General features: G+C 34.3%; 1 protein-coding gene across 1 annotated transcript; it reads left to right on the forward strand.

The window, feature by feature from the left end:
* The first annotated feature begins 11106 nt into the window (after positions 1–11106).
* Positions 11107–103196, forward strand: Adgrl4 (adhesion G protein-coupled receptor L4). Its single transcript, XM_003478805.4, has 16 exons — positions 11107–11393; positions 12691–12840; positions 56828–56980; positions 61765–61914; positions 62406–62476; positions 63372–63551; positions 63653–63836; positions 64888–65004; positions 68911–69116; positions 72131–72304; positions 73536–73739; positions 75723–75943; positions 76065–76131; positions 100579–100670; positions 102033–102201; positions 102567–103196. Exons 1-16 carry the CDS (start codon positions 11372–11374, stop codon positions 102627–102629), a joined length of 2223 nt encoding a protein of 740 aa, XP_003478853.1. The 5' UTR covers positions 11107–11371; the 3' UTR covers positions 102630–103196.
* The last annotated feature ends 40983 nt before the right edge of the window (positions 103197–144179 follow it).

Consider the following 144179-nt stretch of genomic DNA (forward strand, 5'->3'; position numbering starts at 1 on the left):
TAGGTCTGGATACTAATACTACCCTATAAAATGTAAATGCTGTGTAAATATGGTTGTATGACTTGGTCAACAGTGAGGCAAAAATCTGTAAGTGATCACTGCAACCATTTTTAATTGAATTTCCAGATGCTGTGGGTTCCATTACTGACCACAGTTACCCTGCTATGAAACAGGGTTTGCAAATGGGTTCCTCCTGCAAGACTAAAGGTGTGCCTTTCATCAGCATCTTCCCAATACTCATTCCTCCACACAGCATTTTACTCTTTGTTTCTCTGAATTTGGCTTGTTTTAGATTTGACCCATAAAAAGATGATGCAATATTTGTCTTCTGTGTTCAATTTCACAGAGTATAATATTCTACTCTTTCATTCAAGTTGTTACAAATCAAAAAATTCTCTTCTAATTTATTGCTGAACAATATTTCATCCTATATGCATATACCACATTTTCTTTATCCAGTCATCCACTGACAATGTAGTATATCATTGACTTCACGTGCAGACTTTTATTTCTAAAATGATGATACATAGTTGTCACATGGAGTTATCACAAATTTTTCATAAAATTTTCCACTGAATATTTTTAAGTGCCCAATACATATCAGATCCATATAAATCTATATAAATATATTTATATATTAATATATAATATATATGGACATATTTAATATATAATATATATAAATATATATGGATCTGATATATATACATGTATATATGAAATTGCATATATTATGTACATGATTTTGTATTACTATTTTTAAAATTTTACTATAGTAATCTTTAATGTCAATAAAAAGTCTATAAAACTACTTTTAAAAATGTGTGCAATATTTGTTTTCAGTTATTCCAGTATCTAGTGTTATATGAATATATTTTACTTATTTATTATTCATTCATTCATTCATTTTCTCACTCACTGCAGAATGGGAGATTGAATCCAGGACCTTTACACTGAGCTACAGCTATAGCCCATTTCCTAAATTTTATTTTGAGATAGGGTCTAGCTATATCATAAATGATCCATATCCACTCAAATTTGTGATCCTCTTACCTCAGCTTCCAGGGATGCTGGGAATACAGGTATGCCCTACCATGCCTAGCTAATACAAGGTTATTTTTAATAACCTACATCTTGGTGCTTTTTGTTGTCCTTAGGCCTAGAAATTAACATGTTAAAAATCTGAAATCTGTGCCCTTACTTTATTCAGAAAAAGATTGTCAGCTCCATTACACTTAGGGAGAAATGAGTTACCAATTGATAAGCCTAGCCAGATCTGTACCAGTTAGGCTTACCAGGCAGATGTACTGTTATAGTGCAATATTCTTTTTTGAGAACAATTTTTACTCTACTTAAAAACATCCCACGTGAATAGAATATGAAAGAAATATTGAAACTGATACAGGCTAAGTGTGCAGCAAAACATTATCTATTCACCAAACAAAAAAGGCAAATCAAAAAAATCCTTTGTAACAAAAACACAGTGTGTAACTCTCCATCAATAAACAGCTTACAGAAACAGAAAAATAACCCTAAAATCTTATTTTTGAAGATTTCCTCCACATTATCAGCTTGAAAGATTTAAACTATTTGGTTATTTTCTAGCCTTTCTCTGTACCCTTCTCCTAATATTAGAAAAAGCTTCTTTGGGAGCAGAAAATAATCTGCCCAAAAATAAACTCCTGAGTTAATACTGACAATATTGACTCTTTATTTACGGTAGTATATTTTTTTAAAAGATCAAATATAATTATTATTTAAAGTGTTTCATAATAAAAACAGTATTTACTTTTTTTTAACTTCACTGAAAATATTTCATTTTGTTCATTTATATTGACAGAAAACATGTAGATTCTACTCTAATTCTTTATATATTTACAATTTTTCATATTTCAAATGTGTTTATTTTTATGTCTTCAAAACTATATATTTTTTAAAAAAGAACAGTATTAATACAGCATTTTGAAAGTAGAAAAAATGGGAGAAAAAAATGAAAACATATTATTTTACCCTAAGGTTGGTAACATTGATTTTACATGAACATGTAATATTAACTAGCTGTAGCATGTTTTTGTTTAACTATTGCTTTTCAACTAAGTTTTAAAAAGTTGTTTCCAATACTGGAATGCTACAAAATGGCTGTAGAAATTATGATGCGTAAAATATGTAAAAGCCTAGTATTTAAATGTGTTTTATTTTTTTAGAATAGATATAAAAACTAGCATGAGACTCAAAACTTAAGAATTCCTTTAAGGCATGCATAAAAATAGAGAAATTATTCTCTAAACCAATTTGTGTGCTTAACCAGCAAGTGTAGAGTATTTGCAGTGGAGGCAGGAGGGAATTCTTAGGCAATGCCGCTGTAATAATCCTGTTGCAGGATGTAGTTTTGCAGTAGGCAGCAATGAGTAAGCAAGGCCACTAGTCAACATTCTGTATATTTGTTGCTAAGTCTGGGTTTGTCCCTCGGAGAACTTCTTTCCTCTGTGGGACAGTCAGGGTACACATAAATAATAACACTAAGATCATGGTAAGAATCAAAATAGGGACATAAAGCCAAGAGGATGTGGAGAACAAAATGATGAACAATCACAAATAGTAGAGAAAAAAGCAGCTCTCTTAACCAATGAGTGAGTTCTCATAATGTAGAAAGACACAGATCACCCTCATTCTACTATTGTTATAATATTAATCTATTTTGTTTAGAACTGAAAACATATTCCAAGTCTTTCTTAATGTTTTACTCTAAAGTTTATTTTCAGTGAATAATAAATACAATAATTTTTCTTAGACAATTAAAACATAAAAAAACTGTTGTACAAAATAAATGTTAGTGTAGAGCAAATGGTTCAGTATATTTAATTAATAAAAATGATCAAGACTACTACTTGCTAAGATGCAACTGCTGTTCTTATTCCCTGCTAGAAGTAAAACCACCAAGATGTGTAAGCCAGTATCATCTGATAAGTGCATTTGAGAGGGACCAGAACTGGCAAGTTTAGTAGCAATTTATTAGTTCTATGCATTTCACTTATCATGTCAACTACTTAGAGACCAAAGATTTTATCAATAAGCTACATTCACTTTACTCAGAGCCCAGGATCCTGTTACAGAAATGCTTTATGTTAGTTATAAATTAATAAAGATTCCCATTTCCACTAACAACACCCTGGGATGCTTTTTTCAATTTTCTGCAGTAAATTCTACTTTATTTTTTTAATTACTGTCTTTATAATCTATAAAGGCCACCATGCTGACTCTTTGAAAACATTTCAGTAACCTCTTGAGCAAGGTTTCTTTGAAATCTTGAAGGTTTGTCATTATTTTTAATAGACAAAGCTGAGAACTGAGAGACAAGAGTCATGAGCAGTTAAGTCACTATATTCTCCTGTTGCATGAAGATTTTAACCTGGGACAATCTCCTTAATTTTCAAATTAAAGGATCTTTCTTACACTCAGTATGTTAAAGAACTTGGATACAGAATGATATAACACGAAATTTCTATCTCATAGTAGATATTAACAATACCTACATTTTCTAATTGTAATACCAGAGTCAGTGAATGAAAAAATGCTGTAAAATATTTAAAATTCAGATATTTTTATTATAATTATATATGAAAAGAAGACACAATTTCAAAAATTCTTCATATATGCCTACTACCATATATGTATGCATGTATATGCATATATATATATATATATGTGTGTGTGTGTGTGTGTGTGTGTGTGTGTGTGTGTGTGTGTATGATGTACCTAATTTTCTAAACTGCAGTTTGAGGTTTAGAATTGACTTTCTTCAATATTATCATTTCCCTCCTCAGTATCTGACTTCCTTTCTGAGTACTTGATAGTTAAGAAGTCAAGGACAATTAGGTGAAAGTTTGGGCTTGCACTGAGGTAACCAGAATCTCCGTGAATGAGGACCCTTGTGAAATGCTGGGTCACCGTGTCTGTGTTCTGCCTTCTGTATCACGTTTTCGGTGGAGTCAGTAGTTTGGTCCTGTCAATTATAGAGGAAGTTAGTATCAGTCAGCTCGCATGCCAGAAAGTTTGTCATTTGAAACCAGATGTGGGTAAGAGTTATCTAAGAAAGTCAGATCCAGTGCCATCCTCCTGATAAAGACAGCAGAGGAAGAGCTCCCAATTCCAGCCCAGGCACCCTGGAGTAAGTCCCTAATAGTGTTTAGACTGCTTCTGTTTGTCTTGACACTCTGGAACCTCCAGAGTGTCATAGATCATTCCACACTGTGGACATGTCATCTTGTCTGATGACTTTGTCATCTTGTCTGAAGACTTGATGAATAAACAGAAGGATGTTATCTTACGTTATCCTTGAAGCAACACTGAGAAATATATCAATATTTGAATCATCGGCTTCTTCGTTTAAATGAAACAAAAAGTCACTTTTCTTTAGATTTGTTGGCTCTGAAGTATGTATTTTCTCTAGAAACATTGCTGCTTTGAGACTCCACAAAGGAAAATAAGAGTGTTTTACCTGAGAGACACTGAGAGCCTTTTGTCTTATGAATCACTCACCAGAATGGAAGCTTGTTCCGAGCTGTTCTTTTTAACTTACTACAGTTCTTCCTTCCTGGATATACTGTCTCATTAGAATACCTATCTCTAATTATAAAAGAAAACTCTTTGGAGCTGCGGTGCAGGTTTATAGAGGAGCAGCAAAGACAGCTGGACACTGCTGTTGACTGTTCTGAGTCGTGGACATGAAACAGTGCTTTGGCCTCACAAGATATGGAAGTTGGACATCATTATGGCAGCATAAAGTCACTAGAGGTGAATGAAGTCTGACCATCACACGATAAATATGAACTGGGACTTGGCTTTTGAGATACAGTGGGGAAATTCAAAATATTTTACTTTCTATTATTCCCAGTATCTTGATTAATTAGTCAATGCTGACGAAAATTGTTGTTTTATTGGATAATAATACGTGGAGATGGTTCAGGGCTACAGTGATTTGATACTCTAATAATAAATTATTAGATTGAGAGTTCGATAATGTATATTAAGAACTGCATCCAGGTAAGTTGTTTCTCATTTATATAGATCTCAGTGCTACACAGAACTTGCCACAAACCATAAAATTATATTTTAAAGATTCTGATAAGAATAGATTTATTTTTGACATTATTCTTCTCAATAAAATTGTTACACCATGAAAATATGAGGAACACTTTAAATTCAACACAATTGTTTGTTAGGTATGAGCATTTTGTGATGACAGACTTACAAAATTAATCCATACTGTTGACAGCCTTGTAAGTCCTTCAGAAAACAAAAATACAAACAAAAAGCAGTCTGAGATTTAGCCATTCTATTGACAAGGACAGTAGGGAAATGGAACAAAATTAGTATATTTAGAGGACAACCTCTAAGACCATAATCATATGGTTCCTCGGAAATGCTATGGTAATGGCCCACAGAGAAGGTTAAACGAGATACATCATTTAAATATTGGGCACGTCAACCTGATCAGTCTGAGCCCTGAAAGTAAAAGCAGTACATAAAATTAATTTCAGCTTTTTAAACAAAGCTGAAGGAAGGTAGTCAACAAAAGGAAGGAAGGAAGATAGTCAACAAAAGACAGTTTTAGTGATATGTATTATTGTAAAGCTTTCACATGTGCTTCCTTTCAAAAGTAAACCGTTTTTATGCTCCAAAATATCGGAGTAGTGAGAAATACATTTAGTGGAAACATTTCTCATGATTGGAAACTGGTATTATTCAATATATAATAAAGAACAATCATGAAAACTTGGCTAATCATAAAAATATTAATATTTTCAATAGATATGTTAGCTTTTTATTTAATATGAATCAAATTAATGCTACTTAAAGTATTTAATATGTAGCTCATTTTTAAAAGAACTGCTAGATGAAGGAAAATATTAACTTCTTACTGTGGAATCTTGTTTCTATCTTCTAATTTAAATATTGAAAATGAGAATCTTAAGCTCAGGATTAAGGGTCAATTATGTTGATAATGATTCAACTGTAACTTTGATCTTTTAGAGCCAAACAATTTCATAGCTAACTAAAAATGAAGTTTAGAAATATTTCCACTTTAAACAAATGCATTTTAATTGAGAAGATTATTTGTGAATGTCTAGATATCTATTTATTTACTCTTCATTCTTCTGGGCTCAGTTATTACATTTTACTACAAAAATAGTGTGATTTTTTTTCTGCAATATTGTTACTGTATTTATACCTTAAACAATTATGTTTATATTTCACAAATAAGGTTCAATTTCAAAAGATGTTATTTTAAATACTTTTTTCTCAACAGAAATTCTCCCATACAAATGTGCTTGGAAACATACCAAATCTGAACTACCTGCTTGATTTCTATAACTCTATTTTACATGAATCAATGTATTTTATATGGTTCATTATGAATGAATATTTTCATGAAACTTCATTTGACAGATATTTAATTTCACTTTAAAAATGGCTTTGAACTCTGTACTATATTCTGGAGTAAATAACTAGAATAAGGATTACCTAGTATAAATAATATTCAGAAAATAAAAAACCAAGAAATTTGGAAGCAAACTTAGTAAAACTAGTTTATGAATAATTTTAACACATATATAAGAAAAATTATTTAAATTAATTCTATATTGTAGTCCCTTGTTTAAGAAATGCTAATTTATAAGTTATATATCAGTAATGCCTTTCTGGCATCATGACATTAAAAGGCTACCCTTAAACTTGTCTAATAACTACATTGAAATTGTTTGAAGTAGTATTACTTGTGTCTATTTATTATTAAAGATTAAATACAGAGAAAACCTAGGTGTAATGCCTGTTTTGAAAAAACATTTTAAATATAAAATAAATGACAAATGAGTATCAGTGAATGCATTTTACTTAAATTTCCAAATAGCTTTCTATGTTTTAAATGTCTCTCCTCACAGAAGGCTATTAATATAACAGGTTACAAAAAGAAATTTATGTCTTATTTAAGATTGAACACTGTGACTAAATAAAATAATTAATTCTCAAAACCATATGCAGTTATAAATGAAGTTCCATGGATTATACAAATCACAGACTTTCATCTTTAATATTCATTTCAATAAAAAACAAAACATTTATAATATTAAACTTTCCTAAGGATATGAGCAGTGAGGGAATTTTAGGAAGATAAAATGAGCTAGTGATTGAAGATCACAAAACTAGCTGAAAAGTAACATAAATACAATGCATTAGAGATCTAAAGAAATAATTTACACTACTGACACTTCCAGATAGATTTTGAAAAGATTTTGTAAGATTTCTAAGGATACTACTTTGGACAAGTCAGTGGAAAACCACTCTGAATAAAATCAGTGATATAACATATTTAAAGCATGACAAAAATGTGTAACACATTAAATAGATGGTAATCCAGCATCACAGTCTAGTAGTACAAGAAGTTGGTGTAATAACTGTATTACAAACCAAAAAAAAAAAAAAAAAATTAATGAAATACTTTGGAATTTTGCTAAAAGGCAAACAATTAGCATAAATTCTCTCTTTCTTCTCTGTAAATCAATACCTGACTTAAAAAGGAAACAAAAAGTTGGTTCCTAAGTGTATAGATGCTGGTTTATAAATCTTTGTGAACAGAACCTTAGGGGCAAAGAAACTATACAAAACAGAGATATTTGCAAATGTTAACCAGAGTAATGGAATGACTCGCTGATATTTCTGAAGGTCACAAAACAATTGAACAACAAGGCTGGGAAGGAACTTCGGTCCCCTCCCTTCCACACAGTATTGAAAATCACCAGATGCTTCTGAGGTCCCTTCCACCGAAAAACATTAGCAGCAGAAAAGCTAGTCAAGTGTTTCTACCCATGCAGTCAGTGTTCCTGCTTAAAAAGTAAAATGTTGCTGCTTGGAGAGTCATTTTAAAATTGTCCTTTGAAATATCTACTTACTTTCATATTTAGAGGATAAAATGCTTAAAAATATCTAAGTAGAATTTATTTTTGATGAATAATGTGGACACACACTAAATAGACTTAATACAGACTTCAGAGACACTAGTTTCCAGAGAGCTATATTTGAATTTACTCTGTCTCCTTACTGATTGGTTAGACCATAAACTTAGCACCAGGCAGAAAGTAACACTGTATTTCTCCTCTGTTAGCAACTATAAATAACTGTATAAGTGCTTACATTTTGCTGGCTCTTTCTTTAAATTAAATGTAAAAGATGAGCCTTTACTCTATCCCAATAATATCGTATGTATCTGGAAACCTAAAACAAGTCAGGGGCAAGACATTTCTGAATGTATCCAAAAATAAGACTTTATCATCTTGATGAATTTTATACTCCACTCTTTTAAAAACCTATTTACTTGTTCATTCTGCCAGCCTTAAAAAAAAAATCCCTACTTAGTGTAGAGAGAAGAAACAATACTGCCCCCATATCCCTCAGGTACTAAGAGACCAAGAAGGTCCTTTTTATGTCTTTATCCAATGCTGAGAGTTCTCTTACACCAGGAGTGTTGATCTATAACTTTGTTAAATCTTTTTCAGATTTCAATATTAATTATGTAGTGATCAAATTATTTTTCCTTACTTTATACATAATTAAATTTTCCTTCTTTACTCTTCTACTGCACTTTGGCCAAGTGTACATTGTGAATGTTCGTTCCAATGAAAACTGAACCATGGTGGGAAACTTCACTACATAAACAAGCAACCCATTTAGGGCTGCTGTAAAAAGTAGTGATAATGTGAAGTCTTGAAGAATTATCCAAATTAATAAACTGGTGACCAAAGTTCAATAATTACCAAAAAAAATGTCTGTGGTGACTAACATTTAGAGGTCAAATCACAGAGCTGGAAAACATTTGAGATCCAATCACATCAATTACACTTAGATGAGGATTAGACACTGGGACAGAGGTGGCAGGAAGGAAGCTCAGGAACAGTGTTATGCTCCTGGCAAGCGTCTCTGTAGCCAGCTACGTTTTTGGAGTAACCCTTTCTATCAGCAGTGCACAGACTGCGTATACTGACATGTGTTGAATGTGAAAACACATTAGTCCACCAGTTCTGAGCATATAACACACTGTGACATAACCTGTCATCTCGCAGGGGCAACACTGTTACTGTCATGTGTGAAGGTCAGCTGCTTCCCAACAAGTTAAAGAATTTGCTCAAAATAAAAACCGTAGTTACCTCCAGGTCTTCACACTAAATGCTTTCCAAAGCAAGATCCAACCTATCCAAGAACTTTTCAAGGTAATCCTGTTAATCTGACACTGATAAATATACCTAAACACACACACACACACACACACACACACACACACACACACACACACAGGCACACACACTTACACATAGAGTAAACCAATCATAGATTTGATAAGATCTCAGGTTACAACTTTGGGCATTACAATACTGTGTTGTATGCCATGAAAACCACAATTGGGTAAACAGCTTAAAGTGATTTCACTTCCAAGTGTATACTAAGGCAAAAAAAAAAAAAAAAAAATCTAGCTCTAAGTAAATGTTGTATCTTTGGAAGTTAAACATATCCCAGTGATTGCAAAGGGAATTTTTTTTTTTTTTTTTTTTTTTTTTTTTTTTTTGGTATTGGGAATCAAACTCAAAACCTTGTGCTTGCCAGGTAGGTGCTTATGCCAAGGTATATCCCCCGCCCAGGGACATTTTTTTTATAAAGTGTAGACTTACAGTTCAATACTCCTTTCAGAATCCCTCTTTCAAACATGCTTTTCTCTCACTGACAATTATTTTTCTGATGGAAAATTTTCAATGTTTCTTTTCAAGTAATATAAAAATAATGGGCCTAGGGTTATACTGTGATTGTCTTATACCTACCTACTTCTTAATAAAATATAGATTCTTTCATGCAAAAAATTTTAATGGTTCGATTTGATAATGAGCGATCTTAAAACTACCAGTATCTTTAAACACTTTGTGCTCACCTGTAGAATATCCTTTTCAGATATAAAGTATAAACAAACTTTTACCTTTTCATAAGAATGCACAGGCAAAAGGAAAGATTGGAAAATATTTTTTATAATAAAATCAAGTCGTAATTCTCTTTTCCTAATTTTTTGGCATTATATAGGGAACAGTAACATTTTAAATGACCTGCTTCTGAGATTGAGGATAAAACTAAATGTGAAGCCGTGTGCTGGTTACATGGAGTCAACCATTTTAGGCTAATGTAATCATTTTTAAAAATAGATACTGTGTTTCAGGTTATAGCTCAGAAAATAATGTATTTCTACACTGAAGCCTTCTACTATTAGCTGCTGGGTGTATATGGTAGGTACACTGGAACTCACTTCCTGTGACCGAAGAAACGAACTTCACACAAACAGCGTAAGAGCTTTGCAGAGCTTCGGCTTCCTTGGCCTCAAGCGAGCTCATTTCTTTTACCCTTCAGAGCTCACCCTGGTCCTTTCCTCCTGAGTTTTGTGAATGGTTCTAACCTTTCTTCACCTGTACCACTGGAAAACCTCGATTACTTCGCCTGACATTCATTTTTAATTTTTAATTTTTAAGCTAGAATTGTTTCTTTGTTCTAGTTGGAATGATCCATACACTGTTTTTGCATCAGCTCACATTAACACAAAAAGGCTTTCCATACGCGAATTGTTTGGGTGGGATGCGAAGGACATACAGGAATATTTTACTGCAAAATGAGTTTAAACATTGAAAAATAACTTTTTGTACGTCCCGATGTTTAACTCTTGACACTTGACTTTTGGGTTTTGTTTGTCATCCCGTCCCTCCCCTGGTTGTTTTAACCACAATTCTAACCTTTCCATCAGGTGAGTACTGAGCACTAAGTCTAACCTTCCCACAAGGTGAGTACTGAGTACTAGGAGTATCCCTTTGGATAGGGCCAGGTCTCTTGATTTCTGGGCCTATTGTTTCCACAGGAAATTAATTAGTGAATGGAAAGAAAGGGTGTGTACTGGAATTTAGGCTTCAGGGAGGACCCCAAAAATGGATTTATTTGGGTGGTTTTCCCAGGATCCTCCCTGGGGCTTTGGAGACCTTTGGCTACTGAGCACAGGCTCTGAGAGCAGCACCCCCAAAATGAGGCCCCATGGGTTGTGCAATTCTGTTGGGAGTAAGTGACCTCCAAGACAGGACAGGGACTGCAGGTGGCCTGGGCAAAGGGGCTGGAGACCGGACGTGGCGAGCAGACTCAGGGCTTGACACACACAAGCACACACAAAAGAGGCCGGAAAGTGTCCAGAGGAAACCGGTGCGTCACGGGACGCAGCGTGCCTGGCCGGTGCCGCGCCCGCCCCGCAGCCCGGTCCGGTCCCGCCGCTGAGCCCGCCGCTCGCCGCCCGCCGCCTCCGATGAGACTCCTCCCGCTGCTCGGTGAGTGCCCGCGCCGGTGCCGGCTGGGGCGCGCGGGGTGCCGGGTGCACCGCGCAGCTCGGTGGCACGCGTGCCCAGCCAGGCGTCTTGGGGGAGCTGACACTGCGCTCCGCAGGATGTTTGTTCCTGTGGCCTTTCAACCTCTGGAGTTTGCTACTCAGGGCCCAGGGGCTGTTACCTTTCGATTTCTCCTGGCAGAGTCCCCCAAGTCCTCAAAGTCTTGACTGTGACCTTTCTTCTGATCTCACCCCCAAGAAACCTGGGAAATCCAAGCCATTAACACTTGTGGAAAGCTTCCTGACATTTTAAGGGGATCGCCTGCCCGCCCGGAGTTTGGGCTCATTTAAATTACCTTTTCGAAGATGCAGTGCTGAAAGATAATAAATCATATCTCTGAAGGCGAATTAATTCTGTGTTAGACGCTACAGGCGCTTCGATGTGGGGCTGGGACTTAGAATTGGATATTTAAAAAATCTCTGGGTACAGATAAGGACAATTTATCTCAGATGACTTGTTTTCAGAACAATGACTTTGTGATTCATAGCTGTTCTGCTCTTGAGAAGAGCTGGAACAATAAAAACAGGAACATCCTTTGCTTTTTCTTATCTTTTCTTACAGTCCACCAAGTATTTCCAACTTTATTTTCAATAGCTCTGAAAGTCTTTCTGGATGTTTCGTTTTGTTTTCGTTAGTTGAGTTTAAGTGATGTTCCATTTCTGGGAGATCAATCTCTAAATCATATGTTCAATTTTATCTGAATTTTCTTTAATGTAAGAAATTGTAAATGGAATTTTGTTGTGAAAAGGCAAAATTGACAATCCATAGAATATAGGAGATAAAATCCATTGCATTGATCCTCTTGGAGATTGAGATAGCTTTAAATAACACACATGTGAATTTGAAAAGACCCAAATACTGAGTTTACCTTAATTCCTGCAAAAATTTGCCCTAGAAGAACGAAATTCCTTAACGAATATACGGTTATCTTTAAACATCTCTCATCTCAGACTAAAGGGTGATGTTGGATCAGTGTCTGACAGGAAAGTTTTTATTACAAAACCAGGATGCTCATTATATTCCAGTTTCGTCAAAATTCATTTGATAAAGATTGACATGGAAAAAAAGTCCTTAGATTTTGCTTGTTTTCCTGCTGTTATTTAGCTAGATGCTATTGTTATCTGTTTATCCAAATAGAAAGAAAGAAGAGTATTGATATTTATTGTATGCTATCTCAACAATGAAAGGAGTGGTTTCTTTCTTTTTTTTTTTTTAAATATGTATGTCTTATTTTATTTAGTGGGTTTTGCCACTTTGTTGAGTTGTTCCCACACGCAAAGTTGCACCAAGACCCGTTGCCTCCCAAATGCAAAATGTGAAATACACAATGGAGCCGAAGCCTGCTATTGCAACGCGGGATTTTCAGGAAACGGCGTCACAATTTGTGAAGGTAAACAGTCTTTATTACCTCTTTTGGATTGCATTGCACGGTAACATTAAATTCTGGTGGTACTGCCTGTACTTCCTCCAGAAATTACCATGTTTTCATATATTGTTACATTCCATGCTATTGGCGGGGGAATGGCTTAATTAACTGAATAGCAGTTTGAGGTTCCTGGATCAAGACCTATGCTTCATTATTGATTTTCACAACTCTCTCTCTCTCTCTCTCTCTCTCTCTCTCTATATATATATATATATATATATATATATATATATATGTATGCATAATTTTTTGCTGTGATTAAGATTGCCTTGGAACTTTAGGCTGAAAGATCCTGAGGCAAAAAGCAGAGTCAGCAGCAGAGCAGAAGGTTCCTGAAGTCCTGTCTGGTCTGTGTGCCAAGTGTGGTTGCCCATACTTCCACTAGTATGAGACAATCTAACTTTAAGAGTGCTAATAAGAGATTTGGCACGGATATCCTATATGTAGGAGATGGAGAAAGAGTGTGAAAAGGGGAGAAAAAAAGGAAGGAGCTAGTTGTGGGGAGAGGTTTTTGAAAATATCTTGTTTCTGAAGTAGCATTTTTTTCGTTGAACGTCATGATACATCCCAGAGAGTACCATAAAGTACTGGGGTCCTGTTTAGCCCATCCACTTGACAAACTCAACACTGACCATTTTAAGTAGTTTTTGTATCTGTGATTTCTATCAGCACCAGTTCTCTTCCTCTCCCCTCAGGGCTCACTCAATCTTTATTCTATCCTTCATTTTCGGTATCTCATATTTATTTTATTGCTTATTGCTTTTCTGTGCTGAAAATGGAACCCAGAGCCTTCTATACACTAGGCAAGGGCTCCATGGTCCCAACAGATGCTAATTTTAATAGGTCCTTAGTACAACATGCTTTAAAGGGGAGACAGGAAAAAACAATATTCCAAGTCAAATAATTTAGTTTGAATACATAATTAAATGGCAAATTCAGATTAGAGCTCTGTACTATTTCACTCATAAATGTATTTAATATAACATGGGTGTTTTCTAATTAAGCCAGGATATTGTTAGTTGTTAATATTGCATGTGGTTTTTTATTGCATAAACAGGTTGTATCTCGTGATTCAATTTGATAGGCTCTTAAAAAGATTAAATAAACAGTATATTGTAATACCAAACCTCATCCTAATTAGTTTAATATTTTTTTTTAAATTACAGCAAAGCTATAGTTGGCTTAATGGTACATTAGATCAGGCATTTCTGTTTTTATATATAGCCACAATTTGTAATATACTATTCCACAAGCACTATAAAATTATTTCCATAAGTAATCATAGATTTTTATCATGTGTTTAATTGAACAACATTAAGGCAAGTTGATAGCTGAGTGATCTTCAAAATATCACACCAAATATATTAGTGTGCTTTCCCAGTAATCATGAGAAATTGTGCTCCAGTATTTCATAAACAGCATTGCCCTTTTTTATTTAGATACTTTTCAACTGTTTTGATTACCATCATTAACATCAATAAATTTTAACAATTTAGACCTTCACTAGCCGAGCAGTTTATAATCATGTTTTTATGGATTTCTTTTAAAAACATACATCCCATTATCCAATGCAGTTATTTTCCCCAACCGCCCAAGTCAATACCCAGCTTTAGCACAGAAAATATTTTCCATTGGAAAAAATAAAATGCATCAAGACTTTCTGATTAGCAATATCTTCTTGCTCAGAACACAATTGATTTTTAAAAAGTTATGTTTTGTTTGATAAAATTAAATCCCTTTTCTATGTAGAGGAATTATATATGCACTTATTTTAGTATTTATTGTCTGGTTTGCATTCTCTTTTTTTTAAAAAAATGAACAATGATTTCAATATTGCCTGCCACTTATTAATTCACTGACAATTTCTGAAATTTGACAAATTTACCAATATGGTCTTCCTAATTCAACTTAGAACGATGTGCTCTTCATTGCTGAGTAGGCTATATTTTTAATTTAAAGACTCTTATGTGATTTTCATGTCTAAAGCTATTTCTCACAGTTTAGTCATTTTCTAAGTGTAGTATACTCATTAGATGTGGTTAGAAGAAATGACAGGAGCTTAACTGCATGGGATAACTGCTTCTTCAGAAATAAAATTTTTCTTTCTAATATGGTCACTGACCCGACCTTTATAAAAGTTGTCTTTCTAGATAGTAACAATGAAGTGTTAAAGTTGTCTTTCTAGATAGTAACAATGAAGTGTTATGTTAAACACTTATGTTAAGTGTTATGTTAACTGATTTTAAACAAATCTTGAAGAACTTGTATTATATGATTCCATACAAAAGAATATTAGTTGTAGTGAATTTATTTAATTTAATTTATTGAACACTTATTTAATGATCAACTTCATCATCGTTGCCTTTAAAATAGTTAGTAACTGTTGAACTGTTGTCTGCTTTATCTAAGGCTTTCATTGGCACCGTGCTTTACCTGTTGTTATTCCAATTTCATCTAGGAGAAAATAATCACAGAAAGGTTAAGTGAAAAGCACAAGTCACATGATAGAGAAGTGGTAGACTCAGTACTTCCCCAAAGGCTGTCCAATCCTGCAGCTTTTATCCTTAATTGTTATACTTGATGGCACAGCTTCTGCTTACTAGGTGATCCTGTACCCTTTGATTGAAATCATAAATAAAGTAGTGACTTTGACTTCCATGTAAGTAGCAAGAGAGTTATACAGTGCTCTTAATGACTATGATGTGATCCTATAAAACATATAAACAGACAAATTAGGCATACACAATCAGCTACAGAGAGAAGTCTTCTAAATGGAAATGACATTTAAACTGAGAGTTGAAGAATAAAAGTATTTATGAAAATTTACACAGTACTAAGGGGAGGGTGGTGGAAGGAATCAGCAGTAGCCAAGGCCTAGAAGCTGAAATGGATGGTGTTTTCCTTAAGAAGCTTCGAGTATTTAATGGTGGACTTATATCCCAGGATATATTATTTGAAAGATATCAAGGATACGGACTTTATTCTGTTGGGAAAAGAAAGCCATTGCCAGGTGTGCAGTAGCCAAGTTATAGGATAAATCCTACTTTTTGGAATGTGACCCTGCTGTTTAGAATAAAAATGTATGGGCAATGGTGCGTCCAACAAAGGCTGTTTTCCCTACCCTATGAAAGTGGTCCTTTGTATTTGCACAATGAATTTTTCTCTTTGCCAATTCTACCCAGTATATCTTTGATTTTTATATTAAACTTTTAAAAGAAAAATGAAAGTCCTTATCTGTAATTACTATTAATACTGAGTTGTAATTTTTGTTGAGCTACCAACTGCAGCTTTTTGCTTGAAAAGGAAACAAAATATAGAAAATTCAAGTGAGTTTCCCAGTGGCCCAGGGCTGAGCAGTAAAACCAGAGCTCAAACTCTGCAAATAAGGAAATTGAGTATCATTGAGATAAAAATGAGTACATATGGTTTTTCCACCCCTCCACCATGACTTAGTCAAAACAAATGATTGCAGTAATTTTCAGAGCAGTAATTTCAGGGAAGTTAAAAAGTTTGCATATATGAAGGGGCAGCTCCATCAAATTCATAGATGAGGTGCAAGTGTTTAGTCCATTCCTTAGAACAAAATGAATTGACAAGAGCTATGAAAGCAGAATGGGGACGTGAGAAGTCCACAAATGAAGACAGAGCTTATACTTGGGCGAGAGTTCAGTGACACCCCAGTGTAAATAGAGACACCAGCTGCAGTGCTGATTCCTTGTCTTGGAGGTTCCTAACTTTTAGTGGAAGTCTAGGGGAATGGACAAAATACTATTTTCCAAAGGCTACACAGATTGGGCACTCTCATCGACATTGTGAAACTGAGGACACATTCTTAAAGGAAATGTGGTCCTCTGCTCAGCAGGTACTCTGGACAGTGAAAGTTGACGTCACTTTTTCACCTGTCCTCATCAGTCATAGCTGGAATAGTGCTAGCAATTTATTATGCCTCATCCCATATATGTAAACATCGGCTCTAAGTGGGCCGTAATGGCTCTAATTATTGTAATTAGAAATATGAAGGCCTTTTAAACCTAGTCAATCACTGAAGAAAAGACAAGCCAAACATAGAGATGACTAAATAGCAAAACTGACCTGAAAAGTGGTGTTTTTAATGATATTTTTAGGAGATAAAAGAGGCTGAAGAAAAAGGTCCAATTTATATATTGAAAGGAATTCTGGAATTTACATTCAAATAACAACAAAATGTCCCTTAGCATTAAAGTACTTTATATTAAAGTCACTTTGTATTAAAGTGCAGCTCTCACACTATAAAAATCTGACTAATGCACCCTAAAACCCTTGTGCTTCTATTCACTTTAAACTATTCTTCTTCTATAGGAGCGGTATCAACACAATAAGCTGATAAAACTGTATTGCAAACAATTCTTTAAAACTACATAAGATCAAGGCTAAAGTCTCCCATGCCTGGGTTTCCTGACCTACAAAGATAATCAGTACATAAAGTAGGAAAGCTACAGTTATCCAATTGATTTGCACATTGAGGGCACCAGAACTGCATTAGTCAACACATTCTGAGCAAATCAGTTCAGTACAGTTCTACTATGTGTAATAACCCATTGTTATCTTGTCCTTTATCTTTGCCCAGAACTCTCTACTTTCTCCTGTGCTTTATCTCAAAGGTTAGTCAAAGCAATAATCTATATGGTTTCTGATTCTTACTGCATGCTTTGCTAGGAGCTTTTCACATTTTAATGTCAGTAATATGAGAATGGAATTCATACCTGGGAACCAGGATTAGTGCATTGTTGCAGGAGCATCGCAGTTCCATTTGATTCAACTTAAACATTTTTCCTCACCTAACAACTGTTGTGGCTACAGTCGTGCAGCTCATTGCAATCTTATCTCTTCTTTTAATCTCTGATCTCCAGAGCTGGCCTGAGAAATGCACCTCCTCTGCATCTACTCCGTCTACTCCTCTCCTGCCCACTAAGGATATTGCATAAGGTGATACAGATCTTAGTAGGCAGGAGCTACAAATCAGTAAAGGTTGGAACATAAATAAAACTTTTTTTCTATATTTTTTCCTGTGGTTTTCTCTCTTAAAAGCTATTTCATCAATCTTTAGAGAACCTTCCTAGGGGTTTCTGTATAGTATGATCAAGGAGAGAAATATTATATGAGCCACTTGAACTTTTAAAAGCAAAAGGAAACCTCTAAAGTCATGTTTGTATTTGCTCCCCTCCTGGGGAGGTTTAGTCACAGATGTCTGTAATCTGGAATAGTTCCTTTGAATCTCATGCGCATATCCAGTGTGGGTGCAGAACTGTGATCCATGTGATGGTGTAATTACAATATTCTGAAAAATTGGAGTAAAATATGACATAATGAACCTTGCCTTTGCATTACAACACCAAAAGAACTTTGATGACCGAATGTTTATCTCCAAGGCCCGAAAGTGGAATGGGCAAATTCTCTCAGCTAAGGGAATCTATAGCCAACTTTCTGTATTCTGAGGACAATATTTATGGCTGGGTATCATAATAACCTTTGAATTGAGCTCAAATTATGGGGCAGCCTGATCAATTGGCATATGCTCTGGTAGGAAACCAGGTTCTTCCAGTATTGAGAATATTATAAACCTATTCTTGAACTCACAAGTCATTTTCTTTGCAAGGTCTTTTAAATAAATTTCTATCTGTAAGAAGTAATTGGAATTTTTAAATGTTATCCTAGTGATTTCATTTATTTTACATCCATGTATTTTAGTGAAGTTTCAAGTTCTGTCTGTTTTTCAATAGTGGATGGGGAAGCCCAACAATGAGTCATTGTTATCCTTTTCTGTGTCCTTGGATGCTGCAGAATACCGTGGTCCAATCTATGAAGTGCTGTAGTTGTGGATGGTGCTTCATTTTTCTTGTTCCTTGCCAATACTGAGTTCAATAGGACATTACATATTGTATTTAAACTTCTATGAATGAAGCACTGAGCCTTAGTTGAATTTTGTACTCATAAAATTACAACAGGATAACCTTAGATTTAATCCTATCCCAACTATTTTGCCATTAATGCTAAATATCCATTATATCCTGCATAAATGATCAGAGAATCATCAATGTTATATTGGTTTGTTCCATAATACGGTTTTGCTATTTCATTTTGATCAATTATACAGGACTCAATTTTAATTGGCTTGTTTCTGTTTTGAACAATTCTATGAATTAAGAAGCAATGCATCCTAAGTCTCATTCAGTTATGATGTTGGCACTGCACCTGTGATAATCTGCCATTTTCAAGGCTCTGTTTAAGCATTCAGAAGAATTATTTGATCTTTTTCAAAATTATGTATAAAATACCTTTTGCATAAATATTCTAGGAAGTATCACATCTTTGGCACTTAGAGCAATGAAAATTTTATTTCCACAGCTTTTTCTTCAATTATGAAACTTTAGTTTATGTATTATTCATAATACCTGTCTCACACTTTCTCTCCTTTCAGAGAACCAATCTTTGTAAGAGGGATGATCCAAAAGTGTAGTAAGTGTCTCAATTTTTTTTAAAAAAATCTGGTTACAATAACAAACATGTGGCCACCATGAATCCCCTTTGAAACACCCTCCTTTGTTTCAAACACACCTATCTCATTGTTCTTACCACTTCTGAAGCAGTTCTGGAAGTCCTCTTTTGTGAGTGTCTTTAGATGTGCTACTGTGACTCCCTCAGTGCTCTGAATTGATTCGAAGTGTCCACTTTTCATAGTCATTTTGACTTTGGAGAGAACCACAAGTCCCATATTTACAAGATATGGTGAATGAAGTAGGTGACGCTTGGTAATATTTTTATGAGCCTGGCTTCCCTGAAATGGTATTCAGCAGCAGCATGCACTGTAGTTTTGACTATACTTCACAGACATTCACAAAAAATAACTTCCAGAAAGTAGTGAGAATAACAGGGTGTACTCAAAAAAAGTGCCTAAGTTTTGAAGAACCAAACAATGAACGGCATTGAATAGTTTACTCTAATAATTTTTTTATTTAATTTCAATCACATCCTGTAAATAGAACTTACATGGAGCTGCATTTTTTCTCAATATGTTATTGAAAATACTATATAATTTATCTTTGATTATATTAATGGTATTATGTTGAAGATAAAGTTTTAACTTACTTGTATTAATAATTATAAAATAAACTGAAAAACTTCACTTTCTTACAATTTATTCTGAAATATTTTATTTTAAGCTAAGCATAATGACAGATTGCCTATAATCCCAGCATTTGGGGAGGTCAAGGCAGGAATATCAAAATTCAAGCTCATCCTCAGCAGTTTAGCCACTTACCTGGACTCTATCTCAAAATTAAAAATTAGAAGGGTTGGCAATGTTGCCCAGTGCTAAGGCTCTGGGTTTAATATATACTGCTCCTCAAATTATTATTGAATTTAAACTTGATTAAAATGAAATAAATGATCACAAAGGATCTGGAAATGAATAAAATATTCTTTATGCAGTTAGAAATCATTTTATCAATATTTTGATATGCTTAATATATAAAGTTCATAAAAAGTTATCTCCATCCTTAAAAGTTATGGTTTAATTTTTAAAAATACCTTTTAACCCTGCATAAATGTACTTTACTTCCTCCTATCTTATTATAGCAAATATTCTTTTCATTCTATTTAGCACTGCTAAAATCAATTAAAAGATTGCATGTAGGGGCTGGGGATTTAGCTCAGCGGCATAAGCACCTGCCTTGCAAGCAGGCAGTCATGAGTTTGATCTCTGGTACCGATAAAAAAAAAAGTTGCATGTTTAAGATTGTGGGTTAGGGAAAATGATCTGAGGAGCTGTAAGTGTGACATCAGGTGACTTTCTGCTTCTATCTGTGAGATATGATTTTATATCCTGTGTTTTATGTACCATCAAACATCAGATTGGTCCCAGTGATCTCAAATGACAATAGACTTTATAATTTGTTAGCTGCATGGGAGAAACCACTGTGAGTGGTACATTGTACAGCATTTATATAACAGTACAGCCTTTAACACTTGGATTATCTATTTTAAAGGGAAAAATTCCTGTGTAAGAACAGGATGTGTAAGAATTGTGACTTTCTGAGTATGAAATATTAAGAAAAAATTATTGAAATGCTTTAGTTCTCTTAACTAGTTTGGTTCATTGTCATTGAGCCTAGGTACCAAATCGTTATAGTTAAATCATTTTAGTTTCATGTGAGTGAGGTGAGAATTATGGCCAAAAGAGGAAAAAATAATGTTTTGAGAACAACTGGAATATAGTCAAGGAACCCAAACACCTGAATGTAAAAGATGAACATATTTTATATTCAAGTAAAAGAGTTTTCATTAAAATTGTGATTATCTCACATGTCATTGGTCAGACAAACTCAATTCCTGCAAAATGCCTTTATATGGGATTTACTGCACTATTTTCCATATTAATACGGTTTTTTTCCTGAGGTCCTATATTTAGGTACATAATTTATATTATCAAGAAATATGGATTAGCATAGTTTCATAGATTCTCTTTATAGTTGCTTGAAAGTTTCCAAATAAATTGCTCAAAGACAGAACATCAGAACTGTTCAACCCCATACTTATTTTAAGGAAGAAATTAACACTTTGGTCCCTTATTTGCCATGGAAAGAGATAATGACTTTCTCTAGGAAGATTAGAATCTAACCAAACACTGTAGGCTAAATATAGCATGCAAAGCCTTGTGCCATTTGTGAAAATGCTATCAGGGAGAAAACCCAAGGGCTGAATTTCCACACTGTACTTTTTAGGTACACAGATTTAATTTAGAGATTATGGTTTGAAAATAAAATTTATTGTATGAGTGTTTTTGGCTGATAAGGAATTGATTTCGTGACTGTGGTAGACATTAATTGAAATATCTGGCAATATGTCTGGACTAGGTTAAAGGAGTCATACACACTTGGAACCATAGTATTCCTCCACACTGAAGGCAAAAGCTGATCACTTGATTACTATTACAAGGAACAAAAAGATTTTTTGCTTTTGGGGGACGAAACATTCCCCTCTATTGTATAGCAAGGAAAATTTTATGTAGTTAATCTTATATTTAGTTAGCTCACTATTGAAAGCAGAGTTTTTCAGTCTTATTTCAGAATGTTATTGAATATTAAAATAGTACTTTATATTTTCTAATATTTAAAGGTTATAGCTGTGAAACCATAAATAAGAAAATGTGTGCTGGTGAGCACACTGAGACATATCCAAAGGCTATGTGTTCTTTTAGTTAGTCATTATGTTTTTAGGATATAGCTTACAGATGTTAGAATGTAGGTGTATTTTTAACTTGTCAGTATTGTCTGTATAACTCAACTGCTAGCTCATTTGAAGTGTATGATTCTAGTTGCATTTACGCAAGAAAAAGCGTCTTCAGAAAGAATCAAAACAGTTTGCAAAATTTATAAAATGATCAGTAGTTTCCTGAATGTATACCGTTAATGAAGAGTCTTTCAATTTGACTAAGACCAACCCACTGCCTGAAAGACAATTATCCAGACAAATGCAAATCTCCTGTTTACTTTTCTTTTCTGTAGATGATGTCAGAACAAAGAGCTAGATCATGTTTGTCAAATGACTTTATAATGTTGGCCCTGTCCTGAAGAAGCAGTTTTAAAGAACTTAATACTAAAAGCATAATTGAAGGCATATTTAACACTTAAAGCTAACGTTGGGAAGAAATATGCAGTGTTCTGTGCATTTTTTTTAATAATTAAAGTTGATCTACCTGGACAGATCTATGTTAGTGAGAGTAAACAGAAGCTAAAGTAGTTGTAATGCTTGATAATTTTGCCTTCTTAGCACATTTTTGGCATTCAGAAATAAAAAAAAAGTTATATATCCCTTGTATGGAAAAGATTCTTATGACAGGTTTCCTGGTGCCATATGGAGGATAAGTTCTGAAGATTATTTCTGGACCTTTACAAACACAGAAACCTATTGAGAATACTAAAAAAAGAGTACAACAAATCTCTGTTGTATACGCAGTGCAGGAAGGCAAGCAGATGCTTGATTATAGTGTTATGTTGTTCAATTAATGTTATGTTCATTGCAGCAATTCCATAATGGAATACCATGTGGAGAAGAATGGTCTTTTAAATGTGTTTTCTACTTTGAGTTTCAGTTGATTAGTAGACAAATATGTCAGAAAATTTTCAGTCAAGGTATTAATTGTTCTTTTATAGTCAACAAGCTCTTTATACTTATCCTTTTAAAATCAGAGAGTTGCTTTAAAAATAAATAATGCTTTAGATGGTAGTCCATAGTACAAATTGCATTTTTATGTTGAGAAAATAAAACCTATGCTTTATGAATTATTAGTGGCACAATTTTAGTAGATTGTAGTGATGTCTAAATCGTGATGCAAGAAGCTGCTACTATTGATGCCCTAATATTTGCAGATCAATTGTTTTATTGATGTAAAAGAAATTACCCTTCCAATAATGCTTAAAACTGAGTGGTCAGTGACATACTTGAAGAGCAGAATTTAAAATAAAAATCTGAAGTATAAGTAATCAAAACAAGGATATCAAATACAGATAATAATTATGGGAAAGAAAATGTCAATTATGTATTTCAGAGTAGATATTGGAGTACTATGAAATATTATGACCCCTATGAAATTCTGGACTTTAGCATCTTAGAGTCAAAAACTAGATGTTGATGATTTCAATCAAAACTGCACAAAGCCTACTGAAAATGTACCTGTATCAGTAAAAAGTAGAATTGCTGTTTATGGGGTGGAGGCAGGGCCACAGGAGATGTGAGGAGAAAACTACCCTTGAATTTGAATCTTGCTTCCAGTATTTACCAATTTCTCCTTCTCCTTGAGTTATAAATAGTTTTATCAATATCAAAATTTTTTTATAATTAAAGAAGATAAATAAGGCATTTAATCATAGGACTATTCCCAAAGAAAGGTTTCAGTAGATGAGGACTCTTACTAATGTCTGTGGTGTTAGCTACAGTTAGAGCAAACTCTTTCACTTTTACCACTCAATGAACAGAAACACACAGAATACAAGAATAAAGACATATTCACCCCAACTTGTTATCAGTTTCCTGATCCTTAATCTATGTTTTGTACTTGCTCTATCCCAAAGAACAAAACTTCACAAAAATTGTTCATTTATTGGTAAGCATTTTTTGAAGAGTAATTTTATTTAAATCTCTTTTGTTTTGCTTTTATTGACACATGTTTTCACTACATAATGATTACATTCACTGTGAGAATAAGTATATATACCTTATTTAAAGCTCTGCATCAGTTACTCATACAACATGATATATATGCATTTAAGTTGGACATATGTTTGCAAAGAATAACTGAGAACTAAATTGTCCCACATCACACACACACACACACACACACACACACACACACACCAATAAATTATTCAAAAAGAGTTGTTTGTTTAGCATTAAAGCATTAGACCTAATGAAGGGATATAAAGTATGTAAAGAAACATATTGAAAGTGTAAATATTTACAAACTTATTTATTTGCTATGAATAGTTACCAAAATAAACTAACAAATGTATCCATCATACATTTTTATCCCTTGGAAACAGTGATGTTTACACTTAAAGTTAAATAAACCTCTTTTATATAAAATTCTAAATATTTTTTTATGTTAACAAATCTCCTAATGAAATCAGTAAGTGGTAATTAGGTCTGTATCTGAATTTCTTTTAAATATTATGTAATTTTTGAAAAGCCTTACAGGAAACTTTGGCGTAAAGTTCATTTGAAAATATATATGTATGAGAATATTATGAATGAATGGAAAATTAAGTTAATGTATCGAGTGGAAGTATTGAGTAGTTGGCACAATGTTATTTCCAAGAGTAGACTTTGGTATCTCTCAATTGATCTGCATAATCTCCAGATAGATGTATAAACTCTGAAAAAAGTCAGAGATTCATGCACAATCTTATGAGACAGAACTTTTCAGAATTTTCAGGGTCTGTTTGTTGACAGAAACTACTTGAGAGCAATTACTATAATTACCCTACCATGATTCTTCTCTTCCATGACTGAGCAGTCATCAGTATTAAATCTCATCCTGAACAAAGATATATTTGAGGGGAAATATTTCAAGACACTTTCATTCAGTTCAGCAACATTTCTGAGTTACAGTTTAACTATGTCAACTCAAGGTGATCAAATATTTACATATAGCATTGAATCCTGTGTAAATGTTTTAGAAGCTGTCCATGGTTTGGACGCATTTTAATTATTTAAATGTGTCCTATGTGCAAAGATCCATTGTTATTGAAGGCTTGACCCTAGAGTGGAGCATTGGAGGATGGGGGCTTCATGAGACATGGTCAGGTCCTTGGAGGGCATGTCCTCTAAAGGGATTATGGGACGTCAGAGTCTCAGCCTCTGAAATGTGAATCTGATTAATAAAAAACTGAAGAGTAACCATGAGTCTCAACTTTATGTTTTTGGAAAGCTAGACTTCTTAGCAGTTAAACAACAATGGAAACTCCCATGATTTTCCTCTCAGACTAAATTTAGAGGAGACTTAACATTAATGTTTTTAGATTACCATCTTGAAATAGGATCAAGGAGCTGGAGGTTCATTTAAATTTACTGAATGACCAGAAAAAGGTATTGAAATCTCTCACCTAATTACATTTTTATTATTACTTTTATTTTGTAATTTAGTGTTGTAATTTAGTGTTGTTTAGTTGTACCTTAGATTGCTTTGTTTTTAAAGTTTTAAAGTTGTTACTTATAATTTGTGTATAAATATTCAACTGTTATTCTAATTTGTTAATATTCCTAAATTGTAGAAACAAAAGTCCAATTATCATTTTAAAAATTTTGAATAATATGAATTATTTCCTATCATAAATCTAAAGCTAAGTTCTATATTTAATGTGTATTACTTTTTATCTTAAAGAGAATAAAATCAAACAAAATAAAACAGAATAAAGCTAATCAAAACAAAACAGTGAAAGTTATACAGTACTTCAAAATGAAATAATAGGAAATCAACAATGGCTACCATAATACTTCTTATTATCTTCAAAATAGCTGTCCATATCATCAAAAATAATAAAATCAATCAAAACAGAACAGAATAAAACCAATCAAACAAAGCTGTACAGGACTTTAAAACAAGATAATAAGAAATCAACAGTGGTTACCATAATATATCTTGTTATCCTTGAAATAGCCACCCATACTGTTAGATATAATAAAATCAAACAAAACAAACAGAATAAAACTACACAAAAGAAAACAATGAAAATGATAGAGGACTTTAAAACAAGACAATAGGGAATTAACAATGGCTACTGCCTTCAGAAGGAGAGCTCCCATAGTGGCCATATTGCTATTGTTACCCTCTAAATAATCGCTCATGTTGCCAGCTTTAGGTCTGTAAAGTCAATCAGACAATATGACATTAAGTTGGGGTTTTTGGGTATGTTGTTGTTGTTGTCTTTGTTGTTTTACTTCAGTAGCTATCATCTCAGCCTGTGTTTCTCCAAATCAGCTGGTTGATTACTGAGGTAGGGGCTGGGGCTTGGCACTTCTTGTCTCCCAGCCTGTGATGGCTGGCTCACGGGAAGGGGTTGCCCTGGCCCCAGGCTGCCTCTGGCTCACAGGCAGGGGTTAGCTTTTTCTTGATTCTCTTCCCAGTTGCTGCTGGCTCATACATTTTTTTAAATAAACAGTAAAGTTGTAAGGGTGAGTCCAATTAAAAGCTTACCCACTCCCTCTGTAAGTGCTTCTGTAGAATCTGTAATATATTTGGTACTTTACTAGATTAAGTATAATGCAATGCATAAGCATCTGTGTCCTAATTGATTCTAGAACAATAATGAAACATTAAAAACAAAAGTATGTAAATAAGTGCTTAATGATTTGAGGGGTCTGAATGATTAGGGGATGTTCATTACAAGAGGCTGTTGTCAAGCTGAGAACCGAACTGGGAGTTAGCGTCCTGCTTCCTGCAGCATGTTTTTAGGAATACAAATGATGAGGATAGAGGGATCGTTACATGCACTTTTGAAAGCTTCAACAAATGAAAATTTAATGGAAACGCTTTGGAATATGAGGAGCTATTGGTGTACGTTTCAGTGCCATAATCAGATAATAGATATATAGATCCATAGATGTAGACATAGACATAGATATATTAATGTTATGTAAGGCCCTGATATTTTCCCTAAGAAACCTGGATGTATTTCTGAATATGTGCATTTTTGAAGAGTATGTTAGCTTCTCCAGAGGAAAAAATCAATTGTAAACCCGTAAAGTATGGATACTGACTCATTTTGTAAGAGATTGTTGCTTTGTTCAAAGATAGACAATATTAACTTAATTGAAATTATTGTGTGTAGAGATACAGAAAATATACAACTCTAGAGGTCTTAATGATGGATTGAAAATCCTAATAAAGAGAGCAGCAAATGTGAAAGATACCTCTTTTAGATTTGAATTATGAACAATTAGGTGGATGTTTATGCCATTTCTTAGAAAGGGAAATGCATATGGAGACAAATTATTAGTCCAATTATGAACATGAGTTTTGTAGATGCAGGTATTTCTTATAGTCATTAATAGAATATTGTTTTCTGATGTTAACCATTAAGGCACAATATTACTTCTCTTAAAAGACTACAAGAGGAAAAATGTGAGTCCAAGTTGTAAGAGAGAGGGAAATATTAAATGAGTAAGATAAGGGAATGTAAAACAGGAACTTTAGAGGTGTATCCTGAAAGGTAGAAGGAGTATTTGTAGTATCATTAAACTTAAGGAATTGTTGATGGAGAGAAGAGGGCTGGGGGAGATGTTTCAGCCGCAGCTGAGCAGTGCAGTGATGACTGGATCCATTACTAGTGGTCCAGGTCAGTGGTGACAACAGCGAGAACTGTTTTGGTACCATTTGGGGGGTTAAATGCAATCTTCAGTAGACTGAGCAGTTCTTGAGAAGTAAAGAAATAAGAGTAGCTAAGCAGAAACTCTTTAATTCTTTTAAGTAGTTTGTATATAAACAAAACAAAACAAAAAAGCCAAAATGGAAACTGACCAAGTATAAAGTCTGAAAGGGAAACCTGAGTAATGGGTAGGAGATAAGAAAAGACTGAAAGAGTCAGCCGAATGAAGACAAAATATATGAGCTCTAGAGTGCAGGAAACATCCCTAAGGCTAACTGAGAGTGTAGAGCAGGGGAAGGTTCTGGCTGACTGAGCTCAGGCACTGGCTGGGCGTTTGGAGAACTCTCACTTGCCGTTTTTAGTGCCTGAGTGGTGGAAACAAAAGAGCAGATGACTGTGAAGAGTTTGGGGAACTGAGAGTGCTGCAGTGTTGAAAAGGCAGGTATGTAGCAAAGAAACCATCCATGTAAGCTAACTAAGAAGAATTTGCCAGAAGGACACCACATGGTAGGTTACAAAGATGCCCTCTCTTCTGCACAGATAAATATCATGGTCTCCTTTCCAAGTGCTGAATGGGCATTGCCTTAGGATGTTTCTCAAAACTGCATTGAGCAGAACTAGTGAAGTACTGTGACAGGTATACCACGATGTCCTGTCTTTTATATAGACAGTGTTGCGGTCTTAAATTGGATATAGCAATGGTAACTATCATGGTTTTGGACAGTGATTAGAATAGTAAGATTTGAAGCTATTTTTAACTAACATTCTTGGTTTAAAAAATTCATCTGAAACTAGAAGTTTCAAATACTCCTTACATTTCTTTCCAAAGTACCCTGTTTAAAGGAGACCATGATGTCATGATTTAGCTATTTTTGTTTCATGACATGTATTGAGATTAAAGTATCTTCAAAGCATCTTATTCTTACATAAAACCTCCCGTATGGTCAAATTTATTTTTAGTCTCTATTCTATCTCTTTTTCAATATAACATTCTTTTCATCTTTGGTAATCTTTTGAGTCGTTAACTTAGATTTACGGTTGTTTCAAATAGGACACCAGCTGCTGTTCATTTTGAGGAGTCAATAAATTGGAAAACATTTTGAATTCGAGAAGAAAATCAGTTTGCCTTTAGGTTTCAGTTTTATTTTATTAGCTGCAAAATATTTCATACTATCACTTCTGAAAGTCTGGATAAGAGAAAAAAATAGTACATAATCTTTTTTAAATAATCAATATCCTTGTTATAGATTTCTTTGTAAAAAGCCAAAGTCAATTACACATAATTCTACTATAAAGCAAAATGAGTCATACTTTTATATGTCGTTTAAGCTTTGCTGCTCTTCAGACTTTTAAGAGAAGGTTATTGTATGTGCATTTTACCTCTGGTTTTCCACCTTAATTTAGGTAGGAAATAAGAGACTATGCTGACCAACTAATCTCACGTTATTACTGAAAAAATAATACAATGCTAGTTGTACAGCAAAAACTAAACAGTCAAAAGGTAGCATGCTGTAGTTAAAGAGATATGTAAGAACAAACTCTATACATTTGTTTACAAATACATTTTAAAATGAATTTTTGTTTTTATAAAAGTGATAAATACTTATTTTGAAAAAGTTTTGAGCCATTTTTAAACTCAAGGGGAAAAAAGCAAGCCACCACTCCAAAATCCAACTCTTAAACCCACTTTATAAACATAATTATCACTGTTCAGTTATCTTTCTATGAATGAACACCTATAAAAGAGTACTATAGATAAGATAAAGAATACATAGTAAGTAGAGGAATATTTTAATAGATAGATTATTATTTATTTTATTTCACTTTCGTTTTCCTAGAGGTTAGCAGAAGTAATGGAAACAAATGAAACAGAAAGGATTACTGATTCCAGATCTGTATTTTTAACTACAAGAAAAATTAATTTATAAAATAACTGTAAATAAACAAAAATATATGAATATGAATGCAAAAAGATTAAGTGCTGAGATAATTTTTAACTACTCATTTTTATTTTAGGTAGTACTGATTGATCAGTTGCTCTAAAGTGTAATTAATGCTTGTACTAATGTTTTTTGCTTGTGTTACATTTTTATGTAATACTGCTTGTATTACATTTTTACTTGATTTTGTTACTTATTCTTTTGGCAAGTTCGGGAGGTATATTGTTGGTGTTCTGTTTTTCCATGATTCACACAGTGATTTAGTCTTGATCTTGTATTTAAAATATATTTGTGTTTTTTAATGCAATCTATTTATAATCTGAATTTCTACACTGAGTTTGTTTGTTTGTTTATCCAAAAGAGTTTCTGTCCTCTGTACTCCCTAATTTTCTCTGTATTTAAAATTGCCTTACTAATCACGTTATATTAGAAAATCTTACCCAGATCTACTACTGCTACTATTACTGCTAGTTCTTACTTTTCTCCCCCTTCTTTTCCTTCTCCTCCCCTTCCCATTCCCCTTCTCTTTTTTCTTCCTTTCTTCTCTTTCTTCTCATGTATTTTTTTATTTATTTAGATACAGAGATTAAACAAAGGGTTCTCATACTGAGCTGCATCTCCAGCCCTGTTTTGTTTCTGTTCTTGTTTTAGAGATAGTCTTACTAAGTTGCTAAATAACCTAAACTGAACTCTCCATCTTCCTGTCTCAGCCTCCAAAAGTGTTAGAATTGTAGGCGTGCACCACCATGCCCTGCTGAATGTACTATTTTTAAAGGCAAACTGTTTGCATTAGAGTTTTCTTAAAGGATGTTCTGTGTATTTCAGCTTGACTTTGCCATAACAAATATTGTAGGTTGTTTGACTTTTGACTCTTATGCTTGTCTTGCCTTTTCTGTCTGGATAGACACATTAAAAATTTTTCCAAACTGTGTCTTGGTTCACAAATTTGTTTTGCATTTTTTTAACACTATCTTCAATCTTTGGCAAGCCTAGTTACATAAGCAAGTAAAAAGTTTTTTACTGTTTACTTCTAAGATCATTTAAGAATTTAAAAATAAGGACATAAATATTTTAACACCAGTCATCCATTTCTGTTAACTGTGATTATAGTCTAAAATTTTTGTTTGCTTCTCCCTCTTAAATTAATCATTACTATCTTTAAGAATTAGTAATAATAACAATAAGAATTTATAACTGCTGACTTTGTTTGAGCAATTGTTTTGGCTGATTTTATCAACTCACTAAGAAGTCTTCATAATATCTATATTCAGATGTAGATACGGATACATTCCTAAGACTACCTTCCAAGTCAGCAGCTGAATGGTATTTCAAAAGCATGGTTGACGCTAAATCGTGACACTCTGTTTTCCTTTTGAGTGTACCATTTATATAGCAATGCTGTTTTAGATTTATTTGGCTATTAATCAATTTGTTCCCACCAGTACTTTATATTTATATTTTCTTCCTTCTGAATTCAGTATTTATTCACCTGCGGTCCATTGACCATTGGTGATAAATATTTGTGTTTTCATGAAGATGTCTTTTTTGCTGCTATAATATCCTGAGCTCCTAAGAATGTTGAACATATATGATACATTAGTTTCTAGTTGTCACTCTTTAAAAAGTGTGTCTTTTCCTTTGTAAACCACCTATCTTTTTACCATAGCTGTTTATAATGTTTGTGTATTGGATTGTCTCTATAATTTCTCTGTATTTTTTCATATTTATATCTCCTGTTTATCTAGCTTAGAATTTGTATTCCATAATTTTAGCATTCTTATCTTTAATTCTGTAATTTTTTAATCTATTAGCCCTCAGATAATGACTTGCTTACTCTTCTTGGAGTTCTAATAATATTATGTATATTTTCTAAACTTTCCATCACTTTTAGTTTCCATTTCTTTTCTTCCATTCTTTCACTTCAACATTTTTTATGTAACTGTATTTAAACTGTTCTGTAACCAGTTCACTAAGTAATCTTTATTCATTCTAGCACTTTTTATTTATTTTAATCTCCCAAGTCTTTCTTAAGAAATACTTGTAACTTTCCTGTATTTTAAATTCCATTTCTTTAATGTTTTAAGTAGTTACCATAGTTTATTTTATGCCTCCAATAATCTATTCATAAAGAATCCTAATTCTAATTATTTTGAGTTATCTTCACTGTTGGTGTGTTGCTTGTGTTTAAATGTAATTGTACAATAGAATTTATTTAGCAGGGCTACATGTTTGAGAATTCTGTGATACCTGTGCTGAGAATCTTTCTATATAGTAAAAATATTTATTTACAGGTCACAGCCACCATTCCCTGTTTACCTGATAGTACTTTCTGCTCTGTGTTAATTTAGAGTTTCTACACTGTCATTCTTAATTTATTACACATGGCAAGAATACTGTACCTTAATTTTTCTCAACAGCTACTTTTATAAAAACTAAGGAAAATAAGCTATTGGAGTCTCAGTGTCTGTTACATTTCAAGGCTCTTTTGAGAACTAAATTTCTATAGTATTGTTCATATATTTAAAGAGTACAAAAAGATCATCAGTACTACAGCAAATAACACAAACTTTTACTGAGCATCTACTCATTCCAATTTGTTCTTAACAAGTACCAGAATTACCAACCTTACAAATGGATTTATTGGAGATAGCCTATTCCTTTTCCATATTTAAAATATTAAAAGATAAGAGATGCAGTTTAAAACATACAAAAACCATAAAGTTCGATGAGGACAGTGTTAATATTGTTCAAAAGAACTCAGTAGAATTTCTAAAATGAAAACATAATAATTAGAACTTTTTTAGTAGAAGAATACTATTCCTATAATTAAGACTTTCATTGATGAAAAAGAAGCTATGGCATAACTTTCATAGCCCAATCAGTTGTGGAACAAATTAGCACCAAAAATTGAAATATTGTGAAGACAGTAGGTGTGGTGAAATTATGGTTTCACAATAGGCAATGTTTTTCCATATTGTCATCTCTGCACAAGAGAACAGTTCATATACATTCACTCTACTTTAAAATATGAATTTAAAAGTTTTGTTCTCTTTTGATCTATTGATTTTATGATCAGTTGATCTTTTTATGCCATTTGTTTGAACTTTGCATTGTAATAGGACTGATTTGAGAAAGGATTTGTGTGGAAGGGCAGTAGTGGCCTCTCGAAGATCTGTACAGAGGCTGGTATCTGTGGCAAGGATTACAGAGCTGTCACACATGTAACACACTTTGGAAAGTGTCTATTTAACCTGAGCCAATAGAAACATCAGAAAACCAGGAACAGTATGTGGTACCTGCTTGTACAGAGGAGATGAACCAACCATCTTGAGGCTTCAACACAGAGCACAAAACAGAAAACAGATTGAAATTTCCAACAACACAAGGAACTTACACTACATTTAGGGAAAGATTTTTAGGGTTAAAGGTGTTAAGTACTGCAGTGGATTATAAAGGAAATTTGTCACCTGCACTTTCTGGAGATTTTCACAAATAGCATAGTTTTCCTCTCTGTGAGGTGATTTAAACATGAGAGATGAACTACAGGACCTTTCTGGTTCATTTCCAGTATTGCAATTCTGTGAAGAAATAAAATATTTCCTCAGAACTACTCATAAATTCTGTTAAACTGCATTTAGTATTCTCAGCAGTAAACTAGTTGCTAAAGATTTCTTCGAAATTTTCTGACTTTGTAAATAAAACTTCAACTCCTCGGGGACTATGAAATTTTGTTTTAAGAATATTAACTGAAACTTTTAATTGTAGAAGTTAGCATTGTATTACAGTAAAACAAGCAAATGCATTGGATTTATAGGTCTCCCTGGAAAGAGTGCTATCTTGTAAACATCCCTGTTTTTTTGGTTTTGATTTTGCTGTTTGTTATGTGCCTATTTTTAACTGACAATGTACTAGGAAGGAGGAAGAAACAAAGTCCCTGCGCTTTGGAACAAAGGCCCAGTGAAAATGTCAAACAGTAAATAAAATGATTCAGAGCTCAGCGTGAATAAGCACAGTGAGAAGCCGTAATACATAGGAGAGAGGAATGCCATGTAGTCTGGTTGTGTGTGTGTGTGTGTGTGTGTGTGTGTGTGTGTGTGTGTGTGTGTTTGCACGTTTTCAACCCTAGACAAGAAGTTAAGATGGCTCCTAGAGAATGAAATCTATGAAACCTGACCTGGATCTTAAAATTTTAATATTCTTTCTTTAAAAGGAAAGGGAGAATAATGTGCTAGAAGCAATTTATTTAATGGTCTGAAGCTGACGTTTGAAAATCTTTAGGTATGTCACAGATTCGATATATTAGCTATCAGGATAACCAGAGATGAGGGGTATACCAAAGGAATGGGTCATGAAGAAACATCAATATAAATTTAAAAGAAATGGACTTAAATATGGATCTATTGGATTTGAAGTTAATTTTTTTAAAAGTTTTTTTAAGTAGTAAGAAGATATATCCTAAAAATATAGCTCTCATGACTGTGAACAAATTTATGTTTTGAGAGTTAGGTGTGCTAATTAGAAATTATTGTAATATCTTAGATTTACTTTCTTAGGAAGGCCAGTTACATTAAGCAGAAAATTAGGCAAGGCATAAAGAAGTCTGTGGAATGCTTTTTGGTCATATTTAAACACATTATTTCATTGAAATTAATTTGGCACTGAGTCTAACAATTCTACTAGTATTGGGCAATAAATATTCATAGTTTGATAATATTACCTGTGGAACATTGACATTCGATTATCAGCCCACTTCTAGGTGCTAAAATAAAGAAAGAAAAAAGAGGTAAGAACTTCAGCACTAGATTAACTTGTGTTTCAGGCTTCTCCCACCATTGTAAACTTTGAAACTTAACCTTTTTTGACTTCAATTTTCTAACTGGTGAAACAGAAGGAATAAAATGTAACCAAAGGAATTTTTGTGAAGATAGACTAAAACAGCACGAGAAAAGCACTTAGAGATTTCAACACCAGAAAGTACTCAATACGTGTCCATCTGCTCTTGTGTGTATTCGTAAAATATAGTAACATTTCTTGGTAAATCCTTCTCAAAGGGAAGTATGCATCATATATAAAGAAGAGTTTATTTATGAAGGAGAGATGATAATTAAAAACAGAAGTATCTGGCAAGAATGCTTGATTACTGCAGTTTTTTCCTGGAAATTGTAGCTTTCTGTCTTCCGTGTTCTTCTGGGCCAAACCAAGCTTGTTACCTTGTACAGTGTGAGCTAAATACAGTAAGCATATATTTTAAAGATAAAAGTAGTCATGTGAGTAAAAAGCTCAGTTATGACAACAGGTGATCTATCTATGTTGATTCCTTGAAGACAGCAAGAAAATCCTCCAAGTGACTCAAGCTTCAGAAATGTGCACCCTGACAATGGCACACAATTACCTAGTCAGAAATATAGATCACCGTGGGTTAATTTTAAGCTTGTAGAGAGTTGGAATCTGGGCTTATTTGATGCATGAGTAAGAGTTCAAAAGCCAAATGGAAGTCCTGTTACATTAGATGCCAAAAAAGTTGATCTCCAAACATTTTCCACATGTTCAGGTTAAATGAAAAAGTTCAGGGGAGTGGGAAATTTTCTAGAAATTTGACTGCAGTCATTGTTCCATGGGGTGACTATTCATTTGAATGGAAATTCACTTGTTTGATAAATTGTTGTTTATTGAATTTCTCTCCTCGTTTACTACTGGCCTAGAGCATATTTCTTTGTTAAAGTTCTATGTCCCAAATGTGTTATGAGAGGCTCTCTGCTATTTTGGTGGTGTTAGCCCTTTCCAATAAACACATGGTGATTTCAGGTAAAGCTTATGTAAAATTTAGCTTATAAACTTCGTTGCTAGTTTGTACGATTTATAGGAAGAGTCTGGTAGTGCTAGATGAAAAATAGCACTTATTATTCAAACTGCTCACCAATATGCAAGCATATTACCATTACACAGTGTCTGCCTCTGGGTTCTCTATGTTCTACTTCATTGATCTTGATTCCTTGTCTAGGCTCTAGTCTTTTTCCAGCATCACATGGTCTTAATTAGTGTAACTTTATATTAAATTTCAACTGCTAGGGTCTCTTTTGTTTAAAGAATTTTACAATTTTAACCTTATGGAAGTGTATTTTGTGTGTGTGTGTGGTACCAGGGATCAAACTCATGACCTCGTGCTTGCCAGGCAGGCACTTATGCCACTGAGCTAAATTCCCAGCCCCTGGAAGTATAATTTGTATATAGTATTCATCCATCTTAAATTTTACTATGATGACTATGAATCTATAAGGCCATTTAAGTGATACCACAAATCAATGCATAAACATTTCCATCACCCTACAAGTTCCTATATAATTCATCATAGTCAATCTTGTTTTAATCTCCCCAAACCAAATCTGAGTCTATGCCAGCTGACTTTCTATTGCTTGTCTGTATCTATCTCAAACACATAAAATCATAAAAATGTATTTTTAAAAATCTGATAGTTTTTTATGTGCAATCACTTTGTGATTTATTCATATTATGGAAATATCTGTACTTTTAATTCAAATATTTCACAGTTTGTTAATCATTCCCCTGTTGATATACATTAGGGTTGTTTATAGTTTACTGTTATTGTAAAAAATTGCTATGAACATTCATAAAAATGTTTTAGTGTGGGCAGATACATTTTTCAAGTAAATAGCTAGAGTAGGATTGCTAGTTTTTTGGATAAATGTACATTTAATAAGATAAGAAACTGACAAAATGTTCTGCAAAATAGTAGAAACCTTTTACTTCTCCATAAGCAATTAAGTTGTTCCAAATTCTCACAGGTATTTGGAATGTTTCATCATTTTAAATTTCAGTTTTTTAATATATTGATAGCTCCCAGGTTTAAAAAAAAGGAAGTGAGTCTTTCAATAGATTTTAAGTCACCTTTAGTTGTAGTTTCATTTCTTCCTTTCCCACTAGAAGTAGAATTTCTAGTTCATTAGGTAAATTATTTTTAAATGTATATAAATGCTAACGAAGTATTGGGCACAGCTAACCGATTTTACTGCCTTACAGAAAGTGTGTGTGTGTGTGTGTGTGTGTGTGTGTGTGTGTGTGTGTAGGGGTTGTTTCACTTGCTGTCTTACACCCACCCCACCACACTGCACTGCCTAAAACTTCCAGTTGAGTATTAAATAGAAAAAGTGAAAGCAGCCGTCCTCTTTTCATTACTCTCCCCCCGAAAAAGTCATTTCATTTTTCACAATTAAATGTGGTTGTGTGCAATTATTTCCACAGATTTCTCTTATGAAGTCTTTTATGGTTTTGTTTGTTTGTTTTGTTTTTTGGTGCCAGAAATCAAACTCAGGACTTGGTGCTTGCCAAAGAAAATGTTCGTTTCTTGAAAGTAGTTTCATCATGAATACATGTTAGATTGTGTTGAGTACTTTTTTGGTGTATATGGAAATAATTTTGAATTTTTTATGTTTGCTAATATAGATAGGGCACTGTATTGACTGATTTTGAAAGTTAAAATGTGCTTATACTTTTCAAGACTGGTTAACCTGACTTGGTCAAGCTGCATCATAAACAGCTGGATTAAATATGCTACAGTTATGTTTAGATTCCATGCCTGTGTATTTATAAGAGATACTGATATATAGATTCATTGTAATTTTTTTGTCTCATTTTGAGCTCAGAATAGTGATGGCCTCATCTAACTAATTAGAAAGGGTTTCCCTTTCTTCAATGTTTTGGAAAAGTTTGTTTGAATTTGCTTTTCTTTCTTAACATTTTAAGAGAATCACCACTGAATCCATGTGGTTTACATTTCTGGAAAGTTTTTTAAATAAAGATTGAGTTTCTTCAAAATGACAGGGCTACTAAAACTGGTTTTTTGTTTGTTTTGTTTTCAATGACTTCTTTCTTTTCAGGAATTTATCTATTTTATCTAAGTTAAAGATTGCAAAACTTTTTCATAAAGCACCAGAAAATACTTTAAAACATTGAGAACAAAGTCAGAGCTTTTATATATGCACTTTTGGAATCATTTAACATGTAACCATTTTAAATATAAAAACCATTCTTTGCTCAAGGGCCATAAAAAGAAAAGCAAATCGAATCCATCCTGTCTGTAAAAGACACCCAGGGTATTTTTCACCTCGGGTGTTGACAGCTTTTGTTTCATTGTGTTATGTTAATATTCCCTATCTGTGGGTTGTTCCACAAATGAGAGGAACCACCTAAGTCTAACCCTGCATAACAATCTACCTCTCATCCTACCTTCCACAGTTTGTGGGAACAGAAAATATTGCTATGTGAGCAGGGGACACCATTCTGTCCCTTCTCAGATGTTTTTATTTTTGTATGAAGCATTTACCAGCACTTTGCTGAATCCTCAAGGCAGACGTTTGTGATTCTTTAGGATTCTCTTTCTCTGTATTTTTTTTTTTCTTCCTCAGCTGTGAACTCTCGCCTTCCTGGGCTGTGAACCTTGATCCTAGGGTACTGTTTGTTCAATCTGTTCAATTTGAGGGCTCCATCAGGTTCCACTTGGATCACAGCCAAGAAACTCCTTAAAGCAGTGAATTAGTGAAGTCACAGATAATTGTCTTTCAATGGCGTATTGTCTAGTTTCTTGAAACCAATAGACACATATTTTCCTGTTTATTATATATATCAAGAAAAGAATAACAGAAATTTATTGTGAAATCATGAGATTAATACAAGTTACATTTGGCCTCTACAGTTACAAGAAGTGCTCAAAGTGGAGGTCATTTGCTTCCAGATATTTATTAGTACAGGGAACTGCTGCCTGGGTAACGTTGGTCTGCCATACAGGCCTTTTCAATTTCTTCTCTGAGCATTGGCAGTACAGTGGGTTTTCTGTGACATACGACATTGTCTAGGGTTTCCTATATGATAGTAACATCATCTATTGAAAAAATAGATGGTTTTCTTTTCCTGAAGTGTATATTTATGTGTTTTTTTTTTTTTTGATGGACTATCTCTATCTTATCCTCCTGTCTACCTATGTGTATATGTGTAAGTGTTTCAGAGAGAATGAGGGAGACGTGGGGACAGTACAATAGTACCTGTAGCTCTGCAGCCTGGGACGCAGTGCTGGATGAGGAGTTGTTTGCAGTTGTGCATGTTCGATACTAGTGTATCATATCAAGGAAACAAAAGGGAGGTTTTCCCCTAAAGATTACTGTTCTTAATATATTCTTAATAGTTAAATAATGATATCCAGTTCTATACTGATGACTTCTGGAAGAGTGTAGTCAACTTTTCTAATCTTAAATTTATTTTTTAAAATAGAATTTTTCCTGGAATTGTTAAAAAGAATTATAGAACATAAGTGTAAATGAGAAAAGCAATGTAAAACAAAACCACTTTAATATCAATGTATAGCTGAGCCGCTTTTGTACATGGAGGAAGACAAAACACAGGTCAATTCACCATTAAGATTTTAAGAGACAAAATTTGTTGAGAAATATGTTGTACATATGGGAGTTCACACAAACATATACACATGTATGCATACACACATAATTCTTCACTTATTTATATTAGCATGTAATAATTTTTATATGGAATACATCTTACATCACTTATAAGAGACATATTACATTACTAAATTATATTTAATATATTAAACTGCTTCTAAAAGTATCCTTTATTTTATATCCTAAGAATAGTTTTAATATTATTTTAACTTTTTGAACATATGAAATGTTTTAAAATAATATTTTTAATTATTAACAGAACATTACTTAAGAATTCTAAGCACACTGTGTATGTGTGTCTGTGTCGACGTGAGTTAGAAGATACCCTGTGATATGAAGCTAAAACAAACTCAGTTGAAAAATATACAAACTTCACAGTAAACATAATCTCTAGCTTGTCTCTAAAATACAAACTAAAATTAAGAACTTATTTTGCAAAATGTTTGAAACCAGCACCTACAGCATAAAAGGACTAAACCAAGAAGGAAAACAAAGGAATAAAGTAGAAGAAATGATATTTGAAAGAAAATGCAAAAGCTAAACCTAAGGGTACCACCTGTCTGGCTTTTAAAACTACAGAAATATGAGCTTTTCAGCTGAACTCAGCCTGATGCTCATAGCTAAGAGGCCTGCACCTGGCGAGGCAGAGTCCACTGGCAGCCTTTCTCCTCATCTTTGCACACTGTTGGTGTACACTGGGACAAGCAGCAACAACAGATGGAGTTCTGCAGTCGTACAAAAAAAAAGCACTTGCTGGAAACAATGTATGCAGATGTATGTCAGCCATGAAATTGTATGAAAGATCTTATAAGTTGAGAAATAAATCAGAAAACAGAACCATTACAAAATCAGAAAACAGAATTGCGTAGAATTTAAGAAACCTGCAGCAATGAGCAGATTACATTTATGAATGATCCAACACTCTTTTTTTCACATCTTTCAAATATTTATTTTTATTTTGTTTTGTTTCCCAGCATGTGTTGTAGTCTGGGTTTGCAAAGAAAACAATTTAATACAGGACACATAATTTATAGGGTTATTTTTATAATACTCACCCAAAGAGTCAAATACAAAAGAATGCAAGAAATCTTTGTACACACTAAAGATGCAAAGAATCCAGCTGAGAGCTGAGGGCCTGGATCCCACAGCAATGTCCTACGTGAGTCCAGCTGCAGACCTAGAGCCCATGGCAATGCTCCCCATGAGTCCAACTGAAGGCCTAGAGTCCATGACAATGTCTCATGCAAGTCTGTTTCATGGATCTGCACTGGGAAGGCCTGAATGTCAGTGGTGGAACTGGAAATGTTGTGCCAGCAGGATGAAAAATCTGTGCCAGTAGACTGAGGGATCTGCCATGGGGCCAGGAAGCCATGCTCAAAGTAAGGATCAGAGCTTCCCTGAAAAATACAAGAGCCATCCTTAGTGACAATGAATTCATTTTTCCAACGATGAGGACAGCTGTGTTCAAATCAGGAAGCCAGTATGACAAGCTTCTCCAGAGACTACGCAGGATTGGAGGACCAACAACACTACTTCCTCTCCAGTTCTGCTTTTTATGCTGTTGGCAAAAATCCTCAGGTGGGCCCTGCACACCCTGCACCTCGCAGATTCAGTTCAGCTGGGTGTAACAAGTGGACCACCTGTTGCTGACCCACCACAGTCCCTTTCTAGTTTAACAAATAATGTTTTCAAAGAAATAAAACCATTGCTTACTTTTTAATGGATGTTCTTAACGTGTTGGGTTTTATTCTTTTCAATGTATTCATAATTTCCATTTACTCTAAATAAATAGTAAAAAGTCTTGTGAATCAGGAAGATTAATGAGTCCTATTAATTTTACGTTTGGAATTGTACAGTTGCATGTAAGTTTCTACTGAAGGCTCTAATGAAGATTCTTCCATAAATGTTAGTACTAAGCATTCATATTGACATAAATTCTAGACATAATTTTCATTATGCTGACATGGTATGGTGACAAATATGTGTTGTGTATAAAAAGAAGTAGAAGTCCATAATTTAAATGACAAATTGAAAAGAATTATTAATTTCCCCACACCATTGTTATACAATCTGTACAGCACTCACAGTGTACTATGTATTACCCTAAGATGATTCATTTTAATTTTTAAAATAATTCTAAAAGCAGTTACTACTCATTCCACCTTGCAGACCAATGAGGTAAATAAATTATGGATCAATCACATTTAGGTTTCCCCAACAAAAGTACCAAGCAGCAGCTTTGTTTTGCAGTTATGAGTTTGATTTGGGTTTTAGGCTATTGTCACTATCAAAATGAAGTAAGCCTTACTTTCCAATTGAAGAATATTTCTTGTCCACCATTTATATTATTTGAAACAAGATAAATCTTGCTTACCATTTTCAAGTGTTAGCTCAGCTGTCAGATTTACAGGCCAGCCCTGATGCAATCCATGCTGTGTTAATCAGTGATTTGCTTTCCATCTCTGTGCTTTCAATATTTTCCTCTATAAAATGGGGATGATATCATTTCAAAGTTTTTTAGATGTTTAAATGATGATTCGTTTTGCTCATACATGACTGCTCCATGCATTTTATCTTATATTTTCTTAGAAAAGATGGGAGGAAATGGATATGGTAGAGTTTAATATTTATAATCTCTTTCTAGCTATTGGTCTTAACACAGATTCTTTAAAAGAAGACAATAGCTTCATTTCTTCTCAGTAAACAACCTTATTGCTCGCTACAGAATTGATGAATTCTGAGATAAGAAACTTGATTGTTTGGGCAAATCCCAAGCATACAAAACGTTAGCAGTTTGCCCATGCATGGTGGCACACACCTATAATCTCAACAGTAGAGAAGCTGAGGCAGCAGAATCATTGTGCGTTCTAGTGACTCTGTCTCAAAACTAAAATGTCAGCATGTTTTTGTATATTATTTCTCTTTCTATTAGCTTGTAAGGATTGCATGCTACAAACAAGTAAGCATAAGAAGTTATTGCTTCAGATATTTCTTTTTCTATTATAGTTAAAATTTAATGATCAGTTAAATTTACACTTATATTTTATTTTGTAACAAAGTATTATATAGTTGTTTATATTGGGCCCTATTTAAGTGTGACTGTTCTCAAAATTTTTAAAATAGTTTTTATATTTTACATTTCCCTCCCAAAATATATGTCTCCATTTTACTAGAACTCAAAAACAGATAATCATAAGTGTAGAGTTGATTTCTATATTATGAATTAAGCAAACTTATATTTTTAAGGATTTAAATGCTCAATTATTTTCACTAGTGTCCATTTACAGCCACTGTTATTTATTGCAGAAAATAATCCACATAAATTTAAGGTGCAGTTTTAATATTGCAACTCCATTAGTGAAAAAATAGACACAAATAGAACTAAGTGACTTGCTCAAAATAAAAAATAACTGATTGTAAATAGAACCAGGACTGGACTTTATCTTCCTTATTTAAAGTTTTCATACTTTTTACCACAGCCATAAGCAGAGTCACTTTCTGATTACACATTCTTTCTCCTCCAAAATATCTAGTGCGAGTCATTTAGGCTGACCACGAAGTGCCCCTTTCTGTCAGTCTGCACGAAAAAGTCGTCAGGCATAACTAACTGCTCTTACAACCACCTTCCAATGGGGATTTGAGAGAAAACACTGATTCTGTAACAGAAAACATTACAGCAAAAACTACCATTGTATTTGATGAGCTTAACACTATCTCAACTAATAAACTGGCTGTGGTCCTTGCCCAGGGCAAAGATAAGGGGAAGGAGGACATGTAGAGCCCCAACCTTAACATACCGGTTTGCAATTACCCCCAACAGAGCCGAGTTTCACTATGATGATTGATGAAACATTGTAGAAAGAAAGGCTTTGGTGGAAGAATTTTATCTGATTTTTGAAGTGACATTGTTGACAATCGTGCTGGGGGAAAATTGAAGATAGAAGATTTTAAGTAGATAGTAGGAATGCAGCCTAATCCAAACTACCCAGGATACCCTTGCTGTTTTCACTTACTTTTACATCACATGTGCTATATAATCAACTTAATTCTTAAATTATCATGCTACGTTTTCTGCTTTGTAATTTGATCAAAAAATAGTGTCTGAAATAAAAATGAGGCCCAGCTAAGACTTCAGCAATGTCATAAAAGACTGTTATTAAACCAAAAAAGTGCAGTAAATGTATACTCTGAGCTAGAAAAGCACTAGAGCGATAAAGAAATGTACATTTTACAGTAATATGGGGATCGCTATGATCTTAAGCACTCATCTTCAAGTTGGATGGAGTTTTTGAATCAGTTTTCTTTCCACTTATGCATTTGTATCACAGGTTATAAAATCAGTTTTACTGTCCTGTACTGGATTAGATCACTGGTCCAGAAAATAAGGCAGCATGTTTTTTTCCAGGGTCTGTGTTGTTAGTTAAATCATCTTCACATAGTTCAATCCCTAACCAGTTGTATAAAGATGAAAAAAAAAAGACTAGAGGAAAGTTCTTTCTAATTAACCCTTTAGGCAATTGTTTTAGGCCTGATATTAGATTAGATGCAATACCATTTTCAATTTACATAACTATAAATTAGTCACATCTTTGGACAGCCACAATTTTAAAATATATGAACTGAAATACTCATATGTGATTATATGGTCCATGAAACAATGTTTCTTTAAATGTTTTAATTAGTCCATGGGAGGTCTTGAATTTATGCATAAATTTATTTTCATCCTATTTCTTGAAGAAATTATATAAAAGTGTGAAATGTCTGATGATTTTAGACCAGCCAGACATAAATGATAATAGTTTTCTGAGAAGCTATAGGACAACAGAGGTTTGTCTTAAAAACAAATGTTACCCCTCATCCTGCTAGTGTAACAGTTATTCAAGACCTAAAGTTCATTTTCTGCAATCTCAAAGTAGTTCTAAAATATACAAATCCAATGAGATGTTTCCTAAGACTTCAAGGCACAGAAAGACAATCTTGACCATGCCTGAGAACATGGATTCTCCTATCCAGGATGGCTCTACTCACCTCCTTCTTTGGTTCGGAAGAATTTGTGATCCACAAGAAAAGCAACAAGGGGAACTGAGGTAAAAAGAATATAAATTTTGGGTTGGCTTTTGAGTTGCATGGTTTCTGTATTGTGATTTAAATAAATAGTAAAATGATTGTGGCTCTAACAAATGCCGTGTGAAGTTTTAAACAGCTTATGAGTAATGGAAGCTTGACATACTCAGTTCTGGGTGTAAGAGGGCTCAACACATGGCTTCCCACTGACCAGAGTTTGCTGTGTGTCTGACTACGTGCCAGGTGTGTGCTTACTCCAAAAAAATACAAATTTCCATACTTCAGGGCCTTTTTCTGTGAGAATCTCATAGTTTGAAACAGGACAGATGTACAGTTTTATCAACTTACTAGTATAATGAGGAAATAGAGGATATTTTGCATGCCATTGTTTGTCATATGAAGTTTTCTTTAGGTAAATATCCACGGATATTTTTTCCAAATAACTGGAATTGCATTTTACAGTAATTGGTTCTTAACTGACTCATTTTACATAGCTGTAGATTTAAATGCATCCTCATCATTATGTATACGGTAAGGTATTTGTCAGATTTGAGAGAGTATTGTATGAAGAATGTAAGGAAAAGCCATTGAAGTCAAATTCCTGTGTTTTCTTGAAACAAAAGCTGTATCTTTCTATGCATATACTGTTAGAAAAAAACTGACATTTTGCTGTCAGTTTTAAAGAATGTTTGATTATTTATAGGGAGTTTCTTAAAAACAGGTATTTTCCTGACATAGCCAAGATAAGTTTCTGCTTGGATGGAGAATACAGAGAGAAGGAGAGTGATGTCTTTGAAATAGGTCTAGGAGAGGGCTGGAGAAACCATGGTAAATGTGAGAGACCAAATGAACTGAAAATGGTAGAAGAGATACATGGAGTTATGCAGCAATTCAACCATGCAGTTGAATTAAAATACAGAGAAAAATCAAGATTACAGAGCAAAAATGTTGACATTCACTGGTGTAACAATTGAACCCGGGAATGAACATGATCCTTAAGAGAAAGGAACACATACAGCGGGACGGAAAGGACACGCTGAATGGTAAGGGAATCAGAGCCTGAAGTCCTGCCATTCTTTGCTCTCCTAGCCTTGTACCGTGGTGCAGGAGTGCTTCTGCCCAGAGCAAGACATGGGGTTCCATACGCTTACCTAGTCGCATGCCTGCAAAACTGTATCTACATGCAGAAGGACATTTTTCTAACACTTAATGGGTATCACAGGCTGTGTAAGACTATGAGGTCATGCTGCAGGGAGATTGTGAGAGTCACTGACAGCACTGCCTGACATTTGCCATACAGAGTTCATTACCACATGGTGTCTCAGTGGGTCACAATGACTTGAGCCATTCTGTGCTGGTTCAAATGAAACTTGAGACCGTAAGGACTTCATGTAGTCACTGTAGCAGATCACGAGTAGCATTTAGAATGTACTGAAATAGAATAGAAGAAAAAATAATAGTGCATGATGGGAGAAGTTTAAATAAGAAGGTTATTTCAATTATTTATAAATATATCCATGTATGTGTGCAGGAGATGCATTTTTTTTTTTTACTGGAGGCTTGTTTTAGTTCATTCTTGCTGCTATAAAAATATATAAACTGAGTAGCTTGTAGATAATGGAGTGGAAAGTCCAAGGTCAAAGCACTGATTTCTTGTCCTCTGAATGTCCATTTTCTAATGCCCTCTCACCAAACACTCAAATAGTGGAAGGACCAAAGTAGCTCTTAGGACTCCTCTTACAAAGGTACGGATCTCATTAACCTGCCAAAGGGCTGCTACTCTAATACTTTTTACCTTGAGGTTCATATTTCATCACACAAAATTGATGGCATCACAGGTGAAACACTGTTTTACAAAATGGCCCAGTAGTACCCTAAGGCACACACAGCAAAGTGAAAGACTTAAAACAGTATCTCAAATTTCTTTACATCACTTTTCAGAAACTGCTATTCCTGCCATCTATATGATGTGAGACATGGAATAATGTTGTTAGATCACCTGATAACAGTGCAGGGCCATGTTGCTTCAAGAGGAAGAAAGCACATTTATTGGTATATTTATGGTATGCTCCAAAGACTTACGCTTACCAGAAAACTAAATGTTTATTGTCATATTTGAGGACAATTCTAAAAGCAAGGAAGAAATGAAAGAGGTACTTAGACTAATCAATGAGCAATGGGAGCACTCATCTTTGTTTTTCGAAATGTCTCACCTATTACACAGTAAATAGGATCTAAAGTCAGCTGATATTCTCCAAACTTACTTTCAATAACTGAAATCCTTGAGAATTCAAATGTGTTGAGGAGTATGTAGCGTCTCACTAATTCTTAACATATTTCTTACAAGAATATCCTCAATCACAAATTTTATCAGATTTATGCATCTCAAAACTAATACCTAGTGGGAAAACTAATGAGGGGAGAACATGGCAATTTTAGGTCTCTTGGTATAATAATGTCTATACATCTATTAGCAGGTATTTTAGTACTGTAACCATACTGACTAGTTCAGTATCTAAAGGTATCTATTTTATATACAATTATGAAAAATTAAAATGTTAAATAACATGAATCCTGTACAGTAAAACAAAAGGGCATGTATGTTGACTTTTATTACATCTGTTAGCTGTTTGCTGATAGACAGACAGACAGACAAATATGTACATGTATCTTAGAAAAAGGCCACAAAACAAGATGGTCCACCAGTTCCTGCACTGTTCTCATACTGCTGAAGAAGATGATGTAAAGGTCACAGTGGAGGCATGCCTTTTCAAATGAAATAAATGATTATTCAATACATGATAATGAAACAGCTCCTCCTTCTAGGAGACTTGGTTAGATTTCTACTTCACAATTTACATTGAAATGAGATGTTAAGGATGGCATTGGTATCTTTGCTTTTTTTCTGCTTCGTTACTCATTCTGTTTTAAAATCAGTTTCACTGGCAACTCATCGTATTCAGTGCTTGGAGAGTATCATACCTTTGACTATTAATCCCAAAGTAACGAATTTACAGATTTAAACGTTTACCACTTTTAAGTAAACCCTGACCATTTTGTAATTGGCCTTGCATTTGCTATTTACATTACTTGTAAAGATGAATATTTATTTAAATAACAATTAGCTGTTTCTATTTTCTTCTGTGAATTACAGACTCATTTTTATTTTCAGAAGGATATTGCATTTCATTATGACCGCATTTCTTGTCTTATGTACTAGTTAGAAAGATTTTTAGCTTTGTGTTATTCCATTCTTAAACTTAACTTTACTTTATTTTGTTGCATTTTATCCTGTTAATATCTAATTAAATTCACTGTGGTCAGCTATGCTACTCTATAGAAAGCACCATGCAAAATAGTAATAGGACAACCTAATTTAGCCTAAAATATTTGAAAAATAAAAGAAAATCAAATTAGATTGAGAGCCTCTTGCCATACTGAAAATACAATAACAATACCTTGAATATTAGGCAGATATAGTTTTCATATAATAATCAGATATCAAAATGTACTTATTAGCTCAGCGAAGAATAAACTATAAGTTTCTTGCCTCTTTTTTGTTCAAATATAATCATATTCAGATCTCCATTTACGGTTAATAAAATGTGCCTGGGTAGCTAAGCTTGGCAGAATCATTCAGGGTTCAGGAAGAGATATTGCTGGGGTAAAGAACCTCTCTACCTGTCAGAGTTTAAACTCAGTGCTAAGTTATGCTGAATCTTACTGCTATTTAATGCAGCAAAGAGGAAAGTAGCAGATTTGTACTTTAAATTTTAAAAAATAAAGACAAAGGTCTGATAAATTTTGTCACCATATTGATTACTCTCAGCTGTAATAAGCACAGAAGCAAGGTTTTAATAACAAATTACAGGAGGCAACATGTTTTCATGATGCTATGTGCTGTAGGTGACAAGCCATTCCAAGAAATACAAGAATACAGTGTAGAAATGATTAGAGTCCATCTTTATGATGTAATAAAGGCAGTGCAATGAACTTGTATGGGTAAATCTATAAACATGTAGTAAATGTAGATTGGATATAGTTCTTTTCCAAAATATTTTATACTATCGATATTTACAATTTATAGCTTTTTAAAATCCAGGAAACAAGGTCTCATTAATGATTAAATTAGCCAGGCAGTGATGTAGGTATGGAAAACCCATCCAAAAAAAGAATGATTTCAGAAACTTCTCTAGGCACTCATATATTTTGAATATAAAAAAATAACTTTTCAAATGAATGAAAGAAAGAAATGGTTATTCAATAAATGATAATGGAACAGCTGTTCCTTCTAGGAGACTTGTTTAGATTTCTACTTCACAATTTGCAATGAAATAAATTGCTTATGATTTAAATATTTTATTATTGAAAATAAAACAAAGTTCATTTCTAAGGTACTGTTAAACATTTTTTATAACTTTAGGGGTGGGAATATTTTATGTATGTGATAAAAGATCAAAAGCAAGAAAGCAAAAGAAAATCCTATTTGACTATAAAAGGTCCCTAGAGCCTTAAAGCAAAGAGGGAAACAATATAAACTCTACCACAAAGTTTAAAAGAATTATAAATTTGAAAACATTAATATCACATCAAGAGAAGCAGCAGTTGATAAGTTTTTAAAGGCTAATATATGTGAACAAGAAAATTCACAATAACTGCATTCAAGTAACCTTTATTTTACTTTGTATTAGTCCCATAGTACAGACGTGTTGATACTGGCAATTGAGATATACACAAGAGTAGTTATAAAGGACTTCCTTTAAATGAAAAGATAAAGATTTTCAACTAAGAAAAACAAATTGTGTGCTCATATAAAATATTGTTTTATTATGAGGTGGCTAATATCTCCAGGGCTAGGAGCTCCAGAGAATCTTCATATAACTTGTGTTACGTTACAGTAGTGTAATTATATTTTATTATTAGGTATTGCTGCTAATCTCTTACAGTACCTAATTTATTAACTTTATTAGCAGATGTATTTACAGGAAAAAATAGCATACACAGTGTTCAGTACTACTACAGTTTTAGACATCTCCTGTGGTTCTAAACATACTCCCTGTAGACAGGAGGGACGTCTGCATTACACGTTCATAATCACAGTCATTATCCATGTGCATGTATGTATGATGGGCTTATTACCTACCATTCTTACCTCTTTCAACTTAATCTTTCCTTATTTAGAGGTCTATCTTCTGAATTCATTGTTACTTGTTTAGAATGCTACCTTGAACATTTGCTTCATGTATAGTGCGTAAGGTATCTACTTTTGACCCACTGGATCTAAAAATGTCTTTCAACTTAATGAAATAAAAGCTTTCTTTAACTGGCCTTCAATGCTGCTAGCGTCTGATAACTATTCTTTTTTTCTTTGTGAACTAGCAACTTTTTGCAGCTGAGAGCTTGTAAGAATTTTCTTTCAATGCTTTGATTTTTCCCATTGAATATTTATCACTTCAGTGATTAGAAAAAAAAGTCAATAAAACTAGTTTTTGAAAAACAACTTCATAACCATCATTTAAATCTCAGAGAAACCATAAGAGTATTATTCAACTTTCCTATTACATTTGATAGATGCACAAGAATGAAAAATGTTAGAATTATTGATTCACAGTTTGACGCAAATGTGTCAAGATTTTGTTGCAGCTCTGTATCCAAAGAACAACAGCAATGATTTCTACTGTGTAGAAAATAAGACCTTCTTCTCTTCCATTTCCTTCTCTACTTGTATTCAGATTTTTTTTGCTTTTATAATATTTGCATATTAATAATTCTGACAAAGAGAAGGCAAAAAATATGAGAACAAAATGAGAACATTTTCTTAAGTGCTACATTGCACTCAAAAAATAAATGACTACAAAATCAGCAGCAGAAACAATTCTGTGTTTATATTGTTTGATCCCTGCCTCGCCTGTACATCCTTTTTCTCAATGTGATACTACCCAAAGGCACATTTTCCTTTCACAAAATATAAAAACATTATATACACTTGAAAGAGTTTAAGCATATTTCCACTAAAGAATTTAAAGATAAGATTAAGAACTCAGCATCCATATTTTATTCTTGTGTAAGTCCCTTGTTTACCATAATGATTGCTTCATTTTTCATTTTTATCCTTTTCCTTTAAGAAATTTTAAAGAATTTTTAAGTCTTTGGACAAGGAAATATCACTTCATAGCATGCATTTGATAATCAATGATGGAAAAGCGAGAAATACTGTTTTCAGCGCTGGATTTATGTTTTCATCCATCCTGCTAAGAATTCTGCCTATGTGAAAAATACAGCATGTGGCAGCGTAGAATATGCAGGTATCAGAGTTGTAATTTTACTGCACAGAAAGGTTCAGGTGCAAAAGAAATTCCCAGAGGAGAAGGAAAGTATAATTCTGTATCTTTCCTTTATGTTTTCCTTGTCTTTTATAGAGGATGGTAATGACATTGATTCCAGTGCAGAAACATAACTCTGCTGCTTCTCTTAACTGATTGAACCGATGGCAGTTTCATTACGGTTCTGTCTTTTTTTCCTGTCTCCCTCTGCTGACCTTTCCTTTCCCCCATCTCTTTACCTACATGTTTGCTCAGGAATTCACCAGAAAAGTATGAACCATAAAAAATGTAAAGTTGCCAAGGCACATGATGACTTTCCTAAGTTGACTAGTGTGTGGGGTGTGAGAAGAGAGTCCAGTGCTGCTGATAACAAGAATCCAACAAGGTGAATTAGGAGTGGGGAGGCGGGAGAGGCTTTCTGTATTTCTCCACCTTTGACCTAGAGGGCCTGCTTCACAAGGAGTACATAATGGTTTTAGTCATTTTTGTGTTCAAATTTACTGAGCAATACTGGCAATCATGTCCAGAGGGAAAACGTGTACAAGAGTGATGGTGCTATCAAAATCCCATGGTTCTCAAGCTGTTATAATCAGTTTGAGCAAACAATATCTCTAGCCAATAATGTTTCAAGTGTTAGGAAAAGAGAAGGTGAGATCTTTCTCTTCTTAAATTATTTTTTTCTGATCTTTAATCAATAAATTGAAAAACGGAATACAAAATAAAACCTTGTTCAAATATAACAGCCATGTTTTATAAAACTGGTAAAAATTTTGTTTTATTATGCACAGAAAGTAATGTAATCGTGATTTTTGTAAGAAATGTGCGAAGTGATACTCAGTATCAATGCTGTATTTGAATTAGATGCTCATTATTTTTTTCTTAATGAGGGGCATATTTTATGATAGATTCTATGATGTAAGAAAGCAAAATAACTTTGGAACTTCTTCTTAGTCTTTTGGAACCTTTGGAACTAGGCAATTTAGGTGTAAAAACTGTTTACAGCCTCCACCCTAGCACCCACCCAAGATTCCAAGATTTATTTTCCTCCCAAGTAAAATGGAAGTACACGGATCTATCATTATGCTTTTGTAATAGTTAAATGCACTATTTAGCAAAGCTCCTAGAAAATTCCTTTCTTTTATTCTTCAAGAGTTGCAAGCATTGTGCCTGACTGAGTTGTTGATCCACGATAACTAAGCAAGTAACTTAACACCAACCATGGGAACAAACTGTTCAAAGTATACCTGGGGACATTTCAGACACATAGGTCAGTGTAGTATGTTAAAACCTCCCCTGGACTGAACTATGAAGAACTGTAAGTATTCTTTCGGTCCATAATGAAAACAAAAATAGGGGAAGGGTCACCCCTGAACCTTCTTCTTTATCCTTGTATCTGACCCTCGGTTCTCTAGACTTCATCACTTACTTGATAATGAAGCAAACAAACACAACCAGAAGAGAAGAAAGGCAGAATGAGGGTGCACTAATGGCCACAAATAAGTTCACTTAGAGACTGAAATAAAAGCTAAAAAGGAGAGTGAAGTGTTCTATCTAAAGGTAAGTATGAAAGAAACGAACAGGCTTGCCCTTTGCACTGGAGCATAGGGATGACCATGTTCTTGAATCTGGCATCCTGTAGAAGAGAAGAAGGGAGCTTCAGCTCTCCCTCAGGGCACAGAACCCGTGGTTCTACCACTGCCTGTCTACCTGTTACTACTTTTATCTGAATGGTCTCAATTATTTGAGGTCCATCAGTCTTTCCATGTACAAAAGCGAACTCACTATCTTGTCTTGCAAAACCTAATTTGCTCTTCTGCTCCTCCCACTCATGATAAGTGGATCAACTTATCCACCAAATACCTCCCAATTGGAGCCTAAAGGTCTTTTCTGAATCTTTTCATTCTCCAGCCAACTCAAATATCCAATTAATCTCCAAGATCCAGTGATATCTTCCATATTATTTTATTATGAAAAAAAAAATCTGAGCAGACAAAAGTGAAAATGATATGAACAATTGAATTTAGCTGTCGTTCAGGTCATCTGCTTTCCTTTTCTTCCCCATATCATTAACTTTTAACAACAGTATTTCTGAAGCACAGTCCATTTCTTTCTTCTTGACTCTGATTTAGTTAATTCTCCAAGTCTTATGGTGTTCCACCACATCTATCTGGATCTTAGCTAGTTTTACTTGTATTTTAATAATTATTTTGAAACTCGATCCAATCATATATTTTATTAAGTAAAATCTGTTGATAGCCATCCTCAATGCCAGCAAGAGTGTTTCCAGAACCTCGCCATGCATTCTTTCAGTGTTAACAATGCCTAGCTGCACAAATTTTTGCCCTGCAGCCTCTAACCTCACACCTAGTGATCAACAGTATAATTTTCCTCCATATTGTGCTGTTCCTGCAGGCATCCGGGTATCTGAGTAAACTCTTTTTCTTCACTTGAATTATTGTAAGGTTCCTGTTCTTTGCCTAAACTGTTGTTTTTACTGAAGTACCTGGTACAATCATCACTTTCTCTTCAAAACCCTTACTACAAATACTCTTCACTCTTTTACGGTGAAAATGACCCCAGGCAGCGAATCTTTTCTCTGAGTTCCCTCTGCACTGCTAAATACCGCTTTATTTGTTGCATGCTCTACACTCTACTAATTTCAGTCTTCGTGCATCTTTTCCAATTGTGTTGGATCCCATTGAATGAGGGGCTATGCATGTGCCTTTGTTCTTGTATGCATGCTAGAGATGAGCTGGCAGGAAGTGTTGATGACAGAAGGCCAAATATTTTCTCCTATTAACCATTTTCAATAACACTTTAAAAGTTACCTCAATTTTCACTATATTGTAATGTGTTTTCAAGTAATATCCTAGGCTAAATATATTTTCAGTAATCCCACAGGAAAATCTAAATGTTGAGTTACACTGACTAAGTAGTTTGACCCATCAGTTGTTTTTTAACATTCGTAAGAAGAACACAAAAGAAGCAGAGTTTTATTTTCCAAAATTATCTCTATCTAAAGGAATTTTCTCCTTGAAGATTAATTATGAAGCTGGACCCTGCAAAGTTTAAGGGTATTTAAATAATTCACACTTATATATTACTTACTTCACAAAGATAATTTCTTGCCTATCTCTCTACTATCTTGAGGGAAGAGAGGAAGTTACTTTCAGATAAGTGGTATGTTACTGAAAAAGATTTATGTGTGACCATTAGGGAATAGAGGGGCCATATCATATATCCAGTCCAAGAGATAGGCTGATAAAGAAAACTTTTTATTGCCAAATTCTTGATAAGGAAGCTAAAAGGCCAGAGTCCAAAACTATACAAGAGGGAGACACAAAAAATTAATATCAAATTTTTCTCGCCTCCTAATAGGTTACCCCAGAATAGTAAAATTATGTGGGAATTAAATAGCATATTGGTATGTTAATTTATTTTCAGAAACAGGATCAGGTGGCACAAAGTATTTCATTTTCTTGGATCTTGACCAATATCTCAAATCTAGTGAGTCCTTTTTCTCTGCATTTTTGCATATAATTTTTGCAGCTATATTCCACAAGGGATGTACTCCTCATCGTTTTCTGTATTACCAATAACTCATCTGAGCATAATTTCTTTTAAAGTTTAATATAAACTTCTCCCAGTATGCTGTGAAGGGAGGCCAATTCAGAGATATAAATGAAAACTTTTATTTTAATAAAAACTCAATTATATGCTTCTCCGTTAACTTGCTTCTAGAATGTGAACTCTGACAGGAGGGCAGAGATCCTGACTTTTTGATTAGTTTTTACTTATTTCCCAGTATAGACATTTACATGTGGGAACTGAGAAACTCCATAAATATTTTGAGGAACTAAATGACTGAATCAAACCCAATGTGGGTAAAATATTCTTCTTAGGCTTCAGTTAGGTGGCTCTTGTTCAGTTTATAAGCTACTCAGTTAATGTTAATGAACTGATTCAGTTTCTATTGTGTGCATAGGTATATATTTCTTCTTCCTTAATATACACATGCACCTATTATTAAAGTATTAACTTTCAGTGTTTTATATAAAATTATTCACAGTTTAGCTCATCTTATATTTTCAGCAATACTTCTAAATCCCTCCAGATATGAAGAAAACTACCTGACCAAATACTAAATCTGATCACAATGTTTTAAATATTTTAAATTTTAATTTTTTCAAAAAATAGATAACTTTAAATGAATTATCTAAAGTATCAACACCTTCCAGTGTCTGATACCTGACAGAGTCAAACTATGAAGCTCCTAAAAGACCCTACATCATATCAGCTCTTGGGAGCTCAACTTTTTTTTTTAATATGTCTAAAAGTTTCTGGCTCTGGATCAAGCTGAGAACTGTTCTCCTCTTTACACAGGAATAAAATGGTCCCATCCTGTGGGCTAAAATTTTCTAGGAAATTAGTGATTTCAACTCAGTATACAGAACACTAACTATGGAAAGCAAGAAAAGGGTTTCATGCCACAACGCACAGACTCCTCCCCCCCCCCCAAAAAAATACTAAAATGTGATGCTAAACTGACTTTGCTCTATTTTTCTCATCAGTTAGAAAAGGCAGTATTTACTTTGTAAGCTTATGTAAGGTTTAAATTATTTAAAAGGATTTAGGGAAAAATACAACTAATTGTTGTTTATTATATTTGTGTAATGGTCTATATTTGTATTAAATATTACACATTTCGTCCTTTAGAAAAAAAAACTTGCTTCAAAAGAAGAATTGTACCAATGTGGTTTCCCAACCTAAATTATTTTTATACTGATTCCTCTACATTATCTCTTCATGTGCTCCAGTTAAGCTTTCTCTACATTGAGAAAAGCCACAATCACACTCAGGACGGTACTTTCGTCCAATATTTTTTGCCTTGACTTTCCTTCCTTCTTGCCTTCTCTCTAATACTTTTCATCTCTATTGTATCATTTTAGGTCCTAGGGCTTCCATTAGCAACATAGAACAACTTGATGGTTTAAATTGTTGGAATGTCCACTTTACAAGCTTTAATTTTGTGACTTGAACAATTATCTCTAAGATGACAATATGTAATCCATTAACTAGTGATTTCCTACTGTTTATTTTTTTCTGTAAATCTGTATAACTTGTACCCTTTCTCTGCTTTTTTTTCTCCTTAAATAAAAAAAAAAAAAAAAACAGTAGTCATTCAATCTCTCATGGCTGGCGAAGTTAGTAATCTAGAGTCAAGAGGCTGACAGGGCTGTGCTCCTTCCAGAGAATCTAAAGAAGAAACCTTTCATGCCTCTTCCTAGATTTGCAGTGATCATGACTTCTCTTCTCATCCCTTGGCTTGTAGCCACATCCTTTCAGCCTCTGCCTCTTCCTTCACATAGTCCTGACCTCTGTCTATATCCACCCTACTGAATGAGGACCCACTCTAATCCAGTATGGCCCCATTTTGGTTTGATCATATCTGCAAAGTTCCTCTTTCCAAACAAAGTAACTATGGAAAGCTCTAATGGAACAGGACTTGAATATACCTTTTTGAAGGACACGATTCAACTCCGGCAGGGTCTCATGTTGACTCAAAATATTCTTCTCTCCAACCCATTGTAATCACTTCTGAGAATATGTTTTCTAATTCAGTTACTTGACAGATAATATTAATATGCTTCCTGAATTTTTAAAAAAAATCTCTGAACCTATATCTTTTCTGGAAGTTATAAAGACTATGAGGATAAGGACCACGTTATAATTTATCTTTTGCATGAGTGTGGGTATGTGTGTATGTACACACAGAAAAGAATAATGCAAATAGTAGTAAAAGAAGCATTAAATAATAGAGCACAGATTCAATAATGCAAAATTTTGCCAGGAAAAAAATAATGACCATAAGTAGAACATGATAAAAGCATGTAAATTTATAATCCCGTACTTTTTATTTTTTACTTATTTTATGCTTTTGGATGTTTATAAAGTATTGTAAATTCACAATTGAGCATGTATTTATTGAAATATTTATTAGCAAATTATATAAAAATTTGAAAGCTAGTAGATCTGGTAGTTACATTAACTGTTTTTGAATTAAAAGATCCTTCTTTGGAATTATAAAGAAAGTGTCACATTATGTATCATGAATAAAAGGTGAATTCTTTAAGATTATCTTTGAAATAAACATCGCATTACCTTTCACTACTTAACAGTCAAAATACTAAGAGAAAATACAAGAAATTCGTAACAGTTGCATAAAATAATATTTTAAACTGGTATGTTCACAGATGACAATGAGTGTGGAAATTTAACCCAATCCTGTGGTGAAAATGCTAACTGCACTAATACAGTGGGAAGTTATTTTTGTATGTGTGCCCAAGGGTTTAGATCCAGCAGTAACCAAGAGAAGTTTATCACCAATGATGGAACCTTCTGTATAGGTAAGTTCAATTATGTAACTTAAAATTTATACATATATCTTATTGTTTATTTCTTCTGGAGATTCAGTAAGTAATATTTGAATAATTTTCTAGCACACCATGGTTGAGCTCTAGTTGTCAGATACTTCCAGATAGTTCACTAATTCTTTAATCTTTTTTTTTTTTTTTTTTTTTTTTTTTTTTTTTACCAGTACCAGAGATCGAACTCGTGACTGCCTGTTTGCAAGGCAGGCACTTATGCCACTGAGCTAAATTCCCAGCCCGTTCTTTAATCTTTATAATGTTATATTGTTGGTAACTACGGAACATTTATCAAACATGTAAGAAAAAGATACAAACTATTTTCTAACCATGTTCTGTAGAACTGAAACTTTAAGAATAAATGATAAATCATCTTTATCTTGTATATGAAAGTTCCTCAGTTTACCTACAACTTGTGTAATTAATTATGACTGATAATATAAATATGATTAATATATTAACAAAGTCTTGAGACTTTAAACACATAGCAAAAAAAAAAAAAAAAACCCATAATCCAGAATTATATACTGGTTACCTTACATAATTGAATAAAAGGGAGATAGGTAAATTAATCTAGATCACACTAAACACTTTGATTATTTGTCTGGTAGAATTGTCTTTAGTAGGCTAAGGAAATATCTGTGTAACATGAAAACAATAAATAGTAAACAGTGGTTAAAGATTTATTGGTGAAATATCTGTATCAGAGAAATCATAAACCTATGCTTCACACTTTTCTATTCTGCAAGGAATTTTATTTTCATTTTATAGTCAAGTAAAGTACTTGAGGTTTTAACATTTAAGATAAAAAACAGACTAAAATCACAGTCTTATGTCTAGAAAGCTGTTCTTACTTTCGCAGGAAACTTAAATGCATGAACTGTTTAAATTTCACAATGAAATTCAGCATAACAGATCAAGTTTGCATGATTTAAAATATAAAATAGCAATTCTATTATGATTCAACAATACTTTTATCTTTACTGATCTAGATCTGAGAATGTAGAACATTCTGCCCAGAAAATTTATGGCACCACTGTATTTGTTTTTTCAAGTCTGTGTTCTTTTTGCTAATCTACTTAACACATCGCACAATGTTATTAGCTTTAGCAAGGTTCTAATGTTCCCTGTTGGTGAAATCTAACTTGTAACATATTATAACTTAAGACTTTGTGTTCTCCATTTTCTAATACCTTTTGTCCCTGGAAAAAAACTGTATTATCATCTGATCCTATATTCATAAGGAGCTCTATTTATCTCTTTGTATTTCTTACAAATAGAGACTGCTTATTCTGGAAGAAATTTAATTACAAACACCAGAGAAAACCTACATACTCAAAGATGACAAATATCCAGCTTAAGGGAGTATAGTATGTATATAATTTGAGACTTCTCTCAATACTCATTGAGATGTCTTATAATAATCCTAAGTTTTCTTGAATTCTCTTGTTAGATACATTATTTAGTCAGTAAACACAATAACTAAATCAAAGCATAATACCTAGGACTTCTGTTTCTACCTGTTTTGTTCGATGAATTATTAATGAAAAACTCATTCTCTGGGATAAGGTTATTTCTCACTAATTTTTGGTGTCCTTAAGAATGTAGTATCTTTGAGAGACCATGTGGCTATTTCTTTTTTACCCTCCAGTCCTATAAGAATTTTTATTGTGTGCTATAATAATTCTCAGGGAATTTGAACAGAGAATCAGAAATATATTCGCTTTCTCCATTAGTATACCACCCTGTAGGAGATTGCTTCTGATGTGAAATTTTAGTGGATCCTTAAATATGGCATGACTGATAATTATAGTCATTATGACCTCAATAAAGAGACAATGGAAAACTCCAGTTAGGAACAGCATAAGGCCAAAGCAGAATGTTTTACCTGTAATTCATACCCACTTGCTGTTTTCCACAAATAAATTCACTTCTCATGGAGATTTTGGGTGAAGTTTAGTATCATGCAATCTTTCCTCCCCTCCGAATCACTGTGAAACAGAATGTCAGATGATCAGCTCTCAAGAGCCCCTAGATCCCAGCCAGAATTCCACAAATGTGGAGACTGATGCACCCAATACTGCTTCCCCAAGGCAAAATGAGCAGAATGCAGGAATTTCTTTGTTGTACCATGAGCTTTAGAGCAGTGATCATACCTTAAAATTTTTATATGCCCTACTTGCCTTGGATATATTATCCTAGATACCAATCTAAACATTTTCAAATATACTTTCTCTTTTCTTATTTCTCATAAACTAGAAGACTTCTAAGTTAGAGGAGTATTTAAGATATAACCCAAGGTCAGGCAACTAATGAATGTGACCATAAGGATTTAAATAAATTTCTTCAATCTAGCAGGGCCAGTTTCATCCTATTCTGCAATGGGAAGCTTTTTCAATGCTGTATGCTTCTATCTGTAGTCCTAGGTTAAAGAAAGAGCATAGAGTGATGTGCTGAGGGTTGAAAGCTCTTTGGACTACTCAAGCACCCAACCTACTTTGGTCATTACCTCCACATTATTGGGTTAATTCTATAAACTCTTCCATGCAGGCCCACAGTGACGATATCAAAGTCAGTAAACTTCACTTCCACATTCCAGTAAAGCATCATGGAAACAAAAGCATGATCCAAGTACAAGTTGATGAGACAATTAACATTCTTTCATAAAATTTGGAGTCTGACTGTAACAATTCACATGACTTTAGTCTTGAATGCTGATATCCTGGGATTCGATTGTTATTACTACTTGGTGAATTCAGACACTGAAATACCATACTTGGTCCAAGCTCCTGGGATAGCAACAAACTAAGCAGTGGTGGCAGGACTTGACTTTAGAACAGAAATCCCAAAAAAAAAAAAAAAAAAAAAAAAAACCAAAAGAATGGAGAAAACATAAAGAAATGCAGAAATGAAGTCAGCTAAGAGTACTAAAATTGTGTGTATTTTAACCCAAAGTGCAAAAAGATGGATGGAAATTGAGTTTGAGGAGCCAAGATTTTTATATTGCTGAGACTGGATTTGGGATGAGATTCCCAATATTATCGCACAATTAAATGGTTTTGAAATTGAGAGAAATCAACAGCTCATTTCCAGGCTTCATATACTGTGTCTAAAAACTCAAAACATGCTTAGGCAAAAGATACAGTGTCCTGCCCATGAAATAGGTCGTGTCATTGTACTTCCTGGGTCTGTTCACAGTTTCTTTGAGGTATTTTTCCATTTGAGTTCAGCATGTGTTACTTCAACAGTTCTGCTCTAAAAAAGACTCATCTTGGCTCTAGTCCCGTACTTTTGTCTCACTTCATAAAAAATAATAACCCTCATCTGCACCAGCACCTGGATTCTTTTGGTCCTTAGCCCAGCCTATAGTACTTTCTTTGACACTTCTCCATATCCCCGCTGGTCTTCTACATTATTTCTTGTCCATTTGTTTTTGTGGGCTGGTAAGTTCTGAGTACATAGAAATGAGGGAAATTGGGTTAAGACTGCTAGAATAGCACTGTTTCTCTAGCAGCACTGCAGCTGGGCTTCTGGGTTGTAAGTATGCTGAATACACAGGCTGGTCAAAAGGAGATTTTCTAACCTTTTTTCATGTTAATTCTTTTAAAATCTAGTATCAGCATCTTCCTACCTAATGGAAATTTCTTCTTCAAGCCTCCAGAAAAAGATTTTCTGTCAATTCTGATTTTTAGCAGTGTGATTTTAGATGGCTTTCTGGGCTTTCATTTGTATTTTTAAGTGAGAAATTAGGACCAGATACATTTAAGATAACTACCTCAGTGACACTTTAAATTACATTTTGATTATTCCCTTCTTTATATTTATAAAACACTACATATATGATGCCATCATGTTATTTTCTTAAAAATCAAATTTAAACTTAAAATTATAGATTTATTTATTAATCTAATAGAAATTATCTATGAGCTATTAGAGAGAGGGTTTAGGCACACAAAAACTTTACATGCCAAGTAAGAATCTGCGCTGTGTGGTTCTTTGAAGTCATTACCTATCCTGGCAGAGAGTTTAAACTGTACTTATAACATTAAGGTTTATTTCACTGTAGTATATAAAATTTTAAATTAAGAATATAAATGATGTGAGTTTAAAACCTAGCACCTTCACTACGGCTTCAATATATAACCACTGAAAATCTATGACTTAATTCTGTATTTTATCTATATTTCATCTATGGTGATCGTATATTAAGAATTATACTAAATTATAATCTTAACAAAAATAGTATGTTGTAAATTTTAAGGGAGTTAATCACATATTCTGCTACATATTAGTCCTGGGTTAATGTACATACAAAAATAAGCTTTGTAATGGAAGTGAGTCATTCTTTCATATTCCAAGTTGCTCTGAACTGAATTGCTGTAATCAATTTATCTTAAGCCCAATTGACAAATAATTTTAAGTATATTTTTAAAATTGGATCTTTATTAAATTAGGGCTGTTTCATCATAAATGATGGAAATTACTTTAATGACTTTGTTGATCGATTATCCTACTTAGAAAACAATTTGAGAGTTTGGTGCGTGAATATTTTGTATACTCTGTCAAAATAGATTGACCAAGTTAGTGTTAAAAACTATGTACCATTTAAAACTATGTTTGCTTTGCCATTTTCCAAATGTTTTTCCTTGCTTTCTTGTGCAGTTCTTTAAGAAGTCACTAATTGTACAAAATCTGGCTACTGAGAAAATAGCCACTTACATGCAGTAAATTTCATACCTTAAATTTTCAACAACTATTTCCAGATATAGATGAGTGCAGTGAATCGTTTGTCTGTGGCGAACACGCAGTCTGTGAAAATGTGAATGGTGGCTATCACTGCTTCTGCAAACTGGGTTATCAGACGTCCACCGGAAAGGCACAGTTCACACCAAGTGATGGTTCTTATTGTCAAGGTAATGTACATTATTAAATTTAATGTATTTTAAAAGATCTACATAAAAGCCTGGGAATATGACTCAGTGGTAGAGCTCTTGCTTTGCATGTACAAGACCCTGGATTCAATCCCAGCATTACAAAAAAAAAAAAAAAAAGACAATATAAAATATTTACTATATAGTTGGGACGCATCAAAAATCTACACTTTTGAGAAATGTGCCAGCATTTTTTATGGCTTATAAAAATTTAAGAAAAAGTCATTTTTTCTTGTTAATGAAAGATGTAAGACAGCATGTTTATGCAATTAGTATTCATTCACCGATCCTTTAAATTACCATAGTCTGTTTTACATTGACTGTAAAACATTACATGGTCTGAAACGGAATTGGAACCTCAAGCATTAAAGGGTGTGATTTCATGTTTAAAAAGGTGAAGAAAGTCACTGGGATCAATGTGATCAGCTTGGGGAAAATGGTTTTTCTAATACTATTTATGTCTTTTTCTACAGAAAGTGTAAACACAAACTGCTATTTAGATAATGCCTGTATCACTGCAAATGTCAACAAAACTTTACAAAAAGTAAGTAGACAAGTTAAATTTCTCTTGTTTTGCCATCCTGGTCTCAGTTAAAATGTTTCCAATGTCATATTCCAAAAAGTGTAACCAGTGGTTAAACTTCATGTACAGATGAAATTACTAACATATAGAGAACTAAATATTGTACTTGCATCATGGATAGAATTAATTTGGAAAATTACAAAGCATTGAAGAAGACTTTTACACATGTACTTGATGTTACTTTTACCTTATTCTAAGTACCTTACCTTAGTGTATTGTATATTTATGTTCAACATAGAAAGTTACTGAATTAAATAGTAAAAATACACTTCAACTACAGACCCATTCCCCCTTTCTAAGAAGGCATAGTGGAGTGCAACTAGATTTTTTTACTTCAAAGTGAGTACTTCAAAGAGCCAATAAAGTCAAACATTCATAAAATTATTGTCATGTGATTGCAGTTGTGGATCTCAACACAGGCAATCAACTGTCAGCTAAAATAAGTTTCTATTCGCTCACATAGTAAAGAATTTTCTTTGGTTGATTAAAATATAATGCAAATTACTATGTTACAATTTATTATTTAGAATATCAATATCTATAAGTGCTAAGGAGTTTAAATGTTAAGGTGACCTCATTGGCTAAAATATAATTCTATATTGGAGAATGGAAAGTTATTTTCAACCAATTCTTTGTATGAAAATCATCCATTCAAATATGATCAGAGTCTTTGCTGATATAACCTCTGTGCTTCCTAAGTTATTTCCCAATCTCTTGCAATAAATTCTCCTCTCAGAGCTGTATGTTATGGCTTCAGTCACCAACATCAGAATAAATTTAACAGATAAACTTTATTCTTACAAAGCTACAACAGAACTCTGAATTGCTTCCATTTTCTGTATTTCTTTTTGCTCAGCTTGGAACCATACGAGAACCTGTGACTTTCCTACAGGAAATCTATAGAAATTCTGTGACTGATATTTCACTGATGGATATAATCACATATGTAGAAATATTATCTAAATCATCCCCGTTATTAGGTTATATGAATAACACTATTTCAGACAAGGACACCCTGTCTAATTCAACTCTTACTGTGAGTATGTTTAACTTAGATATATTGATCTTTTAACTTTTCCTGTATTCATGATGAGTAGGGGATTCCAGTATTTTTAAATGTCATGCTTTTTAAAATAGGAATTTGTGAAAACCATGAATAATTTTATTCAAAAGGATACATTTAAAATTTGGGACAAATTATCTTCAAGTCACAGGAAAACCCATCTTACAAAACTGATGCATACTGCTGAGCAAGTTACCTTAAGGATTTCTCAGAACTTCCAAAAGATCACTCAGTTTGACACAAATTCATCGGATGTAGGTAAGCCCAAAGGTCAATTTCAAAGCAATAGTGTTTTCCAAACATTTTCAAGAAATAATGGGGTGAGTTTTTAATAGTGCTGAGGAAATCAGTAGTACTTCTGTCAGTGTAGAAATGAATGACAGCTCATATTACAAAAGCAATATGAGTAATATACTCTACTAGTAAAAAGGGTTAGTGACTATATATAACTGTTACATCTTTCTGACCATGGTTATCTTTGCTAATTCTTGATTAGTATTTAAATACATTTGATGTCTTGCTAGGAACTGCCTTGACCAATGATAGTTCCAGTACATTTTCTGGATATGGTATATTTAAATTTCTCTTTAGAAATCTTTTGCCTTTTGATAAGATGAAGCAACAAATATAGTAAATCAGAAAGTTTCCTGCTTCGTGCAATTTCACACTTAAAAATTTTCAGAACCTTGGATCAAATTGAAGATAACTATAAAGTCGTTCTGAGGAAACAAGATACGCAGTCTGAAATAATTGTTATGTATATCTTTATTACATTTCTGGGTCATAGCCTGCTACCAGGTAATAGATGTACAAAAACTGTTATCTCATCAAGATTCATCACTTGTCAAAATTAAGTCTGTAAGTATTGTGATTTAAAATAAGATGCTCTGTATTTCTATGCTGTTGATGTATGAAACAGTGGAATGTATTGGTAAAAAAATTATCATTCAAAATTTAATTGAATTACTCTTTAGATAAGTTAAATTATAGATAACATACTCTAAGACATTACAGATACTTGTTTTAATTCAGTAATTTAGTACACCTACCCTTGAGTACGTACATATTTTATCTTTTACTTGAGTCAACAGAGAATAAACCATGAGAACTCTACAGATATGAAAATTGTCAGATTTTTAATATATAAATTATACTGTCCAAACATGTTCAGAGTATGTTCATTTTATTTACTATCAGTAAGATTTTGAAGTACAAAAATGATGGGTGAAATTGTCTCTAAACAAATAAAAATGGTGATTATGTATATTAACTAATTTAGAGAACTGATGATTTTTATGGTTTTCTTCAGCTCTCAAAGTTTTCTTTTTTGATTCATACCCTGTGAAACATGTTCATCCCCAATTGAATATGGATGGAGATTGTATAAAAGTGTTTCCAAAGAGAAAAGCTGCCTACAACTCAGAAGGTAGGATATTAACAATCTTGCATACAGTATATCAGTGAACTTGCAATAAATACTTATTAACTTGATTATATCATAGGTATTAATATCATTTATGATTTGCTATAAAGTATATGATGTTTATAAACATAATATCAAATATGTGTATTTGAGATTTTCATTCTAATAAAATAACTCAAGAGAATTTTAGCTGACAATATCTGACTGCTGCTTCTTCATCGTGGATTTAAATTTGTGATTTTGTGAAAAAGAAAAATATAAAGAATATTTTATAGATAATAAAACTAAGATGCAGAGTTAATGGATTTGTCTCTGCACTTGCAATTAACTAGTACAATGCAAAATAGTAGAGGAGAAAGCTGACAGAAAAATCAACCAGGCAAGCTTTCCCTGTCATTTAGCTAGAGTCAAGAAAATAGCTATTATTTTAATTTAACTGTTTATCTGTTCTCTTAGAGAAATGCACTTAGAAATATCTCTGGGGTTCATAGAATTTTTGTTGTAGTTTTCTCATATAGGCAAATGTATGTATTACCTAGGAAAAACATGATTTAGAATATTTTATCAAAGAATATGTGGCTTGTCATAAACAAAATGAAAAAATATACAACATACATATATCGTCTCATGTAGAGATACTATTCTGTTAAAAGATAACTTTAAAATTAAAAAAACACAGTGTACATTCATTCTCAGAAGATTGTCATTTTGTTTTGTTTTCATTAGACTGCTATGGAATTTTTTCCTCATTCGTCAATGTTGTCTTCTCCATTTTTCCTATTGTATTCTATGTAAAACTAAAAAACATAAGATTATAAGACAAGGGGAAAACAACAGTCATAGTACCACTGAATCTCTTCTTGTTACCACTATACCATATTCTAATTTACCAAAAGCACATACAGTATTTAGAAACAAAGTCAAAGAAAACATTAAACTGTTGAAATTTCAAGTTTAAATTCAATAATGTTTAAAGTTGGGAAAAAGATGTTCAAAATACCTGTTGTGACAGATGATGAAAATTTAATATCTCAAAGCTATGCTGTCTGATTGTATGGTAGCTTTGTTATATTTAAAGATAACACGTATGCAGTGACATTTGAAAGAGAGTAATATGAGCTCTCAATATAGCAGAAGGACAAGATGTATTTTCCTCAAGGTTGGATCTTCAAAACATAGGGACGAATCTAACAAATTGATCATTTCTTCTCAATGAGACCAACATGTGGTTTCATTTATTGACAGAATTCATTTAATAAGACACATGCATTATTTAAAATACATATAATACAGTACTTTAGTAGAAATATGGGGAGGTCCATGGGGCTCTGACTGGATTCTTAATTTGTTTTATATATACTGACCTCTAGAAGAGTAGGGTGACAATAGAGAAGTTCCACATCTTTGTTTGTAAGTTACATTTGAAATTGAAATAATATTTACATGAAAAATTGAGCACCTTAAAACCCAATTGAGAGAAAAACTAAAAATAGAATTTCCATTTGACTAGTGGTACTCCTTCTGGATATATTCCTAAAAATTATTACAGTGATGCGTGCACACTATGTATAACTGCACAACTCATATTAGGTTATCTTTGAAATGTTTTATATTCCCACCAAGTAAATGAATTACTAAGTAAAATGTGGTGTATTTATACAATATTCAATCATACAGCGAGATTAGAGTCACTTCTAGGAAAATGGATGCACCTTGAGACCCTAACACTAAATTGATGTAAATCTGTCATGTGAAGCTAAGTTTCACATGATTTCTCCTACATAAGAAACCCAAAATATAAATAATCTGAAGAACAAAATAAGAGACAAGCATTAGGAAACAGAGAAGTAGATTCTATGGCGATAGGAGGGGAATTTGAGAAGTAGGGAAGATAAGGAAGTAAAACTATTTAAAATATAGTATGTATACATTTCAGTTCTTCAGTCAATGTGTCTATTATGTGATGCAAACATACACTAACAAAAACAAAATCAAAACAATTTTTAGGTTTTCTGAAAAGAAGTAACAAAAAAACAGTTCAGGAACAATGATTGTCTAAGCATTCACTGCTTAGCCCGTTTTGGGACAAGCGATCTTGAGATTTGTCATGAGGAAAATCTCAATTTCTGCCACTCTCAAAGTTTTCCAATAGTCAGGGTGAAACTCATGAATGGACCACAGTATAAAAGTGTTAATATCATTCACACCAAACAAAATAGATAAACCTATGGAAAAATGGTGAATGAGGAACCTTTAAAAAATATATGTATTAATTCTCATGTCTACAGAACTGTAACACAATTCTTTACACTACATAAATGCTTGAATGTAAGTCCTAGTCATTTAAAAGTTAAAATTGTTCTTAGATTAAAATGAGGTGATATTATCAGATTAGAAACATCATAGGGCAAATAAACTAACATAAATATTGGAAAGAGAAAGATCAGGAAGCATGGAGGGTGATTTAGTAACACATATTTCCTATTCTGTTCATATAATTTCACTTTTTAGAATCTTATTAGTAATGAACCTCTAGGGTTTTATAGAAAGGACAGATGTGTGAAGAGAGCTCAAGGCTACATTAGGCTGCAGTTAATGAGAAATCATGGGACTTTGAAGAGGTTGGAAATGTTGAGAATGAAGAAATACATGAACAGTATTCATAATGACAATCTAAAGGGACTTTGGAGCAGTCTTTGTGGAGTCCCTTGTGCTTCCCCCAAAATTAAGGTTAAGTAAATATCTCTCTTTAGATAGGACAATAATTAGTAGAGATTTAAAACCCAACTTTTTGTTCCTTCATTTGATTTTGGGCACACTCGTACTGTAATCACTGAGAAGTCACTATCATTACCTACGATAACCAAATCAGATTTCAGATCCTACTTGAGGTCCTGGTCCATCTGTAGCAAAGTCTGTGATGATTAGCATGTTTCATAGTCATAATTTCACTAACCCAACCATTTTATGTTAATGTCCATATCTCTGGCATGTTTCTTCAGCTACCATGTCAGACTCAATGTTCTATGTTGTGTGTCTGGGCTAGGCAAGGCTCTTAACATCTGTGGTGTCTTATAAAGTTCTGGAACATGAATAGTGATATAGTTTGGGAGCACCTGTTGCACAAAAATCATATCCAAGGAATACTTTTAGAGTTATTTGCAGGTTTTTAATAGTAGTCCTTTGTCTTCTGACGATATTATCAATATATGTACCTATAACACTACGTTATTGGGTTACATGCTAAAACTTTGCATCAGGGAACCAGATTATGGCTGTCTCCCAAGACAATACATTTGCTCCTTTGACACCACATCATTATATGTTATCAATATTGAGTAAGAGCCACTGCAATAAGTATAAGGCTGAACCCAGTGGCACCTAACATCTCAGTCAGTTCTAAACTTCCTTAATGCCATAAGCCTCTGATAATTCTCTCCTGGTATCTTGCCAATTCATGTGATCACATTTGGAATTACTAACTTAATGTTTTGTCTTCCACATGAATATAATTAACTCTCTGAATCACTGTCAAGATTTGGATGTAATTTATCTGGGACACCTCAGACGTAAGAGATCGCTACTGTTCATGACTAGTTTTAGATTCCTAGACATCAGACCATTTAACTCTCAATACGGTTTGACAGTGTACACCTGGGATTATTGTGACCCACACCTCATTATCTGAGGATGTCTATGAGGTCTTTAAATTTATATCTGTTCAGTTTTTTTATGTTTTTCATTTATTTTTTGTTCGTTTTTGTTTTTGTATTGTACCAGGAATCTAACGTAGGACTTTGTGCTTGCCAGACAAGCACTATATCTGTTCAGTTTTTATGTTTATTTCAAGATCTTAAATACTTTTTTGTTTTATGAGAATTTCACTAAGTGCACTGATTTTATTGGTAGGCAATGTTGCAGTTGCATTTTTATATTACAAGAATATTGGCTCCTTGCTTTCATCATCTGACAACTTCTTATTGGATCCTCAAATTTCTGACAATTCAGAAGAGCAGGAAAGGGTCATCTCTTCAGTGATTTCTGTCTCCATTAACTCAAATCCACCCACACTGTATGAACTTGAAAAAATAACATTTACATTAAGTCACATGAAGGTAAGTTGTACTTTTGGTGTTTGGGGTTAAGGTTGTGAGACATTCATAGAAGTGGACATTTTTAATGTGGTATATTAATTACATGTGAGTTTTAGAATTTAAAAGCACAGACTTAAAAATTATTGGAGTAAAGTTGTTTCAATAAATATTTCTATGAATTATCTGTATTTCCGGTGCTTTTTGAAATTTCTGATCAATATTAAAGAGCTTACATATTTGATTCTCTGAAATTGGTCTATACATTAGTTTTAAGTATACCATAATTTTTTAAATTTCCATATATTTTAGGAATGAATTATATTTTAAAAACGTATCCCATCCAAAGAGATACATGTGAATTATGTAATTAAGGAGATTTTTAGTTAATATATGTCACTAAATAACATTTGCAGGAAGTTGGGTAGTGACTAAAATAAAACCACAGAAGATTTTATAGTATTTAGTAAAGGCCATTTACTCTTATTTTTATTCTAAATTATTTTTCAAATTTAAGTGTAAAAAGCCTTCTATGATGGTGCATGCTTATAGTCCCAGTGTTTGGGGGGCAGGAAGATTGCCGTGAGTCTCAGGCCAGCCTGGTGTAGAAAGTAAGTTCAAGTCCAACCTGCACTACGTATATAAACTCTTCTCAAAGAGACAGAAAAAAAATTAAGTTTAACTAAAGCTATATAACAAAAACTATAGTTAGAACTCACCAAATATCTAGTTATTTTGTTACAAACAAATGTAGAAAGACAAAATTATTATTTGCCATTATTTTAAATTAGTATTTTCTTGGACTTTTGGCAATATTTCAGTTACAGTACCTGATCAGAATACCTCAGAAGCTCCATGAGAGAACCCTGAACCTGACCAGTTACATATATTTGTACATTTACTGTGATGGAGAGGATTTTTCTAAGCAGTAACAACATATGAGTTTACACAAAATACCAGTATGTCAGTGTTACATGAAGGCATCTAATGTAGAACCTAAATGTGTAAAATCTGGTAAGCCCTATGTGGAGAGAATAAGTGTAAATTAACTTAGATTGGATTATGAGACTGAATTATTTCCCCATAGGTTTGTCTATTTTAGTTTGTTTAGATTTCAGAATTTTTGACAATGCTACAAGTCTCTCCAACGCTGAATACATGATTGTCCATCAGCTAACCTGTGGTCTCAGAGACATCCTTGCAAAGCTTCTCCATGCTGCATCCTGTCTGGTTCCCCCTGACCTGTCACATGGCTCTCACCCTTGGTATAATGCCACCTCTCTCCTAGGTCAGACTCCATGTTTCCTCCAGCCAGTTGCTTTATCTTTCTAAGTTTATTTATATAGCTTGGTAGCCTGGTCTCCAAGAGCTGTTTGAGCAGATAAACAGCTTTGTATAGAATTACACATTATAAATTTTCTGTCTCAGAGTTTTCTAGACCTAATATGTCTTCTAACTTCTAAGCTTAACCTGGAAAAAGCGAAATCAATTAACATTTTAATCAAAATGTACAGTCTCTTGCATAAAGTCTCTCTCTGTCTCTCTCTCTGTCTCTCTCTCTGTCTCTCTCTCTGTCTCTCTCTCTCTCTCTCTCTCTCTCTCTCTCTCTCTCTCTCAAACTTTTTGTATCTAAACTATTCTTAGTATCCCAAAAATATAGTGTGAAAATGCATAGATCTCAGCTCTGGGGAATTTTCTATTATTGTTTCTTTGGTAATTTCTCTTTTTATAGGATCTCCGTTCTCTTTCTCTTTTCTATGCTTCCTATTATTTTCCAGCCCTTTTAGCCAAGCAACTAATTTATAAAATTTTTCATTCTCATTTTTTTTTGCTTATTTTTCCCTTATCTGTAATTTTTACTGGCACTCATTGATTTTTAATGTTTCATCTCTCTGAGACACTGTGTTTACTGTAAATTCTCTTCGCTGCGTCCTGCAGAGACTTGACTTCCTTTCCGTGGTCTAGTTTGCCTTGGTTGCCTTTCTTTCCTCTGACCGTGTGCTCCTGGCATCTGGTGGTTCATGGACACACACTCATGTTGGCTGATGGCACCCAGGGAGCCAGTTAGATTGTGGCAGAGAGCTGCTTCCCTAGACACTTTTCACTAGGCAGGTTCCTAACCGTGGTACTGACATAATTACAAGGTCAGTGACTAAAATCATTCATTTGAGCCAACCAATTATCTTTTCATACTTTAGGCTTGTAGCCTGGCTGTAAGGAAACCAGAAAAATGGTATGGAGGTCAGTGTATGAACAGACTGTCCCTTAACATCTTGTTTTCTGAACAACCCCACACTTCCCGCTGACTCTCCTTCCCCAGTTCTCGAGTGCTTCTGGTTTCTCTGGGATTGGACTTTTCCAACCTTTTTTGGGGGAAATTTGATCAAGTGTTTCAATTTTTTTCATACAGTTCAACCTTTTGAAACACTTCTGGCTTGTAACTGGCTTCTAGATTCTTCTAGAAAGTACCTGCTCAGTTTCACTGCAGAGCTTTCTATTTGCTGTTTCAACTGTCTGGAACTGTCTCCTCCCAAGTCAGCAAGGCTTCTCCTCACTTCACTGAAATATCTCCTAGGAAAAGTCTCCTTGAACCAACTTCCACTTCATTTTTCTCCTTACCAGTTCATATTTTTTGTTTAATTATATTTTCATCTCCAATTAAGATGTAAGGTCAACAGGGCAAGTGCCTTTTTCCATTTTGTTCAATGTTGTGTTTTCACAACATGGATAAATGGAAAATATTCAGTAAATCATACATATTTATTGCAAAAAGATATATGTTATTGTGTAATATTCTGTTCCAAATGACTTACACACATGGTCTCGTTTAATTGTGACATGGGATAGAAAATGTAGTATTGTTACAATATAAATTTCAATTCTACCACATAGCAACATCCTTTACTGATTATAATTTGTTTTAACTTTTAAGCACTGTTTTAATCATATGTGTGGTATTTTAGATATGAGTAAAGAAATAAAGTGCTGTATGTATAACTTTTTCTCTTTTTTCCATCAGTAAAATGTTTCTTTTTCAGATCACAGGGAAGGATAAGACTCAGTGTGTTTTTTGGAACTACTCATCTGATACCATGAATGGTACCTGGTCCCCAGAGGGTTGTGAAGTAACAGATTCAAATGAAACCCACACCACATGCTGCTGTAATCACCTGACACATTTTGCAATTTTGATGTCTTCTGGCTCCTCAATTGTAAGACAGTTTTTTACTTCATACATAGAAATCAATCTATGTTTATTTTTCCGTTTTTCCTATGTCATTCAAAAGAGTAAAGAATTTTCTTATTTTCCTTGGGTGTGAATAGCATATTTAATATAATTTCAATATTATACTTCTTTACATTTTATCTCTATCTTTTAGGACATATCTAGTATGGATTTAGGTTATTTCTAATTTATGATTTATGTAGTCATACTATCCATCAGATTACATGTGAAATGAAATCTTTATTCATTGTCTCTTATTTTTAAACACTGCTTTCAATAGTCATTTACAAATTTTATTATAAGGACCATTACCTTTTGTTATTGAAAGTTCATTTTTACCAGTGGCAAAGTTCCACAACCTATGTGATATCTGATCAATAAATTTTAGCATATTTACAACTAATATATTTTTCAAATTGCAGAAGCATATAAAATTTTCAAATATGGAATATATGTACTATGCATAACTTCATAATCCGTATCTTACTTCAGTAATATCTTGTTTATATTATATAATTATATAATCCCTTATTTTATGTCTCTGTCACAGTGCTCACCAGATTGTAAATTTACTTCCATACATACTTACAATCCATTATTAAGTTGATAAAATGTCCTAGTAAATCTGCATGAAAGAAAATAAAGATGATTTTTTTCAGGATATTAATCAATCAAAGTAGCCTCTATTCTGAACATGAAAGTAAATGGTGTTCTAGTTAGAAAAAAAGTATTTCCCATTTCAAAATCTGTGAAATACACCATTTTGGTGTTCTACACATTCAACTTTTCTCATACCTTTGTTTAATGTATTTTAGATGAATCACTGCATAAAAATAAGACTTGAACATACTACTGAAAAATGTTTTAATTAATGATTTTCCCATTAGAATAATGAATTACCTTTCCAATATCATGAAGCCAATGGTGATAACCATATACTATTAAACTATATACTAATAAATACTATGCTGAGAGAGGGAAAAAATCCCTAAAGACAGTGCTGCTAAAGTGCTACATGATTTATGTTAGACTTTTCTCAGTATTGAGGATTTTCAAAATTAGAAAAAATTTCTCATCTAAGTGCACATTTGTAGTTTTACCTTTTATGAACATTTTGATGAATGCCTCACCAAAAAAAGAAGTTCATTACACGTTATAGTTCATGTGACAAGTGGCTGAGTTATTCTCTTAACAGCTTTATTATTATTTTCCCTTAGGGTGTTAAAGACTATAATATTCTTACAAGGATCACCCAGCTAGGAATAATTATTTCACTGATTTGTCTTGCCATATGTATTTTTACCTTCTGGTTCTTCAGTGAAATTCAAAGCACCAGGACAACAATTCACAAAAATCTCTGCTGTAGCCTGTTCCTTGCTGAACTTGTTTTTCTCATTGGGATTAATATAAATACTAATAAGGTACGTAGACCCTACTACTCTCTATTTTATTTTCTATTTTTGCACTTTTCTAAACATGCATCTTGGAAAAGTAAGTTGGAACCAACATACAATAGAATTTTTCTTAAGCTATCTTTTCAAAGTTTGATAACACTAACAGATATAATCAACCCACTTCTGAGTCTGTTAACCCAAAATTTCTCTTTATGATGAATTAATGGAGTAAATTAAAACTTGGGAAACTTTAAAGAAATGCTTGTTTTGTTTTTAGATGGGCATTACATAAAGATTGCAGAGAGTGGACTGGAAATAAAGTTTAACTTATGATACAGATTGAACAGAAAAGCTGCTAGATTTATAGGATGAAACATGATAAATCATCTTTACCTGATTTTTGCACTTTCTTAAATACTCCATTTCCCATGATTTTTGATCTCGGGCCTTATCGCAAAGTGTCATATTGTGATAATCTCTGTCTTCCTGGAAACAGACACTAAGACGGGGTTAAGCATAGAGTAAGTCTATTAGAAGTACCTGTAAGAGAAAAGGGAATAGAAGGCTAGGAAAGCCAGCAGAAATGATGCAGATCATGTGAGCAGTTCAAGTGAAGGAGAGAGGGAGGAAAAGAAGAATGGATGGAGAGGTTACACACCCCTGCAGCTCTAAGCAAAGCTCAGCACTGCTTTCGAGGAGCCTTCTGGCAAATCCTTGAGCTAGCGTCACCTGGCAGAGGAGTCCTCTTGTCTCTCAAGGAGCAGGGATTTCTCAGTAAGTCGCCTGTGTTCAGTGACTCGCTGGCAGCATCCTGTGAGACCCGAGAACTGCAGTGGGTGACACACAGCAGCAGCCCCTGCCCGCTAATCAGGGCTCTCCTCAGACACACAGATCACAGAAATGTCCTGTCTCAGCCATAGACCTGAAAGGGCCTTGGTATTTCCATTCTTCTCATAAATCCTTAAGGAAATAACAGTCAAGTTTTCCTCTGAAATGCATAACACAAAACATTTCTTTTAAACATGTAACATATGCAGAACTGTAGACAGTAGGATTAGTAATTCCTCTAAATTTTACCTCACACAAAATTCCAGGGCTTATTTTCTCTTTCAATTCCTCCCTTCATCTTTGCTTCAAAAACTATTCTTTCAAGTGTTTATTTTCAATTCTCACTTATTAAACTATTCCTATTTTGAAGCCATCATTCAACTCTTACTTATAGCTCCCCAATTTTAACCGCCAGTGACCTTTCTGGTTCTCAACTATAGCAAGTACTCTCCAGTGTATTTCAATGTGCAATCTGATTCTTGCATTATATTGTTTTAACAAGTGGGATAGGTAAAGTGCCTTATATTGTCTCTCTGATGAAAGTTCTTATTTGTTCTGGAAAGAAAGGGATATATAAGTACTTCTTTTTCTGTTCTTTTCTGTTCTCTAATCTTAGAGTCTAGCTTTAGCCTAACTCTAGTTTTGTTGTGAAGTCATAATGTTTAACTGAACCTATTTCAAATTTGCTTACTAATCTTACCACCTAAAGCAACTCTACAAAGGATATCTAGGTAAAACATATCACTTAGCTATTCTATAAATTCAGTTTTGTCACTTAATCAAGAGATATAATGTTCTTTTGCTTACCACCATTTTACCATTCATTTTCATTCTGTAGTATGAATAAAAGAGAGGCAAAATCGCTTCATAAAGTAATAAACCAAAATCAAATCACATGCAAAAGATACTGTATTTGATATGTGAGTGATATGGTTTATCACATCATGACAAATCTCTGGACAAGGGTAGTAAGGGTGATTCTAGTGCAGGATTGAATAATGCTTAACACTGAAGAACCCCAAATTTTTAAAATCAGAAGTAGTAGTGCATCTTTAAAAACTGACATGACACAAATATTTTAATGTGAGCATACATTTGATAGCATAATTCATGGAAAAGTTGAGATTTTTATTGTGTACAGTTAAGCAAACATCGCTTACAGTTTCTTTCTTTGATTTCTAGCTCTTCTGTTCAATTATCGCTGGACTACTACATTATTTCTTTTTAGCTGCTTTTGCGTGGATGTGCATTGAAGGAATACACCTCTATCTTATTGTTGTGGGAGTCATCTACAACAAGGGATTTTTGCACAAGAATTTTTATGTCTTTGGCTATCTCAGCCCAGCTGTGGTAGTTGGATTCTCAGCGTCATTAGGATACAGATATTATGGCACCACTAAAGTGTAAGTTAAGATGATTTCTTGAGCATTAAATACAATTCTGTATATATTTTGCATATCCTTGAGAATATTGCTGTAAAGTAAATAGAAACTTACTTATGAATTTTATTTATTTACTTTCTAGGTGTTGGCTTAGCACAGAAAACAACTTTATTTGGAGTTTTATAGGACCAGCATGTCTAATCATTCTTGTAAGTATATAGAAAATTGTTGTTAAAATTCAAAAGAGCTATGATGAAAGTGTGCTTAAAATTCCCAGAAACCAGGCATTATATTTTTTTAAAAAATAGCTTGGAACACTGCAGTGTGTCATGTGTTAACATTTTACAAAATTGCATTGTGACTGAGAAAAAACAGAGAGCTTCTTAATTCCATGCAATTTAATTTATTTGGATCCTTTTAAAGAGGGATAAATTTTTGCCTAATGTAAAAAAAGCATTCTTCACTCATCAGTAGTGTATCAGCATACTTCAGTATTGAAAGTGTGCTGACCAACTGATAATCTGGTATTTCAGATGTTTATGTTATTTAATCTTTTATCGATGATCAGTCATCTTTGAAGATTAGACTGTCATCTTTACAGTTTTATCATCTTTATGTACCCTGTCATCACAAGGTGATTTTAACCCAAATTGCAACGTCAGAGACAAGAACCCACTATTTCTCATGGGCAGACAAGTCGTAAATATATTGATAGTCCTATTTCAGCAAGGAAGAGGGCCTTTTAATTCTTATTGAAAGTGGTTTCAAACCTACAAATTTGGCAGGTATTATATGTTCCATTCTAAATAAAGACATTTTTATACGTCTCAAGAGCATTTCTAAGTGCTGAAAGTTTTCAGCAGCCATTCTGAATATAATAGTCCATCAATGAATCTGGGAGGTCTGACAAGACTCTAGAATGGAATGAATTGTGAGTGCAGGAATTGTGACAATATTGTGGACAACTTTCTTCCATATATTTTGAACATAAACGAGCCGTCTCTTCTGAATTTGCCTGTTCTGTTTTACTGTATTCTCTTGAGTTTTTGATGGTTGAGAGGGAGCTGCTAAGAGGAGAAAGACTTGAAATGCAGAGCAGAGAATTTTCATCAGGCTTTATTTTTTAATAGCAGGGGTAAAATCAAGTACATTCAAAAACTTACACTTCCTAATCATGGAAAATTGTTTCTAATTCTCATAATTAATCCAGCAATACTTTGTAAAACCACTGGCTAGATTTCAGCTAAAACAATTTGAGCTCATTTATTATAACTCCAGTATTTTCAGCCTCCATGAGAATGCAGACTGAATGGTCTCCCATTTACGCATCTAAACTGGTGGCTCTGCTCAGAGTACTCGAAGAGAAGATGCTCTAAGCATTCTAATTTTACTGATTCCCTCATGAAAGGAGGAATCATCTCTGATACCGTTTTGTGTAAGTAAAAGTTCTGTGGAACAAAGATTCTGAGCTTGGATGAAAAACAAACTAGAGATTGCAATAAAACAGAATATGTGAGCCTGTTTCTCTAAGTAACAAAGAGAAAGTGTTTTATGAAATCCTCTTTGACATGGACTTCTACAAGACACACTTAATTTTGGGTTATTGCACAGTAAGGTACATAGTCTATAGATGGAATTATGTTTAAAAAGTCTTACAAATTTTCTAAATGAACATCATTATACTGTTTTAGTCTGGAATTAATGGATCAACTTATCTTCTGTACAGTTTCAGTGTGATAGTCATTCCCACGTTAAACAAAAGATCAAGTTACTTAAGAAATGGATGAAACATCTCAATTTCACTTTAAAACTAAATACTACTTGTATTTATAATGTGTTTTAAAATGGCAGGAACTCTTTCATTATTGAACCAAAATGAGTTAATTAACTCTACTTTCTCTATACTAATGTTGGCATATTATTATTGTTAGTGTTATTATTGTAAATCTGAAAAACATGATGTTAAAATACAGTTTTCCTCTAGCTCAAACATAAAATCAAAGACACTGAAGACTACTTTTGGCCTGGCACTTACCCCTAGTCTTACAGAGAGGCACTCGGACCAGCTTCAGCTCAGTAAGATGACTGGAGAGTGAGTTTCAAAGAGTGGTGACCCAGTGTTAGGGAGGTGTGCCCTTGGGAGAATACAGTGTTTTCTGTTAGAAGTTTTGCTTTTTCCCTGGCAATGAGAAAGAAAGATAGTGCTGCTCCCCCATCTCCTGAAGACACTGGGGAGCAATATGCCAAAGGGTTTGTAGAAAGAATAATCAGAAACAGTAAGAGGAAAGCTATCATTCTGACTCCAGGTTGCTAGATGACTTTAGAATTTTTGTATCTTTTTGCTACACAGAAGAGCAGAGCATGATGAAGAGAGTTTTATGAGTTTGACTTAAATCTCCTGATTTGAGGCCAAGTATGAACACAGTAGCTAGCACCTGCTTTTGCTTAGAATTTCCTCTAGGCTGCTTGCTTACTAGAATATCCCTCAACAGCAAGGGAGAAAGGAATTATTATACCATGGGCCTAGGAATCAAATGATGGGAAAACACACAAAACCTTAGTTGTTCTATGAGCACAGGAAGGCTAGAGGAGTGAAAACAATACAGAAGCCTTCCCAGGTCTAATGAAGTTATATACAACTAGGAAAATGGGCTAAGAATTATTAATAGGCCAAGGTGGAAATGAAATAATATAAATGCCAAAAGTATGATCTAGAACATCACCTGGAGGTCATTGTGTAAGCCATAAATATCAGCAGTATCAAGGACCAAACTAAACTAAAGTGATGTAGTGAACTTCCTCTCACTGCCAGCAGATGATCAGATCCTTCTGGCCCCCAAGAGCTAAGGAGTAGAGTTGAGGCAATAGAGAGACTGTATCCCAGAACCAACCACGCTGCCCCAAACACATGGACATGGACATAAACACTGGTCCATCAAAGTTCTGTAATGAAAACTGAAGTAAAGACTATATATGGTTTTTATAATATAAAATTATTAGAAGCTGTGCCAAATAGATTTATGTCATTACCTTTAGGGGAAAAAATAAATTTTTCTCTTAAAAAATATTTGCTAAGTAAAGATTACTTTCTAAATTATATTCAGATATTCAAATAGATTACCACTTTCCATTTTGGAAAATCATGGTATGCTTGGTAATATTCTGGTAGTTAAGGATACTAAGCCATGCAATTAGGTTCAACATGGTAACTGGATTCTCTGAAAATGACAACAGTCAAAAGGAAATATAAGAATTGTTCCTGCCTACTATACTATCAAGAAGAAAACAAGTCAAAACAAATGGCAAGAAGCAATATAGTTTAAATATTAAGTGACACTGATGAGATAGGAGAGAGGTCAGCATGGCTTCCCTCATCGTTCAGCCAGGCTGAAGCAGGAGGAGAACCTGTTGATGGATGTAGCAAGAAGCGAAGTTTGCTTTATAGGGTAGGGAATGGGCAGAGAATTCACAGCATGAACTTTAATTTCTGTCAGTCAATTGCTAGAAACTTTGGAGCGAGGAAAAAGGGCACAAGAAAAAATAGCATTGAAAACCTGTCAATGCCAAAAATACTAAAGTACCATCTTTGTTCTATTAATAATGGGTTCCAAGAATTATGTAAAATTACACTCTTTAATCCAGACTGTTAATAGTGACTCATCAGATTTTTACCTACTTAAGAATAACTTACATATTGCTTCTCCATTTTTTTAAATTTTAATTTTATTTTTTTTTTATTTAAAAGGAAAAAGAGAAAAAAAGCAGAACAAAACAAAACAGTGTAAGGGTACAAATAATACAGAACTACAAAAAAAAAAAACAGTAAGCTATAGTCCGACCTTTACGGCCCATCAGTAGTTTTCTGGTATTGCTAACAATAAGAGTTTTTTAAATCTGCAGTTTATTGAATACCCACCACTTTTGAAACATCTGGCTAAGACTTTAATATGGAATTTGCTTAAATCAGTCATATTTTTATTACCTAATTTTAGAGTTCACAAAAAGACAGTTTGATTCAAGATGTTATGTGCTTGGCCTAAAATTATAAGTTTACACATAAATGTTGGACCTAGTGTTTGCAATCGTTTCTTATTGTAATCTAAAATTCAACTCTCATTTTGTTATATTGCTTCTTATGCAATCACCTTTGACCTACTTTTCTGCTATTATTCTTTCTCATTTTATGTAATCTACCCAGAATAAAGTGCCCTCAAGTACATCAGATAGTGGGAACTATTCATAATAACAACAAAAATTAAACCCTCGTATTTATGGGGCTGGTATATAAGTATTTTCCATGTATTGGAGCACTTAATTTAATCCTTAAATATCCTAGTAAGAATTGTGTGTGGGTGGAGGTTGTATGTGTATGTGTGATTTATTTTGAAAGAGGATAAATTGAGTATAGAGTGCACTTACTCAAAAGATAGTAAGTGTCTTAGCTGGACTCCCACTCCTGGATTTTCCTGCTTTCCAAATTCTAGGGCTGATAGTTCTCATTTGCCTGTAATCCAAATGGTCTTGGTTGTAAAATAAAGTTTGCAGTAATCCAGCTAAAGCTTGCCTATTTTCATCCTTATGTCTCACTATATAGCTTCACACCACGACTGCTCCACATACTTCATCCTTGTTATTATACTTGCTGTCCCTTGGATATTTCCTTAGCCCTCTGCACTCAGTAAGCCAAAGCTTATGCAAAGCTTTACTGTTAGAATCTTATTAATTAGTGCACAAAGACGTGGAAACCTTTCCAGCTTTGTAACTAATCTCTTTCTCCAGGATACTCCCATAGGTTTGATTGTAAATCTACATACTACTTTTAGAACACTGTTTTGTCACAAATGATAGTTATCTGCATGCATTACACTACTTTTTGTTCACCCTAGCACATAGAAGCACCATGTAATTCCTTAGTAGTTATGTGTGCACTTTAATTGATCCATTATAAAACCACAGTATTACATGATGCAGCAAGAAAGGTCGTGTGATCTTTCTTAAACTATTTAACTACTATTTACCCTAGATTCCTATCATATAAATGAAAATAACAATGCCAGCCCAATACAACAAGGATACTGTAAAAGGAAAAATACATTTATAAAAGCATTCACTTTTTGACAGTTAAAAAAAATGCACAATAATTTTGAAGACAATCTTGTATTCCTATTTGTTCTGTATTAAAAATTAACCAGAATTCGCAGCTAAAATTTACATATTAGTAGAATGTGCATCATCAAATATACTCTGTGTGTAACTTTCTGCATATCTTCACTTTTAAAATATTGGTGAGTATGTGGCAGTATTTAATTAAGCAAGCTATGATTATAATATATGTACCAGTTGTGATATGGCATTTGCTAAGACTCCTATTACCATTTTCCAGGGGAAAAATAAAGTAAAACAAAATCTACAAAACTTAATTGAATAAGTAGCATTTATTTTCTGGAGACAAAACAAAATCTAAGTAACCCTTCAAATGGCAACAATTTTATGGCCTTAAATGTGGGACAAGATTTCTTTCACAAATTTCTGTGAATGAATCTGGGAAGACTTGTAAACCAGAGAAGAAATCTGCAGAACAACTGCTATCATTTTCATAAATCACTCCATTTCCTTTATACAGTAAGGATATGCCTTAAATGGTATTTGCTTTCTAGAGGAGCCCCGGTTTGGAGTTGTGCTGTAAAATACCTTTGAGACATGAGTAGTACATGAGCAAAAACTCAACAGGTTCAGCTCTGGTAGTTTTTGCTGCCTGTAGGTTTTTGCTATTTCAAACAAATGTTCAAGCTTTTAATCTACTTTGATAAGTGTCAACTACTTTGGTATTTAAACAGGAACATTTTCTTCATTGATCACATGAAAGTACTTCCTTAGGTGTTTGCTCATTTATATTAAGAATCTCTCAAATTCAGCAATATGAACCAGTGACCCTGGTTCATATCTGTTATGTATCTATTAATTACTACATTTAAAATTTGAGATTATACCTAACCATGAAAAGGCCTGGCCATGTTATTGAAGAGTGAGCTGCACAAGAAAGAGACTTCTAAGTCTTTGTAAAGCAAGCTGCAACCTGAAGATAATTTCCATAATTTCTCTTCAATATTTTTAATCTTTAATACTGCCTTCCTCCAACAAAAACTATGCACTTTATTAGATTCAAGTACACAAATATTAAAAAGCTTGTAAAAATCATTTAACTTTTAAGTAGAAATCAAACTTTCTCATAAATACCTTCAGTATTGAAGAATAGAATTTGCTTGATTGAACCAAATACTAATTAAGCTATGTCCAAAGAAGGCATTTTGCTTTAAAAATTGTGAACTTTCATTAGAAATTAAATCAGGATTCTTATAATTGAGTGTTGCTACATTGTTATTCTTACCCCCTTCTTTTCAGATCTGCCCTGAAATCCACTCAGGTTTTTATGATGGTCTCCCATAACTGTTCTTTCTGTGTCTACAGTCTTTTAATTCCCTTCTGCCAAGAAGTAACTATTAAAACCTACTCAAAAACAAATTCCTCACATAATCTCTATAAGACAGGTCATATCTATTTATATATATACACATATATACATATATAAAACATTTATTATGTACATGTTATATATAACATATATGCATACCCAGTTACATTATTCTTTAATTGTACAAATTATCCAAGACTGAAAGAAATGTAAGTATTAAAAGATTGAACTAAAAACTAAATATCCCTTCCTAGTAATATGTGAGGAATCTCTTCAGAATATGCAGGTTACCATTTATATCATTGTATAATATGTACATGCAGTGGTATTCAACTAATTCCCTACAGATGAACACTTAATTCATTTCCTATGTTTCCTTATTACAAATAACCTTGCACAAATATTCCTTATTCTAATATAGTTGTATGTATCCACCAAATAAAATTGTTAGAAAGAACTTCTTAGAGCCAGACATGCATTTGTACAGTTTCTAAAATTATAAATTATAAATTACCTCTCAAAATGATTCTTTAATTTGATTTCTCTACCAAAAATATCTGAGACTGTTCTTCTTCTAACTTTTTTTGTCAATATCAAGTATTGTTATCTATCTTTTGTGGTAAAAAGATGGCTAAGTAGGAATGTGCCAATCAAAAGAATTTTAGCATAGCAATACAGTTGGCACACTGGACCCAATCTTCATTGTAAAGGCTGTGGTGTGCATTATAAAGATTTAGCAGGAACTCAGGCCTTACTGACTGGATTCTAGTAGCACCACTGTCTACATATGACAACAAAAACTGTCTCCAGATACAGCCAAATTTCCCTAAGGAATGATATCTTCAGTTCTCTTCATTGATAACCACTATTCTAAATTTGCATGTGGCCATAGAGATTTAAGAAAAATAATTAAAACCAGTGTTTAAGCTCTGCACTTGAGATTACTATAAGAAAGTAATCTTAGAAACAGTATCTTTTGTAATTTTAAGTATTTTTGCTAACAACATCAGTATTTTAATTATACATTTTGATTTATTTCGTCATGTTTTTAGTGACCTCTGTAGTTCAAAGCATTTTACTATCCTAAACTTTGTTCATGTTATATATTAATAAGCACTTTTGTGCTTATAGTATTCTGTTACTTTTTGATATTTTTCTAACCTTCTTGAAACAATAGCTAGAATTTTTTAAAGGATAAAAATGAACTTTATAAAACATAATACAATACTAACCTTCAATATGTCTTCATACTCGAATGCTTTTTACTCCAAATATCTTCAAAGACAATAATCTTAGAAGACCCTAGAATGTGGCACAAGAATAAAACACTACAGAAATTAGATTTCCAAAAATATTTTTATATCTCCTAGGTTTCTCAAATCCAATTAGACAAAACTGGTTAGAATGAAGTGAATCTTAAGTATTCACTTAGGAAAGCAGTTTTACAGTGAGAGACCTTACACAATAATGTAAAGACAGAAAACATGTACATGTTAGGAGAATAAGATAGTCATTAGAATTATCATTCATTTTATAGTGTTAATCTTTCTGAAACTTTTTAATATGTCTCAGTAAATCCTCACAGAAGCTTCTGTACTGCATGAAAGTCAAAATAACAGCAGTAAATGGTAATATTTACGTAGATTTTCATACTCTACTACTAAAATCTTGACTTACCTATTTATAAGTACCTGGAGGACTTTGCTATTTATAACTTAAGAAACTAATTCCTTGAAAATAACTGATTATACTAAAGCAAATTATGTATATTATTTTTCAAGCATTTGTCCACTAAGAATTCATTAACGAAACATATGACACGTGGCCAGTGAGCACAGTGCATAGTCTTATCCTCCTTCTGGCTGACTCCTGAATGTGACACAGTTCCCTTACTCAAGAAGTCTGCAATACTGGTGAACCCTTCTTTGAATCAGTCTCTATTAACATTTGCATAACTGTTGTTCTATACACTTGAGAGCATTAAACTTGTTTTAGGAAGCTATTACATTCCCCTTTCTCCTTCAAAATACCCTGTAAAATGCAAATTACTCATTAATTGTAAGAAGAGGAACTATTGGTGTGGCTTGATCAGGCTTCCTTTTTCTCACAGGGAAATAGTGCAGGTCTGGTTTTAGAGCTTCCCGGGTAGGGAGCATTTAAAATGCCTACTGACGCAAAAAAAAAAAAAAAAAAAAAAAAAAAAAAAAAAAAAAGCCTCCTGAGGGATCTGCTCAAGAAAGCCCACTTTATTCAGCATTAGTGTGTGGTTTTTGATCACTAGAAATTAATTCATACATATTTGAACAAGAGCTATCATTATGCCTGTACTGTATTTTTTGAAAGTGGAAATTAAAGCTTACAAAGTATAAGCAGTCTGACCCTCAACTACCGAGTAATAGAAGCAAGCCCAGTCTATCAAAAATCATAGCCTGCAGTTTCCCTGCCACATGGCCTTTTGTTTTTCCTTGCACAAGAACATGAAGGAAGTAGGTCTTTTTTAAGTCCATGAAAATCTAACTCCTATCTCCTGGTTTCTAAAAATGGTTTCAGGATGAGATGTGAGAGAACCAGCAAGTCAGGTACTCTGTAAGAATGATTCCCTAAACTTCTGATTGTTTTACTCGGTGAAAACACCAAAATAAAATGTTTTCTATCTTGTTGAAAATGGAAGTCATCAATTCTATTATACATATTTCTGCCTCCAATTAGCATCTTTTTATGTAAATATCTTCCAAGGAGAGCCAACAACTAACCAAAACACATCACCTACAAGCCTGGACATAACAAAACACAGATCAATATATGAGATATAGCCACTCTGTATTTTTACGGTTATTCTGATTAATATTCATCAAATACATCTAATTACACAAATTCCTTTTACATTCTTTCTCCTAGTTAAAAAGCAGAATGGTGAACTTAGTATTTCAACCATTTTTAATTTTCTTTCAGAATCAGGTTTCTAATTTGCAGATCTGTTTTGTTTAGAAAAGTGTGTTCTCTTAGATTCTTTACAAATTTAGAAATAAAAAATTTATAAATATTGACTTAATATTTGTAGAATTAAAATTAAAAAGTACAGGCAGTATGAAAGAAAAATACTTTTGAAAAAATGGGATCTACACTGGATATTTTGTATCCATGCTATTGTCAAATACTGATGCCTCACTCAAGCAGTGTCAGGAACAAACGGGACACGAAGTGATCTGGCTCTCAGAAGGGATATCAAGGCTGTAGCAGCAAGTCAGCAAAAGCATTCTAGGACGATATATGAGTAATCTTGAAATAATGTTTTGAGGGGCTGGGGATTTAGCTCAGTGGCATAAGCACCTGCCTTGCAAGCGCACAGTTGTGAGTTTGATCTCTAGTGCCGATTAAATAAAAAGAAGAAGAAGAAATAATGTTTTGGGAAACCATATCTGATCATTTCTTCACCCCACTCCAGCTTCCATTATTCTCGGTTCGCATCCTTTTTGGGATCAAGTCTGTAACCTGTAATGTGGTTATGCTAAGAAGAACTACATTAATTTATTTATCATCAAAATGTGTAGCTTTTCAGAATGCAAGTGACTAAGCACTCAGATTGGTTTTATTACTGTGGTGGGCCTGTAAAACAGTACTACTCCATAATCTATTCAAAAAGTAGGTTTTGTTTCTGGAAAACAAATCTACCTGGAGTAGAACACATTACTGACAGTAAGAGCTTTTTTGAAGCCTTCCACTACCTGCAATACACAAAGAAAGTAGATGTCTCCAACCACCCATGTGTTGAATTGCATGTGCTAGGGGGTGCTTACCCTGTGACTGCATCGGATCAGAAAAGAGAGGTGGATATTACTGATCATTATTTGTCATGTTTAGCCACACGCAAGCATTGGAATGTTCACTGCATGTGAGACTGGCACAAGGTGCCACAGATTACACGGCAGGTGAAACATTTCAGACACATTTGTGGTTTTCTTAACAAAATAGTAAGAAGTGAAAACTCTAGATAAATGTTACACTAACCCATGGGTCAAGAGTCCAGTTATGCGGGATCACACAGAAACTTTAACTATGTGGCTCTGCAGGTGATAGACCCTTTCTGATCTGTCATATGGGCTGTCTCTAAAATCACACTGCTGCTTGGCAATTCCTGGGAGTATCTTGTAACTTGACATCTCTGTACTAAAACATTCCACATCACCTCCTTTTGCTCATCCCATCATATGGTTAACTCCCATTTATCTCTGAGTTATTAAAAACACTGCCTGGGGAAGTCCTCCCTGCCTTACTGATCTATAATAAATCTTTCTGGTTTATGCCTTCGTAGAAGCCCACGTTTTTTCTTTTGGAATACTTGTAGAGATTTAGAATTAGACATGTGGTAGTGTGAAGAACCTTTTAATATCTCTCTTCTCCAGGTGAGTATAAGCTTTGTGAGAGCAAAACCTTTTGGATTTTTCTTTCATTATACTGGTCTTAACATTTAGCATGTCAAAATCACTCAGGTAAGACTGCTGAAGAAGTGAGTGATCCATCAAGATACAGTTATTGGAAAATCTTAATTGCTTTCCCACAAAGGAAATTTAAAGAAAGGAATCTAGAAAAAGAAAAACTGAAGCCTTTATGATTACCTACCACTTTTTCTGATTTATTTTCTTAGGGAATTATTATTCCATTTATCTCCCTATGCCAGTCTACCTATCTGTGACATGCTTTCACTAGAAAAGTTAACAGTGGATTGGAATACAATCAGTGCTGGCCAAACAATGTCAAAGTTTTGAAAAGCAATATGATTGGTGAAGAGGACAAACAGTGAATCTTCTTTAGGTCCTAGATTTCTAATATATACACTAAGATAAGACAGCCATTCTACTTACAGTGCTACTGTTTAAAAATATACAAACATACTTTAAAAGCAAAAGACTGATCGTTAATTTGAGAGACAACTTTAAGCCATTTCTAATTTTATCTTTCAAATTAAAAATTTGCTTGGTAGTAATTTTAGATATAACTTAGAGTTTAATTGTATCAGTTCTATCTCAGATTCTAAAGAGTGGTCAGACGATTTTTATAAGTTTTTTAAAGTTTTTTTTTCATTTTTCCTAACCTCCAACCTCATTCCATTCTGCAAGTACATGTGCAAGAAACATTTTCATTGTTTGTGTCTTAGTCAGTTAAACTGAGCAGTTGTTCTACTCTGTGCAGTTTTTTCTTTCACTTTTGTATCCTTTTTAGCATCTTTCTAGATCAGCATACAGTTAAAATTCACTATAAAAATGAGCCCATGACATTCAGTTACATCTTCAAAGGGCCCCTTTATCCCTCATGGTTAAAAATTCCAAGTACTTACCCATTTGATTCTGTTTGGGCTCTAGTAGAATATTCTTCCAAATACTGAAAAACGTCAGCTACTAAAAAGTTCCTCATAGAAGCATGTGAAAAATATGAGTATATCCTTATAGTCTCTGATGATTATATATTAAGATAGAACTTTAGGCATTGTGACAGTGAGCAATTATTTAGTTAACATGAGAAATATGAGGTTACTTTTCTAATGAAGAATTATTAACTTGATTACTAAAACTTTGTTGCAGCCTGTCTGTGTGTCCAAGTCTTAGATTAATCAGTGCACACATGAAATCTGCAGACCTCCATTTTCCATTAGGTGTCGCATTGAAGATGTCCCATGTTATTAACCAAAAGGTAAAGAATAAACTTTACCTTTTCCCTTTACTTTGCTCATCTTTTCCCCTTAAGTTAATCCTAGAGGGTCATTACATTTTGATAATTTATAACATACCTCTCAGTTTCTGTTGGCGTATTTAGATTTAAACCTATTTTAGTGATATACTTTTTGTTGAAATATCCAGAATATGGAACAAAACACAAATATAAAGTTTTAAATGGTTATAAGCTCCTTCACATAAACTATTAAGGATTCCTCAGACTTGAGTATATATTATAGCCTTCATCTTTATATTCATTCAAAAAATATTTATGGAGAATTTTTATATGGTAGACATTGTCCTAGGTCTCAAGAATTATGAAAACAAGAAATGCAGAAATGTTCTTAGTGTCATGAACCTGGGATTTTAGACCAGGAGTTAACAATGGTAACATCCTTTTTTTGTAAAGTTTTATTGTGATAGTCACATATTTACTATCATAAGCTGCTTTAATCATATGGCAAAGTTGAGTCTTTGTGACAGAGATCATAAGGTTCTCAAAACCTCTGCTTATTAACTGGCCTTCTACAGAAATGTTTGCTGACCTCTGCTCTATACTGTAGGGATGTATAAAAAGATAGCTATCCACCTCTATATTATACTTCTTTTATTTAAGATGCTATGGATCGTTCAACATTTGCGATATAGTTGTTTCTTACTTTACTAAGGAACTTTTAAGTAGTCAGGTTTTTGACCTGGAGTTTACAACTCTACCCTGGACACATTTCAATAAAAATGAAGAATTATTTACATGAGTGACACATGCTTGACTTATTCTTGAATTGTATCTACTTTGCTATTTATTTTGCTGACACAATTTCATAAGACAGTCCCAAAAGTAAAACATAGTTCTCTCTTTTTTCTTGAGATTATATGTTCCAAAATACTGACAAGTAATAAGTTCTGATATTTAAGATACTGCTTAAAGGTCCAGAGAAACTAAACCACAAAATAATGCTTTCTTGTTGTTATGTACATTATTGGGCACATCAAATATTCCAGACATTCTGTAAGAATGTCATAAAGAACCACTGTTGAAATGTTTAATATTGGGCAGCATTTTGAGTAATTTACATTAATCATGTAATTTAATATACACAACAAATCTATGAGATAAGCGCTGTTATAGTCAAACTTTATGTAATACAGAAGCAAAATTCAAAGAGTTCAATAATTTTCCCAATTAGTAATCACAGATAGAACTTTAATCCATGGGTATGACTTTAAAAATAATGTATTCTTTACTTTTTTTCTCAAATTTTGGTTTGTTTTTTGGAAGAATGGAGTACATTTGCTGATTTCTTAAAATTCCATATTGTGCAAAGTAGAATTCTCCAGACATTTTTAACTAAAGGGCACATCAACAAAAATATGTACCCTTATAAATCTCCATCACAAAAAATTATGTACATTTGCTATTTTGTACACATTGTGTATGTTATGTGTATTAGGGTACATACTTGAAAATATAAAGAATGAAAAATGAAATCATTAACATATTTCAATATGATCTTCACTATAATATATTCTGTTTTAATTAAATATTTATTATACATTAAGCACAGTAATCCAAAGATGCATGCCTGACTTGAGTTTATTTTTTACTTGGTTTTAATGGTTGTCGAGCTGCAGCTTCATAAAGGAATCATTAAGTACACACTCACATGACTGTGGAGTGGAGCTACCTCACTGGGCACACTATTCAAATGCCTATTCCTTCAGTAATGCTTTATCACTGTGCTTTCAACTACCATCTATGGAAGAGAAACAGTCTAATTTATAAAAGAACATAGCAAAGCATAGCACCAGATTATTGATAGAGGGGAAATAAATGTAACTTCTAGATTGCTAGAAGTCAGATACGCAATTTGCCTTCCCCAAAACCGAACAATGAATTCTAAGGAACAATGGAGGTTAAGAGTAGGAAATGTTTATTAGTAGTAAACGCTTGTTTAAAATGTTTATTAGAGAGATAGAGAGAGAGAGAGAGAGAGATCCTGAGAGATAGGAGAGGACCTGAAAAATGTTTACAGAGAAAGTTTTATGGAGCTAAATCATGAGGCAGGTACAGCATGGGGCAAAACCGATTAACCAGTATCCTTATGAGTTTAGCCTCTTGGGGAGTATCGGTCCGGGGAGGAAGCAGGGCACGCAGCAAATACACATGGAAAGAATAAGGACCTTTGCAGCATGAGGTGAACCAGGGGGTTCCAGCCACTGCTGCCTGATGTTAATGTTAATTTATTGTTCATTTCCAGGGAGGCATTAGGCCTAGGCATTTTGTGTTTATCATGAGGCCTGGCCTCCAAGGCATGTGCCTCCGGCCACAGTTTTAATGTGTTCCCATCCTCAGCACTGAATCCCTTACACTATAGACCTAACTGCCTGTAATATTTCTATCTAACTTAGCTGTGTATAATATTCCTTTCTATGTATTATTTCAATAATTTTATCATGCAAAATGGCTTTTTTCAGTAGAATATGGTTATTTACCTCTCAGTGTTAAGAGGAAATATTAGAAGAGACTTCTAAATATGTATCACTAAGTTTAGAGAAATTACATATTCATTTGAATACTGAATGATGTTAAAAATGAGTGAAAACTGGATTCAAACATTTACTTACTTTTGTCATCTTAATAACTTGGAGTTTTGAATAACATTTTGCCATGAAGTCTGGGTGGATTTTAACCTGGTTACCTCGCATGGATTTGGGGAGTGGATTTACAATCTGTCTGGCAAGTCAGTCACCCAAAAGTAGGAAAAGTGTCAGTTTTAGCATTTTCTCAGTAGTATATTCTTCATCAATATTAATTTTAACCCACAGTGCACTTGGAAACAACTTAAGACTGCCTTGTCTATTTTCTTAGCATTGCTTTATTAAAACCATACAACGTCATCTCAAAGTCCACTCAACAGGCATACACACGGTGCACTGCAGTAGCTGAGGGATGAAGGAGGTGAACCTGTCTACTTTGAGGACCAGCATCCTTCAGAAGGACTCATATTTTTAACATGTGACTTCACAGAACATGGAAAAAGTGAACTCAGTATCATTCATATTTGAAGAATTAAAACTTAATTTTTCCTTGGAAAAATATCAGTTTCATTTCCAAAGTGTTCTTGACTTGTACTATTTTCACACCTCACTGTGGACATCAGTGATATGGACTGGAGAAACACTATCTGATTAACAGCTGGAGAGCTTTGTATTGACCAGCAGAGAAAAAAGTACCACATTCTTAGATACCATGACAAAGAAAACTGTGAGGGCAGCCTCTCTGTGAGAGGAAGACTGTTGGCTCGAGACATCACCTCCTATTTATTTTTGCTCAAGGCTGTCATTGGCTGATTAAGCAGTGAACGCTAACTCATGTCGGACACCTAACTACGTAAATCACTATTCTTTAATAGAGTCCTCTTCTTTTAGCCATTTCTAAAACGGTAACTGTTAGCTCTCTTGTAATTATCTATATAATTAATTTCTTCATATTTTAGACATCAGTTGTTTCTTCTTTAACTGTGTCTTCATCTGCAGTACAGTACTTTGTGAAACACTTGGGAGTAGAAACTATAATTTCCTCCATCAATTATGAATGTTGATTCTGCTACCTCCTAACTATAACTTTTGGAAAGTAAATTTTGTCCTAAGTGCTTCTGTGGTCATAAATGTGAAACGAGTATAATAACAACTTAACAGTGATGGTAACCTGAGAATACTTAGAACAAAGTTTTTATGAATGTTAAATTAATCAAGAAGACTTGAAATGTTGTCAAATAGAAATCACTCAATAAACGTCAGTGTTCAAAGATTTTTTTTGCCATTTTCTTGAATCTCAATGTTAGAGCCATTTACAAGTACATGTACCAAGGGGCTGGGGATTTAGCTCAGCGGCATAAGCGCTGGCCTTGCAAGCAGGCAGTTGTGAGTTCGATCCCCGGTACCAATAAAAAGGAAAAAGACAAAAAGAAAAAGACACAAGTACATGTACGATGCTACATTATCTCAAAACAACAGTTCCTACAATCGTATTCCCCAGCAGGTAGTGCCTGGTAAAGAAACTTCATTGTCTTTTAAAGTATAAATTTCAAGTGATTCATGTAGTGTCATGAAAAGTCGTAATATCCCAGAGTGATCTATTAAGGATCTTCTGCTCCCTTGATATTTAACCTACTTGAAAATATCTATTGTTTGTTTAGATTGTTTCAGATGTTTCAATATATTTCCTGTTACTTAGCATGTTTCATATAATTGTAGGCTACCTCTCATTTCTCTGAAGTCTGTTCCCTCTTGGGTGTTGATAACCCCAGCAGATTTCTCTCAGCTCTGTGGATGTCTTCCAGGCTACTAAGTGGAAGTCAAATAGAAAAATAAGCTGAGGCTCATGGTGTTGAGGTTCATGGTGTTCATGTTACCTACTTTGTGTAGGTATACATGTGTGGGGGGGGTAAGGTGTTACTCTATTTTCCTCACAATTTTGACAGTAGATATACAAACACTAAGGCATTATCATTTCTGTGAGTTTTCACTAAGTTTACATTAATATGAATTTGTATATAAGCTTTGCAAATTTTATATCTAATCATTCTTTAATCAACAGAAGATATTTACCAGGTATCATTCCAACTACCTCACTTGCTTCCTGGCACAGCTTTTCCATGCACAACCATGAGGTCAAAAAGGAAAGTGTTCCGTTGAGCTCCAATGTACTCTTTCCTTAACTCAGTCTTTCCATATGGCTACAAAGTTTGAGGGCACTTTACAGGGCTTAGCAAACGCACATATGTTCGGGATCCCCAGGAGTGGGAGTGTTCAAATGTCACTCATTTCCTCTAAGATCTCTTTTGCCAGTCTTAGAGATTGTTCTGGATGGACAGGGTGGCAGTCTTGGGATTTTCCACTAAGAAGCAAATATCCTCTATTATAAAAAAAAAAAAAAAGGTAAACTTACCAACTGTGAAGTTAGGGCTGCCCTACAAAACAGACAATACCAAATTAACTTGTATTTTAAACAGAGTTATGTATGTCCCAAACACTTACACCAAAATATTATGAATTGTGTATTAAAACTTTAAATTAACTTGTATACTTATACTTACATCTGGCAGTCCCAAAATGTATATTTATTATACCAGGCAATTCGATGAAGGAAATACTATACAAAAGAAAATGTAATAGTTATTTGAAAGTACAAATTGAATTTTCAGTCTATGCCTTTCTTTCCAAGAAGTTATTTAGTGATTATAATTTGTTATCATTTTTTATTCTAAGAAACATATAATCAGAATCCATAATGACAAGCAAATTTAAAAGTCTACTTATTCTTCAGGTATTTGAATCAGTTAACAACATGAGTTATTAATAAAACATGAGTTATTACTTTTTATTTAAATTGGACTGAAATTTTTATTTAAAATTTAAGCAGTGGCATTTTATTTTTATATTTTCATATTGTATATATAATGTATGCATGTATGATGCTTGTATATATGTGTATGTGTATGTATATATATATATATATATATATATATATATATTTCCAAGTTTTTCTCTATATATGTTCTATTGTCTATTGCTGCTGCAGAGACTGGAGATATAGCTGAGCGGCACAGTGCCTGCCTGGCAAGTGCAAGGTCCTGAGTTCAGTTCTTAATACCAAAAAGTAAATCCTCGCTAATGCTGTTGTACAGTTCTGTGGTACTGAATGCTGTTATTGTGTGGCTGAGCTGGTTCTCTGCTTAGAGTCTCAGGGCAATCGTTAAAGGATAGGCCCTTCAGGAGCCTCTAGGAGTGGGTTAGGCAGACCTCGCCTCCAGTTTCTCTCATGTAGTTGGCAACATTCAATTCCATGGACTGTGGGACTGAAGACCCATTTCTTTGTTACCTGGTAGACAGGAGTCAAACCCTGCTTGGAGAAGACTCTTCTATTCCCTAACACATGGCCCATTTGTCTTCAAAAACAAGAATGCTGCCTGAGTCTTTGGGCTGCAGTTCTTCCTGCCTTTACTTTTTCACTTGTCCTTCATCTGCGTTCTCTTCTGCTATGTCTTTTCTGCCTTAAGGGGTCATGTGGTTTTACTGGGCCAGTGGGATAACCCAGGATTTTCTCCTCCTTCTAAAGTCAGTATCCTTAATTCTACCTGTAACATCTTGTGCCTTTTTCTTTTGTCATATGCATAGGTTCTAAGACTAGAGTGCAGACAGTTTTGGAGAGCGATATTTTTTTCTGCTTTCCCTAATTTTTCTGATACCCTGGATGATGAGCTTTGTAGCATATGCATTTGAAGGGCTGAATACAACTGGGAAATGATAAAAGAAAATCAGAAGCCAGAACTATAACCACTTGATTCTGATTTGACTTTTGAACCATTAGTAGAGTTTACTTCTTTAATAGTGACCCTCAAATTGACAACTAGTGAGCCACCGGACAGGGATGTAAGGATTGAAAATAAACAGGTATAGCCAGGCACTGTGGTATGGGGCTGTAAAGTGAGCTCTCTACGAGACTGCAGAGGTTCTAGCTCAGCCTAGAAATTTAGTTAGTGAGATCTTGTCTCAAAAATACAAAGAAAATTTAAAATAAATTTAAAAATAAATAATTCTGGGGATGTTGCTCAGTGTGAAGTTTCCGGGTTGGAACTGAAAGGTAATAAAACTATTTAGAAAGGTCATATAAATCGTGATCATGACACATTCTTCAATGAACCAAATTTTGTTGGGTATGTGTATAGATGTAGAATTAAAGCATCAGCCTCAAAGAGCTGTAAGAGAAATTTTCTCATTCTTTTCAGTGAGATCTGACACCAGCATATAGATGGCTCCATCGATTACTGAGACTAAGAAAAGAAAAATGACTGATTGGGATGTTCCATTTTGGAGTCTAAATTTGAAGCCCTTGAGTTGAACGCACCTGTAGGTCTAAATCCTTCAGAATTAGCTCTATCCTTCGTTCACCAGCTCACCTATTAAATTTCTTGTTTAACGAAAGGAAAGAAAGGCACAGATTTTGAACACACTGACAACAGACTGTATGCTAATCTTTGAAGTAACCATGTATATCTAAAGTTAAGAAGCAGATTTCCATTTAGATAGCTCCACTTCAGAGGAAACAAGGAAATGATTTTAAAGTTAAAACACTGCTTTCTTTCAAGGGTTAAGTGTTCCTGACCTTAAATGATTTTTTTCTGCATAGCTATTTTCAGTCTTTTCTGTATTCTAAAGTGCTGCAGAGGATTACAGATCCCAGGTTCTTGGATGAGAAAATGCAAGGCCTTTGTCTTATTCATTCCTGTGAAGTCATCATGGACAACATAAACTGCTTTTAAACATACAGACAAAAGTGAAAAATAAAGGAATGCTCATTTATAAGCCATTTCTTAGCCCTTGTGCTTTTGTGGCACTAATGTTTACAAACAAATAATAAAGGAATCATAACTGGTAAAAGAAGTGCATATAGGTAAACATTAATGAGCAAAATGTATTCCATGTTAAGGGGTGTTTTATGAAATAAGGTTAATTTCAGTAATTTTTCTTATGTTTCAAAGAATAACTATGCATTTAACTGAGGTATCAAGATGTAGTCACTCTGGTGTAAGCATGGTGCTGGTATCTTTCTAATTGTTCAACCTAAAAGGCAGACTTTTCTTAGTCATTATTTCTGCGTTAATTTCAAAGTGTTAGTTATTATCAGAAGCAATTTTTTATTCGTTGTCATTTTATTTGGAGCTGTTTAAGATCTAAGGATTTATCCTTCATAAACTTCTCTTTTGTGGAAGATTATATATATATATATATATATATATATATATATATATACCATGTAAACTGCAGAGAGTTTTGACTTCATTTCTAACTCTTAAGTACATAAAGTCATGTGTACTCAGATGCCCTTAGGTGATGCTGATTCTGTGTATATGGTCATCAGCTGTTAGGAAAGGATTTAGAATATCTCATATATTTATAAATAAAAGTAGAATGTAAGCAATGTTTTGCTGGACTGTGTGATCTAGAGTCATAATTTTCAGCAAATTTAGAATAACTAAAGAGAAAACATTTTGAATAATTTTAGAAAATGACTATTCTGGTAAAATAAAATAGTATTATTCTAATGTAAATTTTTAATTAAAATATTCTGATTCTTAATAAGTAACAAGGAATGCTTTGTATGGGAATATTGGAGAAAGAAATCAGATTAAATCTAAACAGTCTAGACATCTGGGAATTTATAACCAAGGAGAAGCCTGGGGGTATTGGATTGAGTACTAAGAGGCAACGGGGAATTTTTGTTAAATTGACCTCATATAACTCTTGCTAAATAGCTGGCCCAAGTGGTCAGATAGCACCGGTAATGGATGAGAAAGTTGCTTAGATATTGAGAGTGATCTGGCATCAGAGGCGGGAGGATTTTCACTAGAGTAACCTAAATTGACTTGGCAAGATTTTGATAAAACTGGTCTCTAAAAGGATGGACACTGAAAGCTGAGCTGATATAAGGGTCCAGAGGGACCTGGGCAAAGTTTTTGTCAAGGAGAGAATCTTTGTCGGTTTCTAATGACTAAAACAAAGGAAGAATTTGGAATAGAGCTTGCATTGTCCAAAACAGTATAGAAAACCTCTCTCTACATATACCTTTGTAGAACTGAACTCAGATATGAATGAGTTTCAGCTCTGTAAAACTAACTATTCTGAGAGGCAGTTTACAGATAAACAGAGGTGGTGAGAGGCTGAGCCTTTAGACTACCTTAGGGCCCAGCAAGTACCTAAGCCTATTTCAAGCCCAGCTGCACGATGGCACTCCAGGTGTGCCACAGTAGCAATGGGAGGCAACGTGCATATAGAATGGATTGACCAAAGGATATGGGGAGAGCAGAACAGCAGAGATCAAATCACTTCAAGCCACTGGGAGATCTGCAGCTCTAAGTTTACATGAGGTAGAAGCAATTGAAGGATTCCAAATAGAGAAAAGATCTGACAAAGAGATGGATCTGCCTGCTGAGATGAGGTAAATCATACTCCAGCAAAGGTGACAGCGGGTGATAACTGGAGAAGTTTCTGCAGTAGTGGCCCAGATGATGCCCTGTCCTGGGACTGTAGCTGTGAAAATTGGTTGGCAGTGGTTCCATGCTTGCATACAGTTTGAAATCAGAGGTGAAGGCCTGATTGGCTAGAAGAATGAGATGACTTTTTTCTGTTTGTTTTGTTTTCTTTGAGATAGAGAAAATGACAACAAAGATAGATTGTTTTGAGGAGAATAGCACTTAGTTTTTTGACATTTTTAACTCACATGGCTTACTATACTTTCAAGTGGAAGAGTTAGAAATAAGTGGATAGCATTTTGAACCTTTGGATCTGCTCACCTTAGGAAGTGAATAGGCCAATGTTTGAAATCAGAATGATCACCAGTTTTCTCTAGGTTGTCTTACTCTGTCTCTACTAGTTATTCAAGATTTGCTTAGAACCTCTAGTTTAGGGGGCTGTCACCTGTTCTTGTCATGCAGCCATGCAAACTGCCCAAAATTAATGAACTTGTTGCACTCAGCTGTTGGCTGGTCATCTCCTCCACTGTACTGCAGATTCCTGGAGGAAAAGCTGCAGCACATAAATGACTCTTGAATGAACAAATACATAACTTTGCACTTAAAGATAAAATCTAAGTGATATTTTTTTTCTGCTACTCCACTTTGTTGACTACAAGCTACCACTTTTACCCACTGTTTAAAGGGATAACATTTTCTTAGCTCCTCTTAGTATTTTCTATACTATACTTCCCTCTCTCTCCATTCTTTGATCTGTGAATGGATTATAATCCACAAAGAATAGAGGAACCTTGATTGACGAATTCATTTCATTCTCCGAGGGTTGGTTATAATTCAAGTTGTCAACTGAGGGTCAGGCTCCTCTCCACTTTTCTTCAGTCTCTCTCCTGCACACAGTCAGATCTCAGTGTCCTGAGAGAGACACTGGCCCAGGATTTCTCAATCAACCCCATAAGGGAAAAGATCTTGTAATGTTCCTTGAAAAACTCTTTAAGGCTTAAATCTGTTTCTGAGACCATCTGGAAACACAAGCAGCTGGCATTCAGATCATCATTCAAGACTCTGATCATAAGTTAAAACTCAAACTCTGGTCATAACCCAAGTTGTTCATATCTCAAACTGCTCATAACTCCAGGGCCCACTGTACTAGAAGTCCTCATCTACCAACATCCCATAATGAAAGCATTCTTTATATACTGCAAATATGTGCTAATAAGAAGAAAAGTTAAAAGAGAAATGGAAAAAAAAATCTGTGAGAACAAGAGCCTATCAATTTGGTTCATTAATATACATGTATCAAGTCCTCTGCAACTGTAGTAGACACTTATTAGATCACTTAGAAAATTCTTAGAATAAATAAAAATTTAAATTTAAATGTTTGTACAATTATTAATGTATATGAATAACATAATCCATCTGTTTATTGTTTTTTATTACTAAAATGTTTTAACATCTTTTCTCTTGGACTTGGGAATATATGAGGTTTGGAATAGGAATTATTCTTCCACTTACCTAGCAGGACCTGGTTTTGATGAGCATGTGAATATTATCCTTTTTTTGCAGATAATAAATTTAATTTCCAGATCTAGATCTGTATCTCACTTAGGAAATGTTCAACTGCCCATCTTCACTCTCTTTGACGTAGAAGTACATATTCAAATGTGCATCCACATTTGAGAAACCATAGCAGTGGAGCAAATAGTTTTCACACAGAGCTTTATCAAAAACAGAAATAGGAGAGAATCTTTTACTTCATATTTTAAATCATTCACTTATGTGCAGAAATATGGGGTCAAGAGAACTTTTTTAAACATTTGAAGTTACTTTATATTTTTTTTCTTTATTGAGATACAAAATTCAGTATAAATATAAAATAAAAATTACTTGGAGATGTTCAGATGAATCCTGATTTGGCATGTATTGTTTTTACTAATCAAATTTTAAGGATTTTTAATTATTTTAAAATATATATGTATAAATTTATACAGTTAAGTACAACTATAGTTCCCAAACTTATATAAAAATAATAGCTAATGAAAAGTAGGAAATACTAAGTATTTCTCTTCCACAACTATTAAAGTGTATATAAAATTAAATATTATTAAATTGTCATTTTAGTAAATTATCTGAGCATATAAATAGGGTGAAACTGTCAACTAAATCAATTAAAATATACTTTATCTCCCCTCTGCAATTGCTAACGTCTTTTATTTGTATGGAAGCATTACTGTAATTAGAATTAATTAGTTGTGCAATTAGAAGTAATTGACAGAGGCAGGAGGAAGGGACTAGACCCCATAATCCTCTAAGATTTCTTCTCAAACCCTCTCCAGAGAGAAATGACAATAGGAAACTATTACTTGATATTGTTTCTTATTATATTCAATTTAACTTTGAGAAATTAAACCAAATTTCTTCCAATATAGGAAAAAAATGTTTCTCATAACTATCAGCTTCTAAATTACTAGTAGTGATAGTATTAGCTAAAAATCATGTTGCATTTGGTTACTTTCTAAAAGAGTTTTAAGAACAATGAAAAAAATATAGACAATAAAGGATTAATCTATTAATTATTTCTAGAATAGTTAATATTCTAAATTATAAGTAGCTTACAATAGAATAGATATATATGTAAATTATAGTACTTGTTTAATCTTCTGACTACAAATAATTACTGTAAACAGTAATTTCTGAAAACAGGAAAAGGAAGAAATTTTTCATAATGCAGCGACATTTAAAAGGGGTAAAATTCACACATCCTGTTTAGTTCATAGTATAAAATAAAATAATGAAATTTTCATCAATAAAATGTATTTGTCTTCCCACAAAAATTTACTTCATTGATTCATGCTTCAAAAACTTCTAAGCTTAAATATGGGATAATTATATTTAAATATAAAGAAAGCTACCTAGATAAAACATACACAGAAAAAAAGTACATTCAAAGTTCTACCAGTAGAAAGGGAGGAGTTTTGTTGAATCATACGTAATTTTCTGTCAGATTTTCCTCCTCAGACTAAATTTTTTAAATGATTGAGAGAATTATGTCTAACAAAAATTTGCCTTTCCAAGTGTTTATGAAGGTTTCCAAACTATAATTTACCTTAATGTGTACATTAATCATGTGACGGACAGGAAATAATACACATCAATGTGTGGATGTGATTGTAATATTTGAAGAATTTTCTTAAACAAGTTGCTTAGCAAAATCCAGCAATTTTACTTGCTACCAGTATATTAACAATGTTCAGCGATACTGTAAAACTCTACCACAGTTTTATTTGTCTGAGATTACCAGAGGGTTGGCATAATGTAGTGTACATACAACTACCATGATATTTTTGGTGCATATCTTACTGAAATCTTCACTACTTGCTGTTTATATGGATCTACTTTACTGTAAAAATTATATCTTTTTCTAATTAAATATTTTCCCAGGTAAATCTCTTGGCTTTTGGAGTTATCATATATAAAGTTTTTCGTCACACTGCTGGACTGAAGCCCGAAGTTAGCTGCTATGAGAACATAAGGTAACTGTTTCTTGAAGTGTCCACCAACTAAAACTAAAAGCTTTAGAAACGGTGCAAATAATTTTAGGAATTGCTGTTATTAAAATAATTGGTTAAGACTTTCTTCGACCATCTTTAAAATATATACCAGGAAAAGTATTTAATATCTCTAATAAAACAGTACATATCTCAGATTAAGTGGTACGTGAAGCAGTCTTTGCAAATGTACTCCCCTTTGAAAGAGAGATGATATCCATTTAACACAACCAAGGACTTAGGATTGTCTTTTCTAAAACATTTCTCAGAGTTTGGTAAATGTTTCTTTCTGGTACTTCTCTTGTTTGACTGTCCCTACAGTTTTTCCTTTAACCCTCTCTCTTTAAAACTGATTTATTGATACCCACCAAATGGTTTGTTCAGGAAAAGCTGAAGTACACTACAGGGAATGTGGGAAACAGCACTGTTTGTGTTGCTTGGAAACAGTCCTGTAGTCTCAATACCTTGCACAAGATTTATAGTGGAGATTTAGCAAATGCTTGATCGATTACTTTTTTTTTTTAACTCTGCACTATTCATAGTTACATGTAGTATGCTGGTTTTAATAAAAATGAAAATGACTTTTTCTAAGGCATACTGCTAAAACACCTCCCGTAGAGCATGATTGGACCAAAAATGAAGGCCAGAGTAATCATTAGTTGCTTCATTTTCAAGGCAATGTCCTCAGTGAAAGGATTGAGTATTGTTTTACTGAAAATCACTGACAAACTGCTGAAAATATGTAAGAGTACTTTATCCTTAATTTTCAAGAAATTAGTATTGAGACTTAAATTTATCTTGAGGTAACAGCATTGCAAAAACATAGATAGATAGATAGATAGATAGATAGATAGATAGATAGATAGATAGATAGATAGATAGTAATTTCTTCTCTGTGAACCCTGAAGAGGCCTCCTTTGATATCATGAACATGTGCTGACTCAAGTCTGGATGGTGTACTTTTCAGGGTGACTTAGGGAAAATACTTTCTAGCAGATAGATATATGTCTTACCGTGGGGAATTACTGCCACATTGGATTAAAATCAAAGCATACACATTGCAGTATAACAGATAAAATATCTTAAAATTAAGCTGTCTTTAAATGCCACACTTTAATAAAGGAACATACTTCTTCTCAGGAAGCCTATCTTCCCATAGCACGGGGACACACCCTAAAGTCTGTCCCATCTCACTGCCGAGCACACTGTCAAACTTAAAGTCATTAATGGTTGTTGTAATGAATTGCTTATTGATGTAAAAAGCCATTTCCGTATAGTCTGAGGGGTTTGGGGTGTCCCTGGAATATGCATGCCTTTTTGAACTGAGACATTCCAAATGTACAACAGGTCCTGTGCAAGAGGAGCCCTCGCTCTATTGTTCCTTCTTGGCACCACCTGGATCTTTGGGGTTCTTCATGTGGTGCATGCATCAGTGGTGACAGCTTACCTCTTCACAGTCAGCAACGCCTTCCAGGGAATGTTCATTTTCTTATTCCTGTGTGTTTTATCTAGGAAGGTAAGCAGTATCTCATTTCAATAGACTCTATAATGCAATCATGTTACATCAGTTTCCAAATCGATAGAAAATTCTTATTGCCCTGGCTGTATGACTTTTGCCTCCATTGCTTTAGTACAGAACATGTGTAAGTATTTAATCAGAACATTTAGTTGTTCATTGAGAAATTGGCTTTTTTAAAGGAACTTGTTATTAGCTACATAAATATAGTTCATATTTACTTGAGCATGTTCCAGTAAATGATCAAAAAGCAATAACACTTTAAAGAACTAAATGAAACTGTTTATTGTGATTTGAAAGTAACATGATGTGCTTGCCATAATTATACTTAGCATTTCTTTTTTTTTTTTTTTTCTTTTTTCAAGATCCAAGAAGAGTATTACAGATTGTTCAAAAATGTACCTTGTTGTTTTGGATGCTTACGGTAAACATGGAAAACTATGGATAATTACAGCTGAGAGAAATTGAAAATCCAAGTTGTAGATGACCAATGTGTAAAACTGACTCAATACTATAATCCAGTTATTATTTACTAGATAATCAAATATTCTGAGCTTGGATTTTATCTGTTTCCAGTGTAAGAGTTGTATATAATAAAGGTAAAGTTATGTACTATATAGCTATAGTATGTTTTACTACATGACATACTTATGTCAAAATAATACTGTAGATATTGGGGAAGTGATTGGTTTCTCAAGAGTGATATCACTTTATCCAAGGAGAGATTTCTTTCTAGCACAAGAAATATATGAATGTCCTGAAGAATACCACTGGCTTGATATTTTTGTGTCTCATGTTGTCTTTGAAACTAGTCCCTTACCACCTTGGTAATGAGCTTTGTTACAAAAATCAAAATGTAAGAGAAAGAAGGGGCAGAATGTAAAGCGAGAAAAAGGAAATGGCTGTTATGAGGATGAGATGTATTCTGAATAAATTTGCTTCTCTATCAGATAGATAAGAGGTTTTTGAGATAAAATAAAAAATTGGAATAAACACATCTGGCCATTTGGTGAATCATTTTGAACTTAAATTTCCAGTAAAACAGCTTAGACTTCTATTTGCTATATTTATTTATTTATTTCTAATACTGTAATATAAAACTCCAAAAATGAAGACAATCTATGTTTTTAAAATTAGATTGTGTTATACGGTGTTTCTATGCTTATTTCACTAATTTTAACTTCAGATACATAAAATATGAATATGCCAAAATACAATGTCATTTGTATTTGTAGATATAAAATGTCAGATATACAGTTAAATTATTTTATTCTATATCCTTTCACCATAGTGAAGACTATCCAATCAAAATTAGACTGATATCTTATTTTGAGTTTCAGCAATATTATAGTTCACATTACAATAGTCTCTTTTAATTTACTATTTTTAAAAGAATGTTGTAAATATGAAAGCATTTATAAAGTACATTGTTATTGTTTTCCTGTTGAGAGAAGTATACATTTTAAAAATTTTATTTATGACAAAAAAATTACCAGGAACTTAGAAATTTTCACAGTGGATCTATTTTCTGACAGTTTTCCTGTATCTTCTTGCTTCAATGGACAGCTTTTATCTGTCCTCAGATTTTCTCATTACCATATAGAAATGGTGACTTTTATTTAAAAATTATATAGTTATTCAGCAACTACCTACAAAACTGTGTACACTAAATGGTGTGATCTTAAATTAATTTCTCTAGCTGTTAAAATGAAATGTCAAATCTTATTCTAACAAACAAAATGTTCCCGAAATGAAGCAACCCCTCTACCTTTTTACTGAATTGTTTTCTCAAGAATTATGATTCACCTACCAATCAGGAATTTTTACATTTCTAGTAGATCCATAATAATAGGTTTTCATTGTATTTTCTTATTTCTTACATGCGAATTATTATTTTTTATTATGGCTGATTATTATTTTTTCCATTTCAGGACAGTGTAATAGGAATGTGATACTGAAAAGCTAATCTATTTAATCAGTGTATACAAGCTATGTGTTCTAGGTGGAATCATGAGCTTCCACAAATACCCATGTCCTAATCTTCAGAATCTGAATATCAAATTACATGGCAGAAGGAATTAAGATTGCAAAAGGAATTAAGGCTGTTAATCAGGTGACTTTGAGATAAGGAGATAGATAACCCTTGAGCTGCCATGTGGGACCATTGTAATCACACTGGTCCTTGTGAACCACAGAGATAAGAGTCAGTATCACAGTGATGCAGCAAACAGGTTTTTCCTCCCATTGCTCCCTTGGCAGTGGAAAAAGTCCACAAACCACAGAATGCTTACAAACCTCTAGAAGCTAAAAGAGGCAAGGACATGGATCCTTTCCTAGGCTCCAGAAGGAAAGCCGTCCTCACATACCTTTATTTTAGTTCAGGGTTGCTCATTTGGAGTCTTAATTTTCAGAACAGTAAAGTATAAGGTAGACGGTAGAAAGAAAGAGGAAACAGATGATAGATGATAGATAGATAGATGGTGGACAGTTGATAGAGATATACTGATTTAAGTCACTAAGTTCCTGGTAATTTGTTAGGGTAGCCACAGGCAACTATACTGTGGAAATATTTATATAATGACTTCTTCAAAGAGAAGTATTCATTTCATGAGGGAAAATCTTAGGTCCAGTGTCACCTTTCCTTAGATATCGTTAAACAAGCATGACATATAAGACCTTTTCGTCTGTATCTACCTCCTTAGATTTCTCCTTATTCTATTCAGGTCATAGCAAACTATTACCTTTCCCAAAGCTTATTGTAGTTTATCAATTTCTCTATTTTTACAGTTTCTCCTTGTGACAGTCATTACTCTGACAAACACCACTGTTCCCTAGTATCTTCCTTTGGGATGCCTACTTGAATCTCACAAGAATTAATCATTCTTACCTTTGTGTCATCCCTCTCTCTAAACTTATCTAATGTTTACATACTGCCTGAAATTAGCCCAAACTCCAGGCATGCTTTGTGCTTAGTTTTGACTCTCCTTAAGGGCAAGAACTTTGCCTCTTTCTATCTTCTCAGTGGAAGGTGTTTATCCTTAACTGCAGGATTAATGTGATAGCAGCTGCAAGCCCTCTGAGTAGTCTCACTGTTTCCCTTTGCTCCTGATCATCTTTGGTGGTGGCCTCTGAGATAAGCCTGCCCTGCCTTCTCACACACATGCCACAGTGAAGTGGGGAGGGACAGCCTAGCAATCCCAAGTTAATTTAGATGTAGCAGATGACGAGTCTACAACAAAGCCTTGAGCTCATACTATGCTTCATTTCAGATTTTCCAGAAAAGATATACTTTAGGGATTTGAAAAGATACAGTAATGTTTCACTTTCCATTTGGCCTTTATTTCCCTTTCCATTCTTCCTATGAGAGTGAATGGAGAAAGTGCAAAGTTGTAAATTCAATTTATTTAGTCCTGAAATATACCACAAGTTGACCAACAAATACTAATTTACAAACTGTTTTACTCAAAAATGGGGAGAAGTGACTTACTGAGTCTCAAATTAATCAGAAAATCCATTACTGAAGCTTGAAGTCAAATAAGGAGATGAATGAATACCACGGAAATAGAAGATAAATTCTCTGACAAACTATGGAAATAATAATCTCTTAACAAAAATATCCTTGATTTATGAATTATACTGTAGTTGGGAAACTTTTTTATGTTCCATATACTAATTATTTGTAAAAAGTATAAGAGAATCTGTAACCAAATACTTTGCAGTCTGTATGTGAGCATAACCAACAAGTCTTGCAAATTAGTTTGATGGAAACATAGCTTCTTTATTCCTTTTTAATTCAATGACAGCCATTCAAAAGTAGTTTTGCAAATCTCTGCATATTTTGTCTGACTTACTATACTCACCCTAAGATGTCCTTACCAAAACTTTTTGTGTATCAAAAAGTCTAATTTCCTCAACATGAAACCTCTGAGGAAAGCAATCATTACAGGTATGTTAGAAAAAGCATCTCAGATTTTCTGCTAATTGGTATGTCTTCTCACATGCAAACTGCATTTATCATTCGCAGGCTCTCTCCATGACACCTCATCAATTTGATTCTTACTAACTTCTTCAGCCCCTACAACCATAGTTTTTAAAACAAGGTTCATATGATAACATGCTTACCAGGGCTCATTGTAGTCTTCATTTATGCTTGCAACCCCTAAGGTTTAGTTGACAAGTAATTACAGAAATAATTTATAGGAAAAGATTTTCTCCTTGAAATTTGATTTCAATATCTATTGTTAATTTGTACTATGCTATTTAATTTTCCCAGTAACATAGGCAATGCTAATTAGGGATAGGGTTAGGGTTAATGTATGAAAAGCCTAATATCATAGTGTTATCATTTGAGTATAAAATGTGTTTAGTTTGGACCATGAGCTTCAACACATCCCAATGCAGCCAGGGGATTGGACCATGAGGGCTCTGATCTCAGCTGTGGACTGATTCATTCATGTTTTTGTAACTTAATGGACTTCTGGCAGGTGGTGAAGCTTGAGGATGTGAGATCTAGCTGGAAGAGTAGAGCCCTGGAGGTGTGCCTTGAAGGAACCTTCATTCCTTCTTCTCTCTTTGCTTCCTGATCACTATGTGGTGAGCAGATTTGCTCCGTGACATTAAACCCTTCTATCATGTTCTTGCCGGTGGACAGGCCCCAAAACAATAGTGTCAAGTGACTATGGACTGAAACTCTGAAACCATGAGTGAAAATAAATCTTTCCTCCTTTGAATCCATTTAACTCGGATACTTGTCACCACCGCAGGCAGCTGACACACATAGCAAGGAAGATTCAGAGTTGGTGTTAAAACTCAAAGTCCTCCGCAAATTCTGCTCCCCAGTGTAAGTTCTCAGAAACTTCCTGAGATAGGAAGCAAAAATGACTAGATTCATACCCAAGTTTCTTCCCTCTCTAGGAAATGTTTTAGAGCTACAAATGTATACAGCATCTGAACAGTATTTCTGTTTATGTTCTCTAGGGAGCAGAGAAAACATGACGCACATTTTTGTCATGGGATTTTAACATACACATACAATTTACAATGAATATATACTATGTGTCTTAGGTGAAGTGATTGTCTATTTTAGTCCATGTCCTTTTGCACATTGATAATCGATTGCCTACCCTACTTATACCCTTAAGCAGGAAATTCACTTTAACAAACTACCATGTATTCTTCCTACTTTCCTTCCTATTTATATCATTGTATGAAATAATTAATATTAGACCCCACTAAAATAATGTATTATTAGCTACTTTTTTCACTGAAGAGCTCATTTGTTCTTTTTTGGTGGTTGAGTCATATTCCACACTGAGGATGAACCATAATGCTACAGTGGGCATACAATCTGGATTAATGCCATAATACAGTGGGAAGCATCAGGGTTTTTCAGAAATAGCAATGTCCAAGCCATATTGCTTGATTATGTTGTTAAAAATACGGTGCACTAACAGTTATTATTTTTTTTTTGATGGATGCGGACCCATGTTGACAAGCTTTACTGGAAGTGCTAGGATTTGAGTAAGTGTTCTTCAAAGGCTGAGGAGTTAAAGAGTTCATCACAGCCCATGATGCCATTGAGAAGTAGCAGAGCCTCTGAGAGGTAGAACCCTAAGGGAGAGGGCTAGTTTGTCATCCAAGGGGATTATGGGTATTTAGTTTTCTCTTCTCCTCACAGCCCCCCGCCATTTTGCTTCTTTCTATCTGTCAGAAGTTGAGCAGCTTGCTGCATCTCTCAGGCTTCCTTTCATCCTTTCACATTGTGTCTCAAAACGGGCTCCAGCCAACAACATCAATGAAAGGAAACCTCTCAAACTGTGAGCGACAATAAACCTTTTCTCAGTTTAAGTACAGCACCTCAGGTATTGTGTTATGGTAACAATAAGTTAACACAAAAACTCTTCTGCACATACGAGAGTCACATTACTTTCTTGCAAGGATTCACTGAAAACCATATCACGATTTGAGATCCATAAGATTTCGTGAGCATTTTCATCTTGAGTAAATAGAATTCGAATTACTTGCCATAAACTGTGGCTTGTGGAGCCATTAAGATCAGTGGGCAATTTGAAAGTACAGGACACTTTATTTGGTGTTTCATTCAGATGTTACACATCAGGGTTTCATATGATATTTATGATTAATATGTAATGAAAGGGTTAGCATAGCTGCAATGGATTTCTTCCAGTATCAATGTAACATGTTTCTAAATTCAACCCCCACTTTGAGGCACTGTAAATAATAAAATCTATAAAGTATATTATAATTTTATGCCCTCAGATATAACAGAAAAAAATAATAGGTTACTTTCAAAGTTGTCCTTAGGAAATGTAGTTTCACTTCCTCTTGGGCTGCAATTTGCCATATATCAGCCTCTAAGGGCCAGGCTGCTCAGCCTGAAAATGATTATTTTCTTTTTTTTCCTTAATGTATTGGAAGTGGATCTAAAAGAACCTCCAGTATGCAGGGGGGTTAATTATCTTGGCAGTCAGTTAAGCTTTGGAAGTTTTAGGTGATAAGAACACAGCCCTAAAAAAGACTCCCTGCTTCGGCTGCCTGCTGTGAAGAAACAACTATGTGAGGCCACCACTGCAAATATTGTTCAAATTACCCTAAAATCCCCATTTTTCTGTTCTGCTCAGCTCCCGGAGAGCAGCAGTGTGCCGGCGAGGTCATTTATTCTGTCACTTCATCCCACTTGGCAATCATGACAACTACATCTTTCACTCCATCTAATGCAAGAGGCTTTTCTGCAAGACCTTAGGTGACCTAAGAGAGGGAAGTAATTATTCAAAACAACATCGCTGCTTGTTCCTCAAAGTGCCACAGCTCCTCTGCAGAACCAGGGAAATGCTCCCCCATTTGTTGTTCCCACTCAGATCAATTTCTCACATTCTCCAAAAAGAATGTGTAAATAATCAACTCACAAATCTTAGAACTTTACTTTCAGAGAAGCAGGGCAATGCCGTGGGCTCAATGACCCTGGTCAGACTGTCCAGGCTAGAATTGTCATTCCATTACAGCCAGCTCTTTAGCTTGGGCAGTAATAGCGAGGTGCCTTGGTTTCTTCTGTAGTAAAAGCCACAGTAGTACCTGTCTCATGACATTGTTGTGCATATTCAATCACTTGGCCTATCTGAGATAATCCATACAGTACTTAGCATATGGGGAATGGCATTGGTTGTGCATCTCCTAGTCTGGTACTGTTCTATATGTGTGGTGAAATTGACAAGTGAAAACCAAATGCACTCATAAAAAACAGACATAATGGGGGCTGGGGATTTAGCTCAGCGGCATAAGCGCCTGCCTTGCAGGCAGTCGTGGGTTTGATCCCCGGTACTGATAAAAAGGAAAAAAGACAAAAAAAAAGAAAAGAAAAGAAAAAACAGACGTAAGTTTCTTGTATGGAGGGAGAATTTTCACACTATTGATTTATCTACAGTTTATTTTTTGAGACTACCAAGGAAAAGAAAAATGGCTAATGATAAAGTCAAAATATCAGTTTGCTTTCTGGATTTTCTACCACCTCGCAATTGACTTTCCCCCAGATCCACTCTGCCCCACTCAAAATCCGTAACTGTGAATTTCTCTGCTGCTCATTGTGGAGCTGGTGGTTGTCAGATAGAATTTTATATTTCGGCATCACTGAATTATTCTTCACAATGAGGTCGCTGCCAGGCACTGCGGTACCTTATAAACATAAATGCTCAGCCCTGAGAGGTCTAATGTCCCTCAATTCTATTAAAATTAAAGTGATTTTCCTTTAATTTTAAGAGGGCCATTCATTTATTTTTTTTAAGTACAAAACACTTTTAACATTTGCATGAACTTAAAAAGTACTGCCTTTTCTTTAACACCAAGTATATGAACAAGGGTATTTTGGTATTCTCAGCTTTCCATCTGTCTCCGAGAAGTGGGAGAAACTTACACTGGCATGATCTGGTGCTTCCCCATCTTTGTTCAAGATACTTTGCCGTCATTACATTTATTTTGCCCATCATAAAGCTATAGTAATTATACTACTTTGAAACACAATTCTGACATCTAAAATTTAAAACACATGAGCTATTTTAATACTTGAGAAAAATAATAAAGGAATTTTCCACAGAGTAGAAGAAAAAGTTTTAATAAGTTCCTGCTACTTTTTTGTAAAATGCATCCTACTTTACCTGTCATGTATACTGATTTTCTGAATAACAACATTTCCTTGGCATTATGCAAAGGTAATTTCTAGTTTCTATATTTAACAAAATAGATGTTAAAATTTTTGAGATAAATGAATTAGGAATTTTATTGGCTACTAATTTGAGAATTCAGACATTTTGCTCTATCTGCCACCACTATCTGCCTACCATTACATCCTGACATAGAATGCTTCAGAGGTTAAAAATGTGCCTCACTGTTTTTCTCTATGTTGAAATGTAAGGCACACTTAGCATTATGTGATTTTTCTTTTCCAAGTAGATTTGCTTGCATAAATTGAATAAGCTGAACAATTACATAGCCAAGTATATTTTTTCTACTTTCCCCAACAATACTTCTCATTTAGGAAGTCCTCTGTCACTCACCACACCTGTATGTTCTTGAAAGCAAGACTATAATATCTTTTTACTTAGTAGCCCTCTATTTTTATTGTAAGAAAGGTAAGTAGATTGATACACACTCTCTTGACTTGGACATGATGTGATTTTCATACAAAGAATCATGTGCATAGGACTTCCTTACCAAGTGAATTTAAGGCAGTGATTAATAAAGTATAAACAAGACAGTGTGGTATTGCTGAATAACAAAACTACTCCAAAACCTAGAGCCTCTAAAATATAGTATTTTTTCTCTTGCTACTCTTGGTTGATTGATGTCAATAGTTTTTAGCCCAAGTTTCTTGGGAGGCAGCAGTCAGGTGTTATCTGGGACTACAGTGACCTGAGATGATCACACAATACAATTTCCACAGGACCCGTCTGCCCAGCACCCATTCATGGTCCCTGCCATGGTATGTGGGTTTCACACAGCATGCATTTCAGTTGCTTAATGGAAACAACCTCATAGTACTTCCCACTGTTCTGGTAGAAACTGAAGGACTAAAGGCTGGAGATTTAGCTCAGCGGCATAAGCGCCTGCCTCACAAGTGTGTGGTCATGAGTTCAATCCCTGGTACCAATAAAAAGAAAAAGACAAAAAAAAAAAGAAAAGAAAAAAAAAAAAAAAAAGAAAAGAAACTGAAGGATTTGTTACCACCATGCGTATCGAGTCATAGTAGTCATGCTGAAACAGACAGTCACAAGGCCTATCCAATTTTAGGGGCAAAAGAAAGAGACTCACTTTCTGATAGACAAATGAGAGGTTACATTGCATATAATTATGTAGGAATGAAAAGTATCCTTAAAATTATTTTTGAAAAAGACAACCCATCACAAGTTTTATACTCTGGTTAATATTTGTTAATAGCAATATTTTCATTAGATCAAGAAATGTATTTAACAAGGCTTTAACCAATTAAACCATATCAAAGTACAATTCATTCACAGCAATACAATCTACATCAGTCTCAAGTTACATGATTTGAGTAACTTTTTTTACTATTACAGTTTAATTCAGACAAATTTTAAAACCTCTATCCATATTTCATATGATTGATATCCTTGTAACAACATCAAATATAAGTTAACTTTACTAGGAGGTAAACTAAAAGATGACTTACATAGATCATAACAAACAATTGGATGATTAGGAGTCCAGAGATCTGCTATGTATGTGTAGCATGGTGGGTTTGAGTCCATGAAAATCCTACCCTGAACAATATGCTAAAATATATCTAGCCAGGAAAACTTTCTAAATAACTTAATCTCCACAGTATTTTCAAAGTTGTAAGTGTGAAAGCTGAAGCTAGAGTAAAACAAACAAACAAAAAAATCTACAAGTATCTTTCACTTACTTGATAACCTAGAAAATAGTTTCAAGTTTAGATTATACTCACAAGTATTTAATTTCCAAAAACTGTTAAAATTCTAAATTGGAAATAATCATGTTTGTCTCTTTATAAATAGTATATAAATTATTACATATCATTTTAATAGTAATTATTCCAATTCTTACTGTTACAAGTCTGGTAATAGTGTTATATCTTGTACATCAAGGTAAATTAACATATTCAATAATAAAGGAATATGTACCCAGATATTTTAAGGGTATAGAGTTATATCCAGTTCTAGTACTGTCTTTCAACATCTTGTCTTTTTGCTATTACAATAACAGAATACAAATATTTACTATCAGAAAAGTTAAAAAGACTAGATTTTATCTACACCAGATCTAGTTATGGAATGTTTTTAAGACAAAATGTGTGCTCAAAAATAAGTGTGCTACAATTCACGTTAAAGAACTCCCAGCTTCCTGCTTCACTACAACAGTGTATAAGAGGAGAAAGGGAAATGATGATGCTGTGCTTAAAAATGAATTTATGAATTAATAAGGACATAAAAGTTTTCAATGAACGTGGTTTTCTGGGATGCCTCCCCTGAAGCTACACAAAATTGAAAAGGCATCTACTGAATCCTAAAACAGCATTCAATGACTTCCTCTAGTCTAGCCTTTTAATGGATGATTTGTATGCAACACCTCCAAGTGAGCTGAGAGTATTACAGACCACTGAATCAGACATAATCACCCTAAACACCCAGCAGGGGCAATGGGAGAAAACAGGGAAAGACTGAAAATCTTACATTCAAAATATTTTTCTCTGAAACTATCCAAACAACAGTCTATGAACATTGCACACATAATCATGGTGTCTCTGCCATAACTCATGATTCTTTCTTTTAAAAGTAGAAAAGAATCAAGATATATTATGTACAGGTACAAATTCCCTATGATGAATGAGATCATTGTGTGTATCCCAAATGTACCTATAAGATTAATTCTTAATTGTTTTTAAAAGGAGAACAAGCATTACAGAAGTTAGTCTATTACCTTTAGGCTAGCTAGGCTAACTGTCTCAGGTACACTAAAAGTCAAAGTCTAACTAGTGATCTCCTTTTGGAGGCACTAAAGGCACTAATGTACTTGAAATGAAGACACATAGCTGTTTTGACTCCAGTTAAATATGTTTTCAAGAGATGACATTTTAAAAGCATTGCCAACTAACATAAACTAAAAAGGAAAAAGAAACACACACAAAAAAAACTGAACTAAAAAGACACACAAAAATATCACCATAAGGACAAAAAGTAATAGGTAATTAGACTCTACCTGGAAAAATACACTTGTGAAGGAAAGACTATGTGAAAGATAAACAATATCTTTTAAGGATACACATGAAAATACAAACAGGTTTCAACATCTAAGATAGCTAAATACACAAACTAACAAATGTTAACACTTTTGATTAGAATGTTTACTAACTTTGTATTATAATATACTTAGACATTTTATGATCCATTTTCTGATAGAATATAGAAAGGTATAATTTCTTTAAAATTTCAAAGATTTGTGTTGATGACATGTCTGGGAACTACAGCCAAGAAAAGTAACACTTGTAATCACAGAAGCCAGCCTGGGGACGAAATGAGGGTGATCATGGGGATCTCTTGATTCGTGGCTGGAGTCTAAGTGGTGGGTGTCTTGCAAAGCTGTAGAGCTAGTGATGCTGCAGAAAGAGTCCCACACAAATATATTTCACAGACTCTTTTAGTAAACACAAGGGCAATTCAATGGAGAAAGAATATCATTGTCAACAAGTGATGCAGGAACAATTGAATGTTTTTATATCAAAATCAGAACCAACAAAACCCTATAGATACCTTATACCTTGCCAACTTACATAAAAAATAACAATGAATTGTAGGCCTAAATGTGAAATTTTAAGCTTTAGTATATCAGGGAGAAAATATAGAAGATAGGGGAAATGTATGTGTGTGTGTGTGTGTGTGTGTGTGTGTGTGTATTTGAATTTTTGGTGTTTTAAATATAGCAAGAAAAATATAATCTATGAAAGAAAAGTGTGTAAATACAACCTTATTAAAATTGAAAATATCTATTCTCTGATACACAGACAAGAGAATAAAATTTAAACCACATGGTAGGGAAGAAAATATTGTTAAATCACGTATCTGATAAAGGACTTTTGTGTAAAATATATAAAGAACTCTAAAGCACTACAAAAAATGATTTAACAATAGATGAAAAATTTGGATACCACACCAAAGATGATATTCATACTGCAAATAAGCATATGAAAAGATGCTTAACATCATTTGTCATTAAGGAAATGAAAAATGAAATAATACCATATGCTGATTAAGATGACTGAAGTCAGAATAACTGCCAGTCTCAATTCCTGGTGGAACGCAGAACAATAGGGGTTCTTCTGCATTGCTGGTGGAAACACAGTGCCTCCATTTGGGATAACTGTTTGGCAGCTTCTTACAAAGCTAAACACAGTCTTACCATATGATCCAGCAATTGTGCTCTTGTGTATTTATCCAACTGATTTGAAAATTAATGTCTACACAAACCTGCACATGAATGTTTGTAAAAGCTTTATTCATAATCACCAAGATGTCTTTCCAGAGGTGAATGTATAAACCACAGGACATCAACATAATGGAATGCTTTCTAGCGGTTAGAAGCAGTGCTCTATGAAGTCACACAGACTCATGGCCAGTGTACTGGTAACTCAACAAAGCTAATCCAAAAAGACTATGTGTGATTTCATGCATATGAAGTTCTGGAAAAAGCAAAACTTTAAAGATAGAAAATAGTTCAGTGGTTATTAGAGGAGAGTAAAAAGATGATCTATGAATAGGTAGAACACATTACAGCATTTTAGCACACTGAAACTACTCTATGATACCCGAATAACTGATGCATGACAGTGTGAATTTGTCAAAACCTATAGAAATTCACAGCATACAAAGTGAACTTAAAATGCTCAAATTTTAAAATAATTATATAGAAAGTTAAGGTGTCCTGAGGTAAAAAGCGGAATGTGATGGAAACCTATGACTCTATTACAAAGTTTTAGGTATAGCAATTTTGAGGGGAAAAAAATGAAGATGTAGCTCTTAATAGTTAAATACTCACAATCAGTCATTCCCTTGGGATGGAACCTCCACAGATAAACAATCTGATCATATATTGCCATTGACTGCTTTGATATTTTTTTTGATTTCATTCTTTCAAAATACATGAATTTGTTTCTCTAATCATTAATTCCCCATTTCTCACTTTTAGATTCACTAGCAAAATTCCCACTTATAACTTGTTTGTTAGCTCCACACCAATTTCTGATTTCTTTTCTTATGGGATGGATCTGTCTCAAAATCTAATAGTGTTTCCTAATATGCATTCTGAACTTGAATATTTCTGGATAGCCTTTGTGTTGGATTGACAACTGGTGGTCAACTTGTAACACTCAGCTGAACTGAATGGATGCGGTGCTGGGTGCAGAGGGTCTACCTGAGAAGTATGGACAATGGCATAACTAGAAAACTGGAAGGGAAGACAGTGTGCTGTTGAGCCTCCTTGAGAAGCTTGTCATGCTGTTTTTCCTGATACTAACTTTGCTGTTCTCATCATCAGTAGAGCTTGGGACCTCACTGTTGCTGAGGATAGCTAAGGATAGTGCAGGATAGCTGCACTCTGGTCCTTACTCTGAATGTTGCTTCCTAGCTCCAGTGCAGATCCTTAGACTACTGGCACAGATCCTTCATCCCCTAGCGCAAACTTTCTAGCTTCCACCACTGACTTTTGGGTCTTCCCAGTGCAGATTCTTGATACAGACTTGCATGAGACATTGTTGTGGGCTCTAGACCTCCAGTTGGACTCATGCAGGATATTGCCATGGGATCCAGGCCCTCAGCTTGATTTTTTGAGTCTCTAATGTGTGGACAGATTTCCTGAACTCTTTTGCACTTGACTCTGATTATTATAAAATAATGCTATAAATTATATGTCCTGTATTAAATTATTTCTCTTGAAAACCCTATTGCACAGCCTTGTATAAAATTAATATTAATAATAAATACTACATACGAGTGAAGAAAATTAGATGAATTTTTTAAAGAATTATTTTCAGACTCTGTGCTTCTTATCTGGAGCAACTAATATGAACTTACAGAGGTAGAATATATTCTCTGTCATCCATAAAACTGAGGCAAGACCTTGAGATCATAGGGCACAGTGTGGTAGACGACTGCATAACAAACCAACCAAACTCAATAGCAGAATGCAGAGGCAGGGCCTTGTTTTTTGTACTTTATGTGAGGAGCATATGCTCCATATTTGGCCACAGGTATTTATAGATAAATGTTGAGTGACTAATCCAATTGTTTTCTTTTCTTATTTGAGACTGCTCCCTTGAACATAGAAAACTGTACAGTGCTCTTATATGTCTTGTTAAGAACACCCTGGCCATTGGTGAGGAAAGAGGCATAACCAACACTAGGCTACTAATGAAAGCCAGCACTTCTGCAGTTGGTCCAAAGGGCTAATCAAAGTCTTTTATGAAGCTAGAGTCAGAGACACAGTGTCCATTTTCTCTAATTTATTAAGCTGAAAAACTACAGAAATTTTGCCTTCAAATAGTTTTATTAGCTAACCTCGTGTAAGAAGCTCATCTAGAGCAGAAAAAAAAATAAACTACAGGGAGGCAAAGTTGAAGAGAAAGCTCTAATAAATCATGACATCCCAGATTTTAATGCATACAACCAAAATCCACTCTTTACTTCCAAGTTATTCAAGCCAATAAGCTCCCTTTCTATCAAGGCCCTGGCCTAGATCCCCCATCTTCCAAATGAGTATAGAGTGAAGGTTTGAATAAATGAGACAAGTGGTATGATTTTTAGGGCTCCAAGAGGATCAAAACCCTCAAGGAGTTTAAGACTCTGTGGACTAAGTCTCTGGGTAGCACGAATTTATTTAGTATTCAAACAAGGAAGGGGTTAGAGCAGGACACCTAGTTTGGACCTTGGGAGGGGTTCAAAGACTCCTCCAAGCAACAGACTATGCTAATTAAGGACTATCCTAGGAGAAAGTTTCCTGGTGAATCCCACAAGCAGTGAAATGCCTGCAGCCACAATCTCTTCCCTATTAATTGTGGTTGGAGCCAGCTGTCTTCAGCTGTGGCCTATTTTTCCCCCTGAGGCATCTACTTGTTCTCAGTTCAGTCATGCCCCAGCCAAGCCACAGCCCTTCATGTGTATTCAGCTTTAAAAACTTCAACACTTTGTGACACATAGAACCAAAACTGAATTTCCAATGCCTGTGCTGGAGAAGAACTCTGACTTGAGTAAGACCCACCTAATTCCTAATTCTATTAATGCAAACACTTGAGATATTATCTTGTAACATGGAATAACATTCAATCAAACAGGTAACAGAATTGCACATTTACTGGATCTGACATGCGCACTATCACAGAACTGCAAACACCAGAAGTATTTTACCACTCTTATTCTTCCTCGTTTGTCTGATTGACTATTCTTTTCCTGTCTGGTTGGATGTCACTTTGTTTTGTTTTACATTTTGTGATTGTTTTTGTTTGGGGGATTTTTTTTCTCCTCTCTTTTTTTCGATCTCTTTTTTTTCTTCTTCTTTGGTTTTTCATTACCCTCTTTCATGCTTATTGTTTTCACTATGTTAGTTTTTCACCTTTCTTTTTTGCTTTCTTCTAATGATCTTTATCTGTTTCCTCAGCTACTTCTTGACTTTAAACTTTCAAGTGAGTAAACAGTCTCTGATTACTCTTTCACGTTCTATTTCATTCTTTCTCTCCAGTGTTCCCCAGTGTTTCCCAAAATTCAGGTGATAATTCTTTGACTTCCAACCTCAGCACTATTATATTTGACTCCATTCATCACTTTATCCTATCTCCTACCATCTTAATACCCTCGCCGCTAGGAGGCAAAATCACTCCATCAAGTGGAAAAATCACTACATGCAAGTACATGATATATACTTGATTTTGTGACATAATTTTAGAGTTTGCTTCTGTGGTCAGAGGTAGCAGGTTAACGGTTACCATAGTTTGTCAATAGTTAAACTATGCTTACAACCATTATTATTACTAAAAATACTAATTTAGGCAGAATGTCATACATGCTATAATCAGTTTTTCCCCTTGTATGATAACACTGTGATTGTATGGAATCCTAATCATCACCACATTCCAGTAACAAAGAATTGGGTTTTGAATCAAATAGTAACTTTGCAAATTGTGAAGATAGGAGATTGAGATGAAGAACCACCTACATCTAGAGGATACACCCAAAGAACACCCTAGAGAAACCTCAATACTAGTGATAAAACTACCTATCATAAAAAAATCAGCAAGCATCAACATAGAAAGCAAAATAAAACAAAAAAGAGAAACTAGAAAAAGTCAAGATGCAAAAGCAAAATGCAACCCCCAAGCACCCCAGCCAACTCAGGACAAGCCCAGAATACAACGAGATAGACTAAATTGGAAGGCAAACGCTGGAACTTTCAAGAAAAGTGAAGAAACAAGTGGAAAGGGCTAGAGAGAAATAACCTCTCAGGTACAAAAAGAAATGATGCTTAAAATCAAAGATATTAGGGGTGACACAGATAAAAGAATAGATGAACTTAGAAAAATGAATGTGAAAACAAAAAAAATGCCCCATATAGGAAAGAAATGGAACCCATGAAACAAATCCAAAAATAAATCCAAGAGATTAAAACCTTCATTGAAAGTATATGCAACAGATGGAATGAAAAAGATAAAATATCAGATCTTGAAGACAAAATTGGAACTAATGATCATGAAAAGGAATATATCTTAAAAATAACAAGACACTATGAAAAATCAAGACAAAGCAAAAAAGAATAACATAAGATAGATTTGGGTCAATGAGAAAGCTGGAGACAATATAAATGCTATTTTTTAAAAAAACAGAAATAGTAGTAAAAAAAAAAATTCCCAAGCATGAATAAAAAATTTGAAAATAAATAGAGCATATTGAAAATAAATAGAGCATACTCCAAATATCCAAGACCAAAATAAAACTGTACTAAGACATATAATAAAGATTCCAGAAATTTAGCACAAGAACAGAAGATTAAAAGCTGTTAGAGAAAAATGGCATATCACCTCTAAAAGAAAGCCCATCAGAATCACAGCAGACTTCTCAGCACAAACCTTCAAGTCAAGAAGCACTTTGTGTAAAGTATTTCAAGTCCTGAAAGAAAACAATTTCCAAACCAAATTTATGTACCTAAAACCATCTTTCAACATTAATGGAGAAATAAGATACTTCCATAACAAAGAACAACTGAAGAAATTCATGACCACAAAACCAATCTTACAAAGAGTACTCAAAGATATTCTAAACAAAGATAAAAATGGCTAAAATTTCAAGAACAACAAGAAAAACTATCAGGCAGGAAAATAAATTAAACAGAGGGGAAAGTCAGGAAACCAACAGCAGGAAAATATCATGACAAAGATAAGCCAATACATATTAGTTATAATCATCAATGTAAATGGTCTCAATTTACCAATTGAAATAAAAAGACTGGCAGAATGGATCAAGAAACAACATCCAACAATATGCCATATACAAAACATACTTAACTCAAAAGAAAGTCATAAACTGAAAGTTAGGGGATGGGAAACAATCCTCCAGGCAACAGCAACCCAGAAAAAAGCAGAGGAAGCTATTCTGTGTGCAGACAATGTGAATTTCAAACCAAGAATGATCAAAAGAGATAAAGTTCACTACCAACTTATTAGAGGAGAACCTCAAGAAGAGATAACAATCATAAATATGTATGCAACAAATGCAAAAGCACCCATATATATAAGACAATTATTAATAGACATGAAAAATCTATGAGCAACAATGCAATTATAATGAGAGACCCTAATATACCTCATTGTCACAAAAATATAAATCAACTAGAAAATTCAGAACTGAAAAAAAAAAAAAAAGAAAATTCAGAACTAAACCAAACCTTTGAACAAATGGACTTATTAGATGTTTACAGCGTTCCAATCAACATCACCAGAATTCACATTATTCTCAGTTACACATGGGGTGTTCTCTAAAATAGACCATATACTACCCCACAGAACGTGGTTAAATAAATGCAAAGAAATTGAAATTATCCCGTGCATATTATCTGATCACAGTGCAAAAAAAAATGGAAATTAATGATAAAAGAAGGCACAAAAACTCCATAAACACATGGAAAACAAATAACACCCTCCTAAACAACCAGTGGGTCACAGCTCAAATTAAAGAAATTAAACAATATCAACAACTAAACAAGAATACAGATAAAACATACCTGAACTTTTGGGATGCAGTGAAAGCAGCTGTAAGAGGGAAATTTGTAACAATGAGGTCTCAGATCAGGAAAAAGAATGAGAACAAATAAACAACCTAATGTTGCACTTTAAGCTTCCTAATAAAGAGCACAACAGGCCCAAAGCCCAAACAAGACTCGAAATTATAAAGATCAGAGCAGAAATTCATAAAATGGAGACTAAGAAAACAATAGGAGAAATTAATAAAGAGTTGGTTCTTTTTTTTTTTTTGAACTGGGGATTGAACTCATGACTGTGCTTGTCAGGCAGGTACTTATGCTGCTGAGGTAAGTCCCCGACCCATGAGTTGGTTCTTTGAAAGAATAAATAAAATTGATAAACCCTTATCCAACATTATCCAAAAAAATAAAGGAAGGAAAAGACTCAAATTCAAACATTGGGGAATGAAAATGGTGAAATCACTACAGATTCTGAGATTCTGAGAAAATACAAAAAATCATAAACACCTGCTTTGAAAATCTTTACTCTAAGTGGATGGAAAACATACAAATAAAGGACAGATTCCTGATATGTGTGAATTAACAAAAATGAATCAAGAAGATATAAAAATTTTGAATAACCTCTATTAGTTAATAACACTGAAAATGCAACTAAAAATTTACCAACAAAAAAAATCCCAGGTCCCCATGGATTCACTGCTGAGCTCTACAAAAAATTTAGAGAACATTTAATGCCAATATTCCTCAAATTTTCTAATGAAATTGAAAGGGAAGCAATCCTCCTTAACTCATTGCTAGAGGAAAGTGTTAACCTGATACCAAAACCAGAGAAAGACACAACCAAAAAAGAGAACTACAGGCCGATCTCCCTAAAGAATACAGATGTAGAAATCCTCATTAAGATTCTAGCAAAAAGAATGCAGCAAATCATCAAAAAGATTATACATCACGACCAAGTAGGATTCATCCCCAGAATGCAGAAATCATTCAACATATGCAAATCAATAAATGTAATACACCGTATTGACAGAAGCAAAGATAAAATTCATGTGATCATCTCAATAGATTCAGAAAAACCAAACTTTTGACAAAGTCCAACACTCATTCATGATAAAAACCCTACAGAAAATAGAATAGATGGTCTTTACCTCAATCTAATAAAAGCCATCTATGACAAACCAACAGCCAACATCATACTAAATAGCCAAAAACTGAAAGCTTTCACTCCAAATTTGAAAACTCGACAAGGATGTCCACTATCACCACTCTTACTCAATACAGCTCAGAAAACATTAGCCAGAGCAATTAGACAAGAAAGATGAAATGAATAAGAATAGGAAAAGAAGAAATTAAAATATCATTATTTGCAGATGACATGATACTCTACATAAAAGACTCCCAAAACTCTATCAAAAGACTTTCAGATTTAACAAGCAAATTCAATAATGTAGCTGGATACAGCCAAAACTCAAAAATCAATAGCATTCCTACACAAAAACAACAAACACTGAAAGTGAAAACAGGAAATCCATACCTTTTCCTATAGCGTCCAAAAAAATGAAATATTTAGAATCAGTCTAACAAAAGACTGAAAGAATCAGACTAACAAAAGAGTGAAAGATCTATACATTGAAAATTATGATACTTTAAAAAAAAAGATTGAAGAGGATATTAGAAAATGGAAAGCTATCCCTTGCTCATGGATAGGAAGAACTAACATAGTTAAAATGGCCATACTCCTAAAATTGTTATACACATTAAATGCATTCCCAATCAAAATATCATTAGCATACCTTACAAATTTAAAGAAAAATTTCTAAAATTCATTTGCAACCAGAAGCAACCTACACTATAAAAAAAAGGAACTCTGGGCAACAAAGGCAAGGCAAGAGGCATCACAATCCCTGACTTGAAATTATACTTCGCAAATACTGCGATAAAATCAGTATGATATGGCAAAAAAAAAACAGACCTGAGGGTCAGTGGAACACAATAGAAGATTCAGGTGCAACTCCAAACACATAGCCACCTTATCTTTGACAAAGGGGCCTAATATGTTCACTGGAAGAAAGACAATCTCTTTAATAAATGGTGCTGGAAACACCAGCTCCCTACATGCCAAAGTCTAAAATTAGACCCATGTCAATCATTAAGCACTAAATGGATCAAAGATCTAAATATTAAAACAGAAACACTAAATCTAGTGAGTGAGAAAATAGGTAAAAATCTTAGAGACATAGGTATAGCAAGACTTCATAAACAAATCCCAAACTACAAGGGAAATTCTTTGAAGAATCAGCAACTGGGATCTCATATTATTGAAAGGATTTTGAACATCAGGAGAAATCACCAACAGAGTGAAAAGATAAACCTCAGAGTAAGAAAAAATTTTAGCCAACTATTCTTCAGAAAAAGGACTTCTACCTAGAACATATAAAAAAATTGAAGAAAATATGACTCCCCAGATTCAAAGACCCAACCCAAAAATGAGCATCTAAAATGAATATGCACTTCTCAGATGAATGAAAACATATATACATATATATGTTCAACATCATTGGTCTTTCAAGACATGCAAATGAAAACAAATCTGAGATTCCATCTTGCCCCAGAAAGAATGGATATTGCAAAAAAATCAAATAACAAATGCTAGAGGGACAGTGAGCAAAAAGAAACCTTTCTGCACTGTGAGTGGGAGTATAGATTCTCGCAATCACTGTGGAAACCAATGTGGAAATTCCTCAAAAAACTAGTATTAGAGGTCCTGTTCAACCCTGTTATTCCTTTCTTGGTATTTTTCCACAATTAAAAACATTATACTACAGTGATATATGTGCATCCATGTTTACAGCAGCACATTTTGTGACAGCTAAGTATTTGAAACAATCCAAATGGCCATCAACCAAAAAATGGATAAGAAAGAAGCAGTATTTTCATACAATGGAGGACTACTCAGCTACAAAGATGGATAAACTTCAGACTTTTATAGGTAAATGAATGCAACTTGAAAGTGAAATAAATCAGATTCACATGTGTAAACATCATATTTTCTCCCTAGTGTAAGAAGCTGAGAGAGTAAATAAATCCAAAATGTACAATAGATGTTGTGAAATGGGATGGGAAGAAACTGTTCAAAAGGAAAGAGAAACTGGGATGAAGAAAGAAGGAAGAGAAAAGCATAGTTAGAATAGATTATTGTTGTTTGGGTTTTCAAGGAAAACAATTTAATATAGGACACATAATTTAGAAAATTATTTTATAATAGTCATCCAAAGGTCAAATGCAAAAGACTGCAAAAATTTGTCCACATACGACCCAGGGAATCTAGCCTGAATCCCACAGAAATGTCCTACATGAGTCCAGCTGAAGACCTAGAGCCCATGGCAATGCCCCCTACAAGTTCAACTAGAGGCCTGCAGCCCAAGACAATGACTCACACAAGTCTGTTCCACAGATCTGCACTGGAAAGGCCCAAAAGTCAGCAGTGGAAGCTAGAAAGTCCATGCTAGTGAGATGAAGGATCTGTACCAGTAGGCAGGGTTCTGTTTTAGAGCCAGGAAGTGATGTTCAAAGTAAGCACCAGAGCTTTCCTGAAAAGCACTATATTCATCCTCAGCAGCAATGAGGTCCTGAGCTTCTCAGTTGATCAGAGCAGCCAAGGGCATATCAGGAAACCGAACAGCATACCATGTTCTCCTCCAGAGACAGGAAGTGGTAACGTAAAGACCAGAGGTCCCCCAAAGTGAGCCACAACTATTCTCAGTGATAAGTTCCTGAGCTCCTCCGATAATGACAACAGCCAAGTTCTTATCAGAAAAAGTTCAACAAGTTCTTCCAGGTGAACCCACAGGAACAGGAGAACCAACCACACCACTTCTTCCTCTCCAGTTTTCCTTTTTATGTTGGCAAAAATCCTCCATGGGTCCTCCATGCCCAACATGACACTGATTCAGTTCAGCTGATTGTTACAAGTTGATCACCAGTTGTCAAACCACCGCAGTTATATCACTAATTTCTACTAGTTCATTAGAAAAAGAATTTGTGCTTATATTGTTTGATCTATTTTTCTTGCTTAAATATTGCAATCTGAGCGCCTACTTTGACAATAACAATACTTGATGTATTAACCATGTTGCTCTCCTAGTATCTTATTTTGAAATTTTCTGTTGTTTTTATTGTTTTTTTTTTCTTTTTTTAAAAAAAAATTTAAATTATATGTACATCTTTTCTTTCATGTAAATTTATTGCTTTGGGTGCTGTGCATGATTTCAGAAGGTAGTAATGAGTGCTTTTTCTTTATTTCCTAAACTTTTTCCTGTTACTTCTAACCTGAGCCAACTTTCAACAAATATTTAATGATGACATATTGTATACCACCCACTATAGGAGATAAAGGGTTGTACAGAGAGATAAGCATGTGTCCTCAAGATCTTAACTATCCCAGGTAGAGAGTCACTGACCTGAATAAAACCTTTACTTCAATACACTGCAGTCCAGATCACTTCTTACTACCATGCTTTTGTTTAAGCCATTTTCTCTCCCTTTAACTGTCTTTCTCCTCCTATTTCTATTCCTTTCATTTAAGCCCCCTAGTTCATTGAAGGAAATGCCTACTGCTTTAACTTTTACTTTTCTGACATGTATTAATGAGGAAACAAAAATTCCACTTTCTTTGATAAAAAGAATTACTCATTGATTGAAATTCATACTGAAAATTTCCTATTGACTGAATAATCAGACTGAAAGTTTCCTATTGAATGAATAATCACCGGTGCAGCGACATCTCAAGGATCCTGTTTAGCAATTGTTTATCCTGTTTATATTCTTTATATAATGACTGTTTGAGCATGATTATACATCCAGAATAGGAATACACACACTATGCCATCTAGCACAATATACAATATTCTAGTGTACAAAGATCACAATACTAAGTCAATAGTGATACAATGGACCCTACACTGACTTAGAGATGAAAATATTATGTAAAATGCACATTAAATATAGATCATAAATAATAATATACATGCTTCACAAGGAAGAATTCAAAATCTTCAAACAGAATGAGAAAATGGAGGCTAAACAAAGAACAAAAATCACTAAAGAAACTCAGTGAAGAAGATTAAACTGATTCTAGCAGAATGGGTGAATGTGACTCATCATAGAAGGTGTTAAAACATTAAATTGAGCCAGGTGCTCTGTTCTGGGGCAATGAGCACTTTGAGCCAGGTTACAAACATTGAGACCACATCTCATATCTGGGCATAAATGTGAGGGTAGTCAATAATAGAATTGAAAATGTAGGGAAATGGTAATGTTGTTAGAGAAAGTGTAATCCAAGATGAGGAAGCACAGACTTCTGTTGGCTTACTAGAGATTCATTTTGGATTCTTAAGCTAGAAATTTATAAATATGCTCATCAGGGCCTCCTGTTCAGGAAGTAATGCTAATTCTTTGGACTAAGTTCAGAACTACCAGGTTCAGAGTGAGTACCTGACCAATGCAAGACAGAGGTCTCCCCAGTATGAATGATGGTGATTTTTATTTAAACTGAAAAAGCTAAGTACATACAGCAATGTTCAAGTGGAGTTAATAAGTGTACACTTGCAGCATATCATGAAATCACATAGACTAGTGATGGGGAAACTTTTAGAGATCAGGTGTCCAAACTGTAAGCCAAAACCCACTTATTTACTGTGAAGCGCCAACCCTGCCCCTAGGTGCACTGTTATCTAGTGCTTGGCTGCTGGGGTGATAATGGGTTACCTGACTGGTGTGCCTACACAGAGGTCTCTGTGTGCCCTCTGTGGTGTGCACATCACTGGTTCACCACCACTAACACAGACCATAAGGGGGACTAAGAGAATAAGCAATGCTTCCAATAATCTTCCTGCAATTAATGCAGTTAACATAAAGCTCTGTTCTCCAGCTCAACAAAACTGACTAATGTCATGGGAGAAAAGTGATCCTTTAGGAAAATTTATCTGTATCCCTGTCAAATCCTGGAGCATGTTCAGTGAAGGCAAAGGGAACTATGGGGAATATATTGGAGCAAACTGGATTTAGAAACTGGAAGTGGAGAAGATCATAGGTATAGATGTGACTATGTGGATCTGAGAAACAAGAATGGAGAGGCCTGGATGACTGAACTGACCTTTAACAGAAGCCCAGAACTACTAGAAAGTCCTTCAATAGTGGATAGTCCCTAATTTATTTCCATATCTAAATACTTTGTAAGGAGAAGCCAGTAAGGATTATATCTAAAATTGCAATGAGAGAGAGAGTGAAGGATATCTGCTTTTTCCTTCTTCATTTCTTTTCAACGTGAGGAATGTGTTGAGAAAAACAATCAAGGAATCAGGTCAACTTGGATAAGTGTCTATTTTGCCCTGAGGAGAACTCTAGTTGACAGAGAATGACTTTCTTAAATGCCTAGTTTCTTCCAAAATAATTAAGTCACTATGGACAATATAAAAATAATGAAGGATTTCACCCACAGTAACATTTAAGTTCTAAACACAGACAACCACAGCATTGGCTTAAAATCTGAAGCATAGCTCGGGGGCTGTGTTGTTCTATTTTCAGTTCTGAATTTTCTGATCTGAAGGCCTGGTGACAGAGTGACTGCTGTCTGAGGTCTCCTGCGACTCTGCTGAGCTGGAAACCTGCTCCTGCAGCTGGTTTTGAGCTCAGCGTTGTTATCAGGCAGGACTGGAGGAAATAAAGAATATGTCACAGAAAGTCTCAGATTTCCATGCGAACAAGAATCATTAGGAGTCTTATTAGAAAAAAAGGACTCTTAAGTTCTGTCTCTAGAGATTTTGACTCAGTGAGTTTGGGGATGGGCCCAGGTATCTGCGTTTTAATAAATAGCTCCCCCAGGAGATGCAATCCATGGTCAATGCTGTAGAGAACTCAAATGTGTGAAATGAACCAAGTACCCTATCCAGCCTGTTCCCATAGCAGGCAGTGCGTCTCTATTATGTCAGGGAGCACATCGTATTAATGTGATTTGTTTATATTTTTGTCTCGCTAGACTGTGAGCTTCTTGAGGGCATGTCTTGGTCAATTAATTTTATGTCCCCAATCCTTGGAACAGTGACTTTAATGAAAGACAGTCTTAAATTGATACCACAAAACATGAATAGAATGTTTTCCAATGACTAAAAGACATAAATGAGTATTATAATGTAATTAAAATTTACTGTTTGTTTGGTTATTTCCCTGCTAATATCTACTGTCCCCAGTCATATCTGAGATCACACTCTTAGCTTTGGAAACTATCTTTTGTCTTCCTAAGTGTTCCAAAAGCATAAAATACATTTCTAAAATTAAAAACAAAGTATGCTTGAAAAGTGGACAACTGGTCAAACTGTAGTATTCTTGCTACCTAGGTTTCTAGGCTTGGTTTTGGAATTTGCTCTGAAATAATTGATCAAGCCTACTGATCAGAGCCACTCAGTAATTTCCAGGACTTTGTTTTATAGACTGGACCTAGAATCATAGTTTTTTTTTTTTCCTTTCTTATGATCATTCAGCAGCAGCGTTACTCATACGTGTTTCAATACTCAATGCTTACACTGAGTCTCAAGGTACTTGGTGCACAGTCCTCTCTTCTTTGCCTGCCACCATGTTCACCTAAGCTACCACTCTAACTTCCTCCTCACTCCGTTCAACCACAGTAGCAAAACTGCCCAAGCCCCAGCCTTAGGGCTGTTGCGTTTGCTTCCTGTTCCCTATGCTTACTCCCTTACCCACACAGTTCACCCGCTCACCTTCAGATTTTAATTCAGAACTAGAAACCACCTACCTGAACCACATTCTTTACATTCTCACTCACCACTCTATTTCCTTACTGTTTTATAGACTTTATTACTCTCTCACATACCAAAAAAAAAAAAAAGTGCTTTTATTTCATAATTACAGTTTACTTTCTCCCTTCCAAATCCTCATCTAATGTGAATTGCAAAACAAGCCAGGATCTTGGATGTACGCCAAGTATCTAGAATAATGCTTGGCAAACAGTAAGCATGCAAAAAAGGCTCAACACTTCAATTCATCCTACCAATATTTAAATGTTGCCATAGGTCACATAGTGATGCAAGCAGATAAAGTCTCTGTTCTCATAGAATATACATACTAGTATAGAATATAGGCAACAACCAATACATATATAATACAATGCCAAGTACTGATAAACGCATAGAAGAAAATAGAGTGATGGGAGAATGATGGAGATATCATTTTAGATAGGGCAGTCAAATCATCGAGGTGGCATCATTTGGATGGTTTTTAAAAAAATAAAAGAATGCTAATATAAAGACATAAACTCTCCAGGTAAATTGCTAAGGCTTCAATCTGGTTATGTTATTTATTACCCATGTTATATTGATTAGTTATTTTTCCATTGCTAGGGCAAAATATTTGACACTTGCAACTTAAAAGGAAAAGAGCTTTATTTGAGTCATGTTTCAGAGGAGTCAGTTCGTGGTTGGTTGAATCCAAGACAGAAGGGCATGGTGGAAGACAAGAAGCTGAGAGAGAGAAAAGAAGCAATGATAGCAGTATCACTTCGCCACTTATCAGTAACCAATCTCTTCCAACTAAGTCCAACTTCTTAACACGTTCTGTGAATTAGTTAATGATTAATCCAAAAATGAGTATAGTCCCCCTTGATCTAATCATCTTCCAAACTTTTAGAGAAAATTGTAGAACTAAACCATAAGAGATACCTTTCCATGAATTAGTTATAGAGGAATTAGTTACAGTTATATGTTCCTCATAGTTAATGATGATTATCAAATGAGTTAATTTGCATACAATAATATTTATACATAAAAGAATGATTTATATATAATAGTTAATTTATATATAGGATAAGGCCTAACTATAATAACACTTTATAAATGATAGTTATTATTGTTTTCATAGAGTGGAGAATTACAGTAGAAGATTTAAGTAAGCTTGGCATATTCAATAAAGAGAAAAAAATACCAGTACAGTTGTTGGGTAACCAGCAGAAGGATGGAAGCAAATATCCTTAGGCTGGTCTAATTATGGCCATGCATTCACAGGGCTGGGAGGGAAGAATATATGAAGCACAAACCACCAAATTCCTACTAACAACAGCAGACATTCTTCTGAAAGAGAAGGCAAATTTTACATGTTTGTGGAAGCAGGAATGAGAGACTGGTAGAAAAAAGGAAAAAATAAAGACTTAATAATGCTTGAATTGCTGGAATTTCTAAACATACTTAGATATCTGCTCTCTCTGATAATTCCTACTCCTTTTTCCAAGCTGCAAGCCTCTTGAGATAATTCTACCTTGAAATAAGTCTACCTTTCCTATTGGTAGGATGAGAGGGTTGGTTAAGCTTCTTTGAGTTGAGTGTCCATCATTTTCAATGAGTAGGGTACAGAATAACATACCTCATGTTTACCATAAGAAAAAAGCACTATTCTTCAACTACTTTGGAAACAAGAAAAGTAAACTCAATAGGAATAATTTCTATTTTAAAAATTTTTCACATTTGCCAAGTGGATGAACAAAAATTTGAAGTCAAATTAGTTTTATTATGTATTTTTTCCCTTAAATATCAATCTATACTGGATGAAGAAGCCCAGAGTCCCTACTGGACTGCCTGGTTCTTTGCTCTTTAATTTAAAATTCTGCTTTGTTACAAATAATTCACTTACAAAACTAAGCTTAAAAGTACACATGTAGAGGGCTGTTGAATGTTTAAAAATATTAATACATATAAAATGCTTTAAAACACTATTCAACCATTGATGAATTGCCATTATGGTGTTGGCAGCTATTATTAGTATTACTATTATTACTGATCCTCATAAGGGTAGGACCTTCATATGAGCGCGTTTTAGGTTCCAGGTCTTAATTTTGTGATTGAACATCAATCAATTTCCCTATTCCTTCCAGAATCAATGGCACTAACTGCAGATCTATGCCTGGCCCAGTGTGCCCTCTCCTCTTGCAAAGCCGCCCACTCTTATGAGTTAGCATTGCCTCCTTCTTCTTCCCTTGTCCTCCTCTTGAACATAATTTGTAATTGTCCTATGCTTGTTTCATTTCACACCCCCTTTCAGGATAATCTCTTCAGGCCCTGAACATCAGTGATCAAGTCCCTTCAGATGAATTTCCAAATTATCTATTGTTGATCTCTTAGCTTCCTATTACTACAATAACAAATTGCCTCAAAATTAATAGCTTAAAACAATTGATATCTGTTACTCTATGTGTTCTGACATCAGAAGGCAAAAAAAAAAAAAAAAAAAAAAAAAAAAGGATTGACAGAGCTGAATTCCTTGTGTGGACGCCGTAAGAGAAATTGTTTCCTTGACTTTTCTGACTTCCACAGGTCACCTTTCTCCCTGGCTCTTCGCCCCTTCTTTCACTTTCAAAGCCAGCGGTAGCATCTTTAGCTTCCAACTCTCAAACTCTTCTTGTTGCATTCATCGCTGCACTCTTATTTTTCCCTCTTATCCTTCTTGTGGCCTTGTGTTGACAGACTCAGCAAATCCAGAGAAATCCCTCATCACAAGGCTTTTACTTAATCACATTTTTGAAATCCTTTGTTATGGAGAAAATAGGAATCTAGATATCTTTGGGGAGACGTCATCCTACTGATTACACTATTTTGAATGTCCTCCTGCATGTTAAATCAACATAAAGATCCCCAAAGTTCTGCCACTTGCAACTCTAACTCTATGTAAAACTATTCAAAAGCATAATCACTTCTCACCACAAAATTCTGAAAGTCTACTGCTAATCACACACTACTGATCCCAGATATCCTGACAATGAAACACGATGGAGAGGAAGATCGGTAAACAATAATATGTACACTAGGAAAAATATTACTCGTATCCAAATTCTGACCTGAGTATTTGGGTAGCCCTTAGCCATCTTTATTAACTACAAGCTATTTCATAGCCTCGCCTAAATATAGGTATAGAAATTATATCTACTTAATTGATTCCTTTTGAGAACTAATTAAAATAACTCTTAAAAAGTGCATGTCCCATAGTAAGTGCTTAATAATTTTTAGCTAGTTCTTTTATTGCTAGTGTTAGGTTTGTTGGAACAAAATGCAAACCTGGGCCATGGTTTATAGCAGCTGTGCGTTCCCTGTCACATATAGGTCCCTCATAGGACAACAGCTCTCTGCTCCTTGTAGGCACTCAAGGACCAAGCTAAAAGAGGAGTTGCCCTCTCAAATGTTTCCAGTCCCCGCTATGGAGAAAAAGAGAGAACTGAGAAGTCATACATTGATGATTAAATTGTCAGGCAAAATAATACACCTCACCGTTACATAAAACTTATTATTGCCAATTAACCACATTTTATGCCACAATTAACCCTACCTAACCACAGGGCAGAAAGTACATTTAGTGTGTCTGAAAAGAGGGAAAAAAACTGAATGACATCGTGTTTCATTATCAGGATATCTGGGATCAGGTTGTGTGTGATTAGCAGTAGAGTTTTAGAATTTATAGTGAGAAGTGGTTACATTTTGAATAACAGCACTAATGATGACTACACTCCTGTGTTTAAACTGAGTCACTGATAAATTACCTGACCCTGTTTTAAATCCTGGTCCTATTTTCACAAGTCCCATTCTTATCAGTATGATCTAAATGATATTTTGCTTGGACTATTGTAGTAATCTTACTGGTTTTATTATTTCTACTTTTCCATATTTTTAATGGGTCTTTCCTATCAATAATACGGTTCCTCTTGTATCACTGCCTCCTTAAAAAACTATTGATAATTGATAGAGTTTAGTTCAATAGCTAATAACTCTGGATCTGTGCTGGATGCATCTAGATTCAGAAAGATTTGTTATTTTTATTAGTATGTATTTGCAGTCCCAAATGTTTACATTCCTTGGGTGAGGATGGTACCCAGTTTAACTTCTTTTTCATCTGCTTTTCTTTCTCATTCTCCTCCTTCCTTCATCTCTTGATCTTTCCATTTGAGAAAGATCTGTCTCCTACTTTTTAGTATCTATTTTTTGTCTGTTCTTTATTTATAATTTATACCAGTCATATAAAAGATATCACACTATATTTAAGATCACATGGCTTATTGGTTTCACTCATCATTATGTTATGCTATTAATATATATGAAATATATTAAAATATTGGAAATATTAAACTCCCTAAACTTCAATAGAGTTTTGACAGTTAAAGAAGAAAATTTAGTAAGTTGTATATTTGCTCACTATAAAACTTGATCTTAATCTAGTTTGATAAATTTTAGTTCTAATTTTCTCAGTTTTCTGATGAATAAAATTCCCAGGTGACTTAACCTTTCATAGCCTGAGATCGCTGTAATTTCTCATCTTGTTCTTTCCCATGAAATTTACATCACATAGTGACCACTATGCCATTCAAACAGGGCCTTGAACTATCCTATTTTATTCCATTTCACAGATTGAGCCCAAAAGCCTAAGTCTTCTGTCTCACATTAACCTGTACACAGTTCACCATTCAGACATCTGACGTCTTTCTCCATAGCATCTTCTGTGATAACTTAAACTGCATGAATCCCTTTCCTCTCTCTTTGGCAAATTCACTGCATCTATTTATATCTTGTCCTTTGTATCACAAGTTTTCTTTAATTTTTGCATCCTTTGCAGATACTAAGGCCATTGATCCAATTCATGACATTTGGACGGAGATGCTCCTATGTGTCCAGAACAGGGCAAAGAAGTGCAGAGCTGTTAATTAGTAAAACAGATGTGGATCCAGCCGGCTTGGGCAGTGCCTTTCCTGTGGTACCTTGCACATGAGTGTTGAACTGAATTATTTTCTAACATGAAGCAGACTGAGGAATTGCTGCACCATTCTTGACTCCCCTCTGAATTCTCTCACTTTTCATATATCTTGTTTAAATTGCTTCAGCCAGTTGTAAACATGAGGCTCTAATAAAAGCCTTGCAACTGCTAAGGACCATGAGAGGATTAACTCAAGTTTCCTACAGTTACATTCCTGTTTATATGTCCCAGAATCAAGCTTTGCTTGGTGAACAGCAGGACTATATCGTGGCTGTGTTTTTTGCTATATGTTAAAATATGTGTTGGGGAAGGACCAGATTCTCAGGCTGTACAACTATAAACATTTTCTCCAAATTGCCTACAATGTGATCCACCCCACAGAAAAATACATACAAAAACAAAGCTTTGAAGCAAGGTATTTTCCCAACTTGAAATGGAATAACATATAAACTACCTAGCAACACTCCAGCACTCCTTTTTTTAATTAGCCAATGAAAAATGCCAAGAGAATTTATTCCCCAGTCCCAAGCAACACCTTCTCTGTGAAGTTTTACCTGTTCACCTCAGTGCTCCTGCAAGAAAATGTGACTTAATCATTTGCATTTCCCAGAGAAGGCACAAGCAAGATGGAGAGAAAGTGCTCCATCTCAGACGCCCGACAATCCCAGGTCAAACTGAAGCCTTTGTGCCTTGATGAACTACACCTTAGCCATGTGATGTAAAATCTCTCAGCCTTAATTATCTCATTGAGAAAAAAAAGATCATAGCATGTATTTCCCGAGGTGGCTTTGAAGATTAGCAAGATGGTGAATATTAGGTGCTTAGCAGGTATGTGACATTTCAAATCACTAGGTTTATGGCACTTATTAGCTCCTGTAGCTGCTCTGATTCTGCCTTCCTTCCTAGACCATGAGCCCCTTGAGAACAGTGACAACTTTTTGAGAATGGTGATTATTTCGGTCACTGCCTAGTGCAGTGCTCAGAAAATATTTGTTTACTGGATAATTTATAAACCCTGGCTGCTTGTGAGTCATGCAGGCTTTCTTTGACATCCATTATCTACCTGCCAGTGAGTTCTTCTGATTTCACTGCCTGTCACTTCTCATTGAATGGTGACCTGAAGCTGGAATCTGGTAAGTAGACTGTTATGTGAAGCAGTGTTAGAGGATTAAAGATTTACATATGGTAAGTGAAATATGGATTCAGGATCCTATGCTAAAGAAATATTTTTCATATTCAACTTGAAGGCAATGACATCAAGTCAAAAAATTCAGCAATGACCTACAAATTAAAGTATATGTATCTCTGTCTTTGAGCTTTTCTTTGCATATGGGAGTGTGTAAATATTTCCAGGCAAAGTATCCACTAAGAAAAGGTATGGGGTTTTTTTCTATGAATAAATTTATATTCCTTTTTAAGAAGCATGAATAGAAAGAAAGTAAATGTAACTGTTATAGCAAACCAAATTCAAACTTAAGGGGTACAAGGTCTCTATTTTATAGCCAATAAAATTTAAAGGGACAAAACTCACTTTTGGTGGTTTTGTCTTATAATCAATAAAATGCCTCTCCCTTATTAGGCAATGTCACTGGCAGTCAACCGTTGTCAACGACCAATTTGCTCTATCAGTGAAGCGAATCATTACTAAACACATGGTGCTGTTGTTAGTTTTCCATTCTGTCTTGAGCATGAAGTGGAAAAGGCAGAACAGAAAATATTTTCTTTTACTTTAGATATTAAAAACCTGGAAGACATAAAGGAGAGTGAATTTCCAGGCTAACATAAAAGACTCTTTCTCATCTTTTTCCTAAAATTAGTGAGCATTGCCTACCTAAAATACACACTGTTCTCAGTCACGCCTGTAAAACTTACTCATTAAGCATGAAGGCTAGGTAGATTCATGACAATTATCACCTTGGTGAATACAGCAAGCCATGCCAGCAATGGTTGATTTAGTCAACACAGAAAGAGCAAAAGAAATAAAAGGTTATTTCCTATCAAACCCAATTAGTCAGAATCAGAGGCTTGGGAAAAATTTGAAAAAGAGTAGGCATCTTTCATCCTATCCATCTTCTAGTCAGCGTGAAAGAATGCTGGCCACATCGGAGACACTCAATAATTGTTGGCTAATCAAATTATCCATTGACAGAAAACTGAAGTCCCCGGCTACTGGAAGTATATTCTCAAGAGCATCTAACTAAGCCAGAAAGCCTGCAAGGCCATGCAGGCAAGATTGCAGCTGCATGAAGACCACACAGATTCTTCTAGCAATCTTACTTACTAGTCATTAGCAGGGCACAGCTCAGGAAAGCAGAGCCAGAAAAGACGGTCAGCTGAGAAACAGACTGGCTAGCTCCTTGCATTCCTGGATGCAAGAGTTCTTTTCTGGCACACGCACAAAAACTTCTTCTAGAGCTGCAGGGCAAGAGATCTTCCAGCTGTCAAAATTCTCTCTTCACTTTCCTGGTTCAGTGCCCAAGCATCGCTGTCAATCAGGGACTGCTGGTTGCTGCTGTGTAGTCCATATTTGCTACTTGTGGTCTGGGCCTGGGGCATGCAAAGAACTCATTTTCACTGGGGCAGCATAGAGCAGCTTCAAGACCAGGTAGCGTTCCAAAGACCTGGGAGCAATGGTCACCATTGATGTTGAGCGGCCCCACTGTGTGAAGCTGGCGAAGCCGCTGGATAAGGGTCGGGAAGAGGAATAAAGCTCTGCTGTTTTTCCTGTGCTGGTGCTGGCATCAAAAAGATTTTTTTTTTTTTTTTTTCATGGAAGCTAGACCCAGGAGCAACCTTTGCTACTATGGGAACAGCTGTAGTACCTCTTTGGGGATGGCTGGCTTCCAGGATGCAGAGCTGGCAATCCTAGAAACCTCTCTAGTGTTTGGCTCCAAATTTATCATCACACAAAACTGAATGTTTAAGTGGAATAAAGAACACTTTGGGGTCTGTTGTTTCAGGTGCAACTTACCCTGCTAAGTTTAAAGATGTCAGAACAGCCACCATCCTTCTGGTTTCTTCATAACCACAAGCAGTACAAATACAGATTTAAAATCCTGGTGGAGATTTTCATCTCTGTGCCCTGGGACTTGGGGATTTACACATATAATTCCCATTAACACTAATAGGAGTTAGAGTACGCACACCAATTCCCCCGTACCGTAATAAGAACATAACCATATGGATACTAATAAATACATTTTTAATTCTGATTTTATGCAGATTTAACATAATATTTTATACAACACTTAGCAAACCCTTTGGAGACAAAGATTCTCAATTAACTCTCCCCAACAGAGTCCATAGTCACACAAACTCCAACTATTTCTACAATATTGATTTTCTTTGTAGACATAGTTTAGGTTTAACTAAACTATTGGTAGTTGTGTAAATCTATGCAGTGTTAAGATTTTCCAAATGTAAAATGTTCTTTGTTTGCAAACATAGTTTCTTTACATGGAGCAACCTCATGACCCCTCAGAGGTTTTTTTTCCAGGTGACATTCTAAAATTGATAGTTGTGATGTAAGCTTTTCACGGTACTTTAGTGCCACCTCCTGGAAAAATCTTTATAAGCAAGAAATACCAAAATTCAATAAATTCACCTTTCCCAAGGCAAGAAACAATTCACTGAAGACGCCACTAATATTTACAATTTTAAAAAAAGAAAAAGACATTAAAAAATGAAGAAGGAAACAAGAATCACTCCAAGAAAAGGCAATTTGTGGGATTTTGCTTTATTTTGTTTTTTTGAGATAAGATAAAGAAGAGGAAAATAGATTGAAATAACTATAGGAAAAATAAACAAGGTTGGGACTCATGCAAATGTTTTTTAGTAATATTTAGTACTTACTTTATTTTTGTGGACAATTTTTTACAGTCCTAAGAAAATTGTTTGTTGCATGTTTAAGAAAATAGTAAGTAGCCAAAATGAATTACCACAAAAATCATGGAACTACAAATAGCCAAGGTCACATTCATTTCGGATTTACTATAAGGGCTCCAGTGTAAGTAACAGGAGATTGTGTAATTTAAATAGATTTAAATAATAATGGGATTGACTTTTTGGAAATGAAATTCCCTCACAATATCACAATCGAAACAAGCACATATGGTGTTTGAGAAAGAAAATTAAATTTTAAAAATTTAATTACCTTGAGCTCGGTGTAAAATAAAATGCAAAGATACAATCCTCTGCAAAGAAAGTGTTGATTTATCTGAATTGAACAACGCAGCTTCTAACAAAGTGCCGAGTCCCTAAAGATGCAAGGTCTGAAGGGCCACGTCTTCTCCAGTGGGAGTTATGAACTATTCAGCATGGGGACATTATCACTTTCAAGACCTTCCAGCTCAGGTCCTCTACCCAATGACTCATTAGACAAAAAAGGAAGAAAATATTCTGTTTCACCCAGAGCTCTCTGCTAAGGAAAGAGAGCATTGTAAATACAGTCGGAGGAGCGCATACTGAATTTTAATGTGAGAATCCGGATAGGTGTGACTTTTAAAAAGAAGTGGAGGCCACTAAGCTTCATCATATTAGGTTTAGTGATAATTAGGGAAAGATAATTAGAATATTTTAAATTTCTTAATTGTAACTAATCAAGGTTTATTAAAATGTTTTTTCTTAAAATAAATGATGTTTTATCTTGCTGGAAGCAGAAAAAGGAAATTTTAAGAAGACTTTAAATATATATATATACATATATATATATACACGTGTGTGTGTGTGTGTGTGTGTGTGTGTGTGTGTGTGTGTGTGTGTTTGGTAAGTCAACAACTTTAAAAAGACAAACTGAACAAATCAGAATTTAGAAAGTGAAACATTGTTATTTAAATAAGATCATCTTTTCTCTCCATTTTTAATGTATATAATCAATTCACACAAACATGGACAAATACATACACAAAGCTACACAAAAGAACCTTTTAATTCTGTCCATTTAAAGCAAGTTTAGGAAGGCCACACTGACCTCTCTTCTAGATTTCATGCAAATAGTGTTTGTACTTGAAGAGTGCCCAGAACAATTGCAAGCTAAGGCTTTGTATATCATATCAAATCATATTGAGATCATTTATTTTTTCAACAGTTAACAGAAGCTGTTGGTAAAAGAAGAAAAGCTGTTTCTATAAATACCACTGAAGAAGACACTTAAAATGAATATATTTTTTCCTTAAGCCAGAATTTCAATCATTTTTATGTCAATTCCACAAGAAAAAGCCCTGATATTATACAGCTCTTTCCACATTCTTGGGTACTATACTATTATCTTCTTGATGCACATGCCCAGTTCCTATTAAATACTAACAGGGACTCTGCACAGAGATCCTGGGCACACAGTAGCCCTGAGCAGCTTTCACCCCACAGATACGAATATGGGACATACTTTCCTGATGGGCGCTAGCCATGCATTAAAGTGGGTTATATTTCCATTAATGTGCCTTATGAAAGGAAATTGCCCTGTCCTGAGATTATATGGATGGAGACCAGTAGACAGGTCCCAAACTATCTTCATTTGAAATTGCTTTAGAAAAAGACATGAACAGTTGATTAACACTCAGTAGGTGTGCCTACACACATCCCTTTTAGCTATACATCACACATCTTTATTGTATGGAAGAGACAGTGATTATATCCTTTGTCTAGATTTAGAATCCAATGGCATCTTCATGCTTCAATCTATAAAGCCTAATTGGTAATGTCTCTGAGTTCTGTTTCTACTCTTCTTCCACTTGTTATAACCGTATCAACTCTCCCCAGGTCTCCCACAGGCATTTCTGGAAATAGTTGAAAATATAAAAATCCAAAGTAGACCAGATTGCAAGCAAAAATCACCATGCTGTGTCTGCCGTGTTCTTGTATTTTATCTCTGGTTTATATTTTGTTGTTGCTGCTGTTGTTATGGTTCATAGCCTACAGATATTATTTTTTGAAGAGCTATATGGTGTTTTTAATTTTTTATTTGATTTTTAAAATTGATTTTGATTCGCAGTGAGTAAGGATTACCAATCATTGTAGGGCACTGACAAATTAAGATTTTAAAGATACTTTTCTTCTAACACCCTATTGAAAGTAGCCTGGATGAGCAAATCAAAATCCAATTTCTGAATGTTTTGTAGTCACCATCTGTGGGATTCTAATGGAACAATGTTCCAGACAAAGTGGGAGGGGGGGAGAATTAGCTGTACTCAAATTTACTTAAACCTAACAAAAATATTGCTCATGGTTCTACAGGTGTAGGTTCAAACCAGTTCATCCACTGTGATAGAAGACATCCTGCTATCAGATTCTCTCTCTCTCTCTCTCTCTCTCTCTGTCTGTCTGTCTGTCTGTCTCTCTCTCCCTCCCTCCCTCCTTCTTTGTTTCTGCTTCATGCCTCAAACTATTCCTCCTTCAAAAGTACCAAGCAAAGTCCTGTTAAGATCGACAATTATCAACTGAAAAGAGTTTACTCGTTTCACAGTGTTTGATCTATACAAAATGAGTATTTTCAGAGTAAACATAGATGAGGTCCAGAGTTTAGTCCCTAACACCATAAAAAAAGATTTATTTTGTTTTGTTTTGAGACAAGATCTCAATATGTAATCCAGGCTAGATTCAAATTTGTGATCCTCCTGCTTCGGCTTCCCAAGTACTGGGATTTCATGTTTAAATTCCCTTCTTTATAAGAAGAAATTTTCTAAGCAGTGGCAAAAGTTCTCACTCCCAAGACAAAATTTGCAAATTCTTAAATTCGGTCTGTCTCCACCATCCTTTGGTCCTGAGCATCATCTTTTCTGTCTTTCTTCACTACCTTATATACATAATGTTGCACATAACACACACACACACACACACACACACACACACACACACACACGCACACACAGAGGATTTAATGTGGAATATGCTGCAGATCCCTTTGCTCTATTTTTTATGCCAAATACATAAATATTATTATCATAAATGCCCTCACAACCATTATCTTTTTAACGTCATGGTAACCACTACATCACCCAACTTACACAATAAATTTTATATAAAAGACACTCATTCTAACAATCCCATTCACATGAGTTGGAGCCGCATACCCCAAATTTCGATATGACCAATTTATACATCTCCTATGAAAAAATTTTCTCCCACTCATTTTGACCCTATGCATATAACACATCTCCCTACTCATCCTACTATGAGGCATCCCTCTCAAACAATCTAGAAATATGTCTGACAAAAGCATTACTTTGATAGAATAAATCATAGAGGTTTAAATTCTCTTATTTCTAGAATCATAGGACTTGAACCTACCCTAAAGAAGTCAAAATTTTCTCTGCTACCAATACACTACGTTTTAATAGTAAGATCACCTAAATAAGCTATCGGGCTCCTACCCCGAAAATGTTGGTTTACATCTTTCTCGTACTAATTAATTTTATTACAAACACTGTGATCTATATTACTCTAATTTTAGGGACAGCTGTTACCCTATTCAGCTTTCACTTATTACTTATATGAGTAGGCCTAGAAACAAGTATACTAACCACAATCCCAATCATAATAAACAAAACTAACCCACAATCCACAGAAGCCGCAACTAAATATTTTCTAACCCAGACACCAGTAATCTTACGATTTATAACTGTCCTGACTATATAACTCAAACCAATGATCCATCTTTAACTCACAAAACCAAACCATTTCCCTTAGTTTAACTTTATCTCTAATAATAAAAGTAGGTCTACCATCTTTCCCTTCTGAGTACAAGAAGTAACCAAAGGATTCCACTACTGTCCGGAGCAATTTTACTGACATGACAAATTAAATTCTCTATGTGTGGCAAATTTAAGTAGCTTTTCCTTTAAGGAAAAAAAAAAGCCACTTTACACAGTTGTATAAGTAGCTGTAAAAAATAAAAACTCACCTTTATCCCTTTCTATAATAATACTTCTGACGGAACCATATTGAACCTAGAGATAGAGAGTAGAGCGTAAAATATAAAATGTGAAGTGCAGACTACCTAAAACTGACTCCTGGCCATGCTCTTTGTTGGGTAATTACAGAACAATGAACCCCTAAAAGTGAAGCAAAAATGACCTAAGAAGAATGAAGCAAAATGCATTATGATATAGAAACTTATAATGGAAAATATTTCAAGAAGGCTGAGTCAGAAGAGTAGTATTCTGCTGCAAGTTCAAATAAATTACTGATAATTGTCTGAAGGATTTAGGAAGATGGAGGCATCTGTGGTTTTATCCATTATTGTTTTGGCTGAAGGATGAGGTCGAAATTCTGACAGGACTAAATTAATGAGTAAATTGGAAGGAAGAAAATGAAAAATTTTAGACAATTATGTTGAGAAGTTTGAAAGAAATTTTGAGGAGGGAGAGAAAAAGAGGGCACGATACCAGAATGTAAACAGCTAATGCAGCGAAGCGTGAAGCAATTGGATAGGCAAGATGATTGGAATTTGGGACATTTCCAAATGAACACAGTGGAAGAAGAAGAGAGAAAAGAAGTTTAAAATAGTAGCAAGAATGTTGTCAAAATGCTGATTCATGGAGTTTGATCCTGTTGAAGAGGAAATTGTGGCCATACAACAGAGTAAATGAATAAGAAGCGGAAAAAACAATACAGATGGTGTTGAGCAGTTGCAAAAAGCATAGTTGAATAAGTAAGCTGAGTGTATCCAAGGGGATCGGGAAGTGTGCAGGTCTTAAGTTGCTTATTTGTAGAGGAAAAGAAATTGCAGGTGATTGCATGATGTTAGGGATGAAACCTGACCGAATTATCATAGCAGAGTGAAAGCAGATCATGAATGTGGAGTGACAGAGATGGGCATAAAACTACTGCCCCCTGGGAGCTCTGAGGACCCTTGAGATGATGACAGTCAACTCCAACACAGTCTCCAATAGGACAGCTTTAACTGAACAAATTCGTAGTATTTTACTGAGAGTAGAAAGTAATGGGTTGAATCAACAATGGAAATTCACAAAGATACCAAAGCTTAACTCCTGGTTGACTCATGACCAAGATTTTTTAAAAAGTAAGCAGAAAAAGACACAGTTGATGTCCTCAGAAAGGAATCAATATTCAATTTAAAAAGAGGAAGGTGGGGAGAAAACTCTGGGAAACCAAGCAAGCAGCTCGCCTCCCTGGTAAGCGGCTGTGGTGTGGCACACTCCAGCCTTCCAGGAGGAGAACCACCAGTGTCTCCTGAGATGTTGGAACTTAGGACCCTGGAAAGCAAGCAAGCAGCTCACCTCCCTAGTCAGTGGCTGTGGTGTGGCAGACTATAGCCCCTCCAGGGGAAGAACCACCAGGGTCTTCTGAGATCCACACCATGTTGGAATTTAGGATGATGCAACCAGCCTGCCTCCCTGCTAAGCAATAGTGAGCCTACTGGTGCACGGCCTAGAGTCAAACATCCCACTTCCCCTACCACTTTCCCTGTCCCCCATTAGCAAATGGGAACCAGAAATCTGAGCATCTCTTGGGAGGTTGACTATAGGAAATAAGGGGGATTTCCTTCTACCATCTCTTGAAGGCAAATATTTTTATTACCGTTCCACTTTATTCTAATTAATGGTACTGTTCTATTCAACATTCTGTTTTTGATAAGTTCTATAATGTTCTGTGTTTCATTTTATTTTGATATATGTGATTGAAAAAACAACTATTGTAAAGATAACAAAATATACTGTAATACCTATTACTGTTATCCTGGTAACCTGCTGTAAAGTTCTGTACAATTTCACTACACGGTCTCAGTTGGCTTTCTTCTGTCTTGTTCTGTTGTATTTTACTACCTTCAAAATAAAAAAAAAAGAGGGAGGGAATTTGTAAATAAGAAGCTGAGGACACGATACAGTTTACCAGTGTCAGAGAAGCAACATCGGATGAAATAGAAAATGGCCTTAGAGGTACAGGGCCTCTAGAAGTCCAGGCCCACAGTAGTGCAGAGCATTGTGGAGAGAGTGGGCATCAGAGCACACGTGGCCAGGGGAGCAGATTGATCTTACTTGATTGACACAGAAATCAGCAGTAATTGGAGGTAATACATCAATCTTGCAGAGGACAGTGTATATTTAACTGGGGGGGTCTGGGGAACAGGAATCTCAGATCCCCTGACTGCTATATGTTATGTGGGTTGGCTATTGGAAAATTCAGAAACTATCAACTATACACACCAGCAGAGCAGGCTAGCAGCAGATTCACAAACAGTAGACTCATCTGTTTAGCTTTCTGAATGATAGTTAAGTCAAAGTTAGAAATGTCCACAATTTTTAAAAACTGTAAGGATTGTTGACAGATGTAACCTGCCTGTTCTCCTTGGGTACAAAAGAAATCTGAGATGGACACTACAAAGAATGGTGAAATATCAAATCATGTTCAGTTTATGCAGTGATTAATTACTTCTCAAAACAAACACAGAACTGCAACCTTAGCATGCAAATGTGATCTCTAAGCTTGAAAGTTCTGATTATCCTTCAAATGCAATAAAATAGCACTTCTAGGTAGATACCACAAAGAATGTAGAAAATGTTAGGAATATTTCTTATTATAAAGACTTGGTTAGAAGGAAAACGCACCCCAGGATGGCCAGATGCTACAACTCAGATCCCAGTGACCATGACTGAGTCTCATGCGTTTGGTCCAACCTCAAGGAAACTCCAAAGAATGTTTCTTTATGTGAGGACCTCTGCTTCATTTGCAAAGAAGGACTGAAAAACAAGTGAGAGGCCGGTGGCTGAGCCACCAGAGCCATCCGCATAAGGATAGCTATGTATCATCTCACTGAATGGGAAGAGCTGTGTGAGAGTGTGCCTGTGTGCACCTCCATGTCTCTGTCTGGATCTACCTGAGTGTTACACATGAAAATACACCTCTGCTCTATAAATGTGTTTTTCTAGGGTTTTATG

Source organism: Cavia porcellus, unplaced genomic scaffold, assembly GCF_034190915.1.
Source record: "Cavia porcellus strain 051 isolate PalLab524CR breed Dunkin Hartley unplaced genomic scaffold, mCavPor4.1 scaffold_1, whole genome shotgun sequence".
Lineage (NCBI taxonomy): Eukaryota > Metazoa > Chordata > Mammalia > Rodentia > Caviidae > Cavia > Cavia porcellus.

Coding starts and splice junctions, on each gene's coding strand:
- Adgrl4 (XM_003478805.4), top strand. CDS start 11,372: ATGAGACTCCTCCCGCTGCTCG. Junction 11,394..12,690: donor GAGACTCCTCCCGCTGCTCG/GTGAGTGCCCGC, acceptor TATTTTATTTAG/TGGGTTTTGCCACTTTGTTG. Junction 63,552..63,652: donor TGTCTAATTCAACTCTTACT/GTGAGTATGTTT, acceptor TTTTTAAAATAG/GAATTTGTGAAAACCATGAA.